This window comes from Rhinolophus sinicus, linkage group LG02 (assembly GCF_036562045.2).
Source record: "Rhinolophus sinicus isolate RSC01 linkage group LG02, ASM3656204v1, whole genome shotgun sequence".
Lineage (NCBI taxonomy): Eukaryota > Metazoa > Chordata > Mammalia > Chiroptera > Rhinolophidae > Rhinolophus > Rhinolophus sinicus.
In genome coordinates, this window is record NC_133752.1 from 48,822,245 (window position 1) to 48,966,423 (window position 144,179).

Sequence of the window (144,179 nt, forward strand, 5' to 3'; positions counted from 1 at the left end):
TAATAACTACAGTAGTCCCTCCTTACCCATTGGGAAACATGTTCCAAGACCCTCAATGGCTGCCTGAAACCAAGGATAATACCAAACCCCATGTACACTATGTTTTTTCCTGTACATACCAGTACATACATTTTCACTTAGAGGAAGCATTTCACAGGCTCCCTTTGGATGTATGAACTGCCAATATCACTACTCTTGTGCTTTGGGGCCATTTAAGTAAAATAAGGGTTACTTGCACACAAGCACGGTGATAACCTGACAGTCAGTCTGATACCTGAGAGGCTGCTGAATGACTGACGGATGGGAGCATACATGGCGTAGATACACTGGACCAAGGGATGACTCATGATCTGGTCAGGACAAAGCAGATCAGCTGGAGATTTTATCATGCTACTCAGAACGGGGTGCAATTTAAAACTTATGAAGTGTTTGTTTCTGGGATTTTCCATTTAAGATTTTCGACTTATGGTTGATCACTAGCAACTGAAGCCACAGAAAGTGAAACCGCGGATAACAGGGGCTACTGTAAGATGAGAGCACTGATAGACCGCTGGTAATATTCCCTGGCGATATCACCACCACATTGAACGACAAAGCAAAATCCAATAATTCAGTTTAACAATTATTAACTTGTCACCTAAGATAAGCCAGGTAATATGCTAGGTAATTGTGGGGATACAAACACAAATCAAGTATGTCCCTGTCCCAAAAAAGCTCAAAAGCTAATAGGGGAAAGAGAACTAGGAAATGACAGACACTGAAGGACACATGGAGATGGTCCTTGATAAACTTGTTTCTGAGCATGAGGGAGACGACCCTTGGTATAACTCTATATGTTTTGTTGTTGATGTTCTCAATGTGTATGTGGAGGGCAGGAGGACATTGGAGTTTTAATGAGCTGAAGCAAGAAAATTTTGTGTACTCCATAGGTGTATTAAGCAAAACCCAAGATGTATTTTAAAAAAAATCAATCTTTGGCTGGGTTTAGTAACATTTGAGCAGCACTTTACAATTCCCAAACACTTCCTCATACAGATTATCCCTCCCAAGTAAAAATATTATAACTAACTAAAGAGCTTCGATAACTTCCTTTCAGAAAATGGAGATACAGAAATTCGATTCTTTCTTCACTTTTCTTCTCCATATAAAATCAACCCTCATAAACTCTCAAGTTTGTCAGTATCAATAGTTTTATGTTAAACTTGTTTCCACTGGAGTTGGGGGAGAAGTGTAAGGGAGAAAATATATGCTCTTTTTTTTTTCTTTTACTATTCTGAAATATACATGGTAGGCATCTCAGAGAAATGAGTCACATTTCCATATGCAATTCAGAATTATTAGTAAACTTGAAAGCTAAATTCTCTTTCCCAGGCATAATTGCCATATAGGAGCTTTTCTGTCTCCCATCTTCTCAATTCTTCATTATTATGCATGCAGCAGTTAGCATACTGCAGAACAGGAAGGCATATTTAAGCTCTAAAGTTTAAAGTTTGTTAAAATGCACATAACTGTACATATTTAAAATCGTAGGTTCTTCTATTCCCCAAATGCATGGCGGAAATAGGCTTGAAATTAAAGACATTAATAAAAAAGGAAAGTGCAGTAAATTGTTCTGTTTCTCGCTGTCATATTTTTATCAGGATAGAGCTACACAACAAATGAAATTAGTTTTTGTAACTCAGTGCGAGTTCTATAAGAGCATCTGAGCACAGTATTTTCCGTGAACATTTGGAAAGACTTAGTCTCTCAGCCCCAAAGCCCTGATGCGGGTTCTATGAATATTAATGAAGAGTAACCTCACCAAGGGGCAAATGGTTCTCTACTGTTCATTTCCCCCTCCTCACCCTGCTTTTTTCGAAAATTTCTCACCCTTTCAATGCTTTCTGAAAAATTCAAGGTAATGTCTCATGCTTTGTGTCCTGCACTTGGAATCATATCATACCTACTAACGTAATTTCATATAGAATTTATCATTGGAGTTGCCTCAAAAGTCACTGATCACTTCAACGAGCATTTCTATGCCTGGGCTGGAGTGACCTGATCCAGGCATAACAAAAACAGCTGCTAAAGATTTTGTCTCAAAGCAAATGTTAAGTCATTGATAGGTGTCAAGGATGGGTACAGGAACAGCAGGAGCTTGTTCAAGAAAGGGGTCTATGGTGAGGAGAAGGGGATAAGCCCTGATGGAGTGTCTGCATGGGGTCTGGCGCTCTACTGCATTTTCTCATTCAGTTCTTACAGCAACTCTTTGAGGTAATACCCTAATACAAATTCAACATCTATGAAGTACTTTGTCAACTATAAAGCAAATATAACAGCTTCACTTATAGTACATTATTAATATATTAGAATATTCCTGAGATGGAAAATGGAGATAAGAATACCTACTCCTACAATTGCTTTAATGGTTACAGTAGATAGCATATATACATTTATGGGCTCAATAAATATTATTTTCCCCTCTCTTTCACTTCCTTTCTCTCTAACGTATTCAAACATAATTTACTGCTAAGTGAAATACAACATAAGGAGCATTTATATTGGATTCCCAGGAGGGAGAGCAATTAATTTAGAAAGTAATGAAAAATCTCATTGCCTGACACACAGATAGCATTAGAGAGATTTGTTGAATTGAAAAAATATAATTTATGCATCCATGCCATTCTATAATCTAAATATATATATATAAAATTACAGGTCAACTTAATTGCAACAAACTTTTATGAAACTCTTCTCCACATTCTTCTTCTAATATATCTAAAACTTATAGTTTTGAGAAAAATATGAGAAGAAAAACAGCAATATTTGATAAAACATCAAAAAAAGTGACTGAGGCTACCATGAAAAAATATTTAGTAATAAACCCATGCTGAATTTTTTAATGCACATTGTGTTTTCATATTGCTCTCTGTCTCCTCCCTCCCTTTTCTCTCTTTATCATTTCTCATTTCTGCCAAATTTCTCAAAAAAATAACAGAATTTGGAACAATACATTGTCAAAAATCTCCAGTAGATGGTGATAGAGAAAGACATTATTAAAGTGGACTCAAGATTCTTCCCACCAGTTAAAAAGATGTTGGTAGCATTGTTCCTTTGCCAGTTTGGCTGCTTTCCCAGCAGTCTTTAGTAATGGTGAATACTTATCAGTGTGTTTTTTTTCTTCTTCTTCTTCTTGGCCAACTCTGTTAAATAAAATACCCCCAAAGAAGGCAATATCAAAAGCCTCATACTAGTAAACCAAAAACACACAGGATCCTCTTATCCTAACTATTTCCTAAATTTCTCCAACGTCTGATGACCTGCCTCTTACGGGTTTTAATCTTCATACCAAGAGCCAACATTTAACACTGTCTTCTTGCAATAAATACTCACAGTAGAGATAATCTAAAACATAATTTGGCCCAGGAAATGGACTTTATCCTGATTTCCAAAATCGTTTAAACAACCCATTTCAAAAATGAACCATAATTAGGCATTATCATGTTTTGTGATGATGTCTTTCAGGAGAGTCAAGGAAACAGCTTTGACATAGCTGTGTGACCTTATATAAATGATTGCGCCTCTATCTGCTTGTTATTCAATTATAAAATAATAAAACTGTTAGACCAGTGGTTCTCAACAGGGGGCAATCCCCACCCACATCCGCCCTACTTCCAGACATTTGGCAATGTCTGAAGACATTTTTGGTTGTAACAATTGGGGGGTGCTACTGACATCTAGTGGGTAGAGGCCAGGGGTGCTACTAAACATCCTACAATGCACAGGACAGCTCCTACAACAAAGAATTATTGGGCACAAAGTGCCAACAGTGTCTAGGTGAGAAATTCTATGTTAGAAGATTTGTAGAGATGTTTTCAACTTTGAATTTTACAAAGTTAATAGGTATAATATATAAGGATCTATGTATTTTGAATTTGTATTAAAACTGAACTTTCAGCTTAAATAAATTTCAAATGTATCGTGAAGTTCCAAACAATGAGAAAGAAGTGCAAGAACTCATCAGCTAGCCAATTAAGCACATGTACTGAGTGTCCACCACATGCATATGACACGGGCAGTAAAGGATCTTAAGATACAGTTCCAAATGAAATAAAAAGTCAGCCTGTATGGGCTCGACCCAGAATAAACTGGCTGGAGAATGGCTAGAAGTCCTGAATGGTCTATCAACAACCTTTTACTTCAAGCCAAATCCTGATGGAAACCTACATACTTTACTCAAGCTAAAGCAAGACAGTTGTGAAGAACTAGTTGTTCCAGCAGAGTTTATAAAGATTTTCAAATAACTTATTTTTCAAAGAAATTGAGGTAGAAAGGGTCTGCAGAGGTGGCAGTGGCAATAGCAGCAGTGGCTTAAAATATAACCAACTCTCCCATAGCCAGAGCAACTAGATAGCTGAATTTAAAACTCATGGACTACATTTACAACAACAAGAGGTGATTTGAATCCAAACTTCAAGCAGATTGGACAAGGCACCAAAAACCATAAGATGTGCCTACTACCAATGTCAGTGCAGGAAGAAGCAATGGGAAACAAAAGAGGTCTATGGACTGAGCACAGAAGAACTTAAAAACAGCCAGCAGGTATTACTGGCAATCCTAGAGGGCAAACTTGGGAGTAGTGACAGCCACTGGGGTGGTTTTGCTTCATCCAATCACACCTTTGTCCAAGGGGCCTAAGGAACAACTGAAAAGCGCTGGAGCTGTCTAACCACTGTGCACACAGGAAATGGAGCAGCAGGGATCACTTCCAGGACAGGGGCTCATACTGAGAACCGCTGAGAGTAGAATCAAAAGTAAGCAGAATGGGGACAATAGACACAAAGAAAGGAAATGGTCCAGGTAAAAGTGGATCTAGGGAAACATACCAAAATATCTTAGAAATCAAGCTACCATGATTTTTAACACTATATGAAAATAAGCAAACAATAAAACAAAAAGAAAAGAGTTCTGTAAAGTTAGAAAAGCTACCTGAACCAAGCCTCCTTCTAACGTTTTTGAAAAACTAAATTCACATAAAAGGGATCATTTGAAAAGTATTGAAATCTATATCTTAGATAGTTGCTATAAAAGATAATAAAGAGCAGAATAACAGCCCCATAGTCCATGGCTGTCCAATAGAACTTTCTCCAATAATGGAAATGTTCTATATCTGTGCTGTCCAATAGAGTAACAATTAGACACATGTGCTTATTGACTAGTGAGCCCAAGGAACCAAATATTTAATTTTATTAAATTTAAATAGCTACATGAGCCTAGTAAGTGCCATAGTGGACAAAACAGCTATAGACAATGAAAGCATGCTAAAAAAGACTTACCCAAAAATGTATCAAAACTGAAACAAAATATTCAAAATAAGCTAAAGACATTAAGAAAATCATGCACCATGGAAGGGCAACATAAATCAAATTTAGAATAACTCAGAATTCAGATAATACTCAAGAAATAATTAGAAATTAAAAATTATTTTAGAAATGAATACTAAATTTAAAAAAAACAAGGTAAATAGGAACCACAAGTAATACATTAAAAGAAATAAAAGATGAAAATGAGGGGAAAGATTAAAAATCAAAAACAAGTGAAGAAATAGATCAAAGTGATTTGGAAAAGGGGACAGATATTGAAGAGTGACTAAGAAGACCCAACATACAAATAATGGGAATATTTGAAGAAGAAAACCAATGTTAATAAGCACTAAAATGAATTCTAAGGACTTAATTCAAGAACCAGTTCCTGAAATAAAAGAGACTTGAAACCACATATTGAAAATGCACACCATATACCTGAAAATATAAACCCAGAATGACCAAAAGCAAGAAATATACACTCTAATAAGAGGAGTTTTTTTCAAAACAGAAAAAATTCTTTTGGAATCTAGACTAAAAGAACACATGATTTATACAATAGATTAGATTATTAGACTGTCATCAGAATTTTCAACAACACTTTATGCCAACAGTACACTGAGCAACTGATATAAAATTTGGGGAAGCAAAGATTTTATATTCAGAAAAACTGACCTTTAAGTATAAAGGAGAGGCAGCCAACAATAATTCAGTTACTATTGTCCTCATGAGTGTTTCTTGAGAAATCTACAGAGAACAAGCTTAAAACAGCAAGATGACTAGAGACTGGTGGCAAGTATTAAATATATAGCTATTTATAGAATTAAGATTTAGCGGTGATTAAAAATGAGAGATTGTAGCATGTAATGGCTATTTGATCTGTTAATATAGATTCAGTATAACTATTTTTTTAAATGTATATAGTAAGGGACAAGCACATGTAAAAAAGAATTATTGTTATATTCTATTAACTAACAATAACTAAATAACTAATTATTCGTAGTAGGCATTGATAGTTTTAGTATTGTTAATCTGATGCTATTATATGTATAACAAGTGATAACACATAATTATGGGAATTTTCTAATTCTATTAAAACCCTGTGTCCTTGAGAACTCAGATTCTTGGTGTGAAATTCAAGAGCTAGAGATATAGATCCAGTTAAGTAAAACCATGTTAATCCTAAATATAAATTGGAAATAGTGGAATGAATTTATAAGAATTTTATGTTTTTATACATAGTGAAAATATTTATTCCAGTATTATTTTATATCTTTATATAGCATATAATGCATATTATATATTATTCATCTATAAAGCATTTATATAATAAAATATATTATATACATATTTATGGACACATAATATATGTCTTATGTCTGTGTAGCTTTGTCCAACAAAAAGTTCTAGAAAAATTAGCACTCAAGTAAAAATAAGGATGTCTAGCAGCCATGCTATGATCTTGAATAACCATCTCCATTAAAAGAAACCAGGGCTTCTTAAAGATATAGTTGATTCAGGTCAGGATTAGGAAATGTGCATGACCTTGAAACATCTTGACATATCAAATAAATAACAAGGAATTTATCTATGACTACCAGGATCATGTCAAAAAGACTCCGAAACTAATTTATGAGGCCCCCACTGGCCAAAGATGAAACAATTTAAACTCCAATAGGATAAGCATTGTAATGATTAAAAACCATCAAATATATTTAAATTATGTTTGAAACTCAAGAGTTCATAAGAATCAATTCATCTTAACTATTGGGTAAATAAAAAGTCAGCACTATTACTAGACCATTAAATGCTATATAAGGGGAATCGTCTCCTTAAAAAAACTTTTCCAGCTATTAAATAAAAACAAATCATAGAATGAGATAGAATGATAGAATTACAATAACACCATTTTCATAACCCCCAAGGAATAAACAGATCTAAGTATTGGGCATCAACAGCTGCTAACATCACAAAGGAACAAAAACTAGATTTGATATACATCCTGGTGAAATAACACAATGCCAATGGGATTGAACCTGAGTTCTATAAACGTTGGATGGATGGATGGATGGATGGATGGATGGATGGATGGATGGATGGATGGATAAAATAACAAAATCACATAACAGGAATTCTAAAGTGGCTTTAGCTTTAAAATTGCATAATTTTATTTTAACATGAGTTAATTAGCATGGCATTTGATAAAATAAATGTCTCTTAGGACTTATAAATTAGTATAAAGAAAAGATTTCATTGTGTTCCTGTGTCCCCTGAGGAACTGGGATGTTTCCTCCTTATGGACAGTGCAACTGATAGTGCTTCCCTCTGGGCCTTATCATTGCATAATGACAAGCTTATTCTTTTTTATGTGTGAGTGTCTAATTTGTGCCGTGTGGCTTCCTTCTCAGCTTCATGGGCATAATGATCCACTGATGAAGATAAAGAATGAAGGATTAGAAAGAAGGCAAAAGGGTGAAATACAAGCCTGGAATGAATACATAGCTATAGTGTTAATCTTCATACTGTGAAGAAATGAAATTTAGGAGGAAAATTCAAAGAATGGGAGATAGAAGCTGGCTTACAGTTTATATGCATTTCCTGTACCAGTCACCCAGGTTTATCTTCTCCCCGTGTACTTATTCAAATGCAGTGATGCAAAAATATTCTTCCATGAAAAATATTACCAGTTTTATGTAACTAGTTTCATTCAGAAGACCTGTAGTTAGTACCTGTAGATGCCCATTATATTTAGAAGAAATCATACTTAGACAAGAAAAATATACCAGTTTGGTTTGGATAAAGGCCACATTTCCTTCAATAAAAAATACTACTATTCCCTCTGCTACAGAAACTACCTTTTAAAATTCTCTTTCTGTTGAGCTATAGTATACCATGTTTCCCCAAAAAATAAGATCTAGCCAGACAATCAGCTCTAATGCGTCTTTTGGAGTAAAAATTAATGTAAGACCCGGTCTTCTCTTACTATAAGACCCCGTCTTATGTAATATAATATAAGACCGGGTCTTATATTAATTTTTGCTCCAAAAGACACATTAGAGCTGATGGTTCAGCTAGGTCTTATTTTAGGGGAAACACGGGATCACATGAACCTTACAATCCACAGAGCATTTCAATCGTTTTCCTTAATTTTCTGGCCTTTTCTTGATACTTGTTTAAAAATGTCCTTGCATTGGCCTCCTGAGCCCGTTGGAGTAATATTATGAAGCAAATGACCAGACATAATGACTTTCCAAGGTCCTTGTGCTTCCTTATTAACATTCAGTTAGCATAAGTCCTGACTTTATTATTGACTACATTGAATACACAAGACACTGACCTCTGCCATCTGTGACTAAATCTCTTCCTGCAGATCTATCAGAATGGTTTCATATATGGAGGAAGTAAGAGAAAACAAAGCAGCAGCCACTTATCTTTTCTGTCCCTAGAAACTTTAACACACTCACATCTGCAATCAAAAAAAAAAAAAAAGAAAGAAAAAAAGAAAGCCCCTTTTGCATTAATTACCGTAAAATCTGGAGTGAGAGTTGGAGCATAATCAAGAAGAAAAATTCAAAATGACAATCCCAGACTAATCTTCCTACACTAAGGTAAGACCACTGAATAAACAGAATCAGATATATCCACCCACCACAAGGCAAAATCACCAGCATATGTAATTTATTACTGAGCTTTAAAATCAACTGGTAGAACCCAAGGGATGCTCTGAGTGCATAACAATGACTTTATGGGAATATAAGAAAAGATTCCCATATGTAATATTTGGGAAAATCTGTAGGAATATGGGAAACTCTGCCAATTTAAGCCTGTTTTACATTCCCATTTGTTCCCCCACACAATCATACTCACAGAAAGAATGGTGACATTTTTCAAGTATAAGTATAAAATGGCCAATTATTTACCCTCCTCTTGGAGGTTTTGGTGAATCTCAGAAGGTGGCCAGGAAACAACTGTGATATGATACACTGAGCTTTTTTCTGAAGACCAGGGCTTGAGTCGGTTCTCCCACAAACTTTGTGATGGGAAGTGGCTCCCACTCCCTGAATCTCCATTTTTTTATTTGACAAATAAGAGGATTGTAGATGATCTCATGCCGACATGAGCCATTTATGTAAAAATTTATCACCATTCTTTCTCCCCTTGCCTCTGCTAAATTGGATTGTGTCTTTCTGGCATTACAGAAGCATATAGTCCCATGTATCTCTGCTACCAGAGGTGTAATGATTTGGTCACATGTCAGTTTTCAGAGATGGTGAAAAAGAAAGCTGTGCCAATATAGGCTGCTTAAAACATGTAAGTTTTCTCTTAGCATATTTGAGTTTTTAACGGGTAGGAAGATGGAAGGAAGGGCACAGGCAGTAGAAGTGAATAGGAGATGACCAAACTGTGGTGTATACTAACAGGATTTATCCATAATTCCCAGTTTTCAGGAAGACTGAGGCTTCTCTGCTTCTCTGAAGTACCTCCTTCTCCCCGTTCCTTGCCAGTTCACTTGACAAGAGAACAAATACAATTCAGATTTGTTGTATCAGATACCCTGGGGTTTGTAAAGCTCTCTCAAATATGTTATCTCATTTAGCCATTAACCTAGACCTTTGACTTTAAATAGGTATGTATGTATGTATTATTAGTACTATTTAGAGATAAGAAAGCTAAGCTTGGGGGAGGTTAAAGATTCCTAAAAAGTTTATGTCACTAGGAAAACACTGAGCTGGGATCCCAAATCAGCATTCAGAATCTAAATTCCTGATGCCTTTTTATTCTACAGTATACCACTGATTACCCCAACCTCAGTGCGCAATAGAAACCTCAGCTTAGCTCAAGAATCTTCTCTCCTTCCTAGATTCATATCAAAGAAATCCAAAACATGAGGGAAAGAGGTTAATTACTCAGAAATAAGTTTGGGTACTATAGTACAATACCAGAAAAGAATCAATAAAAGACAAACAAGATGCAAATTAGGAGAAAAATTAAAAATCTGTATTGATTTTAACTGGCCACATGTAAGAAGGACTATAAAAAGGTCACAAATTATATTGATGTTCCATATGGAAGATGTTCATCAACTATATTCCATTTCATTAAAACTGAAGAAAAAGCAAAAAGAATTGAGATCAGATGTAAACATAATTTTAACAACTTGCTTCTTATTATAAAATTAATGCATGTTTACTCTTTAATAAGCTAAAAACACAAATAAACAGAAAGAATACAATTACAAGCTCCCATTATCTCTTCATTCAAAAATAACCACTATTATTATGTTGGTATAGATCCTTTCTGGCTTTCTTTTCCAGGCATAAAAAATATATTCATTTTCCTATACTTTACATATAATTTTACAAGTGTTTTATAGCAATTTAACGTGTCCATTTCTCTATATTATTGAATATTCTACAGCACTATTTAAAAGGCTACATAGTATCCCCTAACATGAATATGCTAAAATTTACCTAGGCAATTCCATAGTTACATTGTCTCCAAATGTTTATATTCATAATGCTTCAATAACACCCTTGTAAACATATTCTTGCAACTTTTGATAGCTGAGGGTTAGGATGAACCAGGGAGGAAATTACTAAAAACAGAACCTATTAGTAAATAACTACACAATTATAAGCTTTTTTTTTTTTTCACAGCTTCTGCCAAATCACCCTTTAGAAAGCTTAAACCAAATTATTCCCACTAGCAACACAGGAGCACACCACTCCCTCACTAGCACTGGCTATTATCATTCTATTTGCTAAACACATTGAGATATGTGGAGAACGATATTTCATTGTGGTTTTAACATGCGTTTCTTTATCTATCACTTACTGGAAAATTTTTCCCACACGTTCATTGAACATTTGTATGTCTTCTTTATGAATTACTAATTTATATCCAAGAAAAAAATTTTGACAGTGACCTATTACAGTGAATCTGAATTGTAGGAATTCTCTGCTCTGAAGTTCTTTATTATACTCATCTAAATTAGTTCTAGGAAAACATTTCTTGAAAACAGGAGGGATGAACTAGATGAATTATTAAGATCCCTGCCAGTCCTAAGTTTCATTTATTTATTTAATCCTTTGTTGAATGCCATCTTACTTCATAGAACATTTTATAAGTTTATGTGGAGCTTTCCCATGTATTATTTTGTTTGATCTGCACAGTAACCCTATAAAAGGGATTATTAACCTAGCTCCATGAATGGCTTCAAGAAGCATCAGTATTCCTTCAATTGTATAAATAATCTGCATATTTGTGCACAAGTACGTTTGTTCATCAGAGAGAGTTCTATAGCTTTCTTAAGAATCTTAAAGGCCAAGAATCAATGCGTTGTGAGAGAGAGAAGGTATTTTTAGTTTTAGCTCTAGCTCTATTTTACAAGTAAGGAAAGAGATCCCCCCACCCCTCAAAGTTACTTGCCATGTCTAAGGACTCAAGGTTAATAAGTGGTGGGATGAGGACCAGCTCTGCTAGTTCCAACTTCAGTGCAATTTCTACTCTACCTTAAGTGGATAGAGGAGTTGCACAAGTACAGCCTTAAGGAGTCTACTGGCTATCGGAGGAGCCAAGACTTATAAATAGCACCTTCTAATATGAGGTTTCATAAGACCAACTGAGAGATAATAAATGACTTGAATTTCAGAAATTATCTGAAAAGTTTATAGTAGCTTTCATAGAAAAGAGAAAATCTGGACTGAGATTTGAAATTTAGCAAGATAAATGGGAAAAGATGAGGGAAAAGAAATGTAAGACAATTGGTCCAAGAGTGGGAATGTATTCCAGAGACACTTCATAGACCACTGAGACTGTGGGAAAGAATTTATACATATACATGTTATGCTGAGAATTGGAACCACCGAGTATATGTTTGTATCCTGGGACTACCTTTAGTTTGCTGTGTTACATTAAAGAAGTACTTAATTACCTTAATTGCAGTTTGTTCACGTGAAAAATAGGGGTAATAGTATTTACCTTGAAGTAATGATTTAATGAAAGTGCCAGTCAAGCATATGACACAGTACCTCTCACACAGCAAAATCTCTACAAATTACCCACACACACACCCCCCAGAAGAAGAAACATTTGAAATGATAGGTTGACACAAAATTATAGAGAACATGAATGCAAGGCTCAGAGTTTAGAAAAATCATTTAAGATTTTTTACTAAACGGCAGTGATATGACAAAAACAATATTTTATGAAGATAAATTTGATATTTGGGGGCATGATCGATTAAAAAGTAGAGAGAAATGGAATTGGAAAAAACAGCCAAGAGACTTTAAGTATTCCAGGCCTAAGAAATGGTAGTGTCTGGTCTGGATGCCAGCAGGAGGACTAGAAAGAAAGAACAAATAAAAAGAGACATTTTAAAGGATTTGATAGGCTGTGAAAAAAAGAAGAGGGAGAAAAATATAACATGGGTGAAAATACTTAAGGATATCAGGGACAGCAGGATGGCTCAGATGGTTATAGCGCTAGCTCTGAACAATACGGTTGCCAGTTCGATTCCCACATGGACCAGTCAGCTGCGCCCTCCACAACTAGATTGAAGACAATGAGCTGCCGCTGAGCTTCTGGAGGGATAGCCAGATGGCTCAGTTGGTTGGAGTGCAAACAAGGTTGCCGGTTCAATTCCCGCAAGGGATGGTGGGCTGCACGCCCTGCAACTAGATTGAAAATAGCGACTGGACTTATAGCTGAGCTGCGCCCTCAACTAGATTGAAGGACAACAACTTGGAGCTGATGGGCTCTGAAAAAACACACTGTTCCCCAACATTCCTCAATAAAAAATTAAAAATATCAGAAGTAAGGATATCAGAAGTAAGAGGTAGTTAGGACAGGTGAATACTATTTCCTTTTAAACAAATTGAGTTTGAAGTCATAATAGAATATTGTATGAGTCTGGTTTCAGCCAGAAAACATTTACGTTAATTTATGCATAAAATATTTAAAACAGGGAATTAATGCTTAAAAATAATTGGGAGCACTAAAAGAGGATTCCAGGCTGGGCCTCCAGAAATAACTGCCAGAGGAATACCACTGAGCCAATCTGCCAGGATTGTTACCTTTGCCACAGTCAGAATGATGGGGATTCAAGAGACTGCCACCACAACTCTTGATGTCAAGAACCCATACTAATTGTGATCCAGAATCATGAAGCTGGTGCTGTCCCTACAGCTATTCTCCATAGCCACCTAATAAGTGACTGAATCCTGATGCAACCCTGCAGAAAAGCTCAACATGTGTCCACACCCTGGCTTGGTGGCAGGACAATGCCAAAGCAGCTGGCCCATGGCCTAGCTTCATTTCTGCCTTCCCAGTCTCACAAGGATGCATCTAGTAGGCAGATCTATTTTGAACCCAGAAGCCTGGATTATAAGGGAACCTGGGAAATGTAGTGTTTTGTTTTCTTTTTTTTTTTTAGTTTTCCAGACTACACTTTAGGAAGTCCCAAGAGAAAGTAGTTGGAATGGAGACAATGTCAAACTACCTCATCCACCAGACATGTTTCTGTATAAATATCCAGCAGGTAATTGGATAAGCATGGCCAAAGCTCACAAGAGAGATAAAGGTATCAGAGTAATTTGGAGAGAGATGGCATTTGACTTGATCAATTTTTTGTTTGAATATCTTATAGAAAAGAAAAACAAAGCCAAAAAACCTTATCACTGAAGTTTGCAGCTACCAACACACAAATATTAGGCTTATGACACAATGAGTATTTCTAGGTATCCCAGGGCAGAACCAAAAAGGCAAGGGCCAGGGGCACCTAACCATTGTCCACTGACAACTGATGTAGTACGATTTCAAAAGAACTGGGGTGGTTCTGATGGTTAACCCCTTAATATCACTTTCACCCCACGTGATTAATCTAAGCCAATAAAGTTAGCATTGTCCCCCTTGCAAATGATTGGTTTAAGAATGGACACATGAGTTAATTCTGGCCTGTGTCACTGACAGAGGCAATGAATGCTTGGCAGTGTCCAAGAAAAGTTTTCTCGCTCAGATTGAGAGAAAAAAACAAAGAGATAAAGATATGCTCTCTTGCTTCTTCTGGACATTGTCTTCTTTGGGTGTGACCCCTGGAACAGATGCTGTGATCTTGCCTGAGAAAGAGGCCGACAAAAGGCAGAGGGCAGAGTCTAGAGAATCACACAGAAGAAAATCCAACACCTTAAAAAATACTACACTTGGAACACTATTCTCCATATACCCCTTGTTAAATGGGGTGATTTGAGCCAGAATTTTCTGTTACTTGAATCCAGAGACATCATCACTGATGCCAGCACTATGCTTTCCATGACACTGCCCATTAGATTTTTTAGGGAACAACATTTCTTCTTTACTAGACTGAAATTTCCTCCACAAATAATAATCTATACATATTTAATGGTATAAAAATTATGTGTATGGCACACCAGTTGAAGACTGTGTTTATTCTTTAAGATTATTTTATTCAGTTCAATTATTCAATTCAATTGAATCAAAAGACTCACATTTATTTTACAGAATTTAACTGGGTCCCAATTTGATCCTAAATTGGGTTCATTGTGGGGGACCTGAGATATGTGGGACTATGCAGTGAATTGACGGGGTGGGAACACTCAGGCATTCAGATGAATAAGCTCATTCTTAGGTAAAGAGAAAAATGTCCATGTTTCAGAGAAAGGGAGAGAGCATTCACACCCCCTGATCCAGCCCCATGAGTCAGTAATGCCCCTTATGGAAACAGTCTGAAGTAAACTGAAGGAGCTTCTGCTGTGGACTCTTTGAGACATGTCACAAGCAGCTCTGATTAGTACCTTGGTAAGAAGTGTAACTAACAATGGATGAGAGAGGCACTCTTCCTACTTCACCCAATCAGAGCTTTGCACACTGAGGAGTCCAGAGACTGGGGTCACCTAAATTCTCTTGGGGCTTGGCCCTTTTGGCAATATTGAATAATCGTGGCATCTTTGGGAATACTCTTAGCCATGACACTATTAATGAAGCTCATGCAGAGTACTGACTGTAATGGCTGCAGCACCAACTCTAAAATAGTTAAAAGGTCAGAGTCTTAAGAATAGAGGCCAAAGCAAGACAGGGAGAACTTAGCAAATGTTGTGTGGACATTATAGTTCACCAAATTGTGTATGAATATATGTGAAATGGATCTGGTGCTTCAAGTAATAACTGAGGAGACTTTGTAAGACACTTGCTCCAGTATGATCAGGAGGGATCCAAGAACAAGTCAACCAAGAGTTAGTACTATTAAAGTGACACCATTACAAGAAACATGTGCTGCATTTTGTATTCTAGACTTTACCCCTGGATAAAATCTTTTCATCAAGAAGGTTAAGCCACCAGAACACTAGAACATGTTATGGCCCTGAATAGAAGTGAAATTCTTGCCCAATGCCCTCCACTTTTTAAGACATACTATAAACATCTAGAAAACCACCAGTGCTTTAGTTCTAAGGATCTTATTGAGAACGAGATTTGTGCATCTCCCATAAGAAGATTCAGGTAAGAAATTTGCTTCAGACATAATTACCAGGAAAAGATTTACCTTCATTGAAGAATGTGTGTTTTGTTTTTCAAATACAATGAGAATACTTTATCCAATCCTATTTCTCTACTTCCTTTGCTTAACCTCATACTAACTTTTCTTCTATTGTTATCATCTTATTAGGTCCATATTTTCCCTTATTCTGCTTCCTCCTCCCAACTTCGTTGCATAGGTATTTTAGGAAACAATAACTTATCCTTTAAGAACTGAAATTTAAGAGTGCGAGTGCAGGGTAAGAAAGATTAAAGGGCTACAGGATGGGAGAAAGGTTGGCTGAGAGAGAGTAAAGGAAGGAAAAAGTGTGGGAGAAATAAAAAGAATGGAAGAAAGAAAGAAGGGAAAGAAGAAAATGGAGGAAGAGAAGGAAGGAGGAGAAAAAAGGAAAAAAATAAAAAGGGAAAGGAAAGAAGCAAAAGTATAGAATGAGATGAAGCCTTCTTTTGGAAGAATGCTTCATAGTTTGCAGAACAGCTATACAGATGCTCCCTCACTTGACCCTGCCTACATTTAGAAGATGATGAAATTCAATAATCAAGGAGATAGCAATTTTAAAAATTTCCAAAATCAAACACTAGTAATAACTGTAAGATAGAGGACACAAAGTCTCTCTTTGTTTTCTAATCAATACTTGCACTATATGAGTTGATAAGAGAACACACACAAGAACATTATCTTCACAAGTCCCCTCATATATAATAATTGGCATCAATGGGACAGAGGAAATTCCCTTCCTCTCCAATTAGCATGGTAGAATATTAGTCTGAATCTGGGTATCAGAGGAGTGAGTCAATGACTCAGCACTCAGATAATCTGGCACTGTGAGGATAAAAAAGGGGGCAGAAAATAAACCCACAGTCCTGGAAACCTTGGAGGGGGAATCCTGAAGACCTGACAGGGAAGGGCAGGTGAAAGAAAGCACCAGATTATTTACTTCTTACAACACATTAGTGGCCTGACCCAACTAAAACTAGAAAGATTTTTTATAACAGAGATGAGTAAGATTTAACTTGCAAACCATCTGAGTTTTCTGGTCAAACTGATAAACACCAATCCCAATTTGAGGTTTTTTTCCTTAACCTTTGGCAATTTTTTTTTTCACCTTTGGCAATTTATTGTGCAACATAAGTACAACAACAACAAAAATCCATTATCCTTTAGAAATTCTACAAGATACATAGACATTATTTACTACATTAAATAGCATTATGCTCATTACTGTGGTAAAACAAAGGAAAATCAGACTTTGTTCTCATAAAGTATAAAATCTAGCTGACTCATGAAGGCAAAGATACAGGATAAATCACCTCTCTAAAGTTACTTATCAAAAACACTTCCCTTACTGTGAGAGGTTTTGGGAATGTACAGAGGGATAGTGGATGGGGGGAGGGGGGTTCACACAGTGTGAGGGATATAAATGATAAACGTCTAAGTTTTGCTTTGTCTTGTGCACCTGAAACTAATTAATTTTAAAAAAATAAATAAATAAATAAATAAAAAAACCACTTCCCTTACTGATACATCAGGGGCTATCTTTAGAAAAGAGAAGATCCAAGATGGCAGACTAGATAAACACTGTGCCTGCTTCTTTCCATGAACACATTAAAATTACAACTAAATTATAGAACAGTCAACCTGGAGAACCATTTGAAGTCTAGCTGAACAGAAGTTTTACAACTAAGGATATAAAGAAGAAGCCATGTCAAGACTGGTAGGAGGGGTGGAGATGCAAAATGGGCTGGCCCCAAAGCTCTGTGTGATAGTTGAGAATCAGGAGGGATATGTCAGCTGTGGTGGTTCCCCACAGAGGAGTGGTGGTTCCCCCCAGAGAACTGGTGCTGGGAAGAGGAGCACAACATCTGGCTGTGAAAAACAGTGGGAATTCCTATCATCCAGATGGGACAAAAGGCTGCAAGAAACCCAGACATTCTCTTAAAGGGCTCATGCAAAAACTCACTCACTTGCAGGCACTCATCCCAAGTTCTGGCAGAAGGACAGTGACTTGGGGGGGAGGGGTGTCAGTCAGAGGCATAGATGGTACAGACTGAAGTGTGTGGCTACAGGGCAAGGGCTGGAAGGCAGCCACCAATTTCCCTGTGTGTGGTCCTTCTCCCGTGCAGTCAGCAGGTGGGCACCATCTTTCCTGTGTTGAGCCCTCCCCCCATACAGTCAAATCTGAATCTGAATTGGTCTGGTGAGCTCTGCTGGGAACCCACCCCACCTAAGTCACCCAATGCCAGAGACACTTTCTTGGCAAGCAGCCAGCCCTGCCCTCAGTGCACTGTTCTTTGGAAAATGATCAAAGTCTTCAGGCCCCAGATGGGCGGTGACTGGCCTCATTGTGCTCTGAGACTTTTTTGTGCTGTGAGTAGCTCCAGGCTCAGCACTGGCACCAACCCAGATTCTACAGTAAAATGGTGACCACAACTCTTTCCACTCTTGTGACTCCCTGAGGCCCTGCCTCACCCAACTTTTATATCACATGAGGCTTTATCAGTGGCTGAACCTTAAGGGAGCCAGCAGATTGCAACAGGCCTTGGGGTTCCCTGGCTTTTTGTAGAGTTATTCTAAGCCCAGTACTGGTGGCTGCCATCCTCAGTTTGCAGTGTGGCCACTCCCACATGCCTCCAGGTTTAACACAGACATCAGACAAGCATGGGTCACTTTGTAGCTCCTACCAGATAGTCCCTGGCTGGTAACAGGCACTGGGTGACCTGGGCTTGCATCTGAGTCCCTCCCAAGAGTCCCCAGAACAAACATACTTGGAGTTTGGCTTCAGACCACAGCAGAGCACTGCCCAATTAGCCCCACAAGTGGCACACACAAAGAGTAGTCTCAAGAGGCATCAGAACCCGCTGGGATGAATCCCATTCAGTGGGGTAAGCACCCCAGCACAGCAGCCCATAAGCTGTGGACGTGGCCAAACCCAGTAGTCAGTCAGCCAGAGGGTCAGTCCCACCCACTGATATGCTAATAGCAACCAAGGCTCAACTATAACGGGGGCACACACAACCCACACAAGGGACACTCCTGGAGCACTCAGCACCAGGTGACCAGGGAGACTGTGACACTGGGCTCACAGGGCACCTACTACATAAGGCCACTCAGCAAGACTGGGAAATATATAGATCTACCTAATACATAGAAACAAACACAGAGAGACGCCAAAATGAGAAAACAAAGAAATGCATCACAAATGAAAGAACAGGAGAAAACTCCAGAAAAAGAACTAAAGAAAATGGAGGCAAGCAACCTACCAGATACGAAATTCAAAACAATGGCAATAAGAATGCTCAAGGAACTTAGTGAGAACCTCAACAAAGAGATAGCAAACATAAAAAAAGACATAGAAACCATAAAAAAGAACCAGTCAGAAGTGAAAAATACAATAACTGAAATGAAGAATGCACTAGAAGGAATCACCAGCAGATTGGATGAAGCAGAGGACTGAATCAGCAATTTGGAAGACAATATAGCAGAAAACACCCAATCAGAACAGTGAAAGGAAAAAAAGAATTTAAAAAAATAGGATAGTTTAAGAGACCCCTGGGACAACATCAAGCATAGCAACATTCACATCATAGGGATACCACAAGAAGAAGAGAGAAAGCAAGGGATTGTGCACCTATTTAAAGAAATAATGACTGAAAATTTTCCTAACCTGGTGAAGAAAATAGACATACAAGTCTGGGAAGCACAGAGAATCCTAAACAAGATGAACCCAAACAGGCCCACACCAAGACATGTTATAATTAAAATGGCAAATGTTAAAGACAAAGAGAGAATCCTAAAAACATCAAGAGAAAGGCAACTAGTAACTTATAATGGAACCCCCATAAGATTGTCAGCTGATTTCTCATCAGAAATTTAGCAGGCCAAGTAGGGATTGGCACAAAATATTCAATGTGATGAAAAGCAAGGACTTACAACCAAGGGTACTCTACCCAGCAAAGCTATCATTTCAAATCAAAGGACAGATATAGAGTTTCCCAGACAAGACAAAGCTAAAGGAGTCCATCACCACCAAACTGGTATTACATGGAATATTTGGGGAACTTTTTTAAGATAGAAAAAAAGATAAAATTATGAATAATAAAATGGCAATAGCTACATATCAACAATTACTTTCAATGTAAATGGATTAAATGCTTCAATCAAAAGATATAGGGTAACTGAATGGGAAAGAAAACAAAAACCTTACATATGCTACTTATAAGAGAATTAGTTCAGATTTAAAGACACAGAAAGACAGAAATTAAAGGGATGGAAAAAGGTATTGCATGAAAATGGAAATGAAAAACAAACAAAAAAAGCTGGAATAGCAGTACAGATACCAGACAAAATAGACTTTAAAACAGAAGCTATAAGAGACAAAAAAGGGCCCAGTAATCCCACTTCAGGGTATGTATCCAAAGAAACCCGAAATATTACTTTGAGGGCACATTTGCTTTAAAATTTCATTGCAGCATTGTTTACAATGGCCAAGATGTGGAGGCAGGCAGGGTGTCTATCAATGGAAGAATGGATAAAGAAGAGGTGGTACCTATATATAATGGAATGTTGCTCGGCCATGAAAGGAAATGTGTTCTTGCCATTTGCGGTGGCATGGATGGACCTGAAGGGCATTGTACTGAGTGGAGTGTCAAACAAAGACAGATGCAATGTGATTTCACTTACATGTGAAATCTAAAAAACAAAATAAACAAACAAAACAGAAACAAACTCATAGATACAGAGACCATTTTGATGGTTGCCAGATGCAAGGGGGTTTGGGGTGTGGGTGAAAAAAGAAGAAGGGATTAAGAAGTAAAATTGGTTGTTACAAAGTAGTTATAGGGGTGGATAGTGAAGCATAGGGAATATAATCAATGATATGTTAATAATTATGTATAGTGCCAGGTAGGTACTAAACTAGTCAAGGTGATCACTTCTTTAAATTATGTAAATGTTAACTGCTATGCTGTACATCTAAAACTAATAATATAATACCGAATATCATCTCTAATTGAAAAATTAAAGGAGGGAAAAGGTAAAGGGGAATAAAAGTTACAAATTACCAGGTATAAAACCAGTAAGTCATGGGGATGTAATGTACAGTACAGGAAATATAATCAATAATATTGTGATAGCATAGCATGGTATCAGATGGTTGCGGGACGTATGGTGAGCACTTCTTTAGGTATGTAAATGTTGAATAACTACAGTATACCCCTGAAACGCATATGATATTTATGTTAGTTACATTTTTAATAAAATCTTTTAAAAAGGAGAAAATTAAGGTATGGTTATGGCTCACTTATCAACCAGAACTGTAATCGTGGGACACAATCTTCCACTTCAAATACTATAGATGTCATAATAAAATACTCTTACTTACCATATGTGGTGAACACATGAAAATTAATTCAAATTTTTAAAAAAAATTTTATTAAACTTATTGGGGTAACATTGGTTAGTAAAATTAGATAGGTTTCAAATGTGTATTTCTATAATACATCATCTATATATTGCCTTATGTGTTCACCACCCAGAGTCAGTTCTCTTTTCCCACCGTATATTTTACTCCTTTTACCCTCTTCTACAATCCCTTCCCCCCTTTCCTTCTGGTAACCACTAAACTGTTGTCTTTGTCTATGAGTTTTCATTTCTTGTTCCTTTGTTGCTTTCAGTTATGCTACATATGAGTGAAGTCATATGGTTCTTGACTTTTTCTGTCTGACTTATTTCACTTAGCATGATAATCTCAAGATCCATCCATTGTCACAAATGGCAGTATTTCATCTTTTCTTATGGCTGAGTAATATTCCATTGTGTATATGTACCACATCTTTTTTTAATCCAATTATCTATAAAAGGACATCTTTGTTGTTTCCTTTTCTTGGCCACCATGAATAATGCTGCAATGAACATGCAGGTACATGTATTTATTTTTTTTAATTCTTTTTATTTCATTTTATTTTTTTTATTTGGGTGACAATTGTTAGTAAAATTACATAGATTTCAGGTGTACAATTCTGTAATACATTACAGATAAATGTTTTCAGATTTGTTGGGTAGATACCCAGAACACAGATTGCTGGATTGTATGGTAATTCTAATCCTGTTTTGAGGAAACTCCATACTGTTTCCCCTAGTGGCATTTATGTATTAAGGCAAATGATGAGCAAAATGGTCTGGACAATTCACTGTACTAATTTTCAAAGTACTAGGCTCTGCATATTTAGAATTAAATGAGGGGAAAGAAGATGAAACATAGCAAGTTAAGTAAGAGAAATCATTTGGATAACTTTATAAACTCACCTAAAAAAAATAAAAGACAAAAGGACAGGTCAACAGGCTGATGACAGCAGGTAAGCACTAAAGCAAAAAGTAAAAGGCAGTCCATATTGCTGCTATTGTTCCTTGATTGACAGTGTTCACTGCCATTAGCTACACCATTGTCATCTCACCTTTATGAGACTGAAAACTTCTAACTCAGGGACTGTCAGGGAGGCAGCAAATTATTTAAGCAAAAGTCGACAATAAAGTTCTAGGCCATGACAACCAAATTCAATAACCTAGAAGAAGTGGACATGTTCTTAGAAACATATAGCCTTCCTAGGCTGAATCACAAAGAACTGGAAAATCTAAATAAACTGATCACCAGTAAGGAAATTGAATCAGCCATCTGAAACCTTCCCAAAAGCAAAAGTCCGGCACCAGATGGCTCTGCTAGTGAATTCTACCAAACATTCAAAGAGGATCTAATACCTGTCCTACTCGAACTCTTCCAAAAAAATTGAAGAAGAGACAATACTGCCTAATACATTTTATGAGGTCAACATTACCCTGATACCAAAACCTGGTAAGGATAACACAAAAAAGAAAATTACAGACTAATATGTCTCATGAATACAGATGCAAAAATCCTAAAGAAAATTGTAGCAAATCGAATGCAACAATACATTAAAAAGATTATGCATCATGACCAAGTGGGGTTCATCCCAGGGGCAACAAGGATGGTTCAACATACACAAGTCGATCAATGTGATACATCACATAAACAAAAGAAAGGACAAAAATCATACGATTATATCAATTAATGCAGTAAAAGCATTTGACAATGTACAACATCCATTTATGATTAAAACACTTAATAAAAATGGGTATAGAAGGAAAATACCTTAACATAATAAAGGCCATATATGAAAAAAATAAAATAAAATAAAAATGAAATACAATTCTGGGTCTATCTTGTTTGTTTTTTCTTTAACCAAGTTTCCATGAATAAAGCAGTCTATATTAGTGATCATGGTTGAAGTAGTAAATTTTGAGCTGCATCACAAAACAAAAGACAAGGAAATTAGTAGAGAAATGTTTGCAATCTGAATGAATATTACCATTGCCAATAGTACAAATAGATACAGAAAGCTAACAAATCCCAGGAGCTGATCTTGATAAACGTTTATACAAGAACTCCAAATGAGTAGAAATTTTAAAGCTTGTAAAAGGAGAAGAAGGAGAAGACGCAGGAAGAGGAGGAGGAGAGAGGAAAGAAAAAAGGAAATTATTTCATTGGATAAATTAGATAACTATGTATTTCATCCCAGGAAAAGAAATTCTGATTTCTTAATGTTAATTTTAAATTGTGATATATATTCACCTTGAACTTGAGTAAAAGAAGCACTGATTCTAAAATAAACATTGCTGTCACATGTCACTAGCCCCAGGGAGATAATGTGGGTTAGAACTGAGATAGGAAACCCAGATTAGTGCCCTGTGGGAAAACTAATGAACTGGTAATTTACTTCAGGACACTAGAGAAAGCAGAAAGTGAACTCAAAATATAAGAAGAAAATGCTTTGTTTCCAGCTTTCTTTAGAAAGTAATTGTCCCTCTTGAAAGCAGTGTATACAAATGCATAGAATCTTTAAGAAATGACATTTATACCTATAGATTTTATACTCCTTAATATTTTGGCTTTTTTTTTTTGATATTTTACATTCTCTTCCCAATCTGTGATTCTTGCTTTCCACGCCCCTATTTTAACTCAAGAATTATGTTGGAGACAAAAAGAAAAGTAAATTAAAAATCCTTTACAAATCTCCATTAACTATCTTAGAGGGGGAGCTTGTATTTCATTGACTGTAGTTTATGCAAATAGGATCAGAGGAATTAACATATTGGAAGGAGCTGACATTTGTCCTGATATATTGAATCGTTAGCATGACAGAATCACTTAAGCTGGATTCACTAACATCAGGTTTCCTCTCATTATTGACCCCTACAGAGTAGGCTCTGACAAGTGGAACTGCTGCAAAGTTCATTAATAATGTGGAATAAATCAATTGTTCAGGAAATACTGAAAACAGATGACACTGAACTCGTACATTTTGCAAGTTCAGCACAAATCCATCCCCACCAAGGACACAGAATCTCCTCATGTCCTTTTCTGCCCTACTCATAGAGCCTGGTCTTCATTCCCGTCCTTTCCTTAAGCATCCCAAGTGTATACAGCTCCTCAACCCACAACCCCTGGGACACACAGGAGGCCAATGGTCATTCAAAAAGAAAAAGCTTCAGGCCTGAAAAGAAAGAATATGGAGCCTTTTTACAAGATTTACAAACATGAAGTTAATGGTGGCCATGATTGAGGGTATGTGCTTGGGCTTTATTCATATTTATGGTGAATTTTTCAAATGTACTATTTCTATTGCCCTAGACCCTAACTAACAAGAACTCAGCTTGTGCGGATTAAAGGGTATCATCAGGAATAGGGAAGGGCCAAGAACATAACCTTGTCTATTGTTTAAGATGCAGGGGCAGCTACTTCTAGAATGTGAAGAATACCTTACTACAGGTATTGGACCCTATGGCTACAGACAACAACATACCTGTTAATTATAATGTTTTTTTCAGCTCAACATTCCTCAAATTTAAATCCTTAAACAACTTTGTCACCTAGAAGTTTTAGTTTAAATATGTCTGTACTGCAAAAAAAACTTTAGCTCTGTGTATTTCTGTTATACAATGTAACCAGTTTATGTTAGTCTATGCTATTGGAGCTGGAAATAACATGGATAAAGAAAATCCACAGATAATCAAAAATAGTCTGATTTTAGCCAATAGATTCAACTTCTCACCCACCAAGACTTAAATTGAAGCTCCTTTCCTTGATTGATTTTCCCCTTCTCCAAATTGCTTAATACAAATGTTAATGAGCAATGTAATAACCAAAAGGAGGTGGAAAGAGAAAGGTAAGAGAATAAAAAAAAAAAAAAAAAAGAGAGAGAGAGAGAACAATCTAAACTGGAAACTGGCCATAATCTCTTCAGAATGAATTATCCGGATTCTTAAATAGGTGAGTCATATTTTATCCCTCTGTTTCCTTTTTTAAAATCAGACTACATATTTTTAAAAAGTGAGTTCTAACATTACAGACATTACACACAAGATTCATTGAGAGAAAAAAGAACATGAAAATGTTTCCATTTACCTGTTGTTGTTTTTTTGGCGGGGGGAGAGGGGAGAAGTAGGTATGGATAGTGTTTATATAAAACCTGAATTGCCTTGATATTTTCACTATGTCTCCACTGGTTTCATTTTTTTATTTCAAATAAATTAGGTAGTCTATAAAGATTTCACATGTGTCAGAATTCCTCTGAAATTGATTAACAGAAATCCCAAAGCACATAAAATTAGGTCTCCCTCTGTGAGTGTGGCCTTCTGTTCCTAGTTGGCTCCTTCTCGTCCTTCAGGTCTAAACAGAAATGTCATCTCCTCAGAGAAAATATTTCAGACCAGTCTTCCCCATTATTCCTATGTTTATCCCCTTTTTTTATTTCCTTGCTAGCCCTTAGCATACTATAATTTCTATGTTTGTTCATTTATTGGCTCCTTTTAAAGTTTCTTTGAGTTCCCACCTGGTTAAAATGCAAGTTCCATGGGGACAGTAATGTCAATATTTTCCATCATAGTGACTGGCACATAGTAGAATGATAATAAAAATTTGTTGAATGAATAAACAAGAATGTGAGTGCTTTATATATATGCACTTTTATATATAACTATCCATCTATTAAAGTTTTCTTTGTTTCTTGGAATTTGTTATAAAAAAACTCATTCTAGTTCCATTTTTCTTGTACACTCTCCAAAAGCAAATTAGTCCAACCAGATTTCAATGCCGTACAAAAGAATTGTGTACAAAAAAAAAAAAATTCAGCAGCCTGTTAAGTGTAAACATTATCATTACAGAGAAATTGAGTAGTATCCTCTTTTGTTAGGAAAGCAAAAGAAAAAACTCCATAAGTTTCTACTAAGATTGCAGTAAGAAGAAATCAGGGTCTTCTTAAAATGCAAAAGCCCAAAGACGTCCTTTACATATAGTGTTCAATATTCAAGTGTTTAAGATGGCATTGGTACTAACAATTGTCACCCCAATAAACTGTAATTAAATTAAAAAAAACAAACAAAAAATGATGGCATTGGGTAGCATCAGAAATCACACTAATCCCATGGTGGTAATCATGTGAAATATCTAAGTGTATCAAATCAACATATTGTACACCTTAAATTTACACAATGTTCAATTACATCTCGACTAAAATTTTTAACAAGAAATCACACTTAAACTGTTTCCCTGTTTTAATTTACTCATTCATTTTTGAATAAATATTTATCTTGGGGTCCACTTATGTTTTAGAGACTGAACTGACCACTGTGGTGGCAGTGGGGACAATGCAGACACAGAGCTTATTACCACCTTATATATGTGTAACTCCTTGCAATATAAGGTGTACTTTCCAGTCTACTGTCTCTAGTTCTAGGCACGGTTTTATGCTTATTGAGAATATCAATGCTTGGCTTCTAGGTCTAAGCCCCTATGTAACCAAAGTAAAGAACATCTGAGACCCCAAAACTAGGATGATAATTAGGCTCTCTCCAAATTAAAACAAAACACAATCACATTTGTAGAATTCCATATGTTTCATTCTGTGTAGCTAGCTATAGGTTACATATTTAAACTCATAAAACATGATAGTGAAAACTAAGTTGAATGCTTTGGAAATACTTGATAAAAATGGGACAACTGTAAAAGAAAGGAAATTTAGAAATCTGCAAGAATTTTGCCCTTAGTTTTCTTCACAATATATTTAAGTTCTCACTTCTCTTTAAAGAAAATGGAATAGGAAAACACTTAAGGCACCCGGCATGTCATTTATAAAAGAAACATGAAAATGAATTTAAAAGCCAGCCCATACTAAAATATGACCAAACGTGGTGAAAGAAGTCACACAGAGAAATACAAATACTGTATGATCTCACTTACATGAGGAATCTAAAAAAGCTGAACTCAGAAACAGAAGGGGGTGGGGGGAGGGAAATATTGGTCAAAGACTAGAAGCTTCCAGCTATAAGATAAATGAGTTTGAGGAGTCTAATGTACAGTATGTTGATTATGGTTAATAATGTTGTGTTACATACTTGAAAGTTGCTAAGAGTGTAGCTCTTAAATGTTCTTCCCAGAAAAATAGAAGTGGTAATTATGTGACTTGATGGACCTTTTAACACTATGGTGGTAATCGCTTGGCAATATATAAGTGTATCAAATCAGTATGTTATACACCTTAAACTTATGCAAGTTATATGTCAATTACATCTCAATAAAGCTGGAAAAAATATTTTTAAAAGAAGAAAATAGAAAACACAAAAATAATTAAAAAAATAAAGTACATAATTCATTCAACAAAAGAAAAGCGTTTACTCTATTTTTAATAGCTAATAAAAGTAGGCTTAAACATTTGAAGTTAAAATAAAGTCTCTAAATTATGTATGACTTACAATTCCCCACTTTAATAATTTTTCAATTGACTAATGCAGTACCACTCCTGAATATTTAGGTATCTATAAAGAAATGATAATCAGATTGTCATGAGAACTCTCACTAACTACACTGGATACTAAAAAACAATAGAATATGAACATCATTGTGGTGACAGGAAGTTGGAAATAACCCAGGTGTTCATCACTTGGCGGGTCGACAGGTCATATGTGATGGAGGGCCCCATGGAGTACATGGAGCAGTTAGAAGCAAGACGTGCATAGGCAACGTGGATGGCTCTTAAAGGTGAGTGATGACTGAAGAAAATTAAGGAACAAAATGAAATATATATTGCACAATAACCTCTAAGTAAATTAAACATAGAAACACAGAAAAACAATATACCTTCAAACAAAAACATACACATTAAATACATTATGACAGCTGCCCAACAGGAAAAGGAGAAAGGGAGAGAGCTATCAGAAATGAAAGGTAGTAAATACAAACATAGATTCATATATATATACACACACACACACACACACACACACACACACACACACACATATAGAAATATACATTCATATGTACACACATACATTCCAGAGAGGTCCCTTGCAAAGACCAATGATAATGAGGAGTGTGATTAATTCAGCCCTCTACACCTCTATCCATTGATATATACATATATATCAATGCCCTTGGTTATTTATTTTTATTTTTGTCTTATGTTCACAGACTGAAATCATAATTCTACCCACCATTTTCTTTCATAGAATGAGAATGTCCATCAAGAAACTGCCAAAACAATTTAAATTCCATGTCTTGATAATGGATCAAGATGTCATGCAACGCTACTAATACAAGCAGTTTGTTTTGCTAGGAAGAAGCAGTCCCGCACAGCAATTCACCAGATTCTTTCAGTCGTCTACAGCTCTCTGAGTTCCCAGGAGATTTTACTTTAACCAATATCTATATGTTACTATATGTCAGAGACACGTCCAAGTACATCATAGATGTTAATTCATGTACTCCTTCTAATACCCCTGTGAGGGGTATGGCGATGACCACATTTTACCGAAAAGGAAGATAAAGTAGGAAGAGGCTGCTGAACTCACCCAGTGTGGCATAGCTAGTTTAGTGCAGCACCAGAATGCTAACCCAGGAGGTCTGAGTTCAGAGTCTACGTGCTTAACCCTTACACTAAGCAAGGCTGCCTTTTAGATGGGGCAAAATATCCAGATGCAAAAATGGCAGCACTAATCCAGATCCAGAGTCAATGCTTTCCTATACTTAATATGCAATATGGAAACATCACAAAATATGAGCCAGACACTATCCCAGATATGGTACATATTACTGTGCTTTCCAATTTAGTGCTCATACTAATAGCAGAGGAAAATGAACTCAGAAAAGTTCATTAACTTGCTTCATGTCACACAGCTAGTAGGTAGGAGAGCAAGGATTTGAATCCAAGCAGGGCCACGTCTTTGCATGATTCCATGAAGGACCGTGTGTGTTGCTATGTGAATGGCATCCCTGATATGTGCTGCCCATAAATCCAAGCGTATTTGACTCTAAATCCAGTACTCTTTCCACTGCAAAGCCTTAGAATCAAATAAGGCCTTATAGCATAATCAAACACAGTGACAAATGACTCTACAAGGCTTTGCCATAGATTGGCATTTCGATTCTATTAGATCTTGAATACTTAATGCTCAGATTCTTAATTCAGGAATATGATTTCAGCCTATTCCCTTTGTTCCATATTTATGGTCATCAAATTACAAATTCCATCAGGCCACTACAACATTATAAAATTCATTAAGTATTTAGTGAAACAACTCTGACAGATATTCCACAGTGCTGAAAAATCTCTTCAGTCTTAGTGGAATAATCAAAGCATAGCTTTTAAATGGTTTTCTTTGATAGCATGTAATCAATGTTAGTAAGCATTTTCATAACCTTATCATTCATTCATCCATTCATCTAAGAGTTATTCAGTTTTCACGATGTGCCAGATATTGTCTGAAAATACTCTACCTATTAGTTAACTAACTTTAAATTTAGCCAGAAAATTCTATAATTATGCAACCACAATATATTTGAGGTGACTTCTACCATCTCATTATATTCTTTTCAGCGGTTCATCTTACTTTGCTCTATTGATTACTTTTGTTAGCATCTTTCCACCTGATTGCTAGTACTTGTTCGAGAGAGTAAACACTACAATCCAGGCATCAGCTACTTCTCTGCATAATCAAAGGTGAGTGGTACAAGAAGATGCAGCGGGGGCTGTCATATGATATGCCCATCGCCAGGGGAGAAGATATGTCTGTGGGTCTGCCAGAAGAGGTGTACCCCAAGGACCCATTTTCCTAGCACACCACATCAGGGTCATGTAAAGCCCCCACCACCCAATCATTGCCCTTGAGTTTTTCTCAGGAAATCTCGACCTTCCCGCCATCCCATGCTGCCCCATGCTTCCAAGGGGAAATACATAAGTAAATTATGGCCTCTGCCTACTGAAAGGGGAGACTATATAATAAAAAGGAAAATACTTTTGAAACCCTAGAAACTGAAAATAGAGGGTTTTGATTCTTTGAATAAACATGATATGAACAGAGTAACAATAATGCACACTTACAATGTGCTAGGCACTATTCAAAGTGACATCTATATATTTAGTTTCATTAAATCTTCACAGCAACCCTATCAAGTGGGTTAATTTTCATCTCTTCTTTTTTAATGGAAGAAGGAAAAAGTCTGAAAAAAATCTTTAAAAATAACTAACAATTAAAGAGCACTTACTACGTGCTAGACCTTACCCTTTGATGTATTAATGCATTTAATACTCACATTGCCATCCCCATTTTACAGAAAAGGAAACTGAGGCACAATTAGTAAATAGTGAAGCTGAGGTTCAAACCCAGGCAATGTAGGTCCAGGGCTTGCACTCTTAAGCACTGCTCTCTACTGCCAGGTTCTGACAAATGGCTGGCAGAGGAAAAAGCATGCTGGGTTATCATTTCCATAATTCAAGTAACAAAGTAATATTATACCTATGAAAGATTAATATTGTAAGCGTATGTTACATGCAGCAAACCTTAACAATCCTGGCCAGAGGTATCTATACACAACTATCAAGTAACTGCATATCGACCGGTAGGTAAGAGTTCAGTCATCACATCCTCCAAGAAACCTTTTCTCATCTGGCTGTCACTGACTTCCTCTCCCACATAGGTAATCACTGCCTCCTCTGCACTTCATAACTCTTCTATTGTTACACTTTTAGTGTTATTCTCTGGGACTATAATTTCTCTATAGTACTTTTGTCTCCCCCACTAGATTCTGGCTTTTCTAGGTCAGAGACTTTATCTTGTTCACAATGTCTGGCACAGAGTTGGCCTTAAACTGCTATTTGCTTAATGAATAAATCAGAGAATAAATGAATGATCCACCTTCTGAGGAAATAATAGTCATTGACATATGTGGTCTTAAACTCATTCACATTTCTGGTAACAGAATTATGAATGTAGTGAGAACACAAAGCTAATGAGATCAGGAGGGTCTGGCAGAGACAGAGAGATGGAGTCCAGCGGACCACAGATATGTGGCTCAGTCTAGCTGAGGCCAGTGGAGCCCAGCCCAAATCAATGGGACAGCACAGCTGACTCATGAGCAATGATAAGTGGTTGTTGTTTTAAGCATTGAATGTGGGGGTGCTTTGTTAACAGCAATAGTTATCTCACACAGGCAACTTTGAAAAAGAATGTTTTGTGGGATTTGTTCATATATTGGAAAAGAAAGAGAAATGAATTCTTTGAACACAAAAAGTAATATAAAATAATCAAAACAGCCCTTCAGCTCCACATACACTGTATGCTGTCTTACATTTAATAATACCTAAGAGATGATACATTCAGAACCTTCACTGTGTTCAAAAGCCACCTCAGAACTCTATAGTCTCAGAAAGTACTTATCCATCTATATCGATTCGTTCATTCATTCATTCATCAAACATTTTAATGTCTACTACGTATCCAACACTGTCTTACACTTTAGAAATATAGACAATAAGAAGGTATCCCTTGGCTTAAAAGTATTTTACGTTAGTGCCTTGCACTAGTAAGGGATGCAGACCTATCGGGAAAGAAGTGCAATCAAATGTTGTAGATGCCATGATAAACACACAGCATGAAACACACAGTAGAGGACCAGAGGGAGTGGTCAATTCTGCACATTTGAGTTGGGTGCAGGGAGGGGATAGAGACTGGGAAAATCAGGAAAAGTTTTAAAAAGAATTAGCCCCTTTGAGTTAAACCTTCCTAGATGAGTATTTGTTCTCCAGCTGGAGAGAGAAATTTCCAGACAGAAGAAGTCAACAAAGTCAGGCAAGTGGGGATCCTTCTTGTGTGCTCGGGTGCTGCAAACAGTTTGGATGATTGGAACATTTGGTGCCAGGTGAAGCTAAGAGAGAAACAAGGTTAGAAAGGTGTGCAGTCACCTCTTCCTTGATTAACCCACCTTGAACCAGGCCACAGGGACAAAATTCTTCACTGGCTTCCTTTTGCAAATAAGGTAAATGTTCACTCCTTACCATGTGTACGCAGCCCTTGCCAGCTTCATCTGTTCTCGGTGTTCTATGCTAGGCACTCATATTGCTCACAGTCTCTTTCATGCCTTTGCATACCTGTTCTCTTCGCATACTAAGATCTGACATTTAAGTTCGCGAACTTGCTGTAATGATGTTGCTAACTTTTTCTGATGTCAGAGGGATTATTCATTATGGATTTGCACCAAAAGGACAAACCAAGTTTACTATTTGGAAATGCTGAAAAGGTGCATGAAAAAGTTAGACGACCTGAACTTTTCGCCAACAATTCATGGCTCTTGCATCACAACAATGCACCAGCTCACAGGGCCCTGTCTCCGAGGAGTTTTTAACCAGTAAACAAATAACTGTATTGGAAGATCCTCCCTACTCATCTGATCTGGCCCCCAATGACTGCTTTACCCAAAGATAAAGGCAATATAGAAAGTAAGACATTTTGATGACATTCAGGACATCAAGGGTAATATGAAAGCAGCTCTGATGGCCATTCCAGAAAGAGTTTCAAAATTGCTTTGAAGGGTGGACTAGACGCTGGCATTGGTGCATAGCTTCCCAAGGGAGACCTTCGAAGGTGACCGTAGTGATATTCAGCAGTGACGTATGTGGCATTTCTTCTAGGATGAGTTCGTGAACTTATTTGTCAGATCTCGTATAATTTTCCTCCCTACCTTCTTTGTCTGCCTAATCCATAGGTCTCAACCTGGTGGTATCTACGCTATCTGTAGCTTATGATTATCTTTTGTTTGGTACATAGAGGGCTCAGTTTTTAAATTATTTGCCAACATTTAAAATTTCGGACAACTGAGGGAAAAAAAAATCTTGATTTCTGCATCCTCTAGGGAGGAAAAAAGAGGATTATCTACCTATCATTTCTGAAAACAATCGGTTAGCTTCTCCATCACTCCTTAGTGTCTCTTGAACACTGAAGCTGATTGTATCCCTTGAGTGGTTGTCTTTTATTATAGAAAAGAAAAAGTGTAGTGAATACCATGGACACCAAACCCAGACTGCCTAGATTTGATTCCTGGCAATGCTACTTCAGGGCGACGTGACCTTAGAGTAGTTGCTCAATCTTTTTGTGCCTCAGTTTCCTCAACAGTAAAATAGAAATGACCATGGTAATAATATTAAGAATAGTGAAAATTAAGAGTTTGTACAAATAAAGTGCCAAGAACAGTGAATGTCTTTTACTAAATTGCTGTTTTGTTTTGTCATTTACATTTTGCTCCTGACTGCTCTAGGAGTTTGAGTCTGCGACCCTGCCTTAACCAAATTCTACCGCCCTTTTAACAATAACTCAAAAATCATTTTTTTCTGTGCATTGTATAAGTACTCTTGAGTGTGTCCTGTTTATTTGGTTATATGCCTGCCTCTCTCACTAGACAGAGTTTCATGAGAGCATGGACTATGTCTTAATTCATTTTTATTTTAATCTCCTGCTCCAAGCACGGTGCCAGCTACACAAAAATTGTTCAATAAATGTCACTGAATCGATGCTAATCTCTCCTACTCTAAATACCTTGAAGCACTTATGTACAGTTTGATTTGTGTTAAGTAATTTGTCCTTATTTGTCTGATGCTTTGTAAAAGTTCTTCCGTCCTCCTCTGTGTGTATGCCTTGATTATCAGCTACTTTGTGACTAGACTGCAGGGCCGTAACTTCTTTCCTTTTGAGTAAAGCTTCCACTCGTAACATAGTTGCATATGCTCCTAGTTGGATACACACACGTGCATGCACGCACACACACACACACACACACACACACACGCTACGTGCAGTAGAACTGTAAATGTTTGAATAGTATCAGAGTTGGATTCTAGGAACTGGTCATATCCCATATCATATCACTGACATCCAGAATTAGACGGATGGTAGGAATGAATGGAGTTCATAAATTGTTGCTCTTTCTTTCGTTGTCTTATGATCTCTAGTTCTTCTATAAGGGATGACAGGAAAGACATGAGAAGGATTCTCTGGGTTTCTAAAGGCTCTAAAAGTAGTCAGAGACCAGGAGAATGCTGTTCAAATAGAGGAAAGAGGAGGGGAAATTAACATTTATTGAGCAACAATTATTTATATTATACACCAATACAGGTATCTAATTTCACAAAATAATTTTATGAATTATAGGAAATACCTCCACTTCATGTATGTGGAAATTGATGCTTGAAGGAGTCATGTTGTTACTCAGAGACACACAGCCTATAAGGATTAGAACTACTAGTTACTGGACGCAAGTTTGCCAGTCTCCAGCATCCACAGTCTTTCCAGCACTCTATACCACCCCAGCAGCAGACTGAGGAAGGACATGTTAACCTTCCAAACAGGAAATGGTGGGTAACCAGCTATCCAATAGAGGAGAAATAAATACAGGTGTCACAGAAAACAAAAGCTAAACATGAAGAACCATTCGTAATACTGTCACTAAACCAAAGCACTGGAGAACTCCAAAAGAGATCCTCACACGTGAGAGCCATTGATCTATTTTTCCATTTTATTCAACGTGAATAAAAATTTCTCTTCTAGACTGCATAACGTGAAAGAATTTGGGGAGTTTCGAGTCGACATCACAGACAATACACACATAAAAGATGGGAGCAATGGGTAAACAGTCAAATGGGCATTTCCTCCCTTTGCAATAACACCAGAGGTAGACAGAATGGTTTCTTTAGATGATAAACTCATCATTTGTCAAATACTTATTGTGCTATGTTGTTAATGTTTTGAACCACTGGTTTCTAGGTTCCTTGCTTCTTTCCTTAAATGAGAAAAGGTATGTAGCCAGTAATGACTATCCTCATTCCTCCTGCGTCTCAGAGAACTATTAGACAGCTGTTTCACTTTTGGAGTTAAATCAAGCTCCTGTGGTCTACAAGATCTGGATAGTCTACCTGGAGTTCTGGATCAGGAGTCCTTTGGTCTATTTCAAGAAAGTTTTTTTTTTTTTTTTAACTCTACTAACTTCTACCAATAATAATGTGTTATCCAATAAAACCCCAACTTTTATCGATGCCCACTATGTACCAGGCAGTACGCTAAGTGCATCACACAGGTTATCTCATTTCCTCCTCATCACATGCCTAAAGATTAGAACTATTTTTATCCCCAATGTCGTAAATCAGGAAATAAAGGGAAAGAGACATTCAGAGACTAACCGAAGGTCACAGAGTTAGGAAGTACAGTGGCGATGCCAGGATATGATTTTCTGGACATGACAGTTGAGTCAATCTCAAATGTTAACTGAAATCGTGACTGTGAGTCAGCCTTCTCTACATGCAAATGACTGTGACTTTCTAAAATAAGGAAAGATAATCCCTGAATATGGGGAAATTACTTCCATAACTATGTCCATTAGAGATCAAAGATGGAGAAGCCAGTTAGAAAGGTTAAACAATCAGTTCTTTAGTTTTAATGGCTCATCCTGACTCATTCCAGGATGAAATAATTAGCTTTTGTGAAATGAGATCTTGCACTCAGCATCAGTGAAGCCCACATTTTTGCTCCTAGGGACTTAGAATTACGTGATTGTGGGGACAGAGACAGGAGTGCAGTTTCCAGGCTCTCAGCCTCACATGCAAAGGTGCTGGCTCAGGTAGTAAATGGCCATTAATTGTGATTGGATGGCCATGAGCTGTGGCTAGTTGGCCGTCAGCTGTAACCAGTGAGCCACTGGCCACTAATATAACTGCTGTGGCTACGCTACCAGAAAATGGAGCCAGCAAGAAGATGGGGGCTGGCAAGCATGGTCTGCAGTTAGCACAGTGGAGTGCGGGTTGCAGATTGCAAAGAAGTGGACAGCAGGTCACACGTCGTGTGAATCCAGCCTCCAGTGAGACTATAGTGGTATGACTCCCCTACCTACGGCTCCATGGGTGTTCCTTTTTCGCCTCACCACATCCTGTGTTCTTGTGTGGGGAGCAGGACCAAAGACCCCACAGGCCGCCCCGCATGACAGTGATTCTATACTTGAACTCCTACTAACTTTCTGGATTGGATCAGGTACTGTGATCTGTTTTCTTCAAACATAATGTATAGGTTTCCTAGTCCATTTTGTCGAGGATTGGAAAAGCTCAATAAGAGGACAACCAAGGCAGACCTGACTGTGGCTAAGGAGGGTAAAAATGGGTGTGTATAGATATCAAGTGGGAAGAAAGCTGGGAGTAAATTAGTGCAGAAAGCAAAGTAATTCATCAGTGATATCAGATGACAAGGACGATCAGAATCTATAGATGGGGCAGAATTCCAAATCTGGTTTGTGATCAGGAGAAAGTGGTGCAAAAGCAATGCTTGAACAGGAACTCATGAGTGACAAGACAATCAAATGTAGTTTCTTTGATTTTGTTTTCTGGTATCTGAAGATTACTCAAGATAGTCTAGTCTTTATTCCTGAGCACATGCTCAGCATTGTTCAAGGAATCCTTCAAGACAAGTTCCGTGTTTACAAAACAATTCTTTTAAAAGATGGAACTTCTAAATGACTGGGATGTGGGAAATGAATAGATGAACTCTGGAACTCTCAGGAAACCTTGGCTATCTAAGATAAACTTTGGCTTCTCTCTATAATACAAGTAAGTCAGACAACAGATTAGGCCAGTAAACTTCAAATTTATTTTCATCAGTTTGTCTATTTCTTCATGTGTGAACATCAAACAAGTAAAACACAAACAGACTGGTTGGTGAGGGCAGCCCAGAGCCACCTCCTCTCTCTGCCCCTCCAAGCTCGCCATCAACTTATGTCAGTCTCTGCTCGGAAGATTCTAGTGATCATTATCACCCTAATGCTAGCCAATTTCTCCTTTGTTATAATAGTAAAAAAGGAAACAAAAATAGATAAAATACTTTAAAATATTTTTTTATAAAATATTTTAAAAGGTAACTGAGGAATAACAAAAATAGGAGAATCCTTTAGCTTTCCTATTACAGGAGAAAGTAGATCCATCTTCTGAAAATGTATTCTAGGGACAAGTGGTGCAAAACAGTTTTAGAAATAACTAAAGAACTAAAATTCCTTATTGGAGCTATACCGAGTATTTTAATTTTTAGTTGTTTCTACCTTGGAACCATGGAATTCTATAAATGAAAAAAACAAAATGATTTCCATATCCAGATTTATATCAGGGACTGGAAGCTGACCTAAAACACAAATGCATATGCTAAAATACGTATTTTAAGTGGCATGTTATCAACTTTTCTAAAGGGCATTTCCTTATGGTTTGTTATTTGATTCTAGGGTAAGGAATTTAAAAAGTAGGACACAAAAATTTACCAACACCTCAAATTGAAAATGGACCAGGAAAATACTGCTTATTTTCCATAGTGAAAATAAATAACGAAAGGTTATGAAATTACAGTACTGTAAGTGCTTGGACAGAGCATACAGTAAAGCTTGCCACGTAGAACAGGAACTAGAACTAAGTTGTGCCTGTTGGTTGGCAGTGTCTTCTTGCGGCCCTATGTAGAAATTGATTCAGAAGACACACTGGGCTCATCTTGAAAGAATGCCCTGGTTGACTAACAATGTCTATTATGACCCTGGTGTCAGCGGAGGTTGTACTAGGTTGGGTACTTTATATTGCTGACTTAGGCCAAAAAAAAAACCCTTAAAGTGTTAGGAATAAATAAATCTATGTGATACATCTATTAATCAAAATAGGTTAGGCAGAGCCAAGGTATCAAATATAACCCCAAATCTCAGTGACTAACACGATAAAGATGTGTTTGCCAGTCATGCAAAGTCTGAAGCATGTTGAGTGGCCCTCCTCCATCTTGCAGCTGAGCCATCTATACATTGGTCTCCAAAGTGACTGTGGCTAAGGAAGAGTAAGTAGGAAGATAGTGGGAGACGTCTTAAAAGGCCATCCTTGCAGTCCATGGCACCTACCTCCCATGGGCCAAAGTCCAACCACAAGTCCCCAACCAGGCTGGGACACATGGCTATTGGGTGAGCATTAACAGTTTCTGCCACAGTACAGAAAGGCAACTTATGAAACTGATTCTGGGCTTCTTCTATGACATGGAAACTAAGGTCATTCAATGAATCCAACCTGATATTGACCTGTGTGGCAGGCAAAAAGCACTTCCTTTTACCTTAGCCTGAAGGTGAAGATGAGCTTTAATAAATCAGGACAAAATTAGAGCTGCAAACTGGTCATGAGCCAACAAGTAGATATTGTCTCACCCTAGACCCTATTCTTCTGTCCTAATAGTTATTATGGTATTTAAGTCCAAGTTCCAGCAGAAAACAGAACGCAACACACATGGCTCAAGAGGTTTTGATGAAGGAACTATATATGAAGTTTGGCAAGAGGTAAGGAAACCACCAATGGATGATGAGGCACCTAGAAACCAGCAATAGCAAGAAGCTGTTACCACCTAGAGTTTGTTCCTGAAAGGGCAGGGGAAGAAATAGTGTCCCCAGAACCCAGTGACTGCTGGGACCATGGAGGAGGAACAGCCTTACTGGAGCTGTAGCCCTAGCAGGACACAGCCACTGCCAGGGAACAAGAACAGAGTGCAGGTAGAGCAGGGATGAAACGCTCTGACCACTCTCCCTCCCAGCCCTCCAAGCTCCTGCCAATACCTCCCACTGGCCAAACAGAACAGAAGCTAGCTGATGGAGGTCAGGGGAATCTGTCTATGCTGGTCAGCCCCCAGGGGCAGTGAGCAAAGCAGAAAAGGAGTGGGGTGACTGGCAAATAGAAAAGAACCAATTTGACGTTGCCCAAGAACCAACCGGACACAGTCCAGCTGCAGCCACAGATCTTCCAGCCATCCACCAATGTCATCTCATTTAGTAGAGCAGCCACCACCCCTGCACAACACCAAGAACAACTAGAAGGAAGGGGAGCAGCCTGTGGCCCCACCAGCCGGCCTCAACAGTTCCTGGGTGGAGCTACCCATAAGCAGCACCAGTGACGATGATAATGGCAGTGGGAAAAATGGGGGGCTGGAACACGTCCCTTCCTTATCCTCTATCCACAATGGATACACGGAGAAGTTTCTTCTGGGTGCACAACATGAATCAGGATAGAGTAGCCCAAGAGGCAGCTCTCAGTGTGACAGCCCTTCCCCCACAAGAAGATGGGAAAATCATGTTTGATGTGGAAATGCACACCAGCAGAGACCATAGCTCTCAGTCAGAAGAAGTTGTAGAAAGAGAGAAAGAAATTGATGCCTTGAAGAAAAGTGTAGACTGCATGTCCACCTGGTCCAGTAGGCCTGCAAACATTCCACCTAAGGAGTTCCACTTCAGGCACCCTAAACGTTCTGTTTCTTTAAGTATGAGGAAAAGAGGAGCCATGAAGAAAGGGGGTATTTTCTCTGCAGAATTTTCTTTAGGTATTCATTCCATCTCTCTTCCTTTCTCATGTGTTGGCTTTGGGGCCAGGCATCTGTATTGGAAAACAACTGAGCACACCTTCTGCCAGCACCAAAGGAAAGAAAGCCCCTGGAAAAGCGTGAGACCCGTGAAGTGGTATATTGTCACAGTAGTTTATTTGAACCTGAGACCGTTGTAACAATGACCCAACTTACAACCCTATTTTTACATATTCAAACGCTAGTCACTCTCAAATCCACTATTTTATTCAAATTCTGTTGAGACATGTTACTAACTTCATTCCCGTTTTGACATGTCTAAAATGACCTGTAAGACATTTTAGAATTTCCTAATAGCATTTATAATTTTATAAAAATTTATAAACTTTATAAAAATTTAAAAGTTTATAAATTTGCAAACTCTTCTTTTCTGCAGATACCACCAGCAGATGATAATTTTTTTCAACAATGCTATTGTCACCTTTTAGTACCACCAGACTTAGACCTGCATCATTCATGGTATAAATTTTACTCTTGCAAGATAACTACCATCTCTCTCTTAAAATAAGATCAGTTTAGCAAATGATATAAAAGGTTCATTATTTTGTTTTTCCAGACAAAGGCAAACTTCCCTAAGCTTGACTTGATAGTTATTAAAAAAGAAAAAAAGAAACACAACCACCAGAAAAATAAATCCTGGACAATAAAAAATTATTTTAAGCCAGCTCTGGAGCCACTTTTTGTCTAAACCTCCTAATGGTGCCTTTTAATTTGTAGGAGGCAGGCTATATAAATGATAGGTATGAAAAAGAATAAGAACTAAAATACATCAGCAGATTTTAACACTCGTATATTGTAATGCTGCCTTTCCTATGGTGTTGAATCTTCACTTCTGTTAAGGAACATCTCAAGCCTAGAAATACATGAAATTGTTTTTGGGGTGTGTGTGTGTATCTGTCTCTCTCTCTGTGTGTGTGTGTCTGTGTGTGTGTGTGGTATTTTTATGTTTATTAGCTGCATGTGAATTTTTCATGACTTTCTCTGAATTTTTTTTTTTTTTTTTTTTTTTCTAAGAAGAGATTTTGAAAAGACGTTCGGTTTGTGATATAAATGCAGGCTTCCTGTTTTAGGAAGCATCAGGTATACTTGGGAGTCTTTAAACTCTGAAGATAATTGCTTCAGAGCAGTTGTACAACTTTGAAAAACAGACTTGGTTTGTGGGAACAGCTGACAAAGTTCTGAAAAGATGCCATTTGTTTTCTCCTGATTTCTTCATTTTTAATGTTTACTATACACTCTTGCCAAGGTGATTCCTGTGATTCTGCAGGTACCTGTCATTTCCTCTTGTAAACATCTTTTTGGTTACCTATGTTAAACTCCTGAAGTTCCAGAACCCTCAACTTCCTTCAATGATGCACTTTTTTTTGTTTGTTTCTCAAAGGTGAAGCTTTAGGACCAATTAGAAAGCATCAGGATTACCAATTATTTCAAGTAGATTTACTGGATTTCAGAAGACGTAGCACGACTCTGAAGGAAACTATTATATTTGTATTTATAAATAATTACTGTTTGCGATATGGACATTACTATTGAATACTTAGAGAACCACTGTTAATTTTAAAAATAGCAATCTACTCATTAAATAAAGTGCATCAGTTTGACTTGAATAAAACCAGTATGACAACCACGTTTGCCAATTTGCAGAAACAAATTCTTTTCTCTCTCATATCAAGCTTTGTAAAATTGATGAGTTATAATAGAAAATAATATACAGATTAAACAAAAAATTAATTTCTAACTATCATTTTTCAAGAATATGGCTGGCCATCTTTAAGAAGAAGATGATATACCCCAAATAGTTTTCTGAATTATTCTATTTTTGATTTCTAGCATTTGATGCTAAATAATTTGGACATCTTTTTATTATACCTTGTTTCTATTTTATTCTTAAACCTGGTAACATTTGATTTGCCTTATACAACCTGTTTATTTCAAGTATTCATATTTGAATTTCTTTGGGAAGAAAGTAAATCTTATGTCCCACCGATTTTTGAAAAGCCTGAATAAAATTGGAAAGGCTGATAAAGTTAAGAGAACTAAATAAACAAACTACTATAATATACAATTTGTATTACAGTTGGTATCATGGAAGAGAAAAGTAAAATTATTCTTAAAACAAGAGCAACTTTTTATAGGAATACATTGCCCTCTTTTGAAATTCAGTAGCAACTCTATCAGTAGCATAATTGAACTTAGGTATATTTACAATATTTTTTTTCAACAATGAAAATAAATTTAGTTCTGTTCTCTTTCTTAAAATATCTGTAAAATTTTGGACTATTACATGATCACAGCAGAACTTCTCATAAGATGAAGTCATGTAGTATTTATTGATAGCCCTAACATATGGGATAAATGTTTATGCCCCTACTAAGATTTGTGTTAAACAGAAACAGATGATGTGATTGGAAAGGAGAAGCCAACAATTAACAGTTGACATTTTAAGATTAATATTTTAAAAGCTTTACACCCGCTTACAATTTGGGGATGAAAAGGCAGGTTTCATTTTTCTTAAGTTTGATGAAAACTGGCTTAAAATATTTGTAAATAGAATAAAGAGCAAAACTGCACAAACTTGCATGTTGAAAAGTGCAAGAAGTCATTTGGATTGCAGTAAAAATATTTACTATTCTAAAAATGAAAATGGAAGACAGCCAGACAGATGAATTTTTAGGTTATTGAAATTATTGGAATTAACTGAGCCAAAGTAATTATGCTTTCTTCATCTATTTAGTTAGCACTTTATATCATTATATACAGTTTACAATACATGTATATCTTGTAACTATACACATTTTATGCCATCAAAGCTCTCTCTCTCACACACACACAGAAGAACCAATTCATAGGTCATAGGCAAGACAGTTGAAAAATGAAAATGAAAAGAGACAGCTTTTGGAGAAATGGGATGATTTATCAATTTCCATTTTAATGAGCAATGTCTTTTTTACCATTCCAATTGACTTGATTCCTGAGTTGGCCATTCAAGTACAAGAACTACCACAATGGCAATCTGTAGATAGCACAAGTATCCTAGCAAAAATATCAGCTAAATGAATGCACTCCTATAAAAAAGATCCTGGGGCCATATCAAAAAGAGACCCACAAAGGAGTTGAGACCTCCTTAAGCCATCTATTTATTCATTTACTAAATCAGTAAACATCTTTGAGTATCTGTTAAGTGCCAGGCACTTCACTGGGCACTGAAGATACAAAGATGAACAAAACAGACATGGTCTCTTCCCTCTTGTGGTATATAATCTTGTGGGGAAGGCTGAAGCAGAATAGCCAGGGTAGGATGCTGGGTTTGGAGAGAAGGCATGCACCAGGTCGTGGAGAGCTTTGAAGGTCACAGTAAGAAGAGGGAATTCACTCTAATTTCAATGGAAAGTCATTGAAGACATGAGGCCATGACTTCTCACTGCACTTAGAATAAAATGATCCATTGAGGGTTCAAGACAATCAATCCATTCTTGCTGCTGTGTGAAGAGTGGACTTGTGGGAGGCATGTGTGGAAGCAAGAGTGCCAGTTAGAAGATTATTTCAGGGTCCATGCAAAAGAGGTCATTGAACAGACCAGGGTGGCAGCTGTAGAGATAGAAGTACACAATTCAAGGGACATTTTCAAGGCAGATTTGATTTGCTAGCACTTGTTAAGATCAGAGTATGATCAGCCTCTAGTCTAGAAGAATCTTCATAAATCTGTGAATCTTATACACATTTGCCAACTGGCTTTATGGATGGTCCCTGTTCTCAATAACGAACCTTCATGGATTCACTGAATATATTAGTTTCCTAGAGCTGCTCTAACAAATTACCACAAACTTGGTGGCTTAAAACAGCAGAAATTTATTCTCTATAGTTCTGGAGGCCAGAAGTGCAAAATCAAGGTGTCAACAGGATTGGTTCATTCTAGAGGATCTGAGGAGAATCCATTCCATCATTTTATCCATGTGAAGGGCAGATTTACAGTCAACATATTATTTAACTATCTGCTTTCTCACAAAAAAAGTTTAATGACAACAATAAAAGGAGTCATATCACACTTACATTTATGTACTGCATAATATTAGGAATTGGCTATAAATACATATGCATCTATATAAACAAATTAAAGATGTATAAAGGTGAGAGAAAGAAAGGGAGAACAAGAAAGAACCAGATGGGAAAAGAAAGGAAGGGATGGAATGGAGGAAGGAATAAAAGGAGAGGAATGGAGAGAGGAAAACCTCTTTATATATTATACACCATTTTGTTTCTCTGTTCAACTCAAACCTAGAATTTCATGTCCTAAAGAAAGGGAGACTATAGGCAAAACCTAGAAAGAAATAAGCTAATTCTATGAAGCACCGAGCTCAGGTCTTTAATGATATTATTACAGGCAATATACCTCACTATCCAGTGATGTTGATACCATTTCCTCTTCATTTTATACCTGAGGTTTATAGAGGTTACATAACTTGCCAAGGTTGTGTGGCTGTTGAGAAAGTGGCAAACCTGGGATTTGAATCCAGGTTTAGGTGACAGTTGATCCATGGTGCCTGAAACCACTGTGCCATATTACTGTGTTTTATTCCTACGCATTACTTAAACATTCTTTCATTCATTCGACAAACATTTATTAGGTCCCTGTTACAGGGACAGGACACACAGAGTTGAACAATGCAGAATAGGTCCCTAGTCCTTTGAGACTTACCTTCTAGTGGGAGAAATAGACGTAAGCCAATAAGAACACAAAGTAATTTTCAATTATACTATGTAGTCAAGGAAACAGGGTGTGGTGATAAATCACAATTAGAGAAGGGGGAGTCCACCTTTGACAGGTGGTTGAAGGCAGCCCCGTAGGGAAGCGACCTTTGAGTATCGATCTAAATAAAATAGGGGTAAAAAATAGCCATGAAGATATAAGCAAAGGATATTCCATTCAAAAAGAAGAGCAGATGCAAAGATTCCGAGGTAAGTGTGCTAGAAATGCCTGAAAATAAGCAAGAAGTCCAACGAGGCTGGGAGAAAGTGGGTAGGAGCAAGACGTAAGGATGATGAGGGCTGGGGCTGGGTCATGTCGTTCCCTGCAGATGTAGCAACGGTGAGGGGGAGAATGGCTTCATTCTAAGTGCAATCCAAAGTCATTAGAGGGCTTTAGGCACGGAGTGACGGGATCTGCTGATAGTTTTTACAGATTGCTCTTGCTCTGTTGTACCCCTGCAAGTCTAAAGCAGATAGATTCTAGGAGACCGGTTACGATGCTGCTGCTTTCTTCCAAAAGAGAGACGTGTTGGCAGCTCAACTAAGTTGGTGATGATAGAGAGGGAGGGAAGTCAATTGATCTGAGTATATATTCTTGATGGACTTAGATGTGATTAGCAAGGGGAAGAGAGGAATCAAAAATGATGCCTTGCTTTTTGGCTCGATTAACTGTGCAGTTGCTTCCCATAGAGGAAGTGAGGTTTACAGCAACCGGCCTTTGCTGTCATATCTGAGTGTGTTTCACCTCTCCATTGCTACCTCGCACAGTTCTAAATCAATCCTTCTCTTGCCTCCACTCCCCTTCTTCACAAGCCCCACATCTCCAACTGCACACACACACACACACACACACACACACACACACACATTTACCTGCCTGGCCATTTCTTACCCCTGTTTCTGGGACATCACCTCCAAAGATTTAGGGCCATGGAGACTCTTCCTTTATATCAGAATATTAATTCTGGAAAGACCTCAGAGATCGCCATCTTTGACTCCTTCATTTTCAAAATGGGAAACAGAGAAGGACCCAGAGACATAAATTGCCTGTTCAAAGTCACACGGCTAATTAGTGGCACAACTAGGAATAGAACAAAAGTCTTCTGATTCCCAATCAGATTCTCTCTCCTCTAATCCAGGCTGCCTTCTAAAGTTACTGTGCCTATATAGTCTCTCTTCTTCAACTGGCACTTTATGATGAAGTGTTCGCTGTCCTCGCTTGTTCGCTTTATACTGTCTTTGCTTCCCTAGATAAGGTCAGAGACTGTGTCATCATTTGGCATTACATACAGTGCTGACTCTATTACTCAAGGCTATTCAATACACTTAGGGGCTGGCTGATTGATTATGCTGTGGTCTCACATTTGCATACCTAACCTCTCATGTTTTTAAGTCTACAATCTGAATTTACATTGCAGTCAGGTATATCCAGTTCTGGTCTGCTCTAAAGGAAAAGGAAAATCTTGCTCATTTTATATCCTTCTTACTATCAAATGCCGTTACTATATTTGGTCAGTCTAGCATAAAGGAAATTGCAGTCCCTGTATTCGTTGGTTTCTATTACTACATCTGCACAAACCTGACTAACCTAGAGTCCTAGATTCTGTCTACTTGCTACTAAATCCAGGACATCTCATTAGTGACCAATGACCTAATCTTTTCAATATGCCTTCCAAGAAGTCTTCTTTATTACATACTCTCCCTCTGGAAGGAGGTAGGGATGTAGTAGGGAGAGGCATGACCTACTAAATTCTTTGGAAATACATTTTGAGTTTAGAAACATTAAGTCACAGCTGTGCAGACATGTGTTCTCCATTTTAGGAATACAACCAGGATCTCTCTGTCTCTATTCAGTCTCATTGATGCAAAAAGCAAGTGCTTTTTATCTGCTTCATCTGACAACTGTACTGCCTTTTGCCTTGTTCCCTGGACACACTTTAACAGCTCATCGACTGCTACCCCTGGGCTTCCAAGTGGAACCAAGAGAAGAAACCTTGACCACCAGACTTGTCTCAGTTCAACCTTGATTGCCAGACTCATGCCAGATAACCTACGGCTCCCTCTGAAACCAAGACCTTAGGTCCCTCTCTAAACTGTTTTATTTTGTTGTTGCTCTTCCATATTCCCTGGAATTACTGGTCTCTACATGGCCTGTAACAAATGACTATTCACACATATACACTTCACCCCACAGATATTTTCAGAGTTAGTATTTTAACTAGTTAGTCATGTTAATAACTAGACTCATAAGGCTGTACAACTCAGAGGTTGAGAGATCTGACGTAGGAGTCAGGCAAAACTAAGTAAAGCCCCCGTCTTCTATCTACCTATATGACACTGAACAAAAAGTTTAATCTTCTCAAGTCTCAGTTTCCTTACCCGTTATTTAAGGATTAAAAATATATCAAATTTTTAATCCTTAAAAATTTGTGCTGTGAGAATGCAAGGATTTAATGAACATGAACCTTTTAGCATAGTTGTGGCATATGGTGACTCGATAATTACAAGCTGCTCTTAGCATTACTGGGTGGTGGTGTTATAAAACAATAAAATGTTCCTAGAAGTTATAATAGTGATGGACAGAATCAGAACAAGGGTTCCTTCAGTGCCTTTCTGATTTAGCAAAGGAAACAAAAGAAACTCTGGGAAAAGTTGAAAACTGTGTGTATGCTTTCCCCCGCCCTGTGGGTGGCATGACCGATTGAAAAGGCTAATTGAGCAGCAACCCTAGATAACTTCAAGGATGATAAGTTTCATGAGCATTATTTGGAAACTTTATCTTGCCAACAAAAATAAGCAGGGTCTCTTACAAAAAGAGTTTAAAATCTGGTCACTAAGCAGTGTTTTGAACAGCAAATACAGATGGACAGTAATATTTACGGTCAATTTACTAGAATCAGGTATCAGATGACCTCTGACACCAGCCATCACTTACTAAAGAGCTAATTAGCTGTAAAAATGAGGTGACAAGTCAATTGTATAGCACAAAGGACGAATTTGTCATGTGGGATTTTGCTGGTAGTAAAGCCTGCCATTACAGCTTCTGGGTGGCTACTCTGCCTACAAAAGAAGCTAACTTTCCCTTAGGGGAAGAAGGAGGTTGTGCTCACATCAGAGTTAGGGTGTGACACAAACAGTAACTTCATGGACCCAAAGATATAAGGCTTCTATGCCTGGCAAGTGAGAGAATACCTACCTCATCAGGACTGTATTTGATAACTGCAGTAGCGTGAGCATTAATTAAAATGCTATTCCTCACTATGTTTTCCCCTGTGTTTTAGCCAGCAGAACTAAACTTTACTTTCCACAATGCATAGTCTTTTCCCTGACTCTTAATTTCATATGTGTTCACTGAGATGTTGGAAACCATAGAAAATTTAAAAGAAGGGGGGAAATCATCCATAACTCTTGCCTTCCTAAATAATCAGTGTTAACATTTGGGTGTGGCTCTTTCTTACAGTACTTCAGTAAACAAAATTGGAATCAAATTGTATATACAGTTTGTGGTCTTTCTTCACATTTTACAAAAAAAACACACACATATTTTATGTAATTAACTATTTTCAGTAATATGATTAAAACCACTATGACATTTCTTCATATGGCCATATATCAATTTATAAAATCCAAGTGTTTCCAAGTTCTCCAACTTTCAGAGGTCACTCTTTCTTTAATGCTGAAATAACAACTGTTTCATTCCCCAACCTGCCATGCAGGATATTCAGATTTGCTTACTCTATACTACCTGGTAATTCACAAGGATGCAGACCTATTCCTAAAAAATGTCCTGTCCTCGTGGCCATAGCCTATGCCCACACTCTTAGTTGGCTCCTAACCATTGTTCTAGCACAGACCATCACTCAGAGACACCTGGTTCCCATATCCCCATTTCCCCTTAAGGTAGCATAGCCAACACAAGTCAGGCTTAGAGGGGACGATCAAGGCTGGGTGGGGAAGATATGCTCCTTCATTCCTCTGTACTCATGCTGAACCCAGTCCCCTCCTTTAAGTCCCTGAAGTCCAGCTAAATTTAGGCTGTAACATTACACTAATTTTAATGAAAGCTGATGGTTAATATAGGCTCAATATAGAATGATTTACTACCAGGTGGATTCTCCTTGGATTCTCCACATTAAAGGGGCCACCAACAGAAATTTCTAGGCATCTCCATCCCCAGAGTCCTGGCCCCACCTCATTTAGCTTCAGAAGAAGAAGAATTTTTTCCCTCCCCCGTTCCAGGACACCCTAGTTTCTTTCTAAAAACGACTGAGAGTGAAAACCCATGCTGCTTTATAGAGAAAATTCCCATCTTCACTCAATTTTTGGCTGGCATTCATGGCCCAAGCAGGTGCTCACAACAGCTGACCAAGCATTTCCCAAAGTCAGGATTATGAGTGTCAGGTAGCTCTGTGCCAGAATCATGCCAGCTATTTCATGTTTTCTCTCCAGAAGTCAACATACAAGTCCTTTATGATTTGGTCTAGTCTCACCATCTCTTGAAACCAAAAATTTAGAAAAATCACACATACCCATCTCTCAAAAACTGCAAAAGTTTTGAAACACCAACCAAATGAAAATTACATTAGAGTAAAAAGTACTTCTATCAATTTGCGAACTCACCACTGCTAAAGAATCCCTCAATTTATTGAGCTAGGACATTTTACATCTTAGTCTGAAGAACCTGCATTCAAGTGCATGGTAACTTTATAGCTTTTTTCCAAGAACAATTGAGAAATGCTCTATCTACATGGGATACCTCTACTTCTAAATGAAAGTTGTTAGCAATAATCGAATGAAACTTCTGAAGCATTAAAAACACTGAAAGATCTTAAGAGAGCAGGTGTATCTACTGTCCAGTATAATAAACATATTACAGGGCAAAGATTGGGCAGCCTTCTTGTAGCCTATGACAAAAGACTTGGGGTTTTAGGCTGTGACCCAAACCCACTGCATGAGCAATATATATCTGGACCCCTCCAAATGGCCCTATGGGTCTTGGAGGTCAAGCAGAACAAACAAAAACATGAAACTCATGCTACTTGCTTGCTGAAGTAGTAAAGTCTTTTGCCTCTGATCCAGTAGTCTCATGTCTTCTCTCAACATCCTCAAAACTATGGAAAGCCAACACCTTAGCTTGTACATAGAACAAAATATCAGACACTTCATATTTCTTGACACTATTCTACCTTCAAAATCAATAATTCTTTTTACAATAATACTTCACACAGCACCATTTTTATTTCCCTCCCTTTTCTTCCTCCCCAACCCAGCCCTGTTGAGTCAATCAGGAATAACTGAGAGTTGAGGCTGATGACAGGCTTCAGCTCCTGGAACTAAGCAGAGCACAAACTCTGGTTCAATAAAAATGCTACTGTTATCTCCTGCAGCCTTGGCCCCAGCTGGGACCTGGAAGAAATCAAGCTCTGAGGAGGCATCTCAGAGGCTGCTCTTCCATGCTTCAGTGGAAATATCAGAATACACGCCTAAATTATGTGCCAGAGAATATTACCTGAGGCCTGGTACTGAGACATCAATAGTCCAGGGACATGAAGGATGAAAACTAAAATGGCTAACTGAAAATTTAATAAAAGTTGGATGCATAATCCAATTTATAGTAGGAAACAAAATAAAGCTCATCCAGACAGCATAGGAGAGAGAATAAAGAATCTAAGTAAAATACTTCTTTTTATCCTTATCTTCTCTTAATACTATTTAAAACAAGTTATTTGATGGTTTAAAATTGTAATAGAGATATAGATTTTACATATTACATTATGCATCAAGCTAATAGTTATCACTGAAATAAGACCAAACAGTGGTTCAAGAGGCATAGGCAATACAGAAAAACAAATGGAAATACGCTTGAGCCCTCGGGGGGAAAAACATTCAGTAATCAATTCTTAAAGTTGTCCACAGCAAGTGAAAACAGAGCCACTTCATAGCACCAGCTCTGCACTACACCACACAATTGTTAATTTTACTGCACCTTCCAGGCACTATCTTGCTATTGTCATTGGATCTCCCCAAGAAGTCATTGTGGCTTGTGGCCGAGAACCATTCAGGGGAAACTGGTAACTGCAGAATGCCTGTGGTTCTCAGTTTAAGCAGCCTTAATATGAGCAAATCAACTAACATAATAGACATTAGTGGCTATTACTTCTATTACCAGAGGAGAATTTGCTTCAGAGTATTCTCCACAGATTTTCTCTAAATAGCAGGAATCCAATGTGCCTAAATGTTTGTTTGCTATCCTGTAAGCCCCCAAGTTCATGAGCAGGGACTAGAAGGCGCTGACTAAAGATTAGCTGAAACCGAAATTGAAGCACTTCTGAAATTATAATTATGGAAAAGTAATTACATTAAATTGACTCAGTGTTTTGGAAATATGCCAAATGCTTAAAAATGAATAATGCCTTTTACCTTCTCCCTCAATACCTGTTAGCCAAAATGACAGGTTTTAACAGAAGATGTTACTACTGTTGAAAAATCTCATATCAAAGACACACAGTTTACCTTAGATTTATCTACTCAATTGGCTCACTTTACAGTCTTAAGTACAGAAAGTTTAAGCAATTTGACACCAGGTAACCAGTCTTCCAGACCATTTTTCACAACATTTGTATACTTTTAGTCAAATTACATAATAAATAATGTGCTGGTTATAGAATATTTGGAAAATGCATGAAAGCACAAATAAAGCAAAAATTATGCATAATCTGTGCACCCCAAAGTTAGTCACTACTAACATGCCAATAATTTTCTTATGTGTTCTTTTACAAAATTAGAATCATGCTGTAGACATTGTTTTGTAACCTGCTTTTGTTTTCACATAACATTACTATGAACTTTTCCATGCCACTGAATATCATCTTACTGTATCATTCTTAAAAACTACATAGTATTTCAGAATTTGAAAATATAATCAATTATTTAACTAGTCCCTATTGTAGGATGAGTTATTTTAAATATTTTATTATTAGAAACGCTGTGCTCAAGAGACATAAATTTCTATGCACATTTTCTATTTCTTTGGAATACATTACTAAAAGTGAAATTGCTGGTTTAAGTGGTAAAAAGCTTTAAACTGACAAGTCCATGCCCCCCAAAAGTTTTATAAATATTGACTTCTGCCATACTCTCATCAACAATAGTCATAATTTTTTAAACTCTTGCCCTAATTGATAAGCAAAAAGAATGGTTGCTCTCTGATTTGCTTTTATTTAATTACTGGAGCTTGATTTTATTTTAAGTTTATTGACAATTTGAATTTCATATTTTTTTAAATTGTCCAAAGCCCATTTATGTGTTTTTCAATTTATCGTATGTGCAAGGAATTAGGATTTTGTTCCAAGGTTTGTTTTTACTACTATATGCTATATGGTATATCTAATAAATAAAGCACGAGAGGTAACTTTATAATGAAGAAGTTAAGCAACTATACATGCTTATTTGTTAGTATCAAGGCAGTGCCTAGGAACCAGAATTTAACATTCCAAGAATAATGACCTAATATGCTTAATTATGTCCGCCCAAAGCTTCCAACAACACAATTAATTCTGCTTTATATGTTGGAGAAACTGTAGTAATATAGAATTAACCACTGCTTAGATCGTCCCTGTCCTCCAAAAAATATAAAAATCCATATACTAATAATTTATGTATCCCATTGCAAATGGAAGTTTCAGTGACCCCATTGCAAAAATTATCTTACTATATTCTTAAGGAGAAACTGAAAAATCCCCATGGGTTTTCTCTCCTACAGACACAAGTTTCGAAAAAAGTGCCTCAACATCACCTGAGGTCACACATTATTACTTTGACCACTTCTGCCCATCCCTGACAAGGCCTCCTATGACTAGACTAGTCCTTAGGAGATAGATGGGTGGAGGGGCCACAAGCTCACCTCAAAATGAACCTTTGTGCCATTGAACAACATAAGTATATTTCACTTTCCTTTTTCCCTTGTTCTTCTAGAAGCTTTCATGTTATTTTTTTGTGAATTTTCCCTGTCATTCTGTATTTTTCTTAACAGTGAACAGGAAAGACCTGCTAAATAAATATGGCTAGCCCTTAGATTAAAACACTGAGGCAAGAGAGAGAGAAAGAGAGAGAGAGAGAAGGAGGGAAGGAGGGAGGGAGGGAGGGAGGGAGGGAGGGAGGGAGGGAGGGAGGAAGAAGCCATTATTATTTAAAAACAAACAAACCTTAAGTGAAGAACATTTAACCAGCAGCGTTTGTTTAAGAGTCTTTTTATTTTCACAGTGGAAGGAAGCCATGCAGATGGTGGGTAAATTTATAACAATAGGTCATTTGGATATGTTAGAAAACCATGATAAAAAAATTTTAAAGAATAAGATCTCTCTGCTTCAGATGCTCCTGACACCATCGTCCTGCAGAACTGGAATACTCTACCTGGAAGGCTATAAAACTTGGGCAAAATTTCACCAAAACTCAAATATGTTTCTCTCATTATTGACTCAGAAAGTAAAATGAAGGGGTGGGGACACAGAAGGGGTCAGGTCACCAACTTCATTCCCCCTTCACAAGTTGTTACCCAATTCTGTGTCATCTAGCCACAAATAATATTGAATACATATGGTAGAAAGGCAGGAATTCAGTAAATGTCTCATAAGACACTTTATAATATATGAGAACTGTGATTGGAAAATGACAAATCAAAAATTTTCCCAGTAATTATCTTATGTATGATTTCATAACATTTGTACATAATATTCTCTCTTAAAAATGTTTAAAGGATTCTTGCAATTGATCTTTTATTCATTGTAATCCTGTACCTACATATAATAAAAAATTCCTTCATTTCATGTAAAGCCTCTTTAAGCAGAAAAGGGAAATAGAGAATTGAGATGATCATTGGGATGAAATTATTAGTTTTAGTTGGGAATGGCTATATAAACATGAAATGTAAAACGGAAAATTAAAACAATATCCAAAGTGGGGAAAAGTCACTTGTGGCTCAAATATTGCCTCATGTTTTTATTGCCTTTTCATGGATACATATAGCTTTAATTGCTGCTCCAACACAACTTCTAATAGAGGAAAGTTGAATAGGTTGGCATATCTCTCACAAGGCATTGTAAGCCTGTCTCCAAAGTGTCTTCAGTGAAGGGAAAAGTGAAGAGGCAGTTTTTCCAAATGTAGGTGCATTCATCTAGGCGAGGGCAAACAGAAATGGGGAACATTTGTTGTCTAAGCCTTCTTTCTCAAACTTGTTTTTAAGGTTTTATGACAAGAAAACGTGTGCTTTTCTCTTGCTGTTGGGCTTTCAGATGATTTTTCTACACAGAAAAGAGGCCTCTGGCATTTTTTACATTGCAACCAGCAGTTGCTTGGCTGCGCTCTCAAAGCTGGCCCTGCAGATCCTCTTGAATGGAACATCCAAGACCCACCGCAGACTCTGGCCGCACTAATGAACTAAGAGCACAGATTCCACTGGGCCCCAGCAAGGCAGCAGGGGGCACATAAAATCTCACAGAGATGGGACCAGGCTTAGGCCATACAGAATCAACTTGTCTTAGCAGGTGCTGTAAGCCCCAACATCTGCTGACCACCTAAAACAAAGTGGTTAATGGATAGCGTGAAAATGTAAATACACCAGTTATTTTGTTAATCTTCTTCACATTGGTCATATCAGGGTTTGGTGCTTTTTCTATTGTTTTCTATATTAAGAAAACTTAGATGTGAATTTTTTTAAGCAAATAGTAGAGTCAGATCAACTACTGTCCTAAATTTATTTTAACATAATAATATCGAGAAATGATAGTATAAAATGGCTTACATCAGAGCATATCCTAAAACAATAATCCTGGTAAAACCGATGGGATTTGTCTCCTAATAGAAGATTCAGAGAAACAAGCAAACTGCTTATATTGTTCCGGGCAGCACTTGAAGGAAAAAAAATGACAAAGATCCACAGCTCTTTGCTTATAGAGAAATCCTGCGCAATGGCTAAGGATTCAGGCTTACAAGTCAAAAGGATCTGGGTTCAAATTCCCAGCTGGTTGTTTGCCAAGTACTTAAGTTCTCTGAGATTTAGTTTCTCTCCTATGTAAAATGGGAATAAAAACACCTTCTTCACAGAACTGCGGGCAGATTAAAATAAAATCGTATTGTTAAGCATTTAGAACAGTCTAAAATAAAGTGAGCATTCAATAAACGGTAACTTATTATTGTTGCTGTTGTTATTATTTATGTATACCATAGTTTGTCCAAAAATAAATTTAAGATGACCTATAAAGATAAATAAAACACAGCAAAATAACACAAGTCAGTAGATGAAAAGAAAAAAGGGGCAAAAATAGGGGGAATTTTTTTCACAAAGAATCCATTTTGACTTTATGCTTCAATCAGATTAAAATTTGTACTTCTTCTTCATGAACTGCTCATCGAATACATAGCAACTAAAACCAAGGCACAACTTAGTAACACTAAAAGGACTCCTGGGAAGACTAAAAACTTCATTTTTATTTCACTTCAGGTCACAGACTTTTGCTCTTGATCCCATGAAAATACCAGTTATTAGGAAACAGGCAACTATAAACTTTAGTGGCTGGGGCACAAGTACCAAGAAGCAGAATAATATGGCCTCCATTGATTCTGGCCTAAAAGATCCATCTGAACTTCTCTTTCACTTTGCACTTAGGTTTTTCCACTCCCACCCCTCCCATGCTTATGAGGGTATGGAACACTGCACTGTTATTTAGTGAGACCTCAAAAAAATAAGATCCTATAATAAATTTTATTTTAGAGAAGATACGCCACATCACTTTCAGTGTCAGAGCTCTAGGGAGGTGAAGCATCTTGGCATGTAAATTTACGCAAGTCTACTTTTGAATATTAATTATGTATCGCACTACCTCCTCACATAATTATTTTTGCTATAAATTTTGCTACAGCAAGCTGTAGGATTAGCATTTTAAAGACTTTCTGGAGATGGGAATTCAACCAATAAACATAAACACTCTTGGCCTCCTGTTGAGATACACTTTAATTTGTAACGTTCAAAGTTCATGTTTATTCTGACAGACTGAGAATTGGGAAGACTGTACCATGGAGATGGAAAGAAAATGAGGTTTCCTCTTGAATGCAAAGTCCAGTTGAATGGCTGTAGTTCCCTGGAACTCTGTCAGAAAACATCCTGGAGCATTGTGTAAGTTCAATGGGAAAGAATTCTGCAACCAACTAATAGCATCTACCATGGTCAGAGGAGCAAGGAGGTGGCGGTATGATGGTTAATTTTGTGTTATGTGAACTTCACCTCAATTTTTTAAAAGATAGTTTGTGGAAACACTTGGTGAAAACTGAATATGAACTGGATGTTAAATGGCATTGTGGAGTTACAAATTTTCTTATATGTGATAATGGCGTGGTGTTACATGGAACAATGAGGTTTTTTTAATTCTTCTTTCAAAGATGCATGTGGAAACAGGCAACAAAAGCAAAAACAGGCAAGTTAGACTACATGAAACTAAAAACTGTGCACAGCAAAGGAAACAATCAACAGAATAATAAGGCAACCTGCAGAATGGGAGAAAATTTGCCAACCATGTATCTGTTAAGGGGTTAATATTCAAAATATGTAAGAAACACCTACAACTCAATAGCGAAAAACAAATAACTAGATTAAAAAATAGGCAAAGGACTTGAATAGACACCTCTCCAAAGAAGATATACAAATGGCTAACAGGGTATGAAAAGTTGCTCAATATCACTAATCATCAAAGAAAAGCAAATTGACACCACAATGAGATATTACCTCACACCTGTTGGATGGCTATTGTCAAACAAACAAAAAAAGATAACAAGAGTTGGCAAGGATATGGAGAAATTGGAAAACTTGTACAATGCTAGTGGGAATGTAAAATGGTGCAGCCACTATGCAAAATGGCATGGAGGTGCCTCAAAAAATTAAGAATAGAACTCCCTTATGATCCAGCAATCTCAGTCCTGGGTATATATCCAAAGAATTGAAATCAGGATTTCAGAATGATAGCTGCACTCCCATATTCACTGTAGCATTATTCACAATAGCTAATATATGGAAACAACTGAAACATCCATTGACAAATAAATAAAATGTAATATATACACAATGGATATTATTCAATCTTAAAAAAGAAGGAAATCCTGCCACGTGTCACAACATGGATGAACATGAAGGACATTACGCTAAGTGAAATAGGATAGTCACAGAAGGACACATACTGTATGATGCCACTAATATGATATATCTAAAGTAATCCAACTCATAGAAGTAGAAAGTTGAATGGTGGTTGCAAGGGGTTGGGGGAGGGGAAAATGAGTTGTACAAATATAAAGTTTTGGTTATGCAAGTTCAATGAATTCTAGAGATCTTCAGTACAACATCCTGCCTAAAGTTAACAATACTGTATACTGTATTGTGCACTTAAAATTTAAGACACACACACACACACACACACACACACACACACACACACAAGGGACATGAGGGAACTTTTAGAGATGATGCATAAGTTTATTTATTACTATGATTTGGATGATGGCTTCATAGGTTTATGCATATGACCAAACTTATCAAATTGTATACATTAAATATGTACAGTTTTTTAATATATCAATCACACATCAATAAAGCTGTTAATTCAAAAAAAGATGTGTGCAGAAGTCTTTGGTGGTAGTGTCATGGTAATCTGCAACTTACTTTCTAATACCGTGTTTCCCCGAAAGTAAGACCTAGCCAGACAATCAGCTCTAATGCGTCTTTTGGAGCAATAATTAATATAAGACCCAGTGTTATATTATATTGCTTTATAATATAATATATTATATTATATTAACCTGGTATTATATCATATTATTATTATAGTATATTATATTAAAGACCCAGAATATTATATTATATTACATTACATTACATTATATTATATCATCTTATATTATAAGACCTGGTCTTATATTATAGTAAAATAAGACTGGGTCTTATATTAATTTTTGCTCCAAAAGATGCATTAAAGCTGATTGTCTGGCTAGGTCTGATTTTCGGGGAAGCACGGCAGTTCAGCAAAAATTTTCTATATAGAGAGAGACTGAAGAAAAGTATTTTATTTTTAATTTTTTAAATATCTTTTTAAAAATTTATTTTTAATTATAGTTGACATACAACATTATGTTAGTTTCAGTTATACAACATAGTGATTCAACACTTACATACCTTATAAACTAATGACAATAAGTCTAGTAACCATCTGTCGGTCATAGTTATTACAATATTATTAACTCTATTCCTTATGCTGTACATTATATCCCTGTGACTTATTTTATAACTGGAAGTTTGTACTTTTTAATCCTTTCTCCCTTTTCCACCCAACCACCCATTTATTCTCTGGCAACCATCAGTTTGTTCTCCATATAAAGAAAAATATTTTAGATTGTTGAATCTAAGTAGAGGCTATAGGGCTGTTTAGTTCACTATTCTTTTAACATTTCAATATGTTTGAAATTTTGACAATACATATTGGGAGAGATTTCTTAATGTTCTCCTGAAGTTCAAGGCTCATATTAATCAATAAAATGATTAGTTAATGCAAAAAAAGTTTTTTGAGCATCTACTAGATTCTGGTGCTGTGCTAGGTGCTCAGAATATAATAATGAACAAAACAGATACAACAATGCTTACACTCCAACGAGAGAACCCATACATAATTAGGCAGCACAATATGAGCTATGACAGGAAGACACAGGATGCCAAGGGAATGCACGAAATGGGCTGAAAGAGTCAAGAAAATTTCCCAGAGGATGGAAGACAAAGATTGAGACCTGAAGGACCTTATTCAGGGTCAGCCATGAAGAGAGAGAGAACCAGCATTCCCAGAAAGCCAGCAGAATGAAAGCTTAAAGAGGAGATTCTGGCCCGGAGGCTGCAAATCAAAATGCCCCAAGGATGCAAACAGCCTAAATGAATGAAAATAGGAAGCAAACCCATTTAAAGAAGGCTCTCCAGTATAGGGACACTGCCACTCAACTCCAGTCAACAGAAAGCTGGGTAGGAAACAGAACATCAGGAACCAAGGAGGTAAAGTGATCACCCCAGTTGTAGATAAGTCCCAGACCAGAGCACTTCCAACTCTCCTATCTTGCCTAGGAGGGTGCAACTGCTTCCCAAAGGGGAGTAAGGTGGCAGCCAACACTGGGTTCAGGGCATTAGAAAAACACCAGGGGGACTGGGGAAATGACCATGACCATGACCACTAGCCAGGCATAGATTAATATGCGTCCTCGGGCAATCTAGGGCCTGCCCACTGTGCATATTTTCCATTTTCTTTTAAATACAGTTGGAGAGAGAGGTGCAGACACAAGATGGTAATTCCTAGAACTGTAAAGTCTTAGTATGCTGGGTTGGATTGTCATTCCAAAGCCATGAGTGCTTAAACAGAGTCATGTAGAGAGAGGAGAGGGCTCAGGAGTTTTTGTTTTGTCCTTGCTTGGCTGACCATAGCCAGATCACTGCTGACTCATTTTGGAGATCTGAGGAAAAAAAAAGGGCTTTCTTTTCTCCTTATTTTTGCTATAGAGCAGACAGAGGTGGAGAAAGACAAGGGTTGGGTTTTAGAGAAAAAGAATAATTTAGAAACCTTAATATTAATATGAAGTTTGGACTTTTGGAAATAACTAAATTAGGCTAAACAGTGATGAGGTACACTTTTTTCCAAGGCTACCCTTTTCAGTAAGGATTAGGGTTAACGGGTTTGGGGGCATTAGGTGGGTTGGGGAAGTATCCAGTACTCTGTTTAAGATTTCATTCTGGGAGTCTTGAGGGGCTTCTGTAAAATCTATGATGGTCTCCTGTGACCCGTGAGATGCCAGGACATCTATGAAGACCTGGGATGCCCACTTTACAGTTAGAGCCCTTGAAGAAAATTCTTCCCATTTCCTATCTTGAAACACATCTCTTGGTTGGTTATTTTATTCTATTCTGGGGCCTGAGAAGAAGCCTGACTGCTAATTCGCAGCTCTAGTCCTTTGAAGTGCCATTGATATTCCAAACTTGGGGACTCTCCCGCATCATAATGGAATCTTCAACCCGCCCCCAGCCACACTACAAATAAACTTGCCCCAGCGAACCTGTGAGTGGGCCCTGCGCCCCAACGCCAGCCGGCCTCTGAGAAAAGGGCTCGGGCAGCATAAGGTTTGCAAAGGAAAATAAAATCCTCAGCATGGAGCCTTAAACAAGAAAAACAGTGAGATATTTAAACCTGACCGTTTCTTTTTAAAGACTTGGGTGTTCTTCAGAAAGGGAATTTCCCTCCCACCTCAGAAGGGTCCAAAGTGTTACTCATATTATTTACAGAGCTTTGAAGTATGTCTCCAAAGTTTGAGTTCAGCCCTGAGGAATGTGAGGGTCAAATCATTTTCCCTTTCTGATGAAGGAAGGCTGTGAATTTAATACCACAATTTATTCAAAACAAGGAAATACACTGAGGCACTATGAATGCACAACAGCAGACAGCTGGAACCGTATCATACTCCAAAGCGTTTATACGGTTTGGCCAACAGTGGTGATAGGTTTAATGAGCCTCCTGGTTAAGCCATTCCTACCAGCCTCAGCACCTGTAAAATGTAAGACACTTTGCTTCTAATAATAGAAATTGACTTAATTTATTTAAACAATGTTAGAGTCATCATTTTCTAAAAGTAAAAATAATTAAAGATATATTTCTATAGTATGTGTATATTTTATGAAATCTGGAGGTTAAATAGCACATCTGGGGCATCTGGCTTTTCCTGGTAACCCTCCAGGTGACCTCTCTTTTCAAAAGTGGCCTTTCAATCTTTATTATCTTAACAAGAACCCCCATTTATATAGCTGCTTTTTTTATGGAGCTCGAAGCACTTTGTTGACCTTGGAATGTCCTTCATGCATAGGAGGATGCTCTCCCTGGCTTCCAGAGATGACAAGACATTCACAGGCCAAGGACCAAAAGGTTCAGATGCAGGCAGTCAGTGCTGACTGAGCATCCTGAAGTGTCCTCTCAGCTGGAATGACATGAGAATATTTTGGACTACAGGACTCAGTAGGTCCTACTACCATGTACTTGAGAAACTACAAGGGTCCAACGTTCTGAGTCAAGTTTGTACCTTCATTTCCACATCTGTAGAATGGGAGTAATAATTCCTATCATACATCTGTTGTATAGCACTTTATTGCTCTGATATGTTTGCATAGCTGTCTTCCCCTATTATTTGGTATGTAGCTGAATTAGCATTCTTGGCTGAATAAATATTGAATAGCCTGGCACTGTGCTCATACCTTTACTTAGATTATTTTATTTCTCACCAAAACCACATGGGTCAGGTATAATTATTAGCAGACACAGAAAAATAATACTTAGAACAGTTAAGTAACTTGCCTGACTTCATAAACGAGTCGGAATCAGGGTTCAAGCAAAGCACTCTGCCTCTAAAGCTTATGTTCATAACCAGAATACTACTTCTTATTCTTGGCCAGCTCAGATACTAACATATATAGTAGACATGTAAATAAATGTACACTCTGTGCTGTAACACTCTAAGGAGACTTGGTAAAATGCTTTTCAGGTGATTCTATACTTTGTTCCAGTCATTATAAGTAAACCTGGCTCACCTTGAGATGCCCAAGCTAGACCATATACCACATAACAAGTCTACAATTGTCACAGTGAAATTGCTTCAGGTCCTTCTCCCTTCAGGTTATATTTCCTCTTCACTCTCATCTTGCCTGGTTTCTTTCTTTCTTTTTTTTTTTTTTCTTTTTTATTAAAGTTTATTGGGGTGACAATTGTTAGTAAAGCTACATAGATCTCAGGGTACAATTCTGTAATACATCATCTATATGTCACATTGTGTGTTCACTACCCAGAGTCAGTTCTCTTTCCATCACCATATATTTGATCCCCCTTTTCCCTCATCTACAACCCTCTACCCACTTACCCTCTGGTAACCACTAAACTATTGTTGGTGTCTATGAGTTTTTGTTTCTTCATTTGTTTGTCTTGTTCTTTTGTTGTTTCCAGTTTTAAATTGCCTGGTTTCTTGACCTCCTTTGGTGTTATTCCTTGACTCCAGCCTGCCATCTACCTGGTGACCTTGCTTTGACCTTATTCCACAGGAGGTCAGCTACATCAGTGGCCTTTAAACTAGAATATGCACACCTCCAGAAATACAAAAAACTTTCCAAAGACTGTGTGGTCATGGGAGGTTTTGATGAAGTCAGTTTCCAGATCCTTAACTTTTATGTATATTCTCCTAAAACTAATTTTTACTGAGAGAAAGCTGGAGGTTAAGGAACAAGCTCTTGTTTCTTGCTTCCCCTTTCATTTTGCCCTTTTTGGAAAAAAAAAAAAAATATATATATATATATATATATATATATATATATATATATATATATATATATATATATTTATTTATATATATATATATATATGCTTTTCTCTTTTTTCCAATCTTACCAAATGTGCATGGCTCCAGGACATACAGACCTTGAGGATGCCCAGTGAGACAAAAGGCACCTGGAAATATTTGTGTCTGTCATAGTTTCCAATTCTTTTCTTTCAGCCACAGTGAAAGAGGATCTAATTGAATTGCTAGCTAATGGATCATTAAAAATACTTTTTGATTATTGGGTCGGGTATATATCAGAATTTCAGACAATTGAGAAATGTAGCTATAACAAAATAGCTCCCTACCCATCTTGTCATTTACCAAACAAGTTTTTCAATGTTTTCATTTAAAAAACAAAAAATGGAATACAAATGATGCTGAACCCTGTCTCATTCTAGCAACACTGAGACATCCATAATTCAATTAAACTACAATTTAATTGAACTAATTAAAACATATAGCCCCAGCCCTCTTATAAGAATTGCATGTTCAATAAAGGTTTATGTTTTTATTTATCAAAATGTGTAATATGCTTATGTTTTTAACCAATTGTGTGCTTTTCATAATCATAATAATTTAGTCAATAATATTTTAACATTTACAGTTTGGTGACTAATAGGAAAAATGTAATTAAAATGTTTCTATATATTTTAAAGCAGAGAATTATAATACAGTGGTCTATAAGACTTTCAAGCATAAAATATATTACATAAAAATAAAATTCTTTGGGGGAAGTGAAATGGAAATATGAGTTCAAAAGAAAAATAAACAAAGATCTGAACGTTCAGCCAGCTAAAGGAGAGTTTATTTGTATATTTTTAAATAGATCATGTTGGATATCAAATCAGTACTTATGGCCTATTGGATGTATTTTAAAGGGTGATGTAACAATTTTATGTAAAATTTTAATATTTACATTTTATTTAAAAGGTTGATATTTATAATATGATGAAAATATATCCTTTGAACTATTTTATTTACATTTAAAATGTATAAGGGGTGCTACATTTAAAAATTTTTCTTAACAGGTACATGTGAGCAAATTTTGAAGACCGCTTTGTATGTCAAAGAGATAAGGAAGCAATACTCATATGCCTCATCTGGCAAGCATATAATAAGTGCTTAATAAATGTATATTAAATAGATGAATGCTGAAGCACTTTGTAAATTAAAAATCACTCTACAAATGTTAGAGCTGGTGACACACCACTGTGTCACATCAGTCATCAAAAGAAATTTTAGATTTAATTCAGGATGAAATACCAGCACAGGTCCTACTCCTATGCATGTTGTTCATTATTTTCACTATATCTGACAACCTTCAATAATCACATGATTTTGCCCTCCAAGTGTTTGTTAGTAGATAAACTCAACATTAAAATATCTTCCCTAACAAGTACTTTTATACTAGTGGGAACGAGTGGAGTGCAAATCCCTTTGGAGTGGAATCTGGCAACAGCTACCTAAATTATAAATGTATTTATCCTTCAATTCACAATTGTACATCTAAGATTTTCTCTACAGGTATACTTGGACTCATGCAAAGTAACTCATTTTGTGAAATATTGGAAAAGATTGGTAACTACATGCAGGATTAGTTAAGTAAATTATGGTACATCTATACCATGGCATACTATACAGCTATAAAAAAACTTAATGTCTATAAATTGATAGGGAAATACCTCTGGATATATTGTGAAATGGGAAACAAAATCAAGGTGCTTCATAGCATTTATGGAATGCAACCCTCTGTGCAAGAAAAGCAAGGGAATGAGAATATACATATTTATATCTGCTTGGATTGGCATAAGGAAACACTGGAAGAATAAAAATAGGATCAACAGGAACAGGGGGCTAGCGATAAGGTGGGATTGTGACTTCTCAGCATATGCCTTTTATATCATTTTGATTTTTGAACTACATATTACAATCTATTCAAAAAAATGAAAGTACCCCCAAAAAAAGTTTTTATCAACCACAGTCCAGTGCTGAACATGATACATTTTAATTAGTTGACTTTATCCAAGAATATTTTCTGAATCAAGACCCACTATTGAAATCCCTTGGACATGTTTTCTCTGTATGATTGTGGATGCATATTTTATTGATTTTGCTGCAGGAGCAGTAATTGCTAAATTGGAACTCCATGAAATGTGTGCATATACCCCACAGCAGGTTAATTTATTTAATGGTTTTGAGCAATTTACAAAAAGTGATTTAGGTTTTATTTTGGCTAGCTCCTTATAGTTCTCCTTTCTTTCTCATTCCAATAGTCAATTGAGTCTGGTACGTTTCGTTGAGCATACTCAAATGTAGAGCAGAACTATTTTAATGGCACATTTAGTGCCCATTTGTAATAATGTTTTTAGTCATTAAAATGTACACTAGGGAGATCCATGACAGCAGCACTAACTAATTACAGTCATGCAGAGACTGGGATGAGAAGAAGGAGGTTCAACTCTCTCATACCCTAGTCCAATTTTTCAGCAGCATTTTGACCTTAACAAGACCCCCGTTCCCTTGATCCCTCCATTCTCTACTAGTCCACCAGCCCCCTCTGGCTTCATTTCCTTCCCTACTGAGCTAGGACCCCATGGTGCATCATTTCAACCTCTCTCTTGTCAGCACCTTCAATTTCCTCAACCCCTTGCCTTCTGCCACATACCCCCTGCCAACCTCCAATTCAGATTCCTCCAGCAATCCATCTTCTCTATGTCTACATTGAAACTGCCAAGTACAGCTGGAGAGAATCACAAAACCCTACAGATCGGTGCCATTGTAGATTTATGTTTTCTAATCTCAGCTGAATTCTCAACACCATTTCTCAACCTGTCCTGAGTCACAGTCCCCTCAAGAGCTATTCTGAACCCCTGCCCCATTCCCCTCCTTCCCTCATTCTGATGACCTTGTCCCATACTCTGAGAGAAATAAGGCTATCAGTGTGTGGTCCTTCTCCTATCTGACCAAAAATGGTGGACCACAGGGTTAAGGTGGAGAGTAGGCTGTGAGACACCACTTACTACAGGACCAATACCTTCCCTGCGAACCATCGTCATGCCTGATTAAGAACCACTGCCTGGGGGGCCAGCCCGGTGGCTCAGGCAGTTAGAGCTCCATGCTCCTAACTCCAAAGGCTGCCAGTTTGATTCCCACATGGGCCAGTGGGCTCTCAACCACAAGGTTGCCAGTTCAATTTTCTGCAAGGGAGGGGGGCAGTGCCCTCTGCAACTAATGATTGAAAATGGCACCTTGAACTGAGCTGCCACTGAGTTCCTGGATGGCTCAGTTTGTTGGAGTGCATCCTCTCAACCACAAGGTTGCTGGTTCGACTCCCGCAATGGATGGTGGGCTGCGCCCCCTACAACCAGCAATGGCAACTGGACCTGGAGCTGAGCTGCGCCCTCCACAACTAAGACTGAAAGGACAACAACTTGGAAAAAATCCTGGAAAAATACACACTGTTCCCCAATAAAGTCCTGTTCCCCTTCCCCAATTAAAAAAAAAAAAAAACTCTTTAAAAAAAAAGAAAAAAGAACCACTCGAATCCATGCTCTACATCCTATGATCATTGATTCACTTGCACCCTCTGCTACAGCCTAAATAAATCACTTGCTCCACCTTGTATTTGTGAAGTTTCTTAATTACTCCATGACTTTGGTCATGCTCTTCCAGAGGGCCAGTCAAATTTCTAATCAAATTGTCCTTCTCCCACAGTTCTGTTGGCTACACGCCAATTTAACTCTCAGTACACAAATAGACTTCCCCTCTACTTGAAAGCCTTTCCTGACCTCCCCAGACTGTTACTGCTCCTCTATTGGATGCCTTCACTAATTTATACATAAGTGTATTATAACACTTAATACACTGTATTGTGAATACATGTGTGTCTCCTCACTAGCATGCGAGCTTAGGGAACAAAGACTTTTTCTTATTCCTCACAGAATACAGAGAACCTAGTATAGTGCCTATATATGGTAAGTCCTCAGTCAATGCTAAATGACTGAATGGATGAATGATGCTTAATAAGGGATGATGGTGATCAAGTTGCACACAGATACTGCACCTTTCACACCAATAAATCTCAAAGTGGAGCTACCCTAAATTTCAATGAATAATCAAAACAAAATCAAACCAGTTCAATTTATAAATATTTGCTCAATGTCTGCTACAGCGTAGAAACCAGGAAATACAAGGGCAGCTCACAGAAGATTCATGACAATACCAGATATAGAACCAAAATGTAAATGACATGAAATGATTAATAAATGAAGAAACACCTTCCGTAAGTCATCATGAGGACTTTTCCCAGTGTGTCCAGTACTTTGAGCCATCCATTTATTTGGTTTGTGCTGTGTGCTGCAATGGTATGAACTATATAATAAAAGGCAAAGGGCACTAACCATGCCTTGAGGACCTTAATGTTTACTACATCCCTTTTGTGTAGCATTTTTCAGCTTTATAATTACTTTCACATATAAAATCTCACAGATGATGTGATTTCTAGAATTGTTCAGTTAAACTTTGAAAGGCTGAATCAAGCTTCTTCAAATTGCAAAAACAAAAAATTGAAAGTGAGGTCCAAAGACTTAGTTGATTTGCTTGAGCCCCATTGCCCTTGAAATTATCAAGAATTAACTGTTTTACTGATGGGAAAATTGAGGCTCTAAGAATTTAAATGATTCATCCCATTATCATCATATATCCAGTTAGCGGCAACGTCAGGATTTAAATCTTAGTTTTCTGACTCCAAGCCTAGTGTTCTTTCTCCTTTTTCTATCAGCTCAGCCAATACCTGGAGAAAACAAATGTTCCAAATCCATCAAGTAGTGGCTTTGCCTGGAAGTTCAGCTGCTGGAGCAAGGTCCTGACTAATTAAAAATCACTCTTACTCATTCCCTTTACTGCAAAGTAGAAAACAGAGTCCATGTGTCTACGTGCAATGTATTTTAAATGTATGAATTTCACATAATGTACATTTTCTAAAAATGAAAAGTGTTAGTATTGAGTTAGCCATGATCCATTCTAGTCAAATGGTTATTCCATCCACTTTCAGTAATAACTTCCAGAATACCACCACAAAACTGGCCTATCAGGGAGGCTGCAACTTCTACCATGATCAAAAAATTGGGAAATCATAAAGCTGCCTGGTGTGCAAACACTAGTCTGCATACTACCTTTGCCCAGATCCAGAGATCAGAAAGCATCTTAGTCTATTTTGGCTGCCATAACAAAAATACCATAGACTAGCTGGCTTAAATAACAAACATTTATTTCTCACAGTTCTGGGGGATAGAAAGTACAAGGTGAAGATACCAGCAGATTCCAAGTCTGGTAGGGGCTTGCTTCCTTATTCATAGACAGCAGTCTGTCTCATATATCCTACATGGAGGAAGAATCAAGGTAGCTCACTACGGTCTCTTTTATAAGAGCACTATTCTTATTCATGAGGAATCCACACTAATAACCTAATAACCTCCCAAAAGTCCCACCTTCAAATACCATTACATCAGGGATTAGGTTCCACCATATGAATTTTAAGGGTACATAAACTTTCTGTGTATACTAGGAAGTCATTGCCATAACTTGGCTCTGTTATCACAAAGAGTTAGCCATGATCCATTCTAGTCAAATGGTTATTCCATCCACGGTTTCTTGACACCTATAAATATAGGGACCAGAGACTGACATGTCTGGTACTGCTGCCACAGAATAAAGCAAATACCTGCACTATTGCATTTTCCAGCAAAAACAGCAGCAGCAGAAGAAGCTTTGTCTTTGACCCTCTTCCACTTTTCTAATATCAGTTGGTTGCTTGGTGGCAGTAAATCACATGCAGAAAGAACCTGAGCTTCAAGAATTTTAGGGTATTCAATCTTTAGTAGATGAAATGCTTAAAGGGTGTTGGAATGGAATTAAATAAAGGAATCTACATCTGCCACATTGATTAACATGATAAATGCGCTAGTGAAATTACTGGATGTCAAAGTTCAATAAAAATAATGAAGACTCTTTTAAGCATCCAGGATACAGATCAAGTCACCTAAAAGGAGAAAAACATCAGATCATCCAAAAACAACATTAACAACAGCAATATTAAATGCTAAAAGATAGAGGAGCAGTGCCTTTAAATTCCTTGAGAAAAGATCATGTGACCTAACTGTTTTATTCCCAGACTAACTTTGGTTGAAGTAAAAGGCAGTAGGTAAACATTTTAACATGCAAGAACTCAAGGAATATAGTTCCCACGAGTCCTTCTTGAAGAAAGTACTAGAGAAGGAACTTCAGCCAATCAAAAGATGAATAGAGAAACAATAACAAAACCATTGCCAATAAAAATTGAATGCATTTAGCTGTAGATTGAGAATAAAACAAATGTGAGAATTATGGTTTCAGCACAGAATGTAACTACTTTAAACCTTGACAATGTAGAAAATATATAATTAGTACAAACTGGAAAGTGATGGCGAAGAAGAGATAGAAAGTAGTGCAAGTATACTAATTTCCTCATTTTTTAATAGCCACCGGTCAAAAGATAAAATTTAAAGCTGAAAGATCAACTAATCATGGTAAAAGCATATTTAAATACATAAAGAAAAAATTGTTAAAATAATATAATTGACCAAAACTAGGTATTAAAAGAGAAGAAGAGGATGTGAGTGGAAATGCATTAACTTTGTAATTTATCTTATAGTAGGGAGTCAGTGGATATTATCAAAAGAAAGAAAGAATTAAATATAAACTAGTTATAAAAGTAACCATTAGAAAAACCACCAACAAAAAAAATTCCAAAGAATATTTAACATTATTTATTGGTTAATGGTTATAAGGAGTGAAAAAATAATAAAAACTTCATGTAACTGTTTGCAAAGCATGTATCTAAGACATATGCAAAAAAGTAAAAGTTAAAAGATGAAAAAGGGTATAACAAACAAATACTACCCAAGAGAAAGCTGATATAAAGATGCAAGGAGAACTAAAAACTGGACAATGTACACAAGTAAGGAGAGAAAATTATCAAATTAAGGTATTTTAAAACAGTTTTGGTGTTTGTGAGGATGGTAAAATTATTGATTACCTATATATAGACAACTTATTTACCTTGCTGAGGCTCCAATAAACTTCTCTGGGCCTTTTTGACTCTCTCCAGCTAGGCTTTATGCCTATCTTGCCCTTCCCCAATAAATAGCTTTTAGAACAAAATGGATGGGAAGAAAAATATATGCTCTAGTGTTAATTACAAAGGGGAAAGAATAACTATAGTGAAGAAGCCTGGTAGACACCACGTTAGTCAAGTGAACTTCATCATCAGTAATGGGACAAATCAAAATGATGTGTCCCCTGATCGGATGCAATGGGAACACAGCATCACTTCTTGGTATTCTGCCAAAGATGCATAACCTAAATCTCATCATGAGGAAGCATCAGACAAATCCAAATTGAGAGACATCCTATAATCTTCAAAACCGTTTATGTCATTACAATCAAGGAAGGACTGAGAAACTGTTCCAAACTAAAGAAGATACAAGCAACATGACAACTAAAGACAACAAATGATTCTAAACTGAATCATTTTCATTTAAAGGATTTTTTTTTTTTTTTTTTGATATCTGGTGAAACTTAAATATGACCTAAGGATTGGATGGTAGTAATGCATCAATATTAATTTCCTGACTTTTGGTGATTGCATCAGAATTATGTAGAAGAATTTTATTGCTTATATGAAATACACACAAAAATATTAGGGTGAATTAGGGAATCAAATCAGGAATTTATTATGTAGAGGAGGAAAAAGCTCAATTAATACAGAGTGATAACCTTGGAAACTAGCAAAAGGGGGGGAGAAATGAAGGAGAAAAAAAATTTTATCAATTCAAAGGGGGTTAAAAATGGATAAAAACCATGAGGGTAAGGGGGATCGAATATATGGTGATGGAAGGAGAACTGACTCTGGGTGATGAACACACAATGGGATTTATAGATGATGTAATACAGAATTGTACACCTGAAATCTATGTAATTTTACTAACAATTGTCACCCCAATAAATTTAATAATAAAAAAAATGGATAAAAACCAATTTAAAAAAAATAACAGGAGAAGTGGAACAAATAGCGGACACAAAATTAAATGATAAAAAATGAATCAATATATCTATAAATAAATTAAACCCTGTGGTAAAAAAACAAAGATTATTGGACTAGATTTAAAGAAAAATATCCAGCTACATGCTATTTAACAGCTATCTATAGCCCCAAATCTAAGGCTATAGGTAGCATAACTTGAAAGTGAAATTTTTTAAAAAGATGTCCTAAACAAATACTAACCAAAGAAAATATTCTCTTATTATATTGCAAAAACAGTTAAAAATCAGTAACAAAAATATAACTAGAAAAAAACTTGAATGTTTGGAAATTCTGACAATCAAATCCAAATAACTTTTGGTCAAAAAAGAAATTACATATAATGGAAATTAGAAAATATTTACAATTATACAGTAATGGAAATATCCCATATTAAAAGTATGACAATGCAGAAATTAGAGAGTAATTTAAAGGCTTAAGAACATAATTACAAATGAAGAAAATGTAAAAATTAATTATTTAAATAAGCATCAAATTTAAGAATTTACAAAATGAATAGACTAAACCAAAGGCAAGTAGAATATGTAAATTAAAGATAAAAGAAATTAATAAAAAAGAAAACAAACACAAATATAAAGACAAATTTAACCAAAAATATTTATTGAATACCAGTATGAGTTAGACACTGCTCAAGGTGGGGCAATGATCAAAACAAGCCAAAACCCTTACCCATATGTAGTTTATATTTTAATGTTTTGAAATATATGCTGAGTAAATAATTTTAGACTTACAGGAAAGTTGCAAAGATGGTATGGAAAGCTTCTATGTATTCCTCAGCCAGTTTCCCCAAAGTTAATATCTTGCAATACCATGGTGCATTTCTCAAAACTAATAAAACTGTCACTGATATATTACTATTTATAAACCATAGATTTTATTTGGAATTCACCTAATTTTTCCATTACTGTACTCATTTTGTTGATTCATTTTTTGTATATTCTAGTCCTCTCTTGAAATATACCATTTCTTCCTCTATTTCTTGAATATGTTAATCATAGTTATTTAAAAGTCTATGTCTAGTAACTTCAATTTCTGGGTCATCTATGGGTCTGCTTTTATTGCTTATTTCTTATCTTGGTTTTCGATTATTCAATCTTGTTTCTTAACATTTTTGGTGATTTGTGATTGCATGCTGAACACTTACATGAAAATTTTGGGTCCCAGATGATGTTACCTACAACCAGAGTAAAGGCAGATCACCATGCTCCAATCAAGGATATGTGTCTGTTATTACGAGGGCTGGTCTATTTCTGGTCATTGTGAGGGCTGGTCTATCTGCCTGTATTGTTTTATTTAATCATCACAACAAACCTATGAGGCAAGTATATTAGTCTTACTCAGGGACCTTGTTAACCACTGTATTTACAATGTCTAAAATAGTGCCTGATAAACAGTAGACCTAAAATAAGTATTTGTTGAATTAAGGAACTCAAAGAATAAAAAAGATGCTAATTAAAAAAATGAGAAACTATTGTTTGCCTATCAAATTGAAAAAGATAAGAAAATTATGGTACTTGTGTTTAAAAAGGGCCTGGTGAAATAACCATACTTCAGTATTTTGTGTGGTGGTTTATACTGATGTACCTTTTCAGAAATCAATTGTTTATTCACATATTTGCTAAACATTTACTAAGCATCCAGTGGTATACCATTTCTGCTTGCCACTGGGACATCAAATTGTCTTCATGTTCACTGACCCCAGTATCTTTCTGGAAATACATATTAATAGCTTTTAAAACATTCACTATCATGTGTGTAATAATTTCTTTCTAGCCAAGTGTTTAACAATTCCATTTCTGTAACTAAATTCTAAGAAATTATTCAGATATTTTATTTCATTCATTTGTCTAACATATATAGGGAGCTTACTCTAGTAATAATAACAACTAATACTTATCAAATGCTTTGGGCAGTATAAGGTAGTGGTTAAGAACATGGACTCTGGAGCACATTACTTGGGTTTAAACCTTGGCTCTGCTACTCATGACTATAACCTTGGCCAAGTGACTTAACCTCTCCATTTCTCAGTTTCCTCATCTGAAAATGAGAACAATGATAGTAGCTGGTTCATAATTTGGTTGTGAGGATTAAATGAGTTGGCATTTATAAAGTGCTTAGAACAATGCCTGGCACATATTATGAAGTACTAAATATTTTTTGTTATCATGTGTTAGCTTCTGTCCTAAATGCCTTACTTGTACTAACTCATTTAATCCTCACACCTACTCTGTGAGGTAGGTACTACTAGTATCTTTATGTTAGAGGACATAAATAAAATGGAAGCTAAGGGAGGTGAAGCAATATACTCAAGTAAATGGTTGCACTGGGACTTGAACCCAGGCAGACTGGCTCCAGAGCCTGTGCAGATAATCACTAACATCGACAATATTCCAGGGACTATTTGGATATAAGAAAGCTCAGTTTTAAATAGGGACAGGATTAGCACCGAGTAAGGCGTTTTAAATAGCAGTAATAGATAATAATAGACAATAGGTAATAGCTAACATTCCCTGAGGCCATAATAAGTGTCATTCAGTCTCCATGTCTACATGGTAGACATGTATTTTCCACCTGCCCAGCTTCACCTGGGATTGCTCCCCCAATCTCAGTGGTTGGTCTTACCTCCCTTCTCGACTCCTGGTCAAGGATGACAACATTTTCCAAGTCTAGTCAATGAGACTCATACCCAGGACTTTGGCAGGAACTAGTGGTAGAACAGTATTTACTTCCCACTGTTACAGGGAAAGTCTAGAACTGCTATTAGACATTTTTTCCACTATTCTGGGAAAACCTGCCTGAGAATGAAGTCTACATGAAGAGGTCAGAACCAAAAGATGAAGACCGTATCTTCGCAGCACCACTGAATACCTGGATGCTTCTGAGGCTGACATATGTACGTGTCAACTTCTGAGTCACATGAGCCAGTGAATTCCTTTTATGGTTTAACTGGAGTGGGTTTGTAACTAATGACCAAAAAAGTCCTTACTAATTTACAAGTGATTTTTCACTTAATATTCAATATAACACTATAAAGTAAATATTGTTATCCCCATTTATGCATTAAGAAATTGAGACTTAGAACTGGTAACCAGGAACTGGTACAAACAAGATTTGAACTCATTAGGTCTAGGCAGGAACTCCAGTCTAACTTCATACTCATATCCTCCTTTGTGCCCTCAGTATGTGCCACAAGTTCTTCTATCAATTCACCTGTAGCCCTTTATTAGTTTTCATCTGTCTCTTCCTATCAGTCGGAGCCCATGCTTTTATCATCAATGGGTCAAATGCTGAATAAATGTTTGTCAAATACAGTGTACTCTGCTCAACAACTTCAGTTTTTTTACCTTCATCAAAAGAAATCATTTATTTGATCATGGACCACACATTCAAGGTCAGACTAACTGGTTTTCTCCTGGACTTTTCAAGGCACATGTGAAGGTCTACAGTTATTTGTGGTGTTGACCTATGACCTCTCTCAAAACCAGTTAGACTAGAGCTGAGTCAATAGGACCTTTGAGAGCCTAAGACACTTGTCCATATCTAGTAAGACTCTAGCAGTTCCAAATGTAACCCATTGTTCTAGTCACACAGAATATACTACAAGTGTCACAATTGTTTGTTTTCCCATCAACAAATTTTATTTAAATAAAGCCTTTTCATTCACAATTGGTCAAATTTAAGTCTAATGAATATTCTTTTTCAAGGCACTGCTCTCCCTCTTTCTGTCTCTCCCTTCCCCCCTCTCAGAACTTCAGAATGTTACCTTATATGGTTACAGAGTTTTTCCAGATATAATTATTTAATACGAGGTCATTCTGAAGTGAGGTGGGCCCTTAATATAACTAATGTCCTTATAATAAGAGAAGACAGAGACACACAGGGAGAATACACCAGGAGGCCAACCCCAGAGACTGGAGGGAAGCATCTGTAAGCCAAGGAGCATCAAGGATTGCCAGCAATACCAGAAGCTAAGAGAAGTGAAGTCTCTCCTAGACTTCAGAGAGAGCATGGCTCTGCCCAATACCTTAATTTCAGACTTGCAGCCTCCATAACTGTGAGAGAATGAATTTCTATTGTTTTAAGCCACCCAGTTTGTGGTACTTTGTCACATTGCCCTAGAAAACTACTACATTACTTTTGGGAAATAAATAAGAATATATAACTCACAGGATAATTAAAGGGATTAAACAATAGAAAGTACAAAAAGAGTTTAGCAGTGCTGGCTTAGAGTAAATATTCAGGAAAAGGTATGATTATCAATAAGTGCTGTTAATAATATTAAACTATAAACTAATAATACGAATCACATGTAACTCTCCCAGAAAAACATTATGCTCTTCCCCCGCCCCCCGCCAATCTTTTAGCTTAAGAGGTTGTTACACCTGGCATCTCCCTACTCAAGACCTCGCCCAGTAATGGTAACTGAACAGCACACCAAGGAGACAGAAGTGTTTGCCCGGCCATTAGACTCAGCCTTGGGGGAACTCTGGTTGACACCACTTACATTTCTTTGTCTGCAAGTGGAAGAAGGACCAAGTCAATAGGCATTCCTCACACTCCCCCCCAAAAAAACCCATCAATCTTGGCCTAGGTGACTATCACATTGAACATTTTCAGGCAGCTTTTTCAACCTTGGAGGTTTGGGCAACCTGCCAGTAATGAAGATGTATTAATGCTTAATGCAGCTTAATGTAATAGGTGTCATGTTCATAATTTACAGAAGCTCTTTCTAAAGTATTAAATTCATTTATACTCCTTAAAAGCTACTCAATCGTGGGGGCTTAGTTTGGTAGGGATTCTTTTTTAGGATCAAATGATATATAAATTGTTAACATATCCAAACTCATCCATTAGTGCATGTGAAAGCAATAAATGTGCCAAAGTAGCAATAACATGATCGAGGAAAGTCATTGTGGTCATTAGGGCTGAAAGGGTTTCATTTATGGCCCTGGGAAAGAGAATGAAGGCTGTAAAATAGACCCAGGAGCTCCCACTGACTAGGCACCCTGCCTCATTACACTCAAATAAAAAAAAAAAGTTTTAATGTATATCTAGGTGCTCAAAAGTGGCAATGGGTTTTGCCTTCTGTTTTATAGCAAGTTTTCCTCCCTGCTTCCATCTGCCATTTTGAGGAAAGAAAATGAAATGGATTGATGAGGGCTTCACATCCCAACTGTCTGTCTGTAGAATATTGATTGGCCTCTTGGTAAATAACTCTAAGCAAAACAGGGGGGCATGCCTAACGAGAGCCCTTACTTGTTGGACAGATCTGGGAGGTCAGGAATTGATGGAACTATAAATCCTAGCACCGTATTTCCAAAGTAGTCCCAGTATCAACATAGGGAAGAGAAGAAGCTCTAACTTTGTGTATCCAATTGAGGAAACACTATCTATTACCCCATTATGATCTGCTGACATTCACCATTACTCACGTCCCTGTGAGGCAAGTTCCCGCCCCGCCTTCCCAAAATATTGCAGAATGCCAAGAAGCACTGCAAAAAGAGCAGGAAACAAATTTAAAAAAAATTTAAAGTAAAGTTATTCTATTAGCTTAGTGCAAAAGTAATTGCGGTTTTTGGCATTATTTTTAACCTTCTAAACCACAATTATTTTTGCACCAACCTATGTCTATGTTAGTGCTTCTCAATCCTTGATATAATTAGAATCACTTGGGAGTTTTTATAAACTAGCAATATCTTGTCCCTACCCTGGACAATTAAATCTCTAGGGGTGGGACGTGGCCATCAGTATTTTTAAAGTGCTCCAGGAAATTCTCTTGTATAGCCAGGACTAACGACTATTCATTTAACTAACATTATAAAAGCTCTAAGTAAATATGATATGACACATTAGTCACTTCTTATTTAGAGTTCTCATGAAATAATGTGTTGTAGGCATTCAGGGCTTGCCCAGGTGTGCCCTGAAGAACTTGACAATCTTTTCAATCTTCTGTGCTGGGGGCTTCTGAAATCAAGGGGAGCTGTCCACCCAGGAGTCATTTCAGTGGCTGAAAAGCTATAAAGGCTTAAAGTGTAGCTCATTCTCCAAGTAAAGCTCTCTTGTTGCTCTCGGGTCACCTGCCCTTCCTCAGTCCACAAAGCATACTAGAGCCTGACCCTGCTACGGCTCTGGCCCTCACTCGCCTGGACAGACAGCTTCGGGATGGTGATCACCAGAGATTTTTCCCAAGAGGGTAAAGAAGTCACTCTAAGTGCCTGTTTGTCTATGAAAAGTCAGACTTGTCTACATGGCAGGAGGGCTGGGATCAGGAGTCTTTGCTGAGTTCAGTCTGAATAAAGGTGGGGCAAGGGGCAAATGTAGGGGTGGGGGGAGTTCTAACTAAAATTCAGGCAGCCTACTAGAGGATCAGGGAGCAAGTGTATCTAACCACCTCTAATTAAGTCATGTCATGTAGCCAGATTCAACTTGGAGAAAAAAATGCCTACAGTAATTGCATTTTAGTTCATTTTGTAGCATGCTCCCAATCATAACTGCTAATTCAATTGTACGTTCATTCTGCCAGCTCATTGCCATTAAGCACACATTTAATTACTTCAATAAAGAATTAATATGCAGCACACAAAAGGAGGGACAGAAGACTGTGCCAAAGCACACAGCTGCCCTAGCGTTTAGCCCAGAGATAAAACAAGAATATCTCTGGGCAGCATAATCCTGCTCCAAATACATCATTATTAGATGAACATTCCAGACTTCTATTTTCATGCTTGTTATGCACTGTTCCACATGCATATATTTCTGTGGCACTAGAAAGAGCTGTAACAAGCACCCGACAGCTTTCCATTGTTGTCTCAATCACATACCCACCCACCCCCACCCTGTCTTCCTCTAGGCTTGTAAGGTTGCGCTTATCTGGTCTCTAGGCGAAGGCTTACAGTCCCTACATTACAACATCCTGAGATAAGGACCCTCGCTTGACATTGTTCCTGCCTGCGCTGCAAACAAGTGACAAACCTGGCATGTATAAAAAGAGAGAGAGGGAGAACAACAAAGCCGGAGCCCCTCCTCCTCCCTCCTCCCAACACCAACTCAGAGGACAGCCCATCAATTCTCTAGGATGTACACAATCATTATTGTAGGGGAAACAAAGGCCAGTGTCAATTGTGCAGTGTTATAAAGCAGTCCCTCAAATTAAAACCATGTACCTAACTGCATCTGATGGCAGAAGCTATTTAGCAGTGATATTTTACGGAAAGGCAATGAAAAGCAATAACTGCTTTATTTAATGTATCTGTTCAATCCAGCTGCCCTGGATAGGCCTTAATAGAAGCTGTCGATCAATGTCAAGCCCTTAGAAATAACTGCACCAGACTGCAATAAACATGAAGGAAAGATAACTAGAACTACTGATCAGCCTCTTGTTACCTTTCCTGCACCCGGAGATTTGTCATTTGTTTAGACTGCTCATAATAGCTGCTCGATCATTATCATCTTACCCACATGGTATTGTGGTGGGCGCGCCAGGGTGGGGAGTGAGAGAAGAGGAAGAGAAGCAACATTGGAAGGGGAGGGAGAAGGAAGAAATATAAAATGTAAGACAAAAAGGTGACGGATAATGAAAGAAAGTTTGTTCGGGACATGTGAGGTTAAATGTTGTAAAGTGGGCGTTCTGGCACCCAGTTAAAATGCTGGCTAGCATCGCTCCTCCTTTCTTTACCACCTTTTGACAGGCTTTTCCTTAAGATGAATTAACTAGGGCATGAATGTTTACTGTCAGTATCTTAAAGAAAGTCTTGTGCTACCAAGAAGACACTAAGAAGGTCTGTAGCCAGGACAGCCCACACCCAACCATGACTTCACTGGCCTCTCCATCCATGCACCCTGAGTGGTGGTCTTCCCCACAGTCCAGTGTCAGCTCTTTCCAGTTTGGCCTACTCCTGGTCCTTATACAAGCTCATCTACTCTTGTGACCTTACCACCTACAACAGGGGTTGGCAATCTACAACCCACAGACTAATCTAGCCAGCAACCTGTTGTCTAACATTTTATTGGAATGTTATAGGCCTCGTCTATTGTATCGGCTTTGTCCTCGTCTGCTATAGCGCTAAGATAGCAGTTGAGTAGTTGTGGCACATACTGTATTGCCCCCAATGCCTAAATATTCACTACCGGGCACTTTTCAGAAAGTTTGCTGATCCTTGACTTATATACCAATCATATATATATAGATATATAAAGTCTCCAGCCCAACCTCTCTTCTCATCTCTAGACCTATCTTACCATCTGCCCTTCACCCCATCCCTCCATCAGGCTGTCTACATACAACTCATATGTAATACATCCAAAATCTAATTCACTTTTTCTTTCCAAACCTACAATTTCCTCTGTGTTGTATCTCAAATAATGGTCTCACTATCCTTTAGGTGCCCAGATGACAAAGTGAGTCATCTTTAGCATAAACCTCACTCTAGTTTTCCTCCCCATCCCCTCTCCTACCACCTTCCAATCAGCCCCACCCCGTCCCTTCTGTCACTGAAATGTACCTCAAATATGTCCTATCTGCCTGTTTAGAGACATTGCCCCTGCCCATCGCTGCCCTATTCATTTACCTGGACTTTCACAACCTCCTAACAGGTCTTTCTAACCCTTCTGTTACCATTCCCCCACCACAACAATCTTTCAAAGGGGCAGATGTAATTAAAATAACAACAATTAAAAATATAAAATAAATAAAATTACACTTATTCAGTGTTGAGTACCTCCCAGACACTGTTCCAAGTAATCTCCATATGTTTATTTACTCATTTAATCCTCATTAAACCCTATAAGACAAAGTAGGTCATATTTTCATGCCCAAGAGGAAATTGAGGCTTGGAAAGGTTTTATAAACTTGCTGAGGTCACACAGTTTGCAAATTACTACACTGGGTCTTGAACTCAAGACTATCAGTCTCTAAAGTCCAAGATTTTCCCAACAACAATAATGTTTTTACCTAGTTTACAAATCTTTGATAGTTCCCTACTCCCCACTGAATAAAGGCTAACCTTAATTTAGATGGCATTCACATTTTCACTTTTCTTTTCTACGTGTTCTCGCATCACACACTATCTCAAACCACTCTTAATGTATACTAGCCCATGATGTAGGGAGCGGCTATAAGCTGACAAGGGCCTTGCAGCCTGCAATGTCATTCCCATGGGAAGCCTCACCTCAACATCCTCCCAGAAAGTACAAGATAACACTAATGCAGCCACAGACATACAAACTCGCCAATACACAAAACAAAATGTTCTACTGATACCTGCTTGTTCTGCTAACACTTGTTTGTATAGACAACTGTTCTAAGACTGCATATAAACTATGTGTAAAATAAAGACTGCGCCACTGCTCCGCCATCCGTGGACGGTGGACCTCCTGATCCCAGCTTTCATGTCTCTGTCTTTTCTCAATCTCCTCGCCCTTCCCCTTCAGGCCGAGCCCTCCTGGCTGCGTGGGCCACGGCAGAGGGAAGATGACCCCTATGTGACTGTGCCTGTCTTAGGTTGTTCCTTTCTTGAGGAATCTTACCCGTCATTGACTAACCAGCCATCTTTTGGGGTCGAGTTCTCCAGATGGCCCCTATGTGACTGTGTCTGGCTTAGGTTGTTCCTCCCTGAGGAATCTTACCCGTCATTGACTAACCAGCCATCTTTTGGGGCTAAATAGGGAGACATAAGGTGTAAGCACAAAGGTGAGGTAAATTCCCCCAAAGGATCGGTCTCACAGACTCTTTTTTCTTATTAGGAGGGCTAGGCACGAGACTCTCTGTACTGAGTGTTTGTAAGGTTTTATGCTCCGTGGCTGTATTTGTGTTATCTTGTTCTTTCTGGGGGAAGATGTTGGGGCAAGGCCTCTTATGAATGACCTCACAAAGTGCAAGGCCCCTGTTAGCCTACAACCTGCTCTCCACACATGAACACATCATGTGACCATGCAGTTAACAGGCCAGCTCCCCGTGAATGTTCCCTGATCCCCACACCCATCCCAACCTCCCTAGAAAAATTGTTCCTTCCCTGATGCTCCTATAACTACTTCAGTCATCCTATAGGATAACACTTATCAAACTGTACTATATTTAAGTGTATGTATCTCTGCCTCCTAAAATATGTTCCAGATCTTTAAAAGGAAAGACTAAGTTACTTGCCCAACTTCAGTGCTAAGTTGAGTCCAGGACTTGAACTGACAAGTCTGAAGTCAGAGTTCACGCTTTTCACTGTTATACTACACTACATTGCTGTTGCCTACATCTTCTTCTTTAGGGCCAGGTCACTCTGTACAGTAATCCTCTTATCTGCGTTTTCAGCTACACTTGGTCAATAGTGATCTGCAAATATTAAATGAAAAATTCCAGAAAAAAAAAATTTACAAATTTTAACTTGCCCACTATTCTGAGTATAGCATGATGAAATCCCATGCTATCTAGCTCCACCCACCTGGGACATGAATTATTCCTTTATCCAGCATATCCACACTGCATATACTAGCTATCCATTAGTCACTTAGAAGCCCTCTCAGTTATCAGATTGACTGTCAAAGTATCACAGTGCTTGAGTTCAAGTAACCCTTATTTTAATTAATAATAGCCCCATAGTGCAAGAGTAGTTTAAACTTTATCACAGGTATGTATGTATAGGAAAATCATAGTATATATAAAGAGTTTGATACTATCTGCAGTTTCAGGCATCCACTGGGTATCTTACAATGTATCTGCCACAGATATGGGAGGTGCTGTACTTCAATTATTGCTCCAAATGTCTGTCTTCACAGTCCTCTTCTAGATGTGAGCTCCTAAAAGTCACATTGAAAGGGGCACGTCTGATTCATCTTTGCGTGCCCAGCACCTTGCACAATGCCCAGAACAAGCAGAGACTCAATAAGTCTCTGTTAAATGACTTTATGAACATCAGTGTTCTTAAAGAGACCTGAAGTAAAGGTTTTGATGATTCAGTGACGTGCCTGTCACAAAAAACAGATGATCACAAACAGTAACATGTATCCTGCAGTACTCTTCACAGACAGATCCACGGGCCTAAGTTCTAGGCTTAATTCCACCTTTCACTTGCTCTAGAGGCTGAGAGCATCACTGCACTTTTCTATTACCGCCTTTGTAATACAGGACCTTCTTTACCAGCATATTAAAGTCGTAGGAGTTTACAAACAATGTGTTTTTGCTTATTTTAAAGTATAAGACATACAGTATTGCTAAGTACTCCTTCCCTCCTCAATGGTGAAATGTTTCTGTGCTCTGAGGCTCAGTTCTTAAACTTTTGTTCTCCTCTCTCTCTAAGTCACTCCCAAAGTGATTTATTTCATCTTTGGAGAAAAACATTACCAGAGCTGAGATATGGAAAGCCTCACTCCTAGGGACTCAGTCTTAAAGGTCAGAATTTGCATGGCTTATAGGTACGCATGTCTTGGGAGAAAAGACTTGCTCTACCTTCTCTGCTTCAAGGCCCAAGATATATTTCACTCTAGACATACAGAAGATGCCATTATGTTCCTCCATATGATTCTCTGAATTCCTTCTCTATGAAGCCATGGGTGAAAGAGTACATGTAAGCACGGTGACATGTGGCAGTCATTATTACAAGCACTAGGACCTCTTCTCAGTGGACAAGTGATCACTTCCTGGTATTGGTCCTTTTGTTGAAAAAATAAGCCGTAAAACAGAGCAGCGGTCTTAAAGAATCTCTTTGCAAATAGGGGCTGAAACTGTAGGGTGCTTTGCTTAGTTGGAAGCTTTATTTATACTTTGGCCTTGGCTTGAAAGGACAACATTTTGGAGATTCTCTTACCAGTAGTTAGTCAATGATCACTAAGGTAATTGGGTTCTCTGATGTGATGGATTGGAGTGCCCAAAAGGATGTCACTCACAAATTTAATCTGTCTGAGTCTTAAAGCCCCATCTTCTTGATCCAAATAACAACAAAGTCAGCTGCAGGAGGAAAGTGGGATACTATATATGTTATAAAAGTCTTTCATTTGTAAATTTAATGGGGCAAATAGTTTTGTGAAAAATGCTTCCATAGCTAAAGCATCTGGCATAATGCCAAAAATAGAAAATTTGCATGTTCTTGTTGATGTCTTTGTTCTCTAGCAACTAAAGGTGAATCACTGTGATTCCTGTCTTATTTTGAAGAAAAATCAGGAGTTGATTTCATCAGCAAATGTATATCTTTTGGTTATGAGAAGCATATAAAAACACTATTGATAACATTATGAAAATTATTTGCTAGAAAATAACAACAGCCCAAATTCCTTGAGCCTTAAAGAAATCATGGCATATCTAACAGGAATCAGTGCTCAAGTTTTTTTTTTAATTCACCTGCTTCATATTCATCTTTTACGTTGGTTCCTATGAGAATCTGTGATGAAACTTGAAAAATATTTGCCTATGTTCTTTTAGTTTCAAGAAAACTGCTATTTTTTAAAGTTCCAATAAATTTTCTCTGAAAAAATATTCATGTTTTTGGAAATACTTTTCTGGTTAGATGAAAGAACACCATCATGTACCAACATTACTTTAGGTCTAATATTAATTCACCTCAAAGTTGCCTTCCCCAACCCTTTTTAAGGTTTTCTCTCTAGGCTCCCCCCTGAAATTTTGAATATGGGGTATGAGTTAAGAGCACAGTGTGGCCATTCCTTTGCTGGTTGGCAACCCAACACCTACTACCATCCCCAAATGTCCCAGCCTGTCTTACTGATCATGTTCTAACCAGTGAATGTAAGGTTTTATTAGGTGGGATTTTGGGGAGAACTTTAGTATCTCCTGATTTTTTAAAAAAAAAAAAGTTAGGGTGATACATTTGGCTGGCATGGCCTTTTGCTTCTTTGCCCCTCCTCAACTTCTTGACTGCAATGCAGACATTTGGCCTAGAGGTGCAACAGCCATCTTGTAACCATGAGGCAAGCAAGAGGATAAAGGCATACACAGGAGGAATGGCAAAGCAAACCAAGGGAAAAGCTTGGTGCCCGATGGCATCACTGAAGTATCACACCAGCTTTGAGCAACCTACCCCTGAACTACAAATTGAAGTTCATTCCCATCTCTTGAAGCCACTGTTAGATTTTCTGTTACTATCAGCCAAATGAACTGCCAGATGAAAGTCAGAGAAGGGGAAAAAAACAATAATATAGTTGTGACTTTTTAGAAATATGAGAAAAACAAAACAGGAGAGCCAAGTTAGGTTTTCAAGACACGAAAACCCAGCAACAAACGGAAAGTTCCACCTTTCCAGCTAATACCAGCGTTGACTGAGTTCTCCAAGTGAAGAACTAAAAATGTTCCTGAGACACTGACTCAGAGCACTGAACTCCTATTACACCATTCTGCACTTTGAAATAAGCATTTACAGTGCCTTTTAAGTCAAATCACATATGTTTTAGCTCACAAGGGGCATAGGGGTGGGGAAGGGCCTGTAGGGTGGAGGATTGAAGGTGGAGAAGTTAAGGCTTTTCAGTCCTGATTCTATTTATTTAGCTAGTTTCCAGTGTCCTGCCTATATATATAAAGAGAGATTGAGAGAGGAAGAAAGAAATGCAGAATGCTTATTGTTTGCCGTTCATTTCACATGCATCTATTCAGAGCTGCACATTCCTTGAGGTCAAAGATTGAGTCTTTTCTTCCACTCTAGTGCCTGGCACACAGTGGGATATTCAATAAATGCTTGTTGAATAAATGAATAAACGTCATTTCTATTTAATTCTCCTGTTGCAAAATTTTCAGGCTTAACTTCTCTAAAACAATGATTCATATAGTAAGAAAAATTAATTCCTGATTTTTTCTTCTCTATATTGCTTGACCTTTCCTCATAAAAACACCATTTATCTCCTAATATAGCTCCAGTTTCATTCCCATCGGAAGGGTCTATGAGGAATCCATTGCTGTAAATAGAATAAATGAAGAGGGCAAGAGTTCTGCGTCCTTACATTTGTCTCCCAAGAGTCTCCACTCCATTTCTGCTGCTTCTCTGCCTTCTGAGAGTAAATGGAACAAAAGCTAACACTGTAGTTAATGAGAAAATAATCAACTATTGCCTCTACAATACACTTAGTGTCAAAAACATCCATGGGGATCTGTTTCCAACATTTTCACACAGAATTGCATAACAGAGATGATAATATAAAACTTAATTTGGATTCCATTTATGTTTTTTACTTGGGAGAGAGGGGTGGTTGGAACAATGGTAATCCCAGAGTTCTCTCTTCCACAGAAAATTTAAATAAACAGCTTTCTATTTATGGAGTGGGGAAAGATCCACCTGACAACCATCAAGCAAGCAGATCTGAGAATCCACACCAGGAGCTGACCCATTCATAGCGCTTTTTCACATGGATATGGCTCTGACTGGTGTCAGCCAAGCCACGCTGGGAATTTGAACACCTTTTACCCAGCATGGTGGCAGTGAGGCTCTTTTAAGCCTTGGGAATAATAATGACTTAAGTTTTTATAGTAGCTTTTAAGTCAAAAGATGTCTAAGTGATTTTCCCTACCCACCGGCTTAAACCTTTGTTTTCCCTTGCATTTTCAAAGCATTTCAGCAGGAATCTGAGACCACAAGCACAAGTAGCATAAGTGGCTCAGGAAGATGAAGGGCTCGGGGAGGCAGCATGAACCGCACTCAATGAATGAACTGGTAGTGGTGAACTCCTACATGGAGCCACATGTATTTGACATGAGGGAGGCTGCCTTAGGGGTCCCTCAGAGGTAATCACTAGTGTTAACTGAAAGAGAAGGTAGAATTTAGCAGTTCTCCAGGACAAATCTATCCCAAATTGGCACCATTTAAACCCTCTGCAGGAATGCCACTCACAGCTCAACCTTCACCCCCAGCAAGAAGCCTCATTCTGCACCTCTCCCTTAGGAGAGAATCAGGAAGGAGTTGATTGCTGAGTAAAGCAGCACGGCCATTACTGAGACAGCTGGCAGTGTCCCCCATGTTTTGTTATCCCTGCTGCTCCATCACTACAGTGGCTCTCAATTTATAGGAATAAAAAAGGGAAGGGAATGGTCAATTTAACACAGCATCAAAGAGATTTTGTCTAGGCAGCCAATGACCATCAATAGGAACGAGTTTTCTTCACAGAAGTCACCCACAAAATCCCAAGAAGAGAAAAGGGAGGCAGGTGGTTTAGAAGGGCAGGCTGAGGTATGAAGCTTGCTAAGGAAAAAGCAACTGCAGTTCACTCTAACAATGAACTTACTGTCCAAGTCCCATGATGCCAGTAGACACACCACACACCCAGACCTGACCCAATGCAAAGGGAGGTCTGCTGCTTTTCCTCACACAGATACCACTGCAGAGGATTCATGCAGTCGGGGTATGGTGACTATGGGGTAAATGTCAAAACCTGACTTGTACAGATGCTGTGCAATAGACACACGCCAGGCCTCTAGAGCCAAGCTTACCTGGTGCCGAGTTCCAGCTCTGCCACTTGTACCTGCATAACCCTTCGCAAATTACACTCCCTGGACTTCAGCTTCCTCATCTCTAAAATACCTGTAATGTTGCTGTGAATTTAAATGACCTGATTTATGAAAACAACACACTTTCTTTTGGTTGTTTTTACTTTTAGATCCAAATTTCCTAACACTTAGAAAAACAGGCACAAAACTCATTTTTAAAATGTTTTATACATGCACCTTTTAAAGTGCACACAATATCATCGTATTACATATATGAGGAAAACCTATATCAATCAGTCAAGTCGCCGATTTCAATGTTTGACACTCCTCAGAATATTAATTATTTAAAAATTGATGTTAAAATTGTTTTGGATTTTATTGTCAATAGTAAATCTGCTCTGAGATTTATTTTTTTAATACCTCCCTGAAATTTAACACTTTTTTTTAATAACTCCCTGAATTTTTAACAGAAACTTTTAAGGTATTTGGCACATTTAAGAAATCAGGTAAATAGTTACTAAGGAAATAATTTCCTTTATGATACCCAGATCTTGTCTTTGGTCATTTAAATTCAAATTTAAAAATTAACGTTAAATAGAGTGCATCCAGATTCTCAGATGATTGCTTTAATTATTCAGTACCTAAGTGTTCTGGTTAGTCTAAACAAGGATCAATGTGCTAGAAAAATGAAAGGACAAATAAAAAAAGAAATGACCTTCCATAATTTGATTCTTAAAATTGAAAAATCAATTTTATACATAAATTTTAAATGGCTAGTATCTTGTTCCTTTCCTCTTCCTTGAATCAATGAAGCAACAAATATGTACGGGCAGCCTCCTGTGGCCAAGGATCTGTGACTGGAGCTGTGAAACCTCTAGAGATTTATCAGTTACCCAAATCGATCCCAAGTGGATCCTCACCTAGTTGAATGGTGAGAAAATGGGGTGTAGTCCTTCTAAGACCGTGATTAGAGTGTCTTTACTCAGTGAATCTCTTACGTGGATTTCCAACCACTGTAATGACATCTATATGTTTATCTATCTACCTATCTATCTATCATCTATCTATCTATATTTCTAGCTATCTTGTCATATTACTAAAATCATTTAACAATGACCTACCAGTTGGAAGATAGAATGTAAAAGACATTTTATCTATAATTCATACAATAAATGGCCAGTGTCTAGCACAGAAAGAGAAGGGGAAAGCATATCTACTGATGGTATACCCCTTGTTGGACGTTTCATATACTTTTCCTCATTTAATCCTCACAATAATCCTATGTGGTAGATATTTATTATTATAGCCATAGTATAAGTGAGAAGACTGAAGTTAGGAAAGGCTAAGTGACTTGCCATCATCATGACAAAGCACTTACATCCTCATTGTTTTTCATGAGGCCTCTACAAGTACGTTACCACTTTGTCCACAATCACCAAGACTGCAGGACTTCCCCAAACTGTTGCAAACAATTGAGAAGCAATACTGCATATAGCTAAGAGGTTGGTTTTAGAGTCAGGCTTGCATTGAAATCCATATTCTGTCACTTGCTCATATAGGACCTTGGCAAGTTACCTCCCTAGGTCTCAGTCTCCACATTTGTGAAAGGCAAAAACAATCTAGTTCATCACAATGTCATATTATATGAGAGACTACATATAAAATACTTAGCCCAGAGCATGCTATATTATATCAAAAAATGTATAGAGTGGTTATTATCAGGCATTGTGGTAAGACTTTAAGCTCTCTCAACCATTGAGTTCAGTAAATATTTATTGCAACTAATATTTCATTGTTAGAATAACCTAGCCATGTTTAAACATTTTTGACTCTCTCTTACTTTTATAATCTTAATCTGGATGACTTGCCGTAGGCTTCAAAAGGATTTATTTCCTTTCCACACTTAAAAATAATTCTTTTTAAATATTGTTAGCCATGACCCCCATGCATACAATAAAGATTTCTGTAGTATCTATATCTAAGAAACAAGCAAGCTACAAAATAAAACTTTAGAAGTGAGTTGTAAGGTAATAGCTATTTACAAAACTGGTTCTATCAATATTATGAATTCAATGACAGAAAACATGTTCTTAGTCAACCTAACGAGGAAATTTAGACTATGACATATGGCCATTCCAATCCACAGAGCAGGGCTAAAAGCTAAAATGGCCAGAAAACAACAACAACAACAACAACAACAAAGTCCTGCAAATGTTTAATTCAGATGCCACATAAACAAAATAACAATAAATAACAATTTTTAGCTCTTATTTTATGCTAGACACTGTTCTAAGTGTTTTGAATTTATTAATAAATTTTATCCTCACAACATCCTATGGAATAGATACTATTAGTATCATCATCTCCATTGTATATAGTTAGTATGACTCGAACCCAGGCAGGCTAGCTCTGAAGTCCATGATTCTAAGCACTACACAGCCTTCTCCACGTTGTATTAAAAGAAAGGACGATGTACAACTTCTCTAGCTATAATAAAATCAGGTAGTAAATTTATTAGCGCATCATATAAATTCAACTTCTTTATTCTATTCCATGAGCCCACAGCTCAATAAACCAACTCTTACAGATTTTAAATAACACAAAACCTCATTTGGAAATATATGAAAATTCAGGGAACTTGCCCCCACTTCCACTCTCATATCACTGCATTAATCAACAGAAAGCTCTACACAACAGCAGACATTATCTTTCATTTGGAAAATTCAGTTTGCTGTGGTTAATTTTTTAATGCTTCAGATTCAGCTTCAATTACCCATGAAAAATTACAGATCTTGTGTATTAAATATTAAAGCACTTCTGTAAGGTTGCATATAGTTAGTTCTTCCATTTAAAAAATAGCATAACTTGAGCTTAGAGTGCCACCATCTATATTTCAGTTCTTTGCACCAAATCTTCCTTTTGCTAACAGTGAAATCTTTGTGGTTAGAATCAACTGTAGAAATCTTAAGAAGGCCAACAAATGAAGACCTTTAGACAATAAATGATTTTATAAATTAGTAGTATTTCAAAAGATGTAAAGTGTCATCTTAAAAGGAAACAGAATAGTACCTCAGAGCTTGCCAGGGTTACGGTCTCTAAAGGGCAAAACTGCGTTGACAGCCTGAAATCTTTAGTTAATAGCAAAGCTAAGTTAATTCACAGGAAATGACACTATGAAGTGGTCAGAAAAATTAAGAACTGCTGTGGTCAATCTAATATAACAGTCAGATATTGAGATGGCACCAGATTGGTCCGTAATAGTAAATAATCTCCTAGAATGAAAAGAAGATAGAAATTATATAAAATTTAAGTAAATAATTTGCAGGCCTTTCATGTAAGGATTTTTAACTTTTTGATAACACTCAAAAGTTTTAGTTTAATATTCAGTAGATTCATGACTAGAAGACCAGTGTATCTTAAAATAAAAATCCTTCTCATACTTAAAAAATTATTGAAGTTCCTTGAGCTCGGTCCAAGATGGCCTACCTTAATGTCATATTCAATTATGTATCAGATAGTTTTATTTCAAATTTTATTTATTAATCAAGTCACTCATTAATTCCACAAATATTTGCCATTAGCTATGGTCCAGTCAGTGTATTTTGCACTGAGGATATATAGATGAATAAGAAAGACAACTTGAAAAGTCTACCAACCCCATCTTAAAGAGAAATTGGGATATTAAAGGAAAGCAACAGTAACTCTGAACAATATACAAAATGCTTCCCATAAATGTTATTTTATCTTCAGAACTTTTCTCTGAAGAAGCAAATACTGTATCTTTTTTAAACATAAAAAAGAAGAAAAAGCTCAAAATCTTCATGTAAATTGCCAAGGGTAATACTTCTAATAAAAGAACCAGAACTTAACTTGGAAAGTCAATTTCAAAATCCAAAATCATTCCACTGCATATTGTTTCAGTGTACAAGAGAGAAACGGATGATGGACCTCAAATATCCAATTAGGGATATTTTTTTCTTATCAAACCTTCTGAGGAAAAGGACAAGAACAACAACACTGATATTAGGAAATGGGTCTAAAAGCCCAAATCATAACTTTCAGCTAATCTTCCTATTGTAAAAAATAGGGCTCCCACCGTCTAGGCAAAAGTGAGACCTGGAGATAATTATTCCTCCATTTCCAACATCTCATACTTGGAGCAACTTCCTTCTGACCTCAATATCCTGATTTTCCATCTCTTATACTGCCACACGCCATTTCATTTCTCCCAGCCCATCATTCCCTTCATGGCTTTATTTGTGTCTTTATCTAGCTTTATGACTATGATCAACCATTTCCCAACTGCTTGTAGTACCTTAAAATCATTTGTCCCTTGATGCCTCAACCCTGTCTTATTTTTATTATGAAGAAAATAAAAAACTATGATGATTGGGCCCACTGTACATTTTTGTTTTCTTACTTGATCCCCAGCCTCTCTGTTCCTTATCTTACTCTTCTTTTACTTCCTCTCTAGGGCTTTTTTCACTTTATCTGTTTGACAACATTTCCCAAGGCTCCAACCCCACTCCCACTGCTTAAATTCTGTCCCTACCATCATATCAACTTTCAGGAGGTGACTAAACCTCTCATTAGGATGCTAGTAAACAGGGATGTAAGAATTGTAAGTTAAGGTACGTTTCGATGATTGGCAATGGAATATGGAGAGTAGAAGAGTGGAGAAATAGCTATAGGTTACACCAGCAGCCTGTGAAGTACCTTCAAAACTAGAAACATATGGGGAAGGTATAAGCAAGTTTAACATATCAAGGCACTTCATCTGGTGAGAGATCACTGACAGTATCAGAAACAGAGGGTACCAAGTGGTAGACCCCAAAGTGCCATGGTTGAAAGCCAGTTGACTAAGATCATATTCTGTTCTTGGAAGGTAAGTTGTGTGATTTCTTTTTGTTTGTTTGTTTTTTTGTTTTTTTTTTACTGTTTAGGAAAGATGATAGGAAGAAGGAAATTCCATTGAAGACCAACAAAGAACCAGAAGCTTTCTCTGTTTTTACCCTATCTCCTTCCAGACTTTCCTCTTTCCTTTTTTTATTAGCATGTTTAAATTTTCATTATTACATTAAGATGCTACTTTATACAAGATAGGTTACAAAAATACCAAAGGCCTATTTTTGTATTTAGCTTTTTAAGTCACAGATATTATATCTAACACGTGTATATGAAATTCATTAATATTAAGGAGGGCAAGTATTTAATGTTTACACCTCTTTGGAATTTATCATTGCATTTTAAATAATACTGGACTTCTTTTCCTAATATAACCCAGGACTGCGGGTCTGTGAATATAATTAAGGGCTGTTCTGCCTAGCACCACCCATCACCATTTAGAAAGGAGCCTAGTACAGTAGGAACAGGTCATGAACTCCAATGCCAGGTTGCCTGACCTCAAATCTCAATTTCATCAACCTCAATTTCATATCCTGCCAAAGTAACAAGGCAAAAATATCTACCTATCTCTAAGTCTCTGTTTTTTCTATATAAATTTGAAGGGTTAAAAATAGTACCTTCCTCTTAAGATAGTTAAAAATTAAATGAAATAATATAAGCAGAATTATTAATATGTTTTCTGGAATATAGGAAGGACCCAATAAATTTAAAGTAATACAATTATTCCAGAACTGCTTCTCTTTTTCAGCCACATGACTGTTAACAGAAACTTACATGACACAAAGAGCAGCCTCCCTTGACCATAGTTGATTGATCTAGGATTAGGACTCCACCCTAATGGAACCCATGAGTCCCTTCTCATAGTTGGATTGGATTGTTTCCAAGATCTCATGCTAGCTGTTCAGAAAAATGCAAATATCTTTATTAAAATGTTACAAGAATTTCAGAAAATAATTACAGTGTAGAAAGGGAAAGATTAAAGTTCTAATATGGTTGAATTTTCTTTTGAATTTCCAAAGGGTTGGTATCTTAAGACTTAGATCTTTATGAGAGAAAGAAAATTCTCTATTAACAATTCCCCCTACTCCAGACATGGGTCTCCCTTCCCTAAGTTCTTCCTTTCACAAAGCACACTACAGCTCCTCCTTTTTACATCTCCCCCATCCACCATCCCTGAGAAGTATGATCTTTGCTAGTGGTTTTTAATCTGGGGCAATCATGCTTCTCAGGAGACATTTTTGGTTGTCTCACTGATGGGAATGATGCTGTTGGCATCTAGTGGGCAGAGGCCAGAGATTGTACTAAGCATCTTACAATGCTCAAGACAGCACCCCTCCCCAACAAAAAATAATCTGGTCCAAAATTATCAATAATATGGGAAACTCTGGTCTATACCCAAACAGAAATGAACATTTCCTCCACTAGTAAAAGTCAATTCTACCTTTAGAATCAGTGTTCTGTCATTATTATGTACAAAAGTTTTAATTTCTTTCCTTGTCTACCTGAATCATACAGTGCTAACTTAGCCTTAAAGGTCATTTGATACCTTGGGGATGGATCGGGATGATTACATTCATATAATTCAGAATTTAGCTATGATGGAGCCGGGAGGGGAGGGGAAGTTGCCAGTCTTTCCACTACAAATGTATTCTAGGAAGACACATGGGAGAAGTTACATACTCTTCAAAAAAGCATGTTGAATTAGCAAGACAGTCACTGTGATTATTACAGTTGGAAGAACTTTGGCAGGGAAATAACAAACTTTTGATGTAAACTTGGTGGATGCTTTAGACTAGGAGAACACTGACCACAAAGTCGCAATGATAAACAGGATGATGGGGTACAGTAACCAATCAAATTTCTAGAAGGTAATTATAAATAGTATTTTCAGTTGGAGCAAGTGATAAGCCTTCAAGAACTGAAGTATGAGTTCCACTTTATTTCACAAAGGATATCAATGGATGAACTATTGTAACCATGTCATGTTACCTAGTCATAATACTGGCTGAAGGGAAAATTAACAGGAAGGTAAAGACAATCCCATGATGAAATGTACCTAGAAAACTAAATAGATAGACATTTTTTATATAGGCCACTGCAACATAAAAACCATTTAGGGAGAGCACACTAGATATTTTTTAATGAATGTTCTTATTGGCTAAAATTTGTAATAGAACTTAAAGTCAATTGAGCAAAAACTATACGATAATTTTGAGATCAGTAAATACATAAGATACAGAGGACTGAGTCAGCCAAGTAAATGACTGAATATTCTAAAAAATGTAGAAGATGTAAATAATGCCAAACAAAGGTAAATTCGGCCAACTTGATCTTGGCAATGGAAAGAAATAGACATCAGGAGGAATAGTTGGAACAGTCATTGGTCTTAGGACACAAAATCAGAGTAAAACTGTCCAACTCTTTTAGAAGAAAGTGAGGCAAAGCTATACGTAGAGTGCAATTTCATTGCAAAAAATCCAAGATTGAGTTCTTTATCCAAGTTCACAGTCATATATTCCCTATCCCATTGGATAATATAACCAAAAGTGATGACAAAAGATCTATAGTCCATTTGTACTGTCCATTACAGAAACCATGAAGTTGTTTGTATGATAGACACAGAGAGGTGCTGTCTAGATCCCCTTTTGAGGAAGAACTTGCTGCTTCCTGCTCAGTTCCTTCCTGGAGTTTTCAAGCTTCCTTGTAGGAGGTCACACCTTTCCTGGGGCAGCTCGACTGAGCAAGGTGGGGAGACAAAGGCCCAGCCTTTCAGCCCTTTACAGGACACCCAGATGGGATGTTTGCTCCAAAGTTCTTTGCTGGTTTGGCCAAAGTGCTGTTGGGCTAGCACTGAGGTTCAACTACTTCCTCTGCCTCATCCTTTTTCCTCTCCTTTCCTTTCACCCTAATAAATATTTTGCACTCCAAACTCCTGAACATCTGCTTCGTGAGAACCCAGTTTATGACAATTACATTTAGAAGAATCTTAGAGGTTCTTAGTCACACCTTCCATTCAACTGCAATATTTCATGGAGTTTCAAAATACCATAGTCTGGTGTGAGGAGAGAGTGCAGACTTTGCAATCTCACACATCCCTGGTTTTCAATCCTGTCCCTTACCTCTAATTATCAATTTGAACTTGGAGAAAGTACTCATACCTCTAAACCTTGGTTTCCTTATCTATGAAATGATTGAAATGCTTACTTCAAAGCATAATTGTAGGGGATAAATTTTAAATAAGATATGTCACCATAATACTATATGCTTAACATGGTGCCTGGCTTATTAAGTGTCCAGTAATTGTCAGCCCTGCTCCCTTTCAACAATAGAAAAAGAGAAAAAAAGACCAAATAATTTACAAATAGATAAATCTCCCTAAAAAAACAGAACTGGAAAAGTTTTGACATATTAATAAAAGCTGGATTTCTTTGTTGATATGTATTATGTGTTGCTTCTAACATTATGGAGAAAATGTTTCCTCGATTACAGTTTATAAATCTAGTTAATAAGTAACCAGAGACAGAAGAAAAATCATAGTGGGAGAACGGGGGAAAATTTAAAGTAACCCTTAAAGCAGTTGTAGCAAGAAGCATGGCTCCATGCCCACACATAGATTGAATCTACCCATCCTCATTTATGTCTGAATTTTATAATATGAAGTCTCTAAAGTATTACTGATCTGAAGAGGTCTATCCTAAGTAATAATAGCAGCAGAGAAAGAGGATTATGATAGGTTATAAGAAAAGGGGACTTGGTAACTGTGAGCATATAATAAAAAGCATTTAGTTATGAAATTCAACATCAAGTTTTTCTATATCCAATAGTACTTTAAAATGTCTTCCATGTAGCACTCTCCATCCTTGATATCAGGGCATGTAAGCTCTGCCAAGTGGATGAAAAATATTGACAGCTAGGTTGTTATAATAATATAACAGAGGCACTAGCTTTCAAAGTGCAAGATTGTTATTCAACTTGGAAAGCACAGAACAGGCTCTTTCTTCAGGTATCCAGTCACCTTGGAAGCCATTCATGGCACAGAGGAAAGCTTTAGTAGACATTTCAGTTTTTATCTCTAGTACAAAATGTTGTTTTAGCCCTACCGCTCCTAAGGAATGAAACTAGTGTCAAAGATTTAATGCCTTTTCTCATTAGTGATGTCAGCACAAAATGGCCATCTTCTCTGAATAATTTATCTTCCCACTGCATAATTTTCTTATCTTTTTCCCTACATTTTGGCTTTTTACTGTCGATGGGGAGGTAAATGGCTGTTAGTCCCTGACAAAACCTGTGGAGCATCCTTCCCATCAATCAATTAAAAAACACTTACCTTACATTCAACATGATTTATTTCTTGTTAATACAATTGTCTCACTATATCCTTCTATTATTATACCCTTAATTCCATTAGCCATTCGCTTAATGCTTGCTTTAAGGCTGACCCCCAAAGAGCTTGGGAAAGAGAAAGAAGTCCTTCTAATAGTGGCATTGCCAATAAAACTCTGGAAGCTCTTCTCCTAAAGACTTGTAGGTCACAGAAAAGATAGGTCACAGAATGTATCCTGCCTGAAAAGAATAGAACAATCTCTCATTTATTTGTTCTGATGGATACTGCTTGATGGTTTCAAAATCCTTAAGAGCTCTTATCTTAAAAGTCAACACAATAGGTTCACAAAGCATAATCCTCCACATTACATAGGATGGCTAAGACTCCACCAAGCTTTCCTTAAATAAATATAAAAAGGAGAAAACAAAGGGGGAAAAAAAGCATTTGAATTGTTAGAAGATTAATGGCTTGCTTGTTTGAGGGTAGAGCAAAAGGTTAACCTCTTAAACAGTTAAGTGACACAAAAACATTGTAGTAGTATGTCTCGTAGTGGTGGAGTTATGTGTTCGCTAGCAAATGCCCTCCATTTGGGTTGAAATTTGAAAGCTCTAAAAAGAAACCCTTGTACTGCATTTCTCAAATTATACATAGAACAGCTACTGTGATTTTTCTCAGTGAGGACATAAGCTTTCTGTTTGAAACTTAATTGTATGAATATCTTCATACGACAGGCAAGCACATATTTCTATATCGCTACATATTGGATTAGGTCCTATGTAGCAGGCACTGTTACTTGCGTGATAGCCATTTCTCTCTGCTTTCTTGCAAATAGAAATGCAGTTTTATTCAGGTGTCCACCCTTTAGAAATGAAAATCCCATCCAAAGCCTAAGGGTATCTCTGGTCAGTAAAACCAGTGCTGGGTGCCACAGCCCTTGTTGATCACTGATTTGGGGGTAGGCATCTAGGACAGGTTTCCTTATTTCTAAAAATAAACATGAAACGTGGGCAGAGTTATGACTGCCTGTGATGCCTGGAGTTTTGACCATACTCTTCTGGCCTTGGGGAGAGGATGACAGAGTAGAAAAACAAAATATATTGTTTCCTATAAACATAATTTATACCTGGAATTAATCAAACTGGGCCTACCCTACTTTAACACTTTTTATTACATGAAATAATACATATACTCACTGTGTAAGCCAGTGGAGTCAGTGTTGTCAATTAACTACAACTGTAGGCAACCTGGCTACATACATCACGGGTGCTGTTTTAAAACATGGGTTTTCTTGTATTTTGGCTTTTTGCTTTCTCTTCCTTTCCCTTCTCTTTTCATTTGCTCTTCCCAAATCACATCCCACTTAACCCTATTCCAAGTTAATCTATGTTAACAACCTAAAGTTTATCCATGTGTATTTTCCTCCATGTACACTTACTCATACACAAACATGTACAAATGCCCATATATATTCAGAGATAGGTGATATATAGATATAGATACATATTGACACATAAGCATAAGTGTTATGGCTTTATCCAAAAAATGGGACTGCATCATGCATATTCTTTTGCAACATGGTTTTTTTGTTCCACAATACTACATGAATATTTCTTCAGGTCAACTGGTATAGCTCTAAATTCAACACAAACTTGGTAACTTTCATGGCATGGGTGTGAAAATTCAATAATTTCCCTACTAAAAGTCACTTGCTGTGATGCTGGTAAAGCCCAGAATAGAATTTATTCTGTCTTTCAATGACCACATGAGGATCATACAGATGGAGTAGTAGCTTGTGCTGCTGGACTGATAGGGGACTTGTGTACAGCATTTGGGAAGGATGTACTGAAATTAGTAGAAGCTAGGCCAATGATCCATGAACTGTTAACTGAAGGATGGAGATCGAAGACTAACAAAGCAAAAACCCTTGCTAGATGGGCAACAAAAGAACTGAGGAAACTGAAGAACCAAGCTTGATCTGTTACCATTGGGATGATAACCTGAGACCCCCACTGGAAATCTCCAATCTTTTGAAAAACCCAGAAGTGAGGAGTGTGCACAGACGCTGAATGTTTGGGAAGGAGAGGCTGAGTGAGCGAGGCTTGAAAACACACCACATTGAAAATCCTGCCACAGCAGCAGCCACAGCCTCCAGCAGCAGCGCTGTTAGTGAGCTAAGTAAGCACTGACTTTGTAGAAAACCATAACATCGGCCATCTTGGAAAAGAAAAATGATGGATTTACTTGCTTAAGAAAAGAAAGCTATCTCTTCCCAGGAGAGGCTAGAACTAGCTTTTCTATCTTTTGGCCGGTGCCAAGTGGGATGACTAGTTTGGGAGAGGAGGAGGGACTGGGTTCCGCTGTGGTGCTTTGTTGTAAAAGGCAGCCTGGCCTTTGCTACTGATACCGAAAGAAGGAGCCTGGGTCTCAAGCCCACCTTTGCTGTACCTTTGCCACACGGTACTGTATGCGTGCCGGCAAAAAGAAGGGTGAGGGATTCTTTACAGTCTGAGAATGAGTGTGTGTGAGTGAGGCGGTATCCACATTCTCAACTTCAAGTCACTGCAGTTTCTTTTTCCCAGAAAAAGCGAGGGTTAGACCTTGCATTTCATAAAACTAACTGAAGTACCGAAGTTCTGTTACTGATGCAGCACAAGACATGTAAAAAAAAAAAAGGAACGACGTTAGAAAAAAAAAGTCACTTGCTTTCTTTTTAACTTATTGATGAATAAACAATGAGTTAATATAAACTTGGGGCATATGCCCTTTATTTACTTTTATATTACATGGTATATAGGGTAGATTCCAAGAGTGGGTGTTGGAAGAAATATGCGTTGTCTCTTTAATAACTATTTTCCCAAAAGTCTACTGTGATTCGTAGTTTCACCAAAAATATAGGAGAGAAACTTTCCCCCAAATGCTCACCAGCACTAGTTTTCACTTTCTAAAGTTCTGTCAGTCTGACAAGTGTAATATTGTAGCTCAGTTTTACTCTAATTTGTATCTCCATCTCTGCTAGTGACTTTAAGCATATTTTTATGTTTGTTAACGATTTGTATTTGTTCTTCTATAAATAGTATATTCTTATCTTCTGCCCATTTTTTGTTGTGGTGTGGCTTGTCCTTTTACTTGTAAATTTGTAAGAGTTCTTTATAAATTACAGATGACAGCTCTTTGTCATCTATATTGCAAATATTGTTATAAAATCAATCATTTGTCTGTGGGTATGGTATCTTTCTAAACATAAATTTTAATTTGGCAAACATGTCCCTATTTTCTTTTCTACCTCTGGACTTACAATTAATATTAAGAGCATTATCCCACCTTACCCTCATCTCTACCTGCATTGTGCATGTAAGCTTGTTTCTTAATTAAAAATCTTAATTTCCTACTTAAAAATCTTAATTTGTTTTAAAATCCTTCCACTAGGTAAAAAGTCATTAAATTAAAAAATATTTCATCTCATAAAAGAAAAAAGTAGAACAGAGGTTGCCAGGAGCTGGAGGCAGGAGGAAATGGGGAGTTGTTCAAAGGGTTCAGAGTTTTAGTTGAGCAAGATAAGAAAAGTTCTACAATCCACTGACAACAAAGTACATATAGTTAATAATAATGGATTGTACACTTGAAATTTTGTTGAGAGTAGATTTCTTATTGTATGCTTTTTACTAAATATATATACAGTGCCCCTTAAAATTATTGGATATATATATAATATATAAAATAAAATAATTTATATAGATTTATATATAAATTATATATATAAAATATATATATACACACACTTAAAATTTTGTTGAGAGTAGATTTCATATTATATGCTTTTTACTATATATATATATATATATATATATATATATATATATATATATATATATATAGTGGATATATATGTCCAATAATTTTAAGGGGCACAATTATGCGGTGTTTCATCACAACTCAGGAGATACCCAAATAATTTTCACAGATAGGAAATTATACTAATTAAACAGTGAAAACAAGTATATGTAATAAACAACAATTTGAAAGTAAATACAGTTTGCACATAAACTATATGTATGTTTTAGACTCTGCTTTTTCCTCTTTCTTTCCCACTGTCTTCACCCATTGGAAGATTCATGATCATCTTATATAGGCATAATTTGGAGATATTGTAGGTTCTGTTCCAGACCGCCAAAAAAAAGTGAATATTGCAATAAAGTAAGCCATAATTTTTTTGCTACTGAAGGGTCTTGCCTTCAGTTTGTAAAACATGTAACATCCATGAAGCTCAATGAAGTGAAGCACAATAAAATGAAACATGCCTGTATTCAAACTGCCCAGAAAAGCAACTTTAGATACAAATAAATGGGAAGTAAAAACATTTCAAAATGTGGAAATAGTCAATCTACATGACAGATGAAAATACTACCTCTTCATCCCTTCCCCCGATGGATATATGCAAAGCAGAACATTTTGGATTCACCCAAACAAGATGCACAATTCAAGGCTATTACATATGATGCTCTCGCTGATGAAAACTAATGTGTCAAGTAAACAGCATGTCTTTGCTTGAAATCATAGTGTTGAAATATCACTTCTTTTTGTTCATTTATTTGGTTTTTTTGGGTGAGAAAGGCAAAAAAAAATGTGGCATAACATTTCAAGTGCCATTATGCCTAAGTTTTAACTGAATAGAATAGACATTATAAGAGGAAACTGTGTATTCCCCTAGATTTTCTTGAAGAGCTTTAATTATTTTATTTTACGTTTATGTCTTTAAGCCAGGAATTTAAGTCAGGAATTTATTTTTATGTAGACTATAAGAAAGAATTCAAGTCAATTTTATTCCAGAAGGATAATAGTTGAGCTAGATTCATTTACTAAATATTCCATTTATTTTAGATATTAAATATATATTAAATTTTCATATATAGTTGTATCTATATATGAAAAAAGTTCTGTACCACAGATCTGTCTATTCCTATGGCAAAAATCATATTCTATTTATTAGAGTGATTTTTTAGTATGTTCTAATATCTATTAACATTATTCTCCCTCACTATTTTATTATATTTTTTTATTTTTTAACTTTACTGTTCTATTCTCATAGATGCATTCTTCCCATGAAATTTGAAATCATTTTATATCCAATTCTCATACCTCACAGAAAATCTGCTATGATGCTTAGTGGAGTTGCATTAAATGTATATGCCAATTTTGTAAGAATTGGAATGTATGGTATCAAATTTTCCCAACCAAGTACAATGACAAATCTTCCAATTTGTTCAGATCTTGTTCTATATCCTTCCACAAGCTATTAATTTTGATTAATTTAAATTTTTATATACCATATATACATATATATAATTTACTATTTAGGTGTACAACTCAGTGACATTAAGTACATTCACAATATTGTATAACCATCACCACCATTTCCAAATTTTTTTTATCATCCCAAACTGAAACTCTATACCCACTAAACAATAATTCTCCATTCTTACCCCTCCCCTCCCAATCCTTGGTAACCTCTAATCTACTTTCTGTCTCTATGAATTTACCAATTCTAACTACTTTATATTATAAGTGGAACCATACAATATCTACCCTTTTGTGTCTGACTTCTTTCACTCACCGTAATGTTTTCAAGTTACATCCCTATTGCAGCATGTGTCAGAACTTGTCCTTTTTATGACTAAGTAATATTCCATTGTATATACAGACCATATCTTCTTCATCCATTCATTTATTGATGGACAACTAGGTTGCTTACATATCTTGGCTATTGTAATAATACTGCAACAACCACAGGAGTGTATATATCTTATTGAATTAGGTTTTTGATTTTCTTCGGGTAAATACCGAGAAGTGGAATTTCTGGATTATATGGTAGACCTATTTTCAGTTTTTTGAGGAATCCCCATACTGTTTTTCATAGTGACTGCATCAATTTGCAATCCCACCAACGTGCACAAGGGTTCCCTTGTACCCACATCCTCTCCAACACATGTTATTTGTTGATTTTTAATAATAGCCATTCTGGCTGGAGTGAGGTGGCATCTCCTGTGGTTTTGAATTCCATTTCCCTGGTGATTAGTGATGATGAGCATCTTTTCATATGTCTGTTGGCCATGTGTATGTCTTCTATGGATAAATGTCTCTTCATGTCTTCTGCCCGTTTCTTGATCAGATTTGGTTTTTTTGTTGTTGTTATTGAGGTGTATGATTTCCTAAAATATTTTGGGTATCTACCCTTTATCGGTTATATCATTTGTAAATGTGTTCTCTCATTCAGTAGGCTGTTTTTCGGTAAATTTATCTTATATCCAGTCAACTTACCTTAGAAAACTAAGATGCATTTAGACTAAGATAATGTGCAAGAAAATATAAGTGCATTTTAGGAGGGGAGAGTTTATATGCAATGAGAACAAAGATCACAAACAATTGTCATAATAACACAAATAATTGTCTAATTAAAACCCTCTCACACTGTGCCACAAATCTACAGTCATTATTGACACTACAGACATAAGGCTTGTTTTCAAATTGGTTTAGTGGAACAGACAATACCTTCTTAGCATAATCAGGAGAGTATTGATTAATTTCATTTAGGGATGACATCATAGACATGAAGGCATGAGGTGAGCCTCTTGAAATCTCCCCTGGAATTTACAACAAATTAAACAAGTATAACTCCACAAAGGACTTCCTGTGCAGCAGACAGGCAAGACTAAGAGGTGTGCAACTGAAATCATCGAATGGTGGGTAAATTGGACAAATGGGGAAGGAGAGAAGGGGGAATTGCGGAGACGCAGGCCAAGCTCGGCCACAGGATGGACAGAGACAGGAGCTCAGAAGTCCGAGCTCCCTCTGTTCTGGAGCTACCACAGTCACGGGAGAGGGAAGAATTTGGACTGCTAGTTCTCCCCTTATGGCACACATTCTCGCATGAGGGCTCAGCTTATAACACAGCTGAACCCAATGCCCACAGCAGAAACCTCGGAGCAAAGACTGAGGGAAGAAGGGTTAAAATGGTGGTTTAAGCCCTCACTGCCAAGCAGAGGATGGAAGGCATAGGCACAGAGCCTAGCCGACCCCTCCCACCCTCCCAGAGCTTGCCCCGCCCCCACATGCCCAGTGCTAGAAGCAGAACGATAGCAGTGTCAGATCAAAAGAACAGAATATTGGCAGTTCTGAGAACTGCGGCCCACAGCTATGGTCTCACAGCCCAACTAGTTCTGGCGAAGGGGAGGGAGCCCTGGGGGCTGTGCTGGTGGTCGCTGCCATTGCTCACAGCCACCTCTCACAGCCCACACCGCCCACACCCCCACCTCTCTGGGCAGATCCCCACCTATCTGGGCAGACCCCTGCAGGAGTAAACAGAGTCGATGAAATACACAGGCCCCGAATCTGGTACAGGAACTGCTTTGGAACTTCAGAAGCTTGCCACATCCTTCAATGGATGTGGTGCCCTGAAACTCAGGCCACCTGTTCCCAGAAGAGAAGCCCACCTTCCAGGGATTCTCCCTATTGTGTGAGAAGCCATAAGCGTATAGAGAAACTAGAACACTACAGTGTGAGAGTGTAATAAAGGCTGCAGTTGGAAAGAAAATAAAGCATTCTACCAACACCTACTGGAAAGCAAAGGAAAGACTTCTTGCTATCAATCGGCTGTAGAACCCACTTCTGTAAATGCCTAGGAAGAGAAATAATAATTTACTAATTGCCATGAATAACCAAGGTAACAAGGCAGCTCAGAAAGAAAATGAAAAGTCTCCAGAAAATGAACTTAAAGACATACAAACGTGTGACTTAAGTGACAGACAATTCAAGATTGCAGTTCTGAAAAAACTCAACAAGATGCAAGAAAACACAGACAGGCAGTTTAATGAACCCAGAAACAAAATCAAAGAACAAAATGAACATTTTACCAAAGAGATTGAAATTTTAAAGAACAACAAAGTAGAATTTCTGGAGATTAGAACTCAATAAAAGAAATGAAGAATGAAATAGCCAGCTTAGGTAATAGAGTTGACCAGATAGAAAAAAGAATCAGTGACACGAATATAGAAAAGTGGAAATGACATAGATCGAGGAAGAGAGAGACTTCAGAGTTAAAAGAAATGAAAGAACTCTATAAGAACTGGGCAATGAGAAGAAGAAAGGGAGAAGGAAACAGAGTATATTCAAACAAATAATCGACAAGGACTTCCCAAACTTGTGGAAGGAACTCGATCCTTGAATCCAAGAAGCAAATAGAACACCTAATTACCTCAATTCCAACAGGCCTTCTCCAAGGCACCTTGTATTGAAGCTGTCAAAAATGAACAACAAAGAAAGAATCCTCAAGGCAGCCAGGGAAAAGAAGACAGTAACCTAAAAATGAAAGCCCATTGGATTATCATCAGAAATTTCAGCAGAAACTCTACAAGCCAAAAGGGAGTGGATTCAAATATTCAAACTATTGAAAGAGAGAAATTATGAGCCAAGAATAATATATCCAGCAAAGATATCCTTTAGATATGAAGGAGGAATGAAGACCTTTCCAGACATACAGAAGCTGAGAGATTTTCTAACACACAACTTGCAACACAAGAAATACTGAAGGAGGCTATTCAACCACCATCAACAGGGACAATTTGTGGCAACCAAAACATAGAAAGGGGAAGAGTAAAGGCCTGAACCGGAAAATAGGAATGGAGAAAGTAAGCGTGCTGAAGAAAATAGAATATTCTCAATATGAAATTTTCTTTTACATAAACTTAACGGTAACCACTCAAAAAAAAAAAAATCCAGAATTGAAATAAATAACATAATAAAAGAAAAAACACAGGGAAAAATCACAGAATATCACTACACTGAAATAATAGACTGCAACAAAAAGGCAAATAAACAATGGAGACACAGTCTTACCAGAAAACCAAACACAGAATGATAGGAAATCCTCATATATCAATAATCACCCTAAATGTAAATGGACTGAACTCACCAATAAAAAGGCACAGAGTAGCAGATTGGATCAAAAAACTAAATCCAACCAAATGCTGCTTCCAAGAGACACATCTTAGCTATAAGGACAAATATAGACTCAAAGTGAAAGGGTAGAAATTGACACTCCAAGCAAATGGTATCCAGAGAAAACCAGGTGTAGCTAAAACAGACTTCAGGATAAAAAAGGTAACAAGAGACAAAGATGGACATTTCATAATGGTAAAGGGGACTACACAACAAGAAGACATAACAGTCATCAATATTTATGCCCCCAATCAGGGAGCACTAAAATATACCAAACAACTACTAACAGAACTAAAGGGAACAATTGACCAAAACACAATTATAGCAGGGGACCTAAATACATCATTGACAGCTATGGATAGAGCATCCAAACAGAAAATAAAAAAAGAAACAGCAGCCCTAAATGACACATTAGATGAAATTGACATAATTGACATTTATAGAGCACTTCATCCTAGAACATCAGACTATACATTCTTTTCTGGTGTACATGGTACATTCTCAAGGATAGAACACATATTGGGACATAAAACTAGAGTCAGCAAATTTAAGAACATTGAAATCATACCAAGCATATTCTCTGATCACAAGGCTTTGAAATTGGATACCAACTGCAAAAAGAAAGCAGGAAAAAACACAAATACATGGAGATTAAACAACATACTTTTAAAGAATGACCAGGTCAAAGAAGAAATAAGAGGAGAGATCAAAAGATACACAGAAATAAATGAGAATGAAAACACATCCTACCAAAATTTTGGGGATGCAGCAAAAGCAGTTTTAAGAGAGAAATTTATATCATTACTGGCCTACCACAAGAAAAAATCTCATATAAATAACCTCACATTACACCTTAAAGAACTGGAAAAAGAAGAATAAATGAAACCCAAAGTCAGCAGCAGGAAAGAAGTAATAAAAGTCAGAGCAGAACTAAATGAAAGAGAGAGCAAAAAGACAATAGAAAAAATAAATGTGACAAAGAACAGATATTTTGAAAAGATTAATAAAATTGACAAATCCTTGGCTAGGACTCACTACGATAAAAAAGAAAAGACACAAACAAAATCAGAAATGAAACAGGGAAGTTACCATGGATGCCACAGAAATACAAAGGATCATCCAAGTATATCATGAAGGACTATATGCCACCAAATTCAATAACCTAGGAGAAATGAAAAGTTCTTAGAAACATATAGCCTTCCTTGGCTGAATCACAAAGAATTGGAAGATCTAAATAGACCGATCACCAGGAAATTGAATCAGTCATCCGAAACCTCCCCAAAAGCAAAAGTCCAGGACCAGATAGCTTCACTAGTGAGTTCTACCAAACATTCAAAGAGGATCTAATATCTGTCCTATTCAAACTCTTCCAAAAAATTGAAGAGACAATACTCCCTAACTCATTTTATGAGGCCAACATTACCATGATACCAAAACAAGGTAAGGATAACTTAAAAAAAGAAAGTTACAGACCAATATCTCTGATGAATACAGATGCAAAAATCCTAAACAAAATTACAGCAAATCGAACGCAACAATACATTAAAAAGATGATACATCATGACCAAGTGAATTCATCCCAGGGGCACAAGGATGCTCAACATACATAATTCCATCAATGTGATACACCAAATAAACAAAATAAAGAACAAAAATCACATGATTATATTGATTGATACAGAAAAAGCATTTGACAAGATACAACATCCATTTACGATTAAAACACTTAATAAAATAGGCATAGAAGGAAAATACCTTAACATAATAAAGGCCATATATGACAAGCCCTCAGCTAATCTCATAATTAATGGTGAAAAACTGAAGCCCGTTGCTCTATGTTCAGGAACATGACAGGGCTGTCCCCTATCACCTCTGCTTTTCAACATAATACTGGAAGTCCTAGCCAGAGCAATCAGGCAAGAAAAAGAAATAAAAGGCATCCAAATTGGGAATGAAGAAGTTAAATTGTCACTTTTTGCAGATGACATGATGCTATATATAGAAAACCCTAAAGACTCCACCAAAAAGCTACTAGAAGCAATAAACAAATACAGTAAAGTTTACAGCTATAAAATCAACGTACAAAAGTCCACTTCATTCCTATATACTAACAATGAAATCTCAGAAAAAGAAATTTAAAAAAACAATTCCTTCTGCAATTGCAACAAAAAGAACAAAATACCTAGGAATATTCTTAACCAAGGATGTGAAAGACCTATATACTGTAAACTATGACATTTTTTAAAGAAATTGAAGAAAACACAAAGAAATGGAAAGACATTCCGTGCTCATGGATTAGAAGAATCAACATAGTTAAAATGGTCATATTACCCAAAGCAATATACAGATTCAATGCAATCCCCATCAAAATCCCAATGGCACTTTTTAAAGAAATAGAAAGAAAATCATCAGATTGTATGGAACCACAAAAGACCCTAAATAGCCAAAGCAATCCTAAGAAAAAAGAACAATGCTGGAGGTATCACACTCCCTGACCTTAGCTTGTACTACAGGGCAACAATAATCAAAACAGCATGGTATTGGCAGAAAAACAGACACACAGACCAATGGAACAGAATTGAGAACCCAGAAATAAACCCACATAAATATGGACAGATAATTTTTGACAAAGAAGCCAAAAACATACAACAGAGAAAAGGCAGCCTCTTCAATAAATGGTGCTGGGAGAATTGGAAAGCCACATGCAAAAGAATGAAACTAGACTGCTATCTGTCACCATGTACCAAAATTAACCCAAAATGGATCAAAGACCTATACATAAGACCTGAAACAATAAAACTCATAGAAGAAAACATAGGTACTAAACTTATGGATCTTGGGTTCAAAGAGCATTTTATGAATTTGACTCCAAAGGCAGGGGAAGTAAAAGCTAAAATAAATTAATGGGATTATATCAAACTAAAAAGCTTCTACACAGCAAGAGAATTGATAGACAAATTAAAGAGGCAACCAACTGAATGGGAGATTTTTGCAAACAACGCCTCCGAGAAGGGGCTAGTATCCAAAATATATAAGGAACTCATACATCTCAACAACAACAAAACAAACAAACAATCCAATTTAAAAAATGGGCAGAGGACCTAAAGAGACATTTCTCCAACGAGGACATACAAATGGCCAATAGAAATATGAAAAAATGCACATCACTAATCATCAGAGAAATGCAAATAAAACCCACAATGAAATATCACCTCACACCAGTTAAATGGCTATCATCTACAAGACAAATAGTAACGAGGGTTGGAGAGGCTATGTTGAAAAAGGAACCCTCATACACTGTTGATGGGAATGCAGACTGGTGCAGCTGCTATAGAAGGCAGTGTGGAGGTTCCTCAAAAAATTAAGAATAGAATTCCATATGACCCAGCAATCCTTCTCCTGGGTATCTACCAAAAAAATTTGAAAACATTTATCCGTAAAGACATTCGTGCTCCTATGTTCATTGCAGTTTTATTTACGGTGGCCAAGACATGGAAACAACCAAAGTGTCTTTCAATAGACGAATGGATAAAGAAGTTGTGGTATATATACACAATGGAATACTATTCTGCCATAAGAAAAGATGAAATAGTACCATTTGCGACAACATGGATGGATCTTGAGATAATGCTAAGAGAAATAAGTCAGACAGAAAAAGCAGAGAGCCATATGATTTCACTGATATGTGACATATAAAAGACAAACAAATGAAGAAACAAGAACTCATAGACACAGACAATAGTTTAGTAGTTACCAGAGGGTAAAGGAGGCAGAGGGTGGTAGATGAGGGTAAAGGGGATCAAATATATGGTGATGGAAAGAGAACTGTCTCTGGGTGTGAACACGCAATGTGATATATAGATGATATATTACAGAATTGTACACCTGAAATCTATGTAACTTTATGAACAATTGTCACCCCAATAAACTTTAATTAAAAAAATAAAAAGTCAAAAAAAAAAGTTCATTAACAGGCAGAAAGATAGCTAAATGACCAAAGTAATGTCTTTGTGCTTGGGTGCGAAAATACCACGGATTGGATGGCTTAAACAACAGGAATTTCTTTTCCACAGATTTGGAGACTGGAAGTTCAATAATAAAGTGCCAGCAGGGTCAGATTATGGTGAGGGCTCTCTCCTTGGGATGTAGACAGACACCTTATCTCTGTGTCCTCACGTGGCCTTTCCTTGAGGCATGCAGGTGGAGGGAGGGAGGGAGGGATGAAAGGATGAGGGAGGGTGAAGGGGGGGAGGAGAGGGAGCGGGGGAGGGAGAGAGAGAGAGAGGAAGCTCTCTGGTGTCTCTTCTTACAGGAGCACTAATCCCATCTTGAGGGCCCCACCATCATGACCTTATCTGAACTGAATTATTTTCCAAAGTTTCCTACTCCAAATACCATATATTAAGGGTTAGGGCTTCAATGTAAGGAATTTTAGGGAGGACACAATCAGTTATCAAATTGGCAGGCACCAAATTGACAAAAACACTGCCTATTTTGTTTGTCTAATTAATGTTTTACTCTTTACTTTCACCAAACTCCATTAATTATATTCATCAAAAGATAAGATGAAATTCAGAAATACCACTTGTTGAAGTAGAAAACAAACACTAACATGCTATTCTTGTATGATGAGGACCATCTCATGGTTAACAAGCAATAAACAATCTTTAAGCTCCTCTTTTCAATTCAGTTCATATGACCACCTGCGGACTTTTATTTAGTCTTCCTGGCAAGCTTAGAAGTGTGGATAAAAAAAATGTGTTTTGTATAGTCTGTCCCCAGAAGCTTCAGAGTTACAGAAATTCTATTCACAGTGGGGGACTGTGAAAGCCTTTTCAGAGGTATGTTTGTGCTACCCTTCCAAAAAAGAAAAAGACCCCTAGCCTTTGGTTCCTCTGCACACTCTGTGAGGTGAAAAGCAGCTGCTCTGCCTCTGATTATAACATTTAAGCTGAGGAGTCTGGCTGCAAAATTCTATGCATCATTTAGGACTTTGATGCTGAACCGAATTCAGAGGGAAAAAAATGTCTCCGTCAGTCTGGGGTTGCTGCTAACAATAAGAAATATCAGTTCGGGTGATGACAGAGTTCTTCTGGTTCAACTCCTCATACCAGGGAACCTCTCCCCTAGTCTTCTAAATCACAACTACCTTCTGTGCTGCTGAAGACTCTGCCTCAACCAGATCAAATAAAAGAGTAAAAGGTTTTCCTAAAACCAAACCTAAGGTGTAACTGAATAGGTGATAGTGTTTGCAATGTTCACAGATTGTTTTTTCACTTTCTGAGTTTATAACAGGAGCTTTGACTCGACCGACTAGTGCTACGGAAAGCAGGAGTTTGCAGTGATGCTTCAGTCTGGTTTTTGTGACATCACAATACCAGGTTTGGTTATCCCGCTGCAAGACCTGTCACACTGAGTTTTGCTTTGGACAGTCCGGACTTTGAAATCATTTAATGATTCATCCAGATAAGCTTAAAGCAGGCTGCTTAGATTCAAATCCTGGCTCTCCTTATTCGTTCAGCAAGTTACTTAATTTCACTTTGTCTCAGTCTGCTTAGCTCTAAGAGGGGGTAAAATGGAACACATTTAATGGGATTTTGTGACAATTCAGCACACAGAGCAGTGCCTATCTAGCCCGTGGTGACATACCTGAATTTTTCCATGTTTGTAACAGATATAGTCACACAGACACACACTACACACATAAGTATATAGATACATACATATGTCTATATTTACAATAGAGGGTCATGCTGGACATGCTAGTTTACCACTTATTCTTTTCTTTTAACAATATATTATGGATTCCATTCTGTGTCAGGACACATAAATCCATCTTATTTTTTTAATGACTGCTTAGTAATTCATTATGTAAATATATCAAAATCAAATTAAACATTCCCTTTTGGCATACACTTAAGTTGTTTCTAATTTTTTCTATTATAAACAGTGCTGCAATAAACAGTGTTCTACATAGATCTTTGTTTGACTGTTATTTAAATTAGTATATCTTACGAACACAGAGCAACAACAGTCAAGGAACATAACCCACAGGTGGGGAAGGAGATTACAAACACGCTGCATGAAATAATGCTTTAAAAGATAATTAAATATAGTCAATGATATTGTACGATGATAGGGGGGTAGTAGACTTGATCGGGTTATCACTCTGTGAGGGGTGTAAATGTCTAATTATTATGTTGTTTTGTACACCTGAGACTAAAACAAACTTTTTTTAAAAAAGAGTAAGGAAAGGGAAAGAAAAATAATTAAGACATTTAACTATTGTTCAGTTATAATTTCTTTTCATCCCTTCATCTCCACCTTACCTCCCTGATACAGTTTTTTAACACATATTTCTATTGCTGCCAATATCCACAATGCACAATGACCTAAGAGTTAGTTCAATAGAGGTTACATAACTTGATCTGTGTTATACTTGAAATTTACAAAGAAGTAAGCTATGTTATAGCAGGGATATTTTTTCTGCAAAATGGAAATAGTTTATTAATTTTTTTTTAAATAAAAGGAAAGCAAGTTTGTTGCTCAAAATTACAACACCAAACAGCATAAAAATAGAAAGTATAAATCTTTTTAATCCTGGGTTTCTAAACTTTGGCATTATTGGCATAATGAGCTGTCCTGTACATTGTAGGATATTTAGCAGAATCCCTGGCCTCCACCTACTAGATGACAGTACCACCATCCTCAATAGTGACAAAAGCAGACAGGTTTCCAGACATTACCTGACAAGCAGAATTCTCTTTGGTTGAATACTCATGTGGTCCTGCCTCTCAGACAAAACTTTGCTAACAGTTTGATAAATAACCATCCAGATTTTTAATGCAAATAAAAATTTCTTTTATACAATAGGGAAATAGCTATACCGTATAACGGATTTTTAAAAACTTAATTTTTTTCACTTAACAATATGTCATGGATAGCCCTCCATGTCAATAGTCATAGACTTACTTTATCCTTTCAACAGGTACATTTAGTTTTCACTGTATAAATTCACCATGATCATATACTAATGGACAGTCTGGTTATTTTTTTAATTGTCAATTGAAAGTAATATTGCAATAAATCCACCTATACTTATGTCTCTTCTATTATTTCCTTCATAATTGCTAGGTCAAAGAGCATGTGCATTTTTAATACCATATTTTAATGATAATTTTCATTATACTTTTCATATGAGACAAACAAAATATTGACCGAGGGCATGCCATTAGCCATCTCTTTTCCTAAAAAATGTAAATACATAAATACTTTCTTTTCTTGCACACTGGCATGCATTTTCCTTGTAGGAAAAAAAAAGGAATGCTATCTTCCTTTGCCTTATTTTTAAAGTTTTGAGCAAGACAACAAAACCTTTTTCTTCTAAAGATAAAAACTATGCACTGGAACAAATCAACTCATGCATGTAAAGGTGACAGTGAAAATAGCTTTGGTTGAGAGAGACTAGTTATTGATGAGCTACAGGGAGAGGAGCACTTTGGTCTTATTTCTCACCTTGTCGCCAAAGACAGCTAAGTTGTGAGGTTAAATTGAAGTTGGTAAATACACAATTATTCAGCTTGTGTCTTGGTAATAAATGTGCCTCTAGACAGTGAGCCTGCCAGTCCTCAGAGCACCACTTTGCTGATTAAGGAGATAAAAAGAGGATATTGTGGAAAGGGTCATTTCAAGAGTAATGAATCCTTATTCTGTCACTGTACTTTGCCGACAAGGAAAAGAAGTTTAACAGAGATGAGGCATCCTGGAATATTCAGGTGGCAACATGAAGTAGGGCAAATCGGAGATGACTATTCTAGGCCATGAAAAAACAGCAGGATCTCTGATGGCTGAGAAATGACTATATTGGTGAATTAAGTACATCTCAGGCAGATGCCTTATTAAATTAGCCTAATACCTTATTGCATGATCAATAACAATGTATTTATTTTGTACTATGGCCTTGAGTGACTTTTCATTAGGAATTTAAATGACCTTAGAAAGCTACCCAGTATCAATTTAGAATACTTTCAGAAGATATTAGCCTGGCCTCAGAGCAAAAGATGAGTGAAAAAATGTGGCTCATTATTTAAGTCAGAAAGAGAATGTCAAAAAACATTTGGCCCTGGCATTGAGGGAGGTAACTCAAGTTATGTATCCAACTCACTGATACTGTTCTTTTTGGATTCCCAGTTACAGAATGAAATAGATCAAGAAAGAAAGTGTTTGTTCGCAGTCCCAATCAATATTAACCCAGGTGACTGTTGAGATAAAGAAGGTTGTGAGATTGGAAAAGACAAAGATATTGTTTTAAGTTTGCGTCAATGAACTGCTAGGATTCTGTGACACATCCTATCAGGGCTCCATCTGTGCTCCCTATGATACCTTTGCCACTTTCATGCTCATGGATAACTGTAGGTTTTCTCTCCCAACAGCCGGCATCTGCTGCCCTCAAACTACCAAAGGCATCATGGGACCTTAAGTGTCCATCCTGCCTGTAGACCCGAAACTATGACTGACAGGTGGACACTAGGGTTTCTCAACCTCAGCACTATTGACATTTGGTGTCAGATAATTATTTGGGATAGGGTGCTGTCTTGTGCATTGTAAGATGCTGAGCAACATCCCAGCCTCTATCCATTGGGTACCAGTATCATATTCCTCCCAGTATGACAAACATGTCTCTGGACATTGTCAAACGCTCCCTGGAGGATGAATCATCCAGGGTTGAGAACCACAGGTATAAAAGTATGACTACCACAGCAGCCTACCCCTAATTGGACCATTCTGAGATGTGACCAATGCTGGCTTCCGAGGGCCCTGAAGGATCAGCCACTGTGGACTTTGCCTGCCACACGCGGTGCTCAACCTCCTTCCCTTCCCACTCCCACTTCCCAATGCCCCTGTTAGTTTTCCCCAGGAACACTTCCCACTATTCACAGAGAAATCCTCACCTCAGTATCTGCATCCAAGGATGCCAACAAAGGTGGACTTCGTAGCAACTGAGATGTTAACTGGATAGTCACAGAGTTAGATGACATTATTTTAAATATCTTTGCTGGCCTTCTTACTGTTCTCTACCTTCTACCTCTATTGGAAGTGCCAATTCCTACTTTGTTTACTTAAAACGAAAATGAAGAGAAAAAAATACTGTTATTTCCAATGCAATTTTTTCTGTCTACAGTAGCCCTCCCTTATCTGTGGTTTTATTTTCTATAGTTTCTGTTACCTACGGTCAACTGTGATCTGAAAATATTTAAAAATTCCAAAAATAAGAGTAAACAACTCATAAGTTTTAAATTGTGCGTCATTCTGTGTAGTGTGATGAAATCTTGCACCTCCGCACTCCATCCTGCCCAGAACATTAATCATTCCTTTGCCCAGAGTATCCACGTTGTATGTACAGTACAGTAAGTTATTGTGAGAGTGAGAGAGAGAGACCTCATTCACATAACTTTTATTACAGTATATTGTTATAATTGTTCTATTTCATTTTTAGTTATTGTTATTAATCTCTTAACAGATTTATAAATTAAACTTTATCATAGGTAGGTAGGTAAATATGTATGTATGTAGTGTGAGTGTGTGTGTGTGTGTGTGTGTGTTTATATATATATATATATTCAAAGTTTCAGACATGCACTGAGGGTCTCGAATGTACCCCCTGCGGATACGGGGGTGGGTGACGGTATTGACCTGTATTGACAATCTAATCTCATTCATTCTCCCTCTCTCCCTCTCCACATATGATTTCCTTAGCCTAAGCAAGCATCCTTTTGATTTCATCCTGCAGAGCAGCAAGGTAAGCTTCCTCTGATTTCTGTGGTCTCTCACTTACATTCCTAAATCTTCTTTTTCTCTCCAGTCATTCACCAGCTTAATCTTTATCCCACCTTCCTTGGAGTACTAGAGGGACTCTTTCCAATCTTTCTTTTCCTCTTATTTTATCTATTTTTAATATTAATACATGGTCTAATATTCATTAACTCTCTCTCTGTATCATGCTTTTAAATCTTCACTTATTATCATTTTTTCACTTACTTTTCCCAACTAGGTTTCAATAAGGATAAGAGAAAACTAACAAATAAACAAAAAAACAGAGAAAATCCACAAAAGTTTAGATAAGCCCAAACAGTTAGAAATATTAAATCTATTGACACATATTTTAGGAAGAGAAAATAAATTAGAAGCGAAACCAGTGCTCTGTGGATGTGTGTCTATCCTAAAAGAGAAAGCAGCGTGTGGCTGCAGCTTTTCTCTAAATTCCTGTTTACTACTCAAGACTCCAGAATGATATCTTGAAGACCACTAAACTGGTGCCTTTTATTTTACAAGTGGCCTTGAGACACATCTCAAAATGAAGATAAAAATAAAAATGATCCCCTTCTGATGACCCTGCTAAGCAAAAGGAACAAAATCAATAAAAATGCAATTAATTTGGATTTATTTGGACTGAGGAATCAAGAGACAAAATAAGGAAGCATAGTTGCCAGAGTATGTGATGTAGCTTTTGGCCAGAAATCCTGCTTCCGAAAGCATCCACCTCAGATATAGCAGCAGTAATAAACTCCCTGTGTCTTACACAGCCATAAATCCTTGTACCAACCAAGATTTCAGTGGTCTCTTCTCTTCAACCCACACATAAAGCATTCCAGACACTAATTTAGAATATTAATTAAATCTCAGAAAATTGCATTGAGACTCAGATACTGTTCCATAACCTGTATAACTATTCAAAAACAACCTGAATTATCCACTTCAAAAGAGACGACTCTTCATGTGACCTTTTTCAAAGAAAATGTAGCAAAATGCCCTCTTTCCAAAATAATGATGATACATTAGGAGGAGTTAACTTAGACTAGCACAGCCACCACAACTCGATGTGATCGAACATAAATGGGGATTTCTTTGTGAAGCCTTTTTTTTGCAGGTAGATGAAAAAGGTGGACATTGATGTTTTTTAAGGCAAGTGGATTTTATATTGTAAAACTATGAAGTGTATTAAAGGGGTTACAACACAAATTTAATATGTTTCATTGGCAGGCAATGGCGACTAGCAGCAGACTCTAAAGGGGGTCGTGTGATGGTAAAATGAGAGTGTTGAAGGAGCTGGTGGATGCAACAGTGGGTGGAGATGAAACCGAAGGAAAGATATGGAGCCTAAGACAGAAGGTTCTAAAAAGGGAGAGGGCAATAGAGGTACCAAGATGTCAGGTTATAGCCACTCTTCTTTCGTGGAGAAAGCAGAACCCGTGTTGAAGGCACGAAAGAGGAACTGAACTAGGAAGTTGAACATAGAGCAGGCCATAGGCGAGGGAACAGGAGCAGCATTTGGTGGCATAATTTAGCTCTGAGCCATCCCCAGAGAACCTTACAGAATTTGCTCTCTTACTTCTGAGGGCAATGGCTCTCTCTAAGTGGGTTGAACCCCGTGGTCACAAGAAGGGGACAGGACCCCCACGGGAAACCAGAGACTGAAGAAGAAAACCTGGGACATAACTATTGGTTAGACATAAAACCTAGGTTTACATCTGGGGTGCAAATTCAGCGGAACCCTAGATGTGAGGTACCACAATAACCCCCAGCAAGAATCCACTGTGATGCACAAACACTGAAGAATTAAAGAATGTATTCAATTAGTCAATAAACACTTACTGAACTCCTTCTGTGTACCAGTGTCTGGACTAGGAGCTAGGACCACAGGGGTGGCTGGCAAGGAGCCCTAGTGCTACAGACTTGGGAGCTCATGATTCCGGAGTTATAGATTGTAGCGGCAGTGCCTGCCTAGAGCAGCTCATTTCACTGCCGAGGGGCCTAAATGAAATAGGTTGCTTCATATTTGTTATTAGAACTTATAATGGATCAGGCTTAAGACAAATCTGAAAAATACTCAGGACCTTAGATTTGTGGTAACCTAAATGGAGTGTAAATTCGTATTTTATGAGTAATAGTTCTCAAGATTTCATGCTTTCATGTAAGTACTAATATTAAATGTGTATATTTGGGAAAGTAGTGTGCATTTTTATTCCAAACTATATCTAAATTCAGTTTATTTCAGGTGGTAAAATCAAGCCAGGGTTCCCTCACAAACGGTAATTATACCACATGAGTTCATGAATAAGCCAGAAGGAAAACTCACATAAACTAAACAAAAATATTCAAAAAGCTGTGGTGAGCATATTTCACTGTTTAATGTATGGAATAGCTCTGGATTTGAATTATCTGTGAGAAAAAATTAATAGTTTTATCCCTTATGTATCATCATCATTTTTTACAGTGCAGTTATCTCCCCAAAAGTGACTGTAAAAATCATACTGTGTAGTTCCATATTTATCCTTCCTCATTTACTTCCATATCACATTCCTTCAGTTTACAAATAGCAAACTTATTTTCTGAAAGTCTTTGCACTGCCAGCTCCAGCTGGGAATTGAGAAAAAACACACAATATACTTCCTGTCTCTCATATTATCTGCAGCTAGAGAGCTGAGAACATCCGTTTGCATTTTTGCTAAGGATGCTTAAAGAGATCTTTTTCTTCCACAGATTTCCTGACTCCAAGCTGCTGATATACCCAAAGCCGTATTTTATCAGGAAGATCAAAATAGAGAGAGAAGTGTAATCTCTTCTTCTTTTCTTCGTTCAGTATGTATTTATTGAATCCAGTCTCAGGCGCTATCCCGGGGGCTGAGGATACAACAGTGAATGAAAGCCGAGCCTCACTGTCAATGAGACAGAAAGGTGGATAGACTATGATAGAACTAGGGAAGTATCCACCACCATGAGAACATGAGGGAAAAACACCCAGCTTTGGTGTCAGGGTGAGCTTCATATAGGAAATGTCTAACTTGACACTAAGGACAAGAAAGAATTATTCAGTCACCTAGTGAAAGTTTATGAAGGAAAATAGGTGGAGAGAGAATGAAATAGGAAATGAATACACTGTGTAAGAAGCAGAGGCTAGAACGCAAAAGTTCTTATAATACGTTAGGAACTTCTGACCTTAATTAAAGGCAATGTGGGGATGCATGTGATAGATGAAAAACATCATATAAACAATTTTACTCTTTATTTATTTGGTTGCCAATAACAGTGATTTTTAAAGCAACTTATTTTTCCCAAGCTGTACATTAGCCACTCTTTCTATGATCCATTCTCTGTTTTCAGTTTTCCTTTTTCCTGTTGGTCCAGTAGAGGATATAGAACATAATGCTACACTGATAAATGAACAAGCAAACAAGGAGTTCTTAATAAATGCTTTCTGGTAGTGTTAATAAGGAACATAAAATATTTTAATGCTTCTTTCATGATATCAATATAAAGTTTCACTGCAAAGACTGTTGCATCTGTGTACACATATAAAATGAGGGAAGAATTGGCACATGGGAATATTTGAGAAGAGCAAATAATAATTCAAGAAAGCTAAATCCCTAGAATGTACTACAACTTGCGAAATATGTCACAGAAAACAAAGAGGCTGTTTAAGTTTTGGAAGGCAAAGATATGATTCTTGGGATCAATGTATTATTGTCAATGTCAATAATATTGACAGATGACAAAGAGAAAGCAGAGCTACTCTATTTTTATTTTGCTTTTATCTTCTATGTCAAGGAGTAGGATTGATTGAAAAGGATAGAGCAAATATTGGGATGAGAGAATTGAAGACCAAGACAAATGAGAAGAACAACAGAGAGACTTGCGCTAAATGTGTTCAAGTCTCTGGCAGCTGTTGTTACAAGTCTCTGAGGAACTGTGTAGAAAACAGGAATAGTATTGGATGATGGGGAAAGTGTGACGTCTCAGCTTTCAACAAGGAAAGAACAGTGGATGCCCCCACAACACACCCCAGAAATTAGCATCTCTGGCTCTATCCACCTATGGAATCATGAACTCCAAGGCTGAATTGCAGGCATCTAGGTTTCTTAAGAATCTTAACAGGTAATTCTGATGCAAAGCCAGAGTGGAAACTCTGCTTTAAATCTGTGAGCTTGATATCAACTCCAGCCAAATTTTTAAACATCTTATTCTGCTTGTTTGAGACACCAGTTTGTGAGCACATGAACAGCAAACAGATGATTATTGAAAGTCAACATGTACCACAACTTCTTTATCCATTCATCTATCGAAGGACATTTTGGTTGTTTCCATGTCTTGGCCACCGTAAACAAAGCTGCAATGAACATATATATACACAATGGAATACTATTCGGCAGTAAGAAAAGATGATATAGGAACATTTGTGACAACATGGTTAGATCTTGAGAGTGTAATGCTGAGTGAAATAAGTCAGACAGAAAAAGCAGAAAACCCTGTGATTTCACTGACATGTGGTATATAAACCAAAAACAACGAAAGAACAAGACAAACAAATGAGAAACAGAAACTCATAGACACAGACAATAGTTTAGTGGTTACCAGAGGGTAACGAGGGTAAGGGGTGGGAGATGAGGGTAAGGGGGATCAAATATATGGTGATGGAAGGAGAACTGACTCTGGGTGGTGAACACACAATGGGATTTATAGATGATGTAATACAGAATTGTACACCTGAAATCTATGTAATTTTACTAACAATTGTCACCCCAATAAATTTAAAAAATAAGTTATAAAAAAAAAAGAAGTCAACATGGATTTAAGAATAGGAAACCATTCCAGACTAACTTCATTTTCATTTTCATTGAGAGAAGTTTATATATTAGCATATTTTAAAACCTGTTCCATGGTATACTACCATGTTTCCTCGAAAATAAGACCTAGCTGGACAATCAGCTCTAATGCATCTTTTGGAGCAAAAATTAATATACGAACTGATCTTATTTTACTATAATATAAGACCGGGTATAATATAATATAATATAATATAATATAATATAATATAATATAATATAATATAATATAATATAATACCAGGTCTTATTTTACTATAAGACTGGGTCATAATATAATATAATATAATATAATATAATATAATATAATATAATACTGGGTCTTATATTAATTTTTGCTCCAAAAGATGCATTAAAGCGGATTGTCCGGCTATGTCTTACTTTCAGGGAAACATGGTCGTTCTATAAGATATTAACAGCTATCGTAAACACAAAACGATTCCATGATAAATAAATCTGGGAGGTTCTGACTTTAACAAAGTTAAACTGATTTATTTATTAAGTTTTCTTGGAGTCTTTAATAAGATAACGTGTATTGGATCTCTAAAGGGATTTAATAAGGCATCTTTCCCAAATACTTATGATCCTTCACTACTTTTTTGCCTATCTTTTGGAACCAGTGCTTCTTGCAATATCTACTGCAAAAAGATTATTTTAGTTAAGCCAGTGCATTTGACAAAGCATTTCATGCTATCTTTGGAAGAAATATGGAGGAATGTTGGCAATTAATTGTATGCATAATTTATACTTGGTAAAATGACAGTATTTTATAAGTGTTGATTAGTTGGTCATAATTAACCTAGAGAAAGAATTCTGCTATTCATTTATTTAGCCATTTATTCATTTACTCAAAAGTAGTTATTAAGTTTCCAGTATTTACCAGACACGGTATTAGATGTCGGAAATGCAAAACAAACATGAATCTTGATGCTTCATATTTAATATTTTCATCAATAATTTGTATGAAATTGTACATGTTATGCACAAGTTTTCAAAGGCTCAGACCTGGAAGGTGTAGAGAACACCATATTTTGCCATGTATAATACGCTCCCATGTATAACACACACCCACATTTTTGGCCCAAACTTTCAGGGAAAAAATATTTTTAGTTTTTAATTCAAATTTTTATTTGTTTATATTTAGGTACATGTTTTTTGTATTATTAAGGAATTTTAGCATTTATTTATGTATTTATTATTACACTTTTAACTCATAAGCATAAATAAAAGAATTAAAAACATTTATATAGATATGGAATTAGTACTATTCATGTCATATAATGTGCATCCTTATTTTTCCACTCACAAATTTGGGCAAAAAGGTGCGCATTATACATGGCAAAATATAGTATGTTGGATATTGAATGATAAGGTTAAGATTCAAAATCACTACTTGGCTAGAATAATGGGCAAAATACAATAAAATGAAATCAAATAGCAAAAAACAATTGTACAAATCTCAGCCCATGCAGAGAAGAGTAGGAAGTTCAATTGACAACAAGCTCCATGTGAGCTTAAAAATGTTAACAAAGCATAAGGATGCATTAACAAAAAGATTGTGCTCATAGAAAGTTTACAGTTTTTCTGACTATTTACAGCCAAAACCAGACCAAGACAAATGTGTTTAACATTTCCACCATTAAAAGGAGTCATTATTAACCCAGAATCCACCTACAGGAAAGCAACTGTGTGGACTAGAAACTCAAAACCAGTAAATATAAAGAAGAGTTACAAGAAGAATATTATATTTAAGAAAAAAAGTGGGTGTTTAGAGTTCGTGATAGCTGTGTTAAAATGAATAAGGAAAAGAACTGATTCATCATTGGACATTTCTAATAGCAATGACTAAAGCTAAAATAAGGAGTCTTTGAGCTCAACACAGGAAAAAGTTTGTAACAATTGTCCAAAAATTTAGTAGGCTGCCTCTTCACTAAAGGTGTTCAAGCCGAGGCTGTATTACCACTTTCCAATAATGTTACAAAATGTTAGACTATGTTTTCTGGGGAAGAATTTGAATTAGAAATGATTTCCTATTCCTTTCAGCAACATAATTTTAGTCCTTTCAATGTTAGTGATGGATCCCTTCACTTGTAATCTGAACACCATGCTTTCCTACCTCATTCATTCATTCACAAGCCCATAATGAACTGCTTAAACGTACCAGGTTTCCATGACAAGCACTGAACATCATAAAAGAAGACATGGCTCTAGATCTTTTATTTTATAATAGAATCATATTAAAAGAGCAGTGAGAGCTCAGAAGAAGGAGGGTTGTTTAATCATTTTGTTGAAAACTTGATTAACGTAAAAAAAGGTTAGAAAGGTTTTTTAAAGAAGGCATTTGCACTGGACCTTGAACATCGGTCCTTGAATTAATGAATGTTACATGCTTTCTAAATCTTGACCTAAAGTTGTTTTTTAACACCAATTAAGAGTCAATCCTCCATAAGCCTTGACACTTCAAGTCCTACTATTTTTTCAATAATATTTTCCATCTCTCTCTCCCTGAACTCCTTCTTTGCATGTTTACCTATTTGCCTTTGACAAACCTATTAGATTGCTTTATTTCCCCCCCTCTCTTCCTATCACTACCTTTGTGAGATCTTATGCCTGGGTTCTTATGGCAGGCGTTTCGCTGGTTTCCCCCATCCCCAGGATGGCACATCCCTCCATAATCCAGCTCTTAACCCAAGTAACTCCCACCCCCATCCTCCAAGCTCCTGGCCTTCATAAATGTCATGCCAAACTCATCCCCCTAAAGTATTTCCATTTGCCTATCAAGTCATCTATGGTGGATCCCTTTTATTTTTTTTTTATCAAATCAAACAAATATTCTACTGTGGGTTTCAGATTTGATTGTGACCTACTGTTAAGTGATAAAATGAATAACAAAATGTCTAAACTGTACACATTTTACAATATGGACAAAAGACTGAAAGCTCTTAAGAGATGTAAAATCATTTTCCTAAGAGACATAGAGAAATATAAGGCCTAGATAGATTTAAAAATCTGACTTCTATTGGCCTCTGATCTTAGGCTGAATGTCCAAGAGAGTCCCCCCAATTTCTTTTGAGTATTTCTCTTTTTTAAACCTCCCAAATACCATGGCCTCTGCTCCAGATAAGTAGGACCCAACACTAAATTTCTAGAAGAGATGCCCAAAGATGGTTTGGGATATGCATGCCAACAGAAGTATTTGTCACAGGCTTAAAACAAGATAGTTCATACAAAGCCTTATGGAAACATACCATACACAGAAAGAAAACTGGAAGTTTGGGAAGGTACATATGAAGAGCTAAAAATAATAACACCACCAATTGATATTTATTAAGTACTTACAATGTGCCAGGCATCATAGTAAGCTTTTTATAGAAATGGTTTTTTATGGGCTAATTATGATTTCCATTTTACAGGTGGGAAAACTGAAATCCTAGAGAATTTAATTAACATATTCAAAATCACACAGCAAGTAAATAAGTGGAGGCAGGATTTGAATTCACTTCTGACCTCAGGGTGACCTCAAAATTCATCACCTCAACACTTCTGAAAAAACTTCTAGAAGGAAATAGAAAAGCACACACAGGCATGTGATGACAGACCATTTTAAGGGCCATAGGACTGAAATTATTTATTGTTACACAGTTTCACCCAGCCATGAGACCCTGGCTTACCTAGAAAGGTTACATCTACAAGATGTAAAAACTTCTTTCTTGGATTAGCATGACTTTTCACTATGGTGAGCTCAAAAGTAATAGCTGTTCTAGTCACGACACTTGCAATTTGGCTTGAGGCTGTGAACGGCCCTTCCTGGACTACAAGCTCAACAGCTGTTCACATTTACACAGTAGGTGAAAATTTATACTTAAAAAATAGTGGCTCATAAAAAAAGAATATGGAACAATGACAACTGCAAAAAAAGGAATAATTATATTCATGAAAAATGAACTGGTGATTGTACATTACTTTTTTAAGCAAGACGTGTTCCAGCATTAACAAATGGTGTCTTTAATTAATTCTGCCTAACATTAAAAGAAAAAGGTCACCCATACCAAAAATTGTTGAATAAAGCAAAAATGTATGAAAGATATACTCTCTGATGTTAGTCATAATGAAGAGGGTTATCTACTGGTCAGTACTTCACCATTATTTCTTAGTTAGAGGTATTATGATTGAAAATAGACAATAGTCATAGCAACCTAATGTGATTATCACATAAAATACACTTTATTGGACAGAAATTGTCTAATAATAAACCAGAGTTGTTTCTAGAGAGCAAAAGTGATTACTTCAACAAGAAATTTTTAAGCTAGAGCTAAGTGCCACCCAAGAGAACATCCATGCATGCCCATTTATTTCACCTATAAATAGACTAATATGTATATTGCTTTCGGGTTTATAAAGAACTTCCGCATATATTCTAGGTCTACCAAACATCACATTTGGCAGATGAGAAAATTAAGTTGCCCAAGGACAGAACTAGTAAACAAGATTTGAACCCAGGTCATCAACCTGGGTTCTCTGCCACCAACTCCTATGCCCTCTTCACAATATGTTCTTTCCAGCAATAGTGGAGCCCTTCTCAATGAATTGTATGCATGGGAACATTGTCTAAGTTGTAGATGGGGATAGATTAGAGGGTAGGCAAGAGGTAACCTCACTTTGTTCTTTGGAGTTGATTAAGGAAGGATGATGACATATGGATGCTCAGAAACAGCTAAAACTTTCATGTCCCTGTGAACTGATAGCTGTAAAATAACTTTTTTAAACATTTACTCAGAGGAGAGGCTGAGCACATGAGGTAGGACAGAAGGGATTGCTGGCGGCCTCTCCACTTGTCATAGCCTTGGTCTTCTCTGGACTTCACGGCCTTGGGAGGAAGCATAGCCCTTCTGGTGTTCCAAGAACAAGCAGGTTTTTTGGAGGGTTTCACTATCAGCATTCCTTTCTTTTCTTTTTTTTTAATTAAAATTTATTGGGGTGACAATTGTTAGTAAAGTTACATAGGTTTCAGGTGTACAATTCTGTAATACATCATCTATATCTCACATTATGTGTTCACCACCCAGAGTCAGTTCTATTTCCATCACCATATATTTGACCCCATTTACCCTCTTCCAGAAGCCCCCTCCCCCCTTACCCTCTGGTGACCACTAAAGTATTGTCTATGAGTTTTTGTTTCTACATTTGTTTGTCTTGTTCTTTTGTTGTTTTCAGTTTTATATACCACATGTCAGTGAAATCATATGGTTCTCTGATTTTTCTGTCTGATGAAAATAAAGGAGAGGAAGTATTGTTACAAAATAGTAACTGGCAATTCATGTTGCTGACAGGATATTGAGAGATTGAGGAATAAAGGACAGGAAGCAAAAGATGCCCAAATTTTGGAACAGAGTTGTTTAAAAAAAAAAAAAAAACAGGAAAAGAGATGTGGTAAGACTCAGGTTTGAAGAGATGATGATGGTTTTAGTTATAAACATGTTTCATTTTATTACTAAAAGTTACATCCTTAAGCGATTTATCCAAGTGGAATTGTTTGCTAGACATACGGAGTCTGACAATTAAATTCACAAACTTGCCATCGTGCGCTTACATTGGCAGCACTGAAGTTAAATGAAAATGAATACAGGCAAAGATTTAAACAATAAAAAATAGGAGTGCTTGGATGTATCTGAATATTTTTCCAGAATGTCAGGAACACACCAGAAAATCATATGAGCACCACAGTAAATCTAAAATCACTCTCCAAAACGTTGGCTACCCTCAAATTTGCAGGCTTCCTTTGCTTGTTTTTCCAATAACACTGTTAATTATGGGGCATGGGTTGCTATGATAATGGAGACCAAGACTGAAAGTGCGTGATGTGGAAAAAAGCATGGCCTACATAAACTTTATCAAAATGTCCTCTTTAGTGCTGAATCTGAGATGTGGAGTACCTCCTTCCATGGTACCAGTGACATCAAGTGGTCAGAGAGAAACCTAATTATCACATCAGTCAGTCTTGTCTTGGTCTTCTCTAGATTATCTTCTTACCTTAAGGAGGCCATGGTCAACAAAATGGGTCTCAGAAGTGGTAACACTTTCAACTGTCAACCAGACAGAGGGAAAAGGGAGGAAAGTAGAACACAAGTGTTTGTCGTTCAGCCTGTGAAGAGAGTCACAGATCTGCTGCTTGTAAGAAGACATACTAAATGAAGCTCCTTTGGCTAGACTCCCACTGGTTTCTTTTTTTCTTTTTGCTCTGACACCACATGTTAGCACTCCTCGGCTTTCCTGGCTCTCCTCTTTCTTCTGACTATTCTTGTTTTTCCTTTTGTGATTCTGTTCCTCCTCAGTAGAGTACTATCTGTGTCCTCTAAAGCCCAACATCTTCTTTCCACTGCCTTTCAAACACCTCATCTGCTCTCACTACTGCACCCCCTCACTCATTCCTAAAGCAACTCCAATCTACAGTGTTTCTCTAGACCTTCTTCCTTTGTCCACACATGGGGTCTGACAATTAAGTTCACAAACTCATCCTAGCAAAAGTGCTACATACCTCATTGCTGAATATCACTATTGTCAGCTTCGAAGTACTCCCCTTGGGAAGCTATACACCAATACTAGTGCCTAGTCCACCCTTCAAAGGAGTTTTGGAACTCTTTTTCTAGAATGGCCATCAGAGCTGTCGTTGTATTACCCTTGATGTCCTGAATGCCATCAAAATGTCTTCCTTTCTATGTTTCCTTTATCTTCGGGTAAAGAAAGAAGTCATTGGGGGCCAGATCAGGTGAGTAGGGAGGGTATTCCAATACAGTTGTTTGATGGCTAAAAACTCCCTTTGCTTTTGTTCATTGGTAAGGTCCTTTGGGACCATTTTGCACACACCTTTCTCATACCAAGGTTTTCAGTTAAGCTTTTCCTGTTTCTCTATCGATGTTTATTTGGTCTGCTATGCATCTCAGTCAGCCAATGATTTTGACACACAATCCGATGAATTTTTGCAATGTTTTTATCAGTTCTGCTCGTTACTGGCCGCCCTGACCTCTCTTCATCAGTGACGCATTCTCTCACCTCAGAAAAAGTTTAACCCATTTGTACACTGCTGTTTTCTTCATGGCATTATCCCCATAAACTTGGACTAACATGTCCCTGATTTCACTTCCACTCTTGCCAAGTTTAACAAGAAATTTAATGTTTGTTCGTTGCCCTAATTCAAACTCAAACATTCTTGCAGCAATACAAAAAACATGCAACAATAATAACAAATGCCACTCAGCAAGACACTGCAACACATGGACATGAACACAGCTGTGAGACACTGATATACCAAGGTTATGAAACCTTACTGAGCTGTTTGTACAGTGCTGCCAAGGTAAGCGCTCGTGAATTTAATTGTCAGACCCCGTATGTCTAGCAAACAATTCCACTTGGATAAATCCCTTAAGGATGTAACTTTTAGTAAGAAAATGAAACATGTTTAAAACTAAAACCATCATCATCTCTTCAAGCCCAATTCTTACCACATCTCTTTTCCTGTTTTGTTTTGTTTTTAAAAATAAAAACTCTGTTCCAAAATCTGGGCATCTTTTGCTTCCAGTCCTTTATTCCTCAATCTCTCAATATCCTGTCAGCAACATGAATTGCCAGTTACTATTTTGTAACAATACTTCCTCTCCTTTATTTTCATCATCATCATTCTTCTCTAGATCCTCTTCCTTCAAGTTAGTTGTCTTCGACATAGTCTTTATAGCTCTATTTTTCTTCCCCTTCAATCCTCTGCGAACTATCAAATCTTTTCAACTATTACTGCTCAAAAGTTCCTTGCAAATAAGCACTTAAAATTTTCCATGCTCTTGACTCCATTCTTTTATGACTGAGTAGAAACTAGATGACCTTGGACTACGGCTTTCAACATTTTTTAGCAGCATAATTTATTTTGCTTTGTTGCAGATGACTCCTGCCTTTAAAAACAACATTTTATGAAACAAATAAAACTTCTAAGTAGATCAATGAGATAATATACAAAAACTTTAAATTGGATGAGTGAAATGACAGATGTGGTCTTATCAAACAAGCATGCGATATACATGAATAAGCTTGCAAATGCAGCATGCAAATGTGTTTGTTGCACTTTATTGAGAAAAAAATCCTGATTCACAATGATAAGCTGAAAATGTATAAATTTTATATTAGCTCTCTTAGCAATCTCATATTGCTTTCTGAATACTGACAAAATGGCAGTGGAAGTTTTATTCCAGGACTGACCAAAATTAATAAACTGGTGTAACAAGAGAACACAAAAGTGGTAGCTACTGTATTATAATGTGGCAAATACAAAATTTGAGTGTACACTTTCCATTACAGATTTTTTTTATGATTAAAATACATTTTAACATAAAATTCCATTCAAAATGTCTAAAGTACCGGTAAATAACCAAGAGTTTTACTGAGCACGTTTGAAAACCATTTGGAGAGCATTCTTTTCTAACCTCTGGCTCTTTTTTAACTCTAATTAAACAGGACCTTTCCCAACCAACTCCAATTTATCTTGATGCCTCAAGAACTAGCTCAATTCCCTCTACCTCCAAAATGGCCTTCCTAACCCCTCCAGACCACAGTAATCTCTCCTTCATCTAAAATCCTACAGTGTTTACTGTCAATCATAACCATTGGGCACATTATTCTATTAATATGTACGTGTTATAGCACTACACAAATATTAGACAGCCAAGAAGCTCTGGGAGGAAGGAGTGGGCGGGACAATTGCCAATTGTTAAAAGAAGAAGGGTAGAGGATGAGGTCACAAAGAGTAGGTATATTTTAGTGTAAGAATATAACTGGGATTAGAAGAAGAGCGATGAACATGTAGCTGAATTGACACATTAGTTCCCCCAATTCCAGACCCACGTTTAGTACCAGTAAGTCCATAAGTGTGTTGTTTATTATTAAAGTTCTGACATATTACAAAAAAATCATTGCTCTATTAAAAGAGAGAGTGATTATTTTGCAATAATCTACAAATTGCTTTACTTCACAAAGAAATACTTCAATGTTTATTGAGAATCTTACTGATTTAAAGAATTTTTGTATGATAATTTTACATTTAACTTAAACAGAGATGTTACCACTTTTAACTATCACACAGTAAGCTGTGTATAGATCTAAATTATGGGTACAGAGCCACTCCCTTTGGAAATGCCTTCTATGTGCTTTTCATATAATATCACAAACAAATTGCCATAGCAATCCTAGAAGACATGTACTCTTAGGCCCATTTTACAGATGTAATTGAGGCTTAAAGACATCTAGTTATTTACCCTAAATCATATAACCAGTTAAGTGGCAAAGTCAGCATTTAAAGCCATGTGAACCCTGGAATTCCTGCATTGGAATCAGTTGTTAAAACACAGATTACTACACTCCACTGAGAATTCACAAAAGAAGAATCTCTGGAGATTAGGCCTAGGAGTCTGTGTTTCTTACAAGCGCCCAGGTCATTTGGACATACTTTAAAGTTTGAGAACCCCTAATTTAACTGATGATGAGTTATAAGACATTGCCACGTTTGGAGGATGGTGGAAGTGGATATAACCATTTCTAGACTTGAGGAAGTCAGGAATTTTGAAGCAAGAGGTTTATGTTGTCTTCAGCACCGAGATTATGTAGGAAAGGATACTGAGTCATTGAGTTTTATGTTTAGAGGATGATATATACAACCAACCAGCTCCAGTATAATGTTGCTATTTCCTCATCTGTAAAATAAAGGAATTACTTTAGATGATCTTTAAAGTTTCTTCCCCCTCACATTTCTTGATTTCATGGTTCCTGGTTTCTTATCTTGACAACTCCAAGTATGTTGACTACCCGAGAAAAAGGAGGAGTCCTCATCCATTATCTTTTCCTATAATATTCAATCTGCTCAACAGACTCCCCTAAATGGTTCCCTAGGAACAGACGGCCCTCTCTTGCATCCTTCAGTATTTACCAAATAGAGAAGAAAAATAAAATGAGAGAAAGAAGATTAAAAAGGAAAAAACTGCCTAGCAAACAGAGATTTTACCATCTGCTATATTTCACTTTTGTGCATTTATATTTCTGCCTCTGAGCTCAGAAGTCTTTGGGGAATGGGTATAGTTTGGAAAAATTTTATAATAAAGACTGTAAATAAATCCTAAACGCTGTTAGACCTGGAACTAGATCATTAAACTTTTATGGAATCGACATAAGCTTGGGATCTGACAAATCTCATTTTAAATGCTGAATATAGCAGCTTCCAAGCAAAGCACAAAGCTGATAGTATGTATTTAACGTCTATTAAGGCTTCACAAACAATACGTGTTTTAATAATATTTAAATTCACTGTCACATTTTTTTTCTACAAACAACTTATTACCAGAACCTGGGCTGTGGGATTTCAAAATTTAACATAATGCATAAATACAAGAAATATACAAATAAACTAAGAGGAATAACTAAACAGAATTCCCAAGAGACACCTAGTGTTTATACCCATGCAAATACCAGCAATCATGGGTAAAATGACCTAACTCCATGGCCAGAGCCACACCTATCACACTCCTAACTTCTCTCCCCTGCACAAGGAATGTTCATTCTCTTCCTAAGAGATCATCTCTTCCAATAAGTGTGCTATTCTTTCTTTGTGCCCTGCCCTCAGTGACATCTCATCCTGTGAAAAATGACTTACAGGTTTTTCATCTTTTGAAACCATTATCACTGACCAGCAGCCCCTATAGAGAGAAGATGGATGGGATTATGCATCCCAACCCCTCTGCAAAACCTATTACAAAGGAAACACACCTCACATTCCCCTTCCTTTTCCATACTGACTGCTAAATCCTCTGGCTGGTGAGACAAAAGCCTTGTAACTTGGGCAGCATAGCACAATCAGCTTTGTGTGCAAGACCGAGTCACACTTCCAAGTTCTGTCCCAATCACTCTGCTTGGGAACTTTCCAGAGATGCTTCTTGCTCTACCAGGTCTCTTTACTTTAAGGCTGTGTCTACCGAGATCAAGATCTGTTGGGTTGATTTGGGTGGTCTTGTCTACGAGCACAAAGGTCCAGAGTCAGAAGTGAAGCAGTTAAAGCAGCTGAGGCATGTTTACTAAGCCATTTGAAGTTGATAGCCCCGCACGGCCTGGCTTTTTTCTCTATCTTCGTAAACCACAGTGAATTGATGGAATGACCCGGACTTGATCTTCAGGGCAATATGTCTGATGGCACCGCTGGATTGATAAATTGATTCAAAACTATTACCATGGTGAAAAAGCAATAAGGTCATAAAAATTGCATCAGCTGGCTAAGTAAATCCTGGCATTTCATGACAAGTAATGCAGAAGAATCGCAAGAGGATCTGGGCATGAGGCTGAATGAGTGAGGGAGAAATGACTTTGAAGAGCTCATCATCTCCGATCTATTCTTCCTGCCAGCGATTCATGCCTTCGCATAGTGCCACTTCATTATGGGGAAATAACTGTACACTTCTAGCATATTCCTGGCCTCCCTGGCGGCCCCTGGAGGACCCTTAGCTGGTTAATACCTCATCACGGGCTTCATTGAACACTTTAATCTGCACTTGTGTGATCAATAGAATCCTGGTGTAAATTAAAAGGACAATTTCATGTAATCAAGCCTGTTAATGCTCATTTTGAAAACCATTATTTGTGGAAGGCATTTAGAAGAAAATTACAAAGTGACAGGCTGATGCACTCTGAGATGATTTGAAAGCCGGTCTTGTTTTTGTGACTGTATACCTGCTTTGGGAGCGGGATGGAAGTGAGCATTAGTGACTGCATGGGGGGAAGGGAGGGGAACCGGAGCCTGTGAACAAGAGAGGAGCAGCCCAGCAGGAATATATGTGCATGCGCTGCCTGCTTGCTTCCCTTCATGCAGGGAAGAAGAAAATGAAATTTTCCAGTGTTCTATTTCTGTGGCAAATTCAATTACTATGGGGACTTGTTCAAAGCGGTGTAACTTCCAAGAGGCAGAAATTGAAAACCTGGCAGCTAATGAAATGGCAAATGACTAGGAAGTTCAGACAGGGGCCGTCAGTCACATCAAACACCTGGAGAAAAATAGCTGCTACCCCCAATGCTTTCCTGAAACCACTCTTTCAACTGTCCCTCCTCTTTAGGAGAGAAGAGACCTCCGTCCCCCAACATTTTCCTCAAGCTGTAATAATATGTTAGCCGCCAACCACAAGTTTCCACGGGCCTCTCTACCAGCAATGCAGAGTGACCGTACATGAAGCAAGGAATGCAAAATATAACCAACATGTTATTTTGTTCAGATTCTGGGATCCATGTTGAATGTGACTATGCAGTATTTACTTGGACAATTTGCCCACAAACGCATTTTGTAAAAGTCTTTGGTAACTGAGATATACGCATTCATAGACATACTCTATGTCAGTATATGTCTTGAAAAGATTTTTCAGAATGCTGAGACCGAGCCCCCACTCCCAGAGATTCTGTCCCATTGGTTTAAAGTGGAACTCAGACTACATATTTTTAGAAACTCTCCAAGTGATTCTAATGCTCAAAGTTGATGAGAAGTACTGGTATGTATAACATCTTGTGGACATGAACGTACTAAGTTTTACAGTTGGTACCAGTAATCATAACTTCAGTGGTTTCTTAACATTACTGAACCCTGTATGCCAGGAATGTGACCCAAATAGCATTACATCCCAACAATGCCAGAGACATGGAATTATGAGACCCCAGAAAAAGTGGTTTATAGGCGTGAAAAACTGAAATCTAATAGAAAGCACTTACTCAAAGCTGGTCATTGCTGTGGCATCATTCATCCAGGCTCAAGAGTATGAAAATTCAACATTCTGTTTTATTTCTTCCTTGATGCTCATCACAACCCTCCAAAAAGGAAAATCATTTCCATTTGTCATGTGACAAACATTTCTAGTCAACTCTTATTAAGCTGATATTGGTTTATTCAAAATAAGATGCACTTCCGATGGCCATTCTCTAAGAAGCTGAATTTCCTATAGCTTTTAAATAAAATTGTCAGATAATCTGAGCATAGTTTATTCAAAATCTGTTGCTTTTATTTTATTTTATCAGTACTTGCATGTCAAATAAGCATTTTAATGTATTTAGCCACAAGTAATGTTTTCCCTTCTCTCTACCAAAAAGGACAAAATACCACTCTCTCCTCTCCTTGTTCTGGAACATTAGGGCTGACTTGCTTTTCCAATTCCTTTTTAGAACACTGCCCATCCCCCAGGCCCCACCTAGAACCTTTACTTAGTGTTCAATTTTCTCTCTTAGACTTGGGTCATATTTAACATTTTCTTGCAAGAGTTAACCACATCCATGTGAATTTAGTCTATGACTCATGTTCAACCATTATTTTGGGTCTTTATATTACTTCTTATACTACTTATATATAACATACTACTTATATTATAAAAGCATCCAATATATTTAATGACTTCTAAAACAGGAATCATTGAATGTATGGTGTTTTCCTTTAGACTTTTAGAAATTATATTCTGAAACTCTAATTTTATTAAATGTTCAATAAGACTTCAGTATTCAATAAAAAAAATCTTCAAATGCTTTGTTCATTCTAGACACATCATTAAACTATTCATTATAGCAGAGTTACTGGTGTTTCCTGTCTTGTATTCCTTTTACACCTCATGCCTTGAGTTGGCAAGATTGCTGAAGTAACTAAGCAGGATATTTGTAATTATATTCTCAGACCTATCTCACTTTCAAAATGCAAAATTTGCAAAAGGTTTCAAACTGGATAATAAAGAGAAAAAGCTAAATTCTTTTAATGATATAGGTAAGGCAACTACTACATAAATCTCTTTCTTTAAGGTGTTCTTGTTTTGTTCAATTGAGGTTTTGCTATTTGAAGTTTAGAGGAAAAGAAAGCTTGGTCCTTTAGAAACCACTGGTTATGAACAAACATCCCTTTTGAAAACTAAATAAGCATTGATTGGGAGAAAGGAATTGAGATGACTAAGGATCCAGAACCATAGTTTCTCAAGGGGTTTTTGACAGAGCTGGACACACCCTGAGGACCCAAACACATGCATATCTCATGAGCCTTCTCTTTTAAAACCAGCCTCAAGAAAAAGGATGCGCCAGAAATTTTGTGTGATAAAAACAATTGAAAGGGTTTTAAGTAGTGCAAAATAAAAGAAATCATAGGAATCTAGAACTCTTCCAGATTTAAAAAGGGTGGAGAACTATGCATAATATCGTTTCAAATCTATGATACCAGAAAGAAATATAAATGTTTAAGTAAAACCTTTACTTAATGTTTATTGTAATAAAAAGTAGTATCTTTCACACTTCTCTAAGCAACATGGTCCTGCTTTCACCAGACCTTCCTATATGCTGTTTCTTCTTCCTGGAACAATCTTTAGCCACCACTCCCAACCCCTGTCATCTCCAGCCTTTACTTGAAAAATCATCCCTCCTTCTTTAGGACTCTTCTTAGACATACCTTCCTCCAGGAAATTGTCTTTGACAAGCTGCCCTTCGAGCTTTTTATTAGCTCAGATAGTACCTGTGCTCACCTCACCTAACACTCATTCTACTGACTCCCAATCCTGGTGTGTTTGTCTTCCTGTAGGTTATAAACCCTGTGAGAGCATGAACTGGGTCTAATTTATACCTCTTGTAGCCCAGCTCATTACCTAACACAAAACAGGAGATCAACAAATTTTTGTTGAATGAATGAAGTCTTCCAGAAGCCAGAATATGAACACAGGCCCAAAGTCTGTGTACCTACGTCGAAAGAGTTTTATGAGGGAACATTAAAGATTTAATGAACTAAGATATTATTCCACTAAGAGTCTTATTTTCAATTTAATTTTGCTCAACTTAAAAATTTTTCATAAACATGTTTTTGTACATAATAGGAAAAAACTAAAGATAATTACTTAATCAAAGTTTCTATTTTTAGTTTTAAAAACCATCTATGAGAAATGAAAATATATGGTAATAAGTGTTCATTCAGTTTTCACACTGGAGAGCCTGAAAAGTAAACCTCTCCTCTGAAGCCCAAGGTCTTGTTATTCATGGCAACAGTTACTCAGATTATCCAGGAGGAAATATTATCTTTCAGAGAATAAGCCTGGGCATATAAACCCAAAACCATCAAGTGATTTAAGTCATGATTTTTTTCTACCTCTTCCTGTAAGAGTCTTTTTAGGCACCAGGTACTTCAATGTAGAAGAGAATCAAGGTCCCATTTGGGATTTTTAAAATGTTTTTCTACAATGGGACTAAATAATATTTCCCATTTGCCATTATATCTTAATCCTAGAAAAATTATTCCATACATTCCTATTCACTTAGGAAATTCATCAACATTCATATTTTATATATTTTGACAATATAAAACTTAATGAAACTTTTTTAAAGGTCTTAGGGGATGATATTTTTTAATCTTAAAATAAAAAATACACAACAGGTAGTCCCTAATTTTCAAGCAAAATTTTTCCAATGGTGTATTTTTGAGTCGATAGTGTGAAATTCACAGAAGTTAGATTATAGGACACAGAAGTTAGATTAAATATATTAACTCATCTTATACCTACAATGCTATAGGAATTCTACCATCATATAAGGCAATGTCTCTATTAGAAAATGTGTTCAGAATTTAATGACAGACACTTGGTTGGTTGACTTAACAGTTATTCACAAGCCCCAACTCTCTTTCCACTCTCTATATGAGACTTAAAAACCTAAACACTTACTATCTCAGTCTTCCCTGCAGTTACAGGTCACCATGTGACACAGCTCCAGCCAAATACAAGTAAGCACAATCTATTGGGTCTTCAGGGAAATCCTCCCTCATAACCAAGAAAGAGACAAGAAGAAAGCTTCTTCACTGCCATTTCCCCTTTCTTGTTTAGGATTCAGACATGATGCCCGGAGCTATGATAACCTTCTTGTGACCAGGAGACAGACAACACAAGGCCCAAAATATTTACCAAGAATGGCAGAGCAGAAAAACGAAAAGAGCAAGGATCCAAGATAAACCTAGAGAGCAGCCAAACCAACACCAGCAACCAAATATCTACAGTCTTCTTTTTAAGTGTGTTAATAAATTACTGTATTAAAATAGTTGGTGTTAATCAGGTTTTCTGTTACATGCAGCCAAAAGCATGCCTAAGCGAGACAACAGCCACCCTGGGATTCTGCATGGCTCCTACTGTAGTGGAGCTGGGGCCTCCTCATTTCTTCCTGTCTGCTGGGCAATAAAGGTTAAAAATTCCTATTTTCAGAGCCTCTCTCCCCATCTGCAGCTTCACATTACGAGTTATCTTCATGTCAATACTGTGAAGTGACAGAGGTAAAGGGAGGAAAAAGGAGGAGATTTTCACATGGTTCCAAAGAAACTGGAGTAAAAATCTGAAGGACTGGACATTCCCGCCAGCATAAAATACCTGAGGACTCACACCCAGCCCACATTATACCTAGAGAAATTTGAAAGACAACCTCAATTTTTTTCCCTCACTTTACAAGAATTCCTCTTAATTCTCTACCCTAATTGTGTGTCTTACCTTCCTTAACCTACTCCAACAAGGAATCCAATCTGTTTTTTTCTTTGCTTTCTGGTCCTGAAGCAAGAACACAGCACCTCTGAAGTTTACTAGGAATGTATACTCCTGATACTACATGGAAACAGATGGGGGAATAAAGTGCTTCCCTTTTAGTGTAAAATGAAAAGCAACTCAGCTCATGGACCAAAATCCTTAAAAATATGAATATGCTCTTAGAAATATAGTTGGGTTTTGGTGTAACTGTGCTGTCATCTCAGCCATCTGATTGGGATGGCACGTCCTCTGAATTTAAAAAAAAAATCTCCAGCTGGGAATGACAGCTCCAATCCAAAACAGAATGCTACTTGACGTCATATTTTACCATTGTGCTTTCCTTCCCTCTCACTCAAAATTCAGATATATGTTGAGACAGTTTAGACACTTTTTTCATTCCTTTCATTATTTTCCTTTGGTTTGCTTAGCTGAGTGTATTTTACAGTGTTTTAACCTTGACTAGATGGCTGACTGGAGTGACACCCAGTGGTGATAATGAGACTTGACGGCAGCTCCTTGTTTCCCAAGGGCGGCAAACTCAAAGAGCCTTTCCCATGAATGCCTCTCTTCAAGCTCCCTTTCAGAACTTTCTTCACATTTCTGTGAGCAATATTTTTATTCCCAAAGAATGTCGATGTGTTATCATCTAAATCATCTTTTTCTATTCAAGGATCTTTGTGAACCATTGATCAAGCATCTACTGTATAGAAAGAAGCCCGTAGAAAATTCCTATCACTAGCAAAACACCAAGGTTTTTCTTTCAATAAATATCAAGCTGGGAAGAGTCTTCTCTATGACACAGAAGTGTCATGTGCCTTCGATATTGCTGTGCTGTCAACTCAAACTTGCCATTGCAGAAGCTCCTTCACTTGCCAACTTTTATAAATAGGGACACAACTGTAGATCAGGAAGGAACAATGAGTCAGCAATACCCACCACCCACGGATGGCGGTGACAGTGACTTGGTACCTCTAAACATGCTGTAGGAACCTAACCTGTTAATAAGCAAAGGAACTAAAGAGACCCCAGAGAATAAAACGAAAGGATATTGTGACATAAAACCAAGTAGCCAAAGTTTATATTTCAAGGTCCCTCACAATATTTTGCAAAGACCTTTCATAATCCTTTCATTTTCAAATGTCCTTCCAGTGACCTTCACTGGACCTCCTCTTTAGGTTTTATGTACACATAGTGCCTCATCACATTTTGTGAAAGCAAAGAGTTATTTCCAGTCCATGAGAGAAATAAGTAAGGCCAAATCAACCAAAAGAAGTGAAATCACTAAGCATTGTCAGAAATAAGCAATAGTTATAAATGAGAAATTCCATGGTCCTCAGCCTTTGACGGGTAAAGATCTGTACCTTTCTGTGAGGCAGGGGTATTTAAAAAGCAGAAAGGATAGTTATTATCAAAGGCTCTGTATTAAGAATATTCCAAAATGGAGTTGTGAGATCAAGTTCTGACAGATCTCTTGGTTGCACCCTTTAGCCATTTTTGGATTCAGCCCAAGCTTGGAATTTGGAATAAGGCTTAATGTTATCCTTTCTGATTAGCGTTGTTAGTAACATAAATAAAGCAGAAACCCTTGAAGAGAACTAGTCAAGAAATTTTCACTATTTCCAGAATACAGTGTTAATCGAGATTAAACCACCCACCTGACAGAGAGCACCCCTGAAAACCAGCTCACTCAGAAAGTATAAGGCACAAGCATTAGACTCAGAGTTGGATTTGAATGCACATCCACCACTGACTAGGTGACTGACCTTGAGCTAGGTATTTAATCTCCCTAAGCCTCAGTCCACATCTGTAAAATGTGGATAATATTCCCCACCGATCCCATCAGGTTTGGGGGGAGACTAAGTGAGGTATAACATACGTAAACTGCCTAGTAACGCACTTCACATATAGTAACTGTGCACTGATGCTGGCTATTGTTATTAAAATAAAACCTAGGCTGGTTAAATCTTTAAAGAAATGGATTTGGAGCAGATGTTGACATTTTCCACTTAAAAATGCAAACCTTTCCTAGGTTAGGGGAAATCCCCTCTAATTTTGTAGCAGAATGAGAAGAAAACTGCATAAGATCACCAAGCGAAATAAATTCTTTTCTCTCCAACTTCAGGGAAAGAATCACAGCCAGAAATGTAGTAGTTGTGACCTCCTCCTGAAAATATGTTCTATGAAGCAAGCTGTAAGGAGAAGTGTGTGTGAACAAAGAGTCTCCCACTCATCAGTGTCTGCATCAGGGCCTCTTATCAATGAGAACCGAAAGTCACAAGATTCCATTAGCCCAGAGCTATCAAGGTATTGATGAGGCTGTGGGAAGACTTGTCCTTTATTGTAAGCTGCCTGGACATGCTTTCCTGATGGGGAAAGGGGCCTGCAGTGTCTTCTGCATGCTTAAGTATCTTCAGAAATACAGGGAGGGGCGAAGGATCCCATTAAACCAATTTTATCTTAGCCAAGGACTGCATCACATGTCTGGGATCAATATGACTCACAAGATATATAGGTGGTTGATAGAGACTAAGTTATCTTTAGTAAATTAAGGTGGGAGGTGATGTGATTGGGGTGGGGAGGAGGCACACTCTCTTTTGAAAGATTAAGCTAGAAACTTCCCCCACATAATTTGACACATCTCCAAAAAAATGTTTCCTGCAACTGAATCTAAAACAGGTTGCATTCCCAAAGGTTCCATTTGTTGTATAGCCCAGCTAAATAAATGAGGGCTGCCACTTCTAAGTCTAATATTAAACATATTTTTTTCAAAAGGAACTATCTCCTAATAAATACTTATAAGCTGTACACGACTGCTTTCAAAGGCTAGTATGTTGGCTATTGCTCTGGCATTGTTTTCCAAAGTATATAAAAAGGATACTTCATTTTACAATGGACCTGATCATAAGTAGCTAGGATAATCAGTATTATATAGTAACAGTATTGTATATTAATACACATTGTATAGTATATAGTTATAGATACAATTTTAGAATACATAATTATATTGTGTTGTATTCTACATAACATAATTTAAAATATGAATTAAAATTATATTTAATTCAAAAGGCTGTTAAAGGAAACTCTGGACTTGAATCTTTTAGAGAGCAAAATGTTTCTGTAATTCAATCATCCTGGCAATTACCTTATCTTGTGAATTTACATTTGTGTTTTCTTAAAGCAAAATGCTTTTATATTAATAGATACAAATGCACATGCATGCATACATACAGATACACAAAATAATTATATTACTTCTGTTTTCCTCAAGGTCCAGAATTTTGAAATATGAGTAACTAGAAGAAAATTCAGAATTCTTTTAGGTATGGGATGGAAAGCTCTGTTAAGAGAATCACAAAGTAGATGAAGTTTGCTGGAAGAGGTAAGAATGCAAGGGAGTGTAAGGTGTGAGGTGAATGAACATACTGCTTAGAATGATACTGGCTCATTACTCCACAGCCATTATAAAGGAGATACTAAAATAAAAAGAGATCAGAACTCTCCGCGGTCTCTCCTTTTCTGAGTATTTTAAAAACAGTCTTGGGGATCTAAGGCAAAAGCCTCATTTTCCTGATGACTCATATTCTAGATTTGTGAAGAGGGTGCTATAAATCGAAAAGGAATTTTATATGTCTATGTGGCACCCACAACCTTTGTCTCTATCATGATTGAGAATAACTAAGAAAGCATTTTTTCCCATCAGCAAGTGCCTGATGACACAGATCCAGATAAGCCCATGCCATTCCACCCTTCCAGATTGACCTTGGACCTCTCCCTTGGCATTCCACTAAACATGAACTACCCAGGGTCTCCATGTTGCCAAGATATGCATGTTCATTTCAGTGCCTTTCTTGCTTACACACCAGCCAAAGAGCAAGTCAGACAAAGGTGATGCCAAAGGTCTTTGGGATGACAAAGATTCTTTGATATGTCCCATATTCAAAAAGCTAGGGATAATTACATCTCCTAATACATTTACTATGGGTATTATAACTACTGAAGCAAACAAATACCTTAAAGAATTAGTACAATAGACTTACCCTCAGGAGTCATCCCCAAGAAGTGGATAGGAAGAGTTAGGGACTTGGGTGATGCCATAGACTGAATGTTTGTATGTCCTCAAAATTCATATGTTGAAATCTTAAACCCCAGTGTGTTGGCCTTTGAGAGGTAAGTAGGTCATGACAGCAGATTTGTGCCATTATAAAAGAGACCCCAGAGAGCTTTCTCATCCCATCTGCCACAAGAAGACACAGGGAGAGGGCACCTATCTTTGAACCAGTGAGTAGTCCCTCACCAGACTGAATTTGCCAGTGCTTTGATCTTGGACTTCCCAGCCTCCAGAACTGTGAGAAATACATTTTTGTTGTTTATAAGCTGCCCAGTCTATGGAGCTTTATTATAGCAGCCCCAGTGGACTAAAACAGGTGATAAATAGAGAAGGGAGAATTCTGACACTGTTTTGCTTGTACCTCTGTTATGGCGGCTTAGCACATTTGTCTCATTCAAGAACTGACTTAGCTTTAGTACTGAATTGGAAGTACCCTGAGGACAAGGCACCATATTTTATTTATATTTGAACCTTCACAGTGCACAGCTCTCTGGATTCTATCCTATGTTCACATAATATAAAGATTTGTTCAAATATTCCCCCCTCCAAGAGGTCTTTCTAGACCCCATCCCAATCTAAAATCACCCGATTCCAAGTGAGAAGAGACCTTGGCATTTTCACTGCTCTATTGGTAGACATAATAACAGTGTGTTTTGGATAAATAAATGAATCATCATATAAAGTAATTCTAAAAGAAAATCTGAAAATAAGCTAAAAGAAGGGGAAAGAGGCTATTGGGAGAAAAAGTAAGCAAACTTTTTTATCCATAAATTTGATGAGAAGCTATCAGGGTCACATCTAAACAGAGGTTCATAGTATTCCAGTGGAGATGACTTTGACTGTTTTAATTTAGAGGTGTGTAGCCAGGGTCTAAGCCCTCTATGTCATTGATATACTTGACTGGCAGGCATGGATCTGCCCTGTCACAGTATCTGAGAAGCTAAGTAATGACTGGCACCACTTGAGTGGAAATTTCTGCACACTGTCAATACAATGGGTGTCAGAAGCACATTGTTACTCATCCTAATCAGAGTAATTGTACACAGGGACGGCCCAGGAAAGAAAAGGAAATGAATGCCTGTCTGTGGGCAACAACGCAACTTCATTTAACCTTAACAGACCAGGAGGCTGATATCATTTCTCCCTGGCACTTGCTGAGATTCTAGTGTCAAAACAGCTTCTCATTTGCAATGTATGACAATTTCCTCACATCTAAAAAGACACTGCCACAAGTCAATAGTCTATAAATTGCACTTGGAAATAGGATCATCTTAACTAAAGCCTGCCTGCTTTTCCCAGGAGGCCAATGGCTGCTCCCCCTCCTTGTAATAATTTGTATGTTTAGGTGTTCGGTCAATTTACTCTACACTTGTAATGTCTTATAGCCAAGACCATCAATCAGATTCGGTGTGACAAAAATATCCTGCTACAATATTACAGGTTATTAAAGGGATGATGGGAATGGGCTGCATGCATTTACTAGGCCCTTTTTTCTCATTTCAGAAAAGCTGTCATGGGCCTAAACTGGTGATTCATCTTCTCTTCACTATCAACAGGTGGCTGCTAAAAGTAGACTTTGATGAGCTACTTTCATGCATCTCTTTTATTTCTCCAAACACCTTCATCCAAATGTCTTCCTCCTCTACCCTTTCTTCTTGCCCTGAAAACAGGACGACCATTGTAAAGAGATCTGTGTGGAAATCTAGCATGGATCACTTTTAGCTATATGTTTGGAAGAGAAATGATATTCCACGGGTGCTCAAGCTACTCATATTTCTGTTATTCACCTACAGTGGAGGCCACACTAACACACAGGAAACCCCTATTTCAGTCCTAGAATTTGGACCACATACAAAAATTATTCCTAAATGAAAAATCTATTCTTTAACACATTTTTAGAACTCAAGGTAGTTGTTGGATTGCTGCTCTTTTAGATAGCCAGACACATTTAAATTAGTTATTTGTATTTACAGTACTTTATTTTTCTGAGTTTTGGAGCCACAAAGCAATAACAACAAAGATATCACAAAATAAAATACATGCCACTATTAAATTAACAGTTCCTTATTTCCCAGTTCACTTGCTAGTCCTCAACCAAAAAATCATCAGGTTTCTAACGGAAAACTTTCCTCTCTTGCCACATTTAATTCAAAAGTCGTAAATTTCTACTAAGGCTTTATACAATTTATGATATACTCTCAAGGAGGAAGTTAAGGATTCCTCTCACTATTGTACAAATGCTCAAAATGGCATGTTTGAACAAAGCCATCAAGTGTAGGTCTAAGGAGCCCCAAGTTCATACTACTGCAGGCTAGATGGGAAACTTGACATTACAAAAGACTGATCTCAAGCATATAGCATCATGCTTCAAAGGCAACAAGCATCATAAAATGGATTTACAGGTTTCTGTTTGGTTCTATAATGTTAGGGAAAGAGTTTAAACGCTGTCTTTCTCTCACTTGTCACTCCAGTGCCAAAAATATGTGAGCAACAATGTGACCAGAGGTAAACAAATACACTATTTATTTATTTCTTTTTTTTAATTAGGAAAATCAACAGTTTAATTTCAAAAGTCCTTATAATAGGTACATAAATGTAATGATAGCTCTATTGTCAATTAAGACCCTTTATCAGTGGTCTGAGCCTATCTAAAGTGGTGTCTGTGTGTATACTGTCACTCTATGATAAAAATTAATTTCAGAAATATACATAAGAGTATGAATCCTAATTAGGTAAATGTTTTTATCTTCTTTTAAAATAACACAGGTATTTCAGTACAAATCACAAAGAGGTATGTGTACCAGCGATTGCTACTCTGATGCTTTTTACAATGAATGGATTGTGTAGTTGTGTAGTTCAATCTACCAAGGAGCAACAGTCCCATGTGAATCTAGGGAATTCTCCAACACACTCTCCCAACACGTGGGGTGAGGGAGTTTCATTTAGTCTTCTCAGGAGAACTCATGCTAAGATGAGCAAAGCATGGAAAGGGTCTCTATCATAACTCATATCCAGATATCAAATGCAATCAAAACAGAAGTGACCTCACTTCTGGTCAAGATGGTGGAGTAGGTAAATGCTGTGCTCACCTCCTCCCACAACCACATCAAAATTACAACTACATTGTAGAACAACCACCCATTGAGTACCACCTGAGGACTAGATGAACAGAACTCTTGTAACTAAGGATATGCAGAAAAGGCCATGTTGAGACTGGTAGGAGAGTTAGACAGGAAAAAGGCTGGTCCCACACGCACAGTGGCAGTTAAGAATTGGGATGGATATCTCAGCTATGGAGGTCCCCCCTGAGTAGTGAGGGCTCCCCAACCTGAATCACCAGTGCTGGTGGGGGGGAAAGGAAACCCCACAACATATGGCTGTGAAAATCAGAACCCAAGCATTGCTGAAAACCCAGACATTCTCTTAAAGGTCCCACACAGGGACCCACTCACCAATGGACACACTTACTCTGAGCACTGGGCAGCAGCTTACAAAGCATCAGGGACATATGAGGAGGAACTGAACTGTCTGGCTTCAGGGTGACAGCTGGAGGGGCAGCTCTCTCCAACATTTTGTTTGTTGATGAGCCTCCCCGCAACCCAACCTACAGACACAGGCAGGTGCCAAATCTGAGTCAGTTGCCACCATACTCACCCCACCCTGGTGATTCCCTGAGAACCCACCCCACACAACTCGCACACAGACCCAAACCTCTTTCAGCAGTTGATATTCCCAAGCAGCTGGCCGGAGCCCATGCTAATGACTTCCCTAAAATCTATGAAAGGTCCACAAATCCCCAAAAAAGCAGCAGCAGGCCTCAGCATGCCCTGTATCTCTTACTAAACAGCCCCCAGCCGGCACTAGTGGCAGCCTATCTCAGTTTGCATCATAGCCTCTCCCAGGCACCTCCAAGCCCAGCTAGACAGCTACCAACCACAGATCACTTTGTAGCTCCCACAAGGTGGCCCCAGGCTAGGCATAGACAGCAGTTCTTTTGGGCCTGTACCAGAGTCCCTCCCAAGAGGCCTCAGAAGCAACACACCTGGTGACTGGCTTCAGACCACACCAAAGCACCACCCAATTAGCTCCACAAATGATACAGCCAAAGGGTGGACTCAGCAGGCAGAAGAGCACCACTACAGCAAATCCCACTCCATTGGGTCAGCCCTCACACAACAGCTCATCCACCACAGTCATGGCCAATCCTTACAGCCAGTCAGCCGAAGGGTCAGTTCCACCCACTGACATACCAACAGTAGTCTATGCTCAACTACAGCAGGTGGGAACACACAACCCACATAAGGGATACCTGGAGCACCCAGCTCATGTGACCAAGAGACTGAGCCACTGGGCCCCATTGGATACCTCCAACACAAGGCCACCCTGCCAAGACTTGTAGATGTTGCAGACACATAGAAACAAACACAGAGAGACAGCCAAAATGAGGAGACAAAGAAACATGTCCCAAATGAAAGAACAGGACAAAACTCCAGAAAAAGAATTAAACAAAATGGAGGCAAGCAATCTACCAGACACAGTTTAAAACACTGGTTATAAGAATACTCGATGAACTTAGGGGAAGAATAGATGAACTTAGTGAGAACTTCAACAAAGAGGTAGTCAACATAAATAAGGACACAGAAACTATAAAAAAGAACAAGTCAGAAATGAAGAATATGGTAACTGAAATGAAGAATACATTAGGTGGAATCAAGAACAGATCAAATGAATCAGAGAATCAAATCAGTAATTTGAAAGATAAAGTAGAAGAAAGCACCAAATCAGAACAGCAAAAAGAAAACAAATTTTTTTAAATGAGGATTGTTTAAGGGCCTCTGGGACAACATCAAGCATAACAACATTCTCATCATAAGGGTACCAGAAAGAGAAAAGAGAAAGCGAGAGATTGAAAACCTATTTGAAGAAATGATGATGGAAAACTTCCCTAATCTGGCAAAGGAAATAGACACACAAGCCCAGGAAGCACAGAGAATCCCAAACAAGATTAACCCAAAGTAGCCCACACCAAGACACATCATATCAAATGCCAAAGGTTAAAGACAAAGAGAAAATCTCATAAGCAGCAAGAGAAAAGCAGATACCTATGAGGTGTGATCAAACAATACAGTGAATGTTTAAATTTTTTAAAATTTATTACAGTAAAACACTCATTGCCATTAATCCCCCACAAAATACACCTCCTCACTTCAA

At 37.3% G+C, this 144,179-nt stretch overlaps 1 pseudogene; it reads left to right on the plus strand.

The window, feature by feature from the left end:
• Nucleotides 1-39,091: 39,091 nt before the first annotated feature.
• LOC109447184 (BCL2/adenovirus E1B 19 kDa protein-interacting protein 3-like) lies at nucleotides 39,092-39,774 on the plus strand (annotated as a pseudogene).
• The last annotated feature ends 104,405 nt before the right edge of the window (nucleotides 39,775-144,179 follow it).